The sequence below is a fragment of the Opisthorchis viverrini genome (genome assembly GCF_000715545.1).
Source record: "Opisthorchis viverrini unplaced genomic scaffold opera_v5_276, whole genome shotgun sequence".
NCBI classification, from domain to species: domain Eukaryota; kingdom Metazoa; phylum Platyhelminthes; class Trematoda; order Opisthorchiida; family Opisthorchiidae; genus Opisthorchis; species Opisthorchis viverrini.
This window is the reverse complement of record NW_008751931.1, coordinates 28,874-131,039: the sequence shown is the minus strand read 5'-3', so window position 1 is coordinate 131,039 and position 102,166 is coordinate 28,874. Positions and strand designations below refer to the sequence as shown.

The following is a 102,166-nucleotide window of genomic DNA, read 5'->3' as shown; positions in this document are numbered from 1 at the left end:
CTGGTGGACATCGAAAGCTCGGGAGATGGAGAAGGCTTTTGCTACGGAAAACAGCCGTGCCCTTTATCAACTGATACGATCGACCGGCTCTAGAAAAACAACGGTCAGCGGAACGACAAATGAAAAAGATGGCTCATTAATTCACTCGCAAAAACGTCGACTGAAGAGATGGGCCGAACACTTCGAGGAACAGTTCAGCTGGCCTCCTGCAACAGAGACGGTGGAGATAATGCATACAGCCGAATGGAATGTAAACCTTGATCGCCCCTCGGAAGAAGAAATAAGGTACAAAGTAGCTGTACTGAAAAGTGATAAGGCACCAGGATCGGACGGTCTGTATCTAGCCCTCTTCAAAGAAGGCGGAAAAACCCTGGTGACCCACCTGGAAAAGCTTATTTGTACTATGTGATACGAAGAGGAAGTGCCTGCAGAATGGGGCATGTCGACAGTTATCCCTACCTTCTAAAAGGGTACGCGGACGCTATATGAAAACCACCGTGGCATCGGCCTGTTAGCATTGGCATCGGAGGGGCTCCCTGGCCTTATCCTTCGAAGGTTGATGGAAACACAGAAAGGGGCAGACCCGTGGAAAACAAGCTGGGTTCCGTCCTGCATCCGACGGATTCTGGAACAGCGACACTGCTTCCAGCAACCAACAATGGTTAATTTTCTTGATCTGAAAGCTGCCTTCGACTCTGTGGACCGCCAGGCACTATGGCAGTGTTTGTGGAGCAAAGGTGTCCCTCATAAATTCTTGACCATCCTTGGGGCGCTGTACGCCAACTCCCGCGGCCGTGTAAAGGTCTACGGAAGCTTTCTCCTGAGTTCACCACATCAAGTGGTGTCCGACAGGGTTATCCTCTTTCACCTTTCCTCTTTAGCTTCGTCACTGATACGATCACGGAAGACTCAAAACCAGGCTCTAATGCCTGTGGGGTCGAAGTGCTCCCTGGATCTCTGCTCACAGACATCGAGTACGCAGACGACATAGCTCTTCTAGGATCTGCTCCCGTGGCAATGCAAACAATACTAAATAATCTAAATAATTCTGCCTCGCGGTTTGGTATGCGCTTCACACCTGCAAAGTGTAAAGTGCTACTGCAAGACAGGGTGGGCTCGAACCCTAGCCTCATGCTTGCGGATGGACCGATTGAGGTAGTAGACAAATTCGTTTACCTGGGCAGCTGTATCAGTCCCGATGGTCTCGCGAAAGATGACATTTCCATCCGGATTGGGAAAGCCAGTCCGGCTTTCGTGAACCTGCGTCACCTGTGGCATAGGCGCGGCATCAGCTTATCCGTCAAGAGTTGAGTTTACAATACTATGGTGCGCTCCATATTACTAAACGGATCAAAAACCTGGCCGCTGCGCGCCGAGGACGTCAAAAGACTTTCAGTGTTTGGCCATCGATGTCTTCGGAGCATTGCCCGAATCTGGTGGGAACACCGGATCAGCAATTCTGAAGTACGTCGAATGGTATTCGGGAGAAATAACTCACCCTCGATAGATGAACTGATCACACTGCACAGGTTGCGTTGGCTTGGCCACGTGCTGCGTATGCCAGTCGACCGACTTCCTCGAAGGGCTCTTTTCGCCCAACCATGTGAAGGGTGGAAGAGAGCCAGAGGCGGTCAAACAATGACTTGGCAGCGAAGTATGAAAGCCATTACCAGCAAACTCAGCTGCGCTGGTCACTGCCGTCTTCCTGGATGGGGACCCCGAGACGGGCCACATCAATGGCTAGAGACATTATCAGACATGGCCCAGTCGCGCCCTCAATGGCGCTCATGCATCAAAGCTATTGCCTTCAATGCATAGCTCCTTTTCCACCCCCCGCTTGACAACCCACTGACAGTGCTGGATTTATGCACCAATTTACCAGCTCGCGCGTGCAATGCGCAGCTAACTACCCCTCTCCCCAAATCATCGGTGAACGAAACTGGCGCAGCTACAACCAGTGTACGACGAGTACGCGGTTCTTACAGCTGACGATGATGATGATGTGATGCTTGTATGCCTTTAGTTGTATTTATCTTTCATCCGATTTCACGTTACCGCCTCATCCTAACCTTATGAAGAGACAGTCCACAAGAGTATTTCCTCGACCTCATACCTGAGTGTACGTAAGATTAATTGTAGTCCTTCGGGTTCACAATCCTTGTGATACCCCTCGGGTGCACTCACAATGGTGAGATCTATGAGGTGGGCAAGTATTGCAGTTTCACTAAAATGGACCGTCTAATCGGTGAGCCCTTTTCACCCTTGCTATCGGTTAATGGAGCATCACACCTCCCTTTCATACTTGTTTTCGACGTACACGGAACAAATTAGTCCCTTTAATTACGTTCTATGACCACCACTACTTTCTCCTGCGTGTACACTGACTGCATTCTGTTCGAACATGCACTGCGTAGTCCTAGGTGGAACAGTCATTCGAGTAAACTAAAATTGACGGAGTGAACCTAGTGCTTATTTTGGTGGCCATCAATCCTGGCGAAGTCGAAAACTCACTGTATTCATGTTGTCTGCTGAGCTGTCGTGGAATTAACTAGGAACGTGTATAAAACACATCGGGTAACGACAGTTGGGTCCTGGAAGAAATATAGTTGCTTTCCCTATGTGACACTGGTTTGGCCACAACCGCCATGTTCCTAACAATTACATGTACAGGACAATATTCTTGTAGAGCTGTGTCTCACTGAAGTGAGTCAAAAACCGTCAGAAAGTGACTTGCGTACGAAGCAGGAGAGCTTTGATCACTAGATTCTGTGGATTTGGTTTCTGGTCGACGACCACGCGGATAAACTTTTAGTGACTAGAGACTCTGAGAGAAGGTATTCCTGCGTCAGAACTATTACCTTCAATGCATGGACAAATTCTCTTCTGTTTCCGCCGAACAGTCCACCCAGAATAACATAAAGTAAATTAGTCAATCTATCATTACTTGGTGTTTGACTGTCTCCCTTTAGACTCTGCTGTTAGTCAATGAAGCTATCACTTTGGCTAACTGACATCCGATATGAGGTTAAATAACTAACTCCTATGTTGTAAGTGCAAGGAAAGAAAGCTATCTGGTTGGAAGTCAGGTCAGCATCAGTCATCTACCGCAATTGTGCAGGTTACAAATGACAGCCTTACGGGCTCCGGCGTATGGACTATGCAAAGTCGAATTACTTCATTCGACGAACTATTTTCAAGCCGGAAACTATTTTGTATGAAATAAATCATTTTCGAAGAATGATTTCCAGGAAAACAGTGGAATTTAGAACCTTGCCATGATTCGACTGGACGTGACCTAATTTAGCAGTAAGTTGAGCCTAATAATTGAAGCGAGGGCGTAGCAGAATCGATAACGCAAGTTCGATGAAGTACAAACCCTAACAGAAAATGTTATTTTCACATTACTGTGGACAATAAGACTTTAAGGTCATCGTCAGTAGAAAATTTTGTTAAAAAATTGACCGTCGAAGATCCATTTAAAAATGTATTACAGATCGAATTACGAGTGAGTCAAAACAAGATTTACGAATCATTGCTGTTTGATTGGTTTCGTTTCTAGTAGGGAACACCTAGCATTTTTCTGAATAGTGTCCACACTGCAGCGTCACTAATCACTGTCAATCGTGCATTGGATGGTTTGAGTTTGGTCAACCCTCAGATTAGTGGTGGAAGTCAGCTATACGCCGAGATATCTTAGGCTCCATACATGCCACAATTGTATGGTGAGCCACTTCGACAGGACTCAGCGTACCTCATTCTTCAGTCACGGCATCCACATGACCTGATCGCTTATTGACTAGCCCTCAAGTAACACTTCCCAGACGAAAGTTCCATTTATCGCGCGAGTTATCCTTCCACTGAGTTACCTATAGCTTTTAGACAGATAAGCAGGTAGATAGATCGGTTGATTAATAGATAGATAGATAGATAGATAGATAGATAGATAGATAGATAGATAGATAGATAGATAGATAGATAGATAGATAGATAGATAGATAGATAGATAGATAGATAGATAGATAGATAGATAGATAGATAGATAGATAGATAGATAGATAGATAGATAGATAGATAGATAGATAGATAGATAGATAGATAGATAGATAGATAGATAGATAGATAGATAGATAGATAGATAGATAGATAGATAGATAGATAGATAGATAGATAGATAGATAGATAGATAGATAGATAGATAGATAGATAGATAGATAGATAGATAGATAGATAGATAGATAGATAGATAGATAGATAGATAGATAGATAGATAGATAGATAGATAGATAGATAGATAGATAGATAGATAGATAGATAGATAGATAGATAGATAGATAGATAGATAGATAGATAGATAGATAGATAGATAGATAGATAGATAGATAGATAGATAGATAGATAGATAGATAGATAGATAGATAGATAGATAGATAGATAGATAGATAGATAGATAGACGGTCCTAAATTCCCCAGGGTTTAATTACATGTGATGATTCCAGATAATGATGAAATAATTGTACAGAGCTGCTTTTAATCTCGTACGAGCCCCGCCTACAGGATAATATGTCAGTTGAAATCCCTCCTCATACCGTCACTGGTAGAGACAATCTCCGACTGGTTTGCCAGATTACTGGAAAACTCTTGTGTGTCTGACCTTTGGTCAACAAAATCGGGACAATCACTTGGTCGTCGCTAAAAAATCCGCACCAGCTAATCGCATCGAGTAATTGTGCATACTTTTACCAGTATGGTCAAAAAGTTTTAAAAAAAAGTTTGAATCAGGTGCTTCATCAATTTACTATATTCCAACCAGGTTGCTAGTGCTAGTGGAAAAGAGAAACTGTCAGTAATACTTTTATAAATTTCGGAGTTAAAAATGACTACTGAAGAAATAAACGTAAGAAGACTTGGGCAGACATACTGTATACATTGAGAATAAAAATCTAAAATTGCTTTGTGAATCCAACCCAGTTCAAACTGTCGCATACCGATGCCAGTGGTGATTAATTTTGCACGGTTAATCTATTCATAAGATTTCTGAAAACTCTTCAACAGCCTCCCAACTTGTTTCTCCCCTCTTGGGGCTCGTAAGCTAGTCACGGTCTCTAATCTTTCATCAACTTAGCAACAAGACGGTATGACGTCACAACCTGCAGCTATTAACCTGCTACTTAGATCTGGTAAGATCAACCTTACCTGGTTTAATTTTTGCGCCTGAAATCTTTCGTCCAAAACATCGTATTTTCTATAGAGGAAAATGTTGGTAGCTCAGGTAGCGTAGATGGCCGTTGGCTTGTTCGCTGAGCTAGACAGTTTGATTGAGTGCCAATCACTAACCCACCGCTTCACACCACTACACTCCCCAATAACGCACCGAAATATTCCAATGATTCCTATGAGATGTGGGCATCAGTCGGTAGCACTTCATTAAGTCCAAGTATGATCACTGCAGGAAAAGGAAAATTCAAAAGGTAAAAATCTTGGAAGTTGAAAATTTTGTTCATGGATTTTCTCCTGACTGTTATGAAGGGTCGTCTTGAAAACGTTTATACCGTTCTTGTTTTTTGCACGAAATCTATTATTTTAAATTTATCTGTATCTAATCCGACGAACGTGAAGGATACTGCCATCTTTGGATAATCTCAGTAAGCGAAACTGCTAGAAATGTGTTCACAGGCAACTCACATGGTCAGCGTTAATATGTGTTCGCTTACTGAAATACAAAAGCAAGTCGGAAAGACTTTCTATATATAGATGAATAACAACGTAACACATAATTATTGTCCAGATGAGCTGTACAATGATTCACTGGACGCAGAGAAACCCGGTTTGCTTTCTAGCTTCTGTGACAAAAAGAACAGAGTAAAGTCGTCATCATTCTTGCAGTTACCTACACTGGCTTAGCTAACTTTAGTCTCGTAACGGAAAAATTGTACCGCCTTCAAGTAACACCGATGAAAGTCAACTGTTAGAGCCCATGTGACCCTGAGAGCAAACTATGATAACAACTACATCCTTAATTAAGGGATTCTTAAAGTCAGATCCCGCACTATCTGAATCCAGGTTTTTCTGCTGTCAAACACAGCATGCTCTAAAAAATAAAGCTTTGAACCAGCCGTATTCGATGAAAAACCACCATTTTATTCGAAAGCAAAGCTCAGAAGGCTGACACTGTTAGCCATATAAAAAGTCACGAGAGTGGGGCTTGTATGAAAGTTATAACAAAAAGAGCTCACCAGTAGTACTTAACAGTATCTTTTTCTGTCCTTCAGACAGCCACGACGAAATACTCAATATTCAGTTAGATTTGGTGATTTGGAAATGTTTCAAAGTAGATAAGGTGGTTGAATACCTCCCCATCATTTGTGAGCTCACGAATCCCCCTATATTTCAAATGTTTCGGCGAACTAAGGACAAAGCTTTCAAGCATTTTATGACTGTTATAGGTTGACGCCTATGGTACTTTCACGGGAACAGACAAAATTTCCTCCAATTTGGTGGTAAATAACTACTGAAATACCGTTTAGTACTGCTTATAGTTTACTCAAAAACAACCAGTGTGATTGATTTGTCCCAAAAGTGGCCAGGCAAAATGATGATGACCTGGAAAATAAAAAAACCCGGTAACTAATTTCCTGGCAGTCTATTTGTATTTTTAGTGATTGCGCATTCATATATCAAGCGGGAATTCGGCAGATAAGTCTCCCGAAATGAGGATAAGACAAACAATTAGCTAAATTTCAAATGAAGCGCATTTTTAGCGCTAGCGCAGGAATTAGCTGCTTCTATAAACATTTGTGTCGTAGACTTAACATACGGCAGCGTATCTGTTTCGCCCAATCAGAAAGCCAACACGCACATCGGTTGAAATAAACAATGAGATAAATTATCTCTGTGTGGAATTTATCATATCGCATTATTCAAACGTTGTGCGCATTAAATTTGTGCGTTACTTGTGTTCTGAGATAACGCACCACAAATGATCTTGAAACAGACCGATTTCCTAGGCTCATTATGTGAGGGGGCCGTGCGTCCCAGTATGACAACACTGTAATATTTTTGGTTCATACCTTAAGATGTGGAATGATGGTACAACGCACTCACTGAAGCTTTATCATCGGTGACATTCCTGCTTTTTATGGTTTCAGATAACGTTTCAGTTAACGTATTTCCAGCGCAAAAGTGAACATCTTTCCTACACAATTGGGACAGATATCAAATCGTATTTGTTCTTCTTATACTGAATAAGGAGGATGTCCAGTGAGATCCATTTGTTAGGCAAAAATGTGAATGTAAGGAGTTCACATTCAGTGAACGAAGTATGATTCGGTCACGATATGAAAACACAAGTCAGCACCGTTCCGAAGAAAAATAGGTTGAAGAGTGCAGACAATTTTCAACGTTATCTCTCTTTAATAAATACCCAAAATATTATGGGTTGTCATATTTTACACAAGATACCCACACACAAGGAGGATGTGTTGACTTCATTAGGAAGTTATGAAATTCAGCGGCCCACGTGCTAAGACCAGCCGAGTTGAGGTTTGCATCCTAGACGTTACGCGACTCTTAAACACCAAATGAACCTAGTTGTCTAACTCATCATTATCATCATCATTGTCAGCTGTAATAACAACGTACTCGTCGTACAGTGGTTGTAGCTGCCCCAGTTTCGTTCACCGATGATTTGGGGGGAGAGGTAGGTAGCTGCACATTGCAGACGGGAGCTGATAAATTGGTGCATAAATGCGGTACTCTCAGTGGGCTGTCAAGTGGGGGTAGGGTTGGAAAAGGAACCATGCATTGAAGGCAATAGCTTGGATGCACGAGCGCTACTGAGGTCGCGACTGGACCATGTCTGACAATATCTCTAGCCATTGATGTGGCCCGTCTCGGGGTCCCCATCCAGGAAGACGGCAGCGACCAGCGCAGCTGAGTTTACAGCTAATGGCTTTCATACTTCGCTGCCAAATCACTCTTTGACCGCCTCTGGCTCTCTTCAACCCTTCACGTGGTTGTGAGAAAACAGACCTGCAGGGAAATCGGTCGAATGGCATACGCAGCACGTGGCCAAGCCAACGCAACCTGTGCAGTGTGATCAGTTCATCTATCGAGGATGAGAGTCATTTCTCCCGAATACCATTAGACGTACTTCAGAATTGCTGATCCGGTGTTCCCACCAGATTCGGGCAATGCTCCGAAGACATCGATGGTCAAACACTGAAAGTCTTTTGACGTCCTCGGCGCGCAGCGGCCAGGTTTCTGATCCGTTTAGTAATATGGAGCGCACCGCAGCATTGTAAACCCGACCCTTGACAGAGAAACTGATGTCACGCCTACGCCACAGGTAGGTTCGCAAAAGCTGCTCTGGTCTTCCCAATCCGGATGGAAATATCATCTTTCACGAGACCACCGGGACTGATACAGCTGCCCAGGTAAACGTATTTGTCTACTACCTCAATCGGTTCATCCGCAAGTATGAGGCTGGAGTTCGAGCCCGGCTGTCTAACTAATCGGCTGGGTCTTAGTTTTCTAGTGCACGTGCCGTTGCGGGAACATATCAGTATCTGGGCTGGAAAAACTTGTCCCATGTTTTTATTCACCAAGGATTTCATCGTCCACAAACTAACCAACGACTATGCAAAATACGAGTTTGATAAAACTACTGAACCCTACATAGCAGGTTGGTAGAGAAAATGGCACTAATAGAGGGAAGGATTGACGCAGAAAGATGGAATGATGCATATGTGTTTCGACTGAAATACGACCACATACGAAAACCAAAGTTCACAGCCACCATTCTTGAACATAAATGGCGAATCGTGCAGAACCCATACTATGTTGTCTTGTTGCTGATATTTCTTCACGGGTAAAATTCAAATGACAATACAACGAAAGTTTTGAAATTTTTCGGAACTTTCGTTTCCGTCAGTACGGCAGAAACAAAAAAGTCAGGAATCCAGTCCATCCATTACAGTTTAGCATGCTGTACGTTCGAAGCGTCGGTAACAGCCAGACACACCGGACCATACCGAACTAGTCTGAACTGAACCGTTTTTTAAACTTAAATGATGACAAACCAAAAATAGCAAGAACAGTGCAAAAAATTTCCAGCTATCTTTCTACGGCGAAATTGTCTGTGAGACAGCAAGTGATATTTATAACTGTCTGGACATTCTTTCGGCTATGGTTGATAGGGAATACAACTTCTTGCGACAAACAAATTCTTATACAGATAGCTATCTCGTGATGCAGGAGAACAGATCTGGACGTGATTTGCATTCCATGATTATCCTCTGCTTTGAAAGAGATCTGAGTTGTCCAAGGCGCTTTCGTGCATCATCAGGTGGTTTTTGGAATTCAGGGTTTCGTCATCCACTTCCTTTTGTCAGCACCAAGTAATTCTTCTTACTGAATCCGAAAGCTCAACATTTGCCCTTCTCAATCATTCAAGGCGTGTCCTTTGACAGTATTTGATGCTCAACCTCAATGCCAAGCAGGGGTTACTAAACAGGTTCCATTCATCAGATCCACTAAAAGTGTGCACCAGAAAGTGATGTAACATCAGCAAACAAATTCAGCGCTTGAATACTTCATCTGTCAATCTCTTTCTGGCTCAGCTTTGGCGACCACCAAACATCGACAAAAATACCTAAACTTTCTCTAAGGGATCTCTAAGGGGTTGCATCGTGGTACCATTTTAACCCATACGGTTGTTCCGGCTGGTTGTTACAAATGGTGATTTCTCGCCTATTGTGACAGCGCACTTTACAACACCATCTCAGAGACGACAATCGTTACTAAGAAGGGAGCTAATCCTCACAGGCTGGTTCTTATCCTAAGTGGGGTCAGGTTTGAGCCAACAGAACAGCTAAACATCGATGATTCGTTGATCCATTATTTAGATATCAGCTGCTGTCATCACAAATCTGATGCCGGGCAAACGTGTTGTTCACTTGGGACGAGGGACAGATCTTTACCGGTGATAATCTGGTTGTTCATCTTCCGCTATATTTTCGCAGAACTTCGCAAGCCGAAACTCCGATATCTGCAAAGTCATCCTTTTAGATATTTCGTTAGTCATATGCGCAGTAGTGCCTAACAGTTATTTTTCGAGAGGAAGGAAAGTGCATATAGTTCACTCTGTGACTATTGAAGAGGCAAAAGTTCAAAGTTCGAATGAAGGTCGGGTGGCCAACTATAGAAAATTTCCTACCACAAAATCACTTACAATGTTGTCGGCTCCCAGTAGTGCCGTTGGGCAAATTATTGTCGATCCAACCGGATGGATGCACACATTTTCCGACACTTAGGATTAAACTAGTTTGTTGTTACACAATATCTTTCAGCTGCCTTTTATCAAAAGAAATCTCTTGCAAAATGTAAGACGCTTAGGTATACATACTAACCATGGTCACTGACTAGGTTTTTTTAAATGTGGCGTAGGATAGTCCGACCAAAGGGAATTCGACAAAACTCTGAATCACATGGGTAACCACTTGCAGTAATAGGATGCGCAAACACGTTTAGCGAAATACACTAATTAGCAAATAAATCTGGTTTTACGAGAGACTCCCCTGGAATTCAAATGAATCTCTCGTTTGTGATGTTTCTAGGTAACGGAATGTGCTGCAAAAGTCTGCCTCATGTTCCAGTTGCTACGATATTCGGGACATCGCGATACATGTATGTATTTGTAATGCACTACTCATAAGGTTGCTGGAAATTCTTCGGCAGCCCACGACCGAGTTCGCCCTTTTTGGAGCTCATCAGGTAGGCGCAGTCCTCGAGTTTCCGTCAACCTTAGGTTCTAGTTGGACCAAATTCCACAGAATTAGTGAAGTATACTCATTTACAAACAAATTTCATTTTTGCAAGACTCAGCTGGGACCCAGCCGAATCTCATTTACGATTTTCTTTAACTGAATGTGCTGCAATAATGCCGCCTGATATTTCACGATTTTCAAGGGATCAAAGCATACATTCTTAAGGGAAACTACTCACAAGGCTGCTGAGGACGACCCAGGATCGGCTGCGCCCTGAATCGCTTGAGGAACCATTCGAAGTCATTGGAAGCAGAAACACTTTCCTGCTTGAAAATCCGAATCATTTTTCTTTGGAGTGTGTATTCGCAATACGGATGGAAGTCTGTCACGCTAATAGTTTTTCATACGAATGGATCTAATGCGCCGGTCGACGTATCTGTTGTCGTTACGCAAAGCTAACAGTTTGAGTCCGGTTTCTAATGAATCGCATTTCATCTGTTTTTTACTTACAAAAAGAGTACATTATTTATTTCTCGTTGTACAGTAGGCCCACTATTGTTTGGTTTATAGAATCGTCCGCTTAATTTGTTTTCCCAAGGTGAGTACAGATTTATTCTACGCTGTTAGCGGCAATAACTGATGACATGCTGTCAGGTCTTGTGACAGTTCCAAGCAGATCACCTTTCGTTCTACTAATAAAAGGTGAACGTCTTGAAGCTGTCAGTAAATTTTCTGATGCTCATATGTGTGCGTCCCGTGGGAAATACTCGCGGGATTCTTTGTTCTTCCCTTGGAAACATTTTTCTCAGGGAAATCAAACGATTTCAGCTCACATCACTATTACGAACCGTCATAATGGATGATACAGAAAGTCTAACAAAAAACTAGCTGAGAGAATTTGTTGGAATCAAAGATTTGCTTCTTAAAGTCGATCACATTAGCGTGAGACAATTAGTGCCTCAGATGGACGGTCTGGGTTAAAACTTTGAAATCGCATTCGCTAAACTTTGAAAACGCATTCAGTAAACCTACGTTGCTATCAGATACACAAATGATCATTAGAACATATCCGGAAAAATGACCGTAAGAGCAAGCATTTATCACCAAGGTGGCATTCACTAAATTACGATAACTGATTTTGAAGGAATGTCTAGCCTGTCCCAAAGTTTTAATGCGGTAGCTTTAACATTTCCACAATCAGGGAAGTGAGTTCTGTTTCAAAATTACCACAGCGAAGAAGAGTTGAGATTAAAACGAACCCCATTTGTGTCATACTCGAAACGTTTGTGTTTCATTTTTGTACATCGACAGATGTTCACTTGCTCTGCTAAAAAGTAAATGTTGTCCATGCTGTGAATGATTGATGGGATTGCCAGTTTGTATGAAATACGGCCTTGACGATTCCCGACTTCTCAGGTACATCAACTTGTGCTTTCCATTTTGAATTCAGGTACGCATTGGTGTTTGGGAGCAAACACGGCGCAAACTGATCTAATTGTTGTTTTCTGTTTACCGGTTCTACTCAAACTTGAACCACTCATCCTAGGGAAGATTTACCCGTGATTTTTAGGTCGGCTACTTATACGACTCTCTTGTTTCTTCGTTGTTGTAAACACGGACAAAATTTCGCGCATTCTAAACAGCCTTTAGAACAGGTTATTGAGTGTCTATAAACTCCATTCCAAGTTTTCACTAAGATGGCAAATTACAAAGACATCTCGTAAGAGAGATATATAAGTCCACCAAATGGATGCGTAAATTGCTGCTTTATGCTTACGGCTTCATCCAACACAATATACTAGGTAAAACCAGGGTGACTAGGCTTTTTTAAAGAACGCCAGTATGCGTCAAGCTTCCTGAAATTCTTATAGGTCCCAAAAGCATCAAACGTGCTTCATGTCCTGGCTGACAGGCTGTGTGTAATGGACTCAGACAAATCAATGTAATGTAAATTGAAAGAAGAAAGAAAGCGTTCAGCTGTAGCACCCTTCCGGTGCCTAGCTGCCATGCCACCCGAAGAAAGCACGAGGGCTAGGATACTGCCAGGTTGCCCAAGCCTAGACAGGGGAAGTCGAGTGGCGGAGGTCGAATTCGAACCACGAACCTTCCGGTCAGTAAATTCGCGCTCTAACCACTTGGGCCATCTCGCCCCCAATGTAAATTGAGAATAATGCATGTGCTCCAAAACTCTCGCAACCACAACATTCCGAAAGTAATCACTTGCAAAGGAGGCGAACGGGTTTTGGTATTCTATGCAGGCTTCGCCTCTACATTCACAGGCAAGTTCACTGGTGCTGAACGCATCCCCGGTGCGCGTTATTATTAGTGGGTTACTGGTCTACCTTATCGGTATTTCCGGTGGTTCCAAGCCAAACCGCAAACAACCACATAAGTATTACACAAATCTACCAATTTCTCTGCTCAACACCGGTTTTTCTTCAATATTCCTTGTAAAAGATTACCACCAGTCATCAAAAATTTGATTTTACCAGAGTAAACAAACGGTATTTGTTACTTCTCTGCATGCTAACTCCAATTTAGGACAGCCATTGACAACCAGTTGGCAGGAGTTTATTCGGTTATTCGGACTCGAGTTGTTACGGAAGCTCGAGGCGTTATTCACTGGGCGGTTATATCACTCAACTGCTAACCCATGAATAACCCGCAAATGGCCCATAAGTCCTGTGCTTATCCCAGAATTTTCATAACCCGGAACTCTGGAAAAAGCCCATCGTGGATTTAGAGTTTAGTCGTTTTCGATTGGCTTATTGCAACCGACCGACCACTGGAACATCTCCCGCTCGACGGCCAAATTTTACCTGGTGGTACCGAACCACGCAATGTTCGTAGTTCTGTTTATACAGCATTTTGTACGTACTGATGGATGGTACCACTATTAGTCAGCAATATGAAGATATGCGTTGCTTAATAACAGCGTTGTGCGGAGTGTCCTAACTACATGTAAATCTACCACCACAGCAAGGGGAGAAGACTTGCTAATGCAAGCAATCACCAAGCAGCATTTTAAGGTTTTATGGTTACGGCTTTTTACGGAGTTCCTGACAAGCTTGTCAAAACCAATAAAGCGTTTCATTTTGGTAGGAAGCCTTCGAGGCAAAGGTGTACAAATGACCCCATTGGTTTCACAATCAATATGGGAATGCAGCAAAGTTACTTCCACACCAGCACCACAGCGGAAAGGCGTTTCGAAATAGAAGAGGCGGCACTTTATCGTATGTGAAACAAAGCTTCATTCACAATAACCGTGAAAAGACATTATTTTCGGGTTGTTTTAATGTGTTTCGAAATCCAATGGCATATGGTCCGACGTGTTCAAGAGTGGATTTCCAGTTTTTTACAAACTATTCGTGGATACCGTCAACTTACAAAACCACCTGAATGAATACGAACGGAAATGTAGTATTAATTGTCAACTGATCACAGTTCTGTGTGAATGAGATAACGGGCAGAAAAGTTTAGGAACAAATGATTGATAGCCCGGGCAGATGTGTTGTCCTGGTGGACGGAATTTTTTCTTTTACTTGTGAAATTGAACCACCAGGCTGACAAACGATGTAACGCTGCTTGATCCTTATTGGGAATCGCCTTATTGGAAACGCTTATCTAAGCTCAGCTCCCAGATACGATTGGTTCAGCAGCAATATGGCTGGAGCCAGCACCTTCAGCAAAAGAGTTGCACTGCTCGGCCCGTTACTACCTGGGTACCCGAAGTGAAAATGATCTCTTTATGAACTTGTGTAATTTAAAGTGACAAGAGCACGTTACAGTTTTGACCGTCTAGTTTCAAAGACATCTTATGTAAAACTCAGCTTCCTTACATAGCCAACCTACTCGTGATTAGAATCATCCACAATAAGTATATTATAAAAAGTAACGCTTCCCCTGTGCAGTGCCTGCGCACTTCATCCTTGATGGCTGTTAAGTAACAAGACACAACTCACTTGAAACCATGGTAGGTTATCCCATATCACCGAAAATATTCTCTAAAAACGTTATCACGTGCACACCTCTGAACATATTCAATTCAGATGACAATAAGGCTCACAAAATCCAAAGGATCGATTCAGCAGTTCATCGTAAATAAGCATAGAATTACTTGGACAGGAGTACCGCAAGTACATAATTTGAAGGAACTGGAATAAAGTGCAAGTTAGGTAAAAGGGTTAAAACGACCAGGTTAGTAGAGCAATTAAGTAAATCACCCGAGACTCAGAGCCATCCCTTGAACTCTTCTACGGCAAAACCCGACTGGCAACATTGCTAAGCGCACCAAGTATCCATCCTGTGTAGAATCAACGGAGTGCCCGGGGTTTCAAACGAATGTTGTTGTGCAAGGCGGTGGATGACCGACCAATTCATCGGGCCCTCATTTTATTGAAATTCAGTCGGCGAGTTCACACTCAGGCAAATTCCACCTAAACCAATAATTATTTTATTGAATTCCATCTCGTCGATCCAATACTTCTTGCATGAGATTTCCGCTTACTGTTTTTTAAATACTACAACCATCGAAATTTCAGCACCTAACTTGATTTCTCTTCTCTAAGAAAATCTGAATACTAAGTAACTACAATGCCTAACATCGTGAAACGACAATTCCGTGGAGCTTCAGCCTGGTACCCATTGAAAATGTTTGTACAGCCTCTGCAGTGCTTGTATGATACAAGCAGTTTTTCAGTTTCAATTTACAGAGTTAAGGAGTCTCGAAATGGAAGTCTTGTCCTTTTACCTTACCCCGGGGCACAAAAGTGGCACCCAGTATCATTTATCTGTCACTTCAAAATCAGTGGCCACTCATCACCATCATTGACGGCAGCGCCAGTGGTGAACTTCGAAGCTTCACTTTTAATGTCGTCACGATGACGTACATTCCTTCCTTACACTATTCTGACCTTTCCTGCTGACCCTGGGTCCCACTAGGTACTGTTGATAGTCCACAGCATGCATTCTTGTCCAAGCTCACCTAGAACGAAACTATCGCGTCTGCTATCAGTAAAACACTTGAAATACCCCTGGAATTGTCTTAAACATTCTGTCTAGGGAAACGTTCCATTCAAAATAACAACAGCCAACCGGCGCTATCATATTTGTCAGCGTCATGAGAAATCCCGATGGAAACACATGCGATTTTGTAGTGGTGTAAGTGCGGCTGCTCGCCACCGACTCACATGCTTCACAAAATTACTTCTGCCGGATACCCAGAATAATCATTTTGAAGGGGCATCGCCCTCACTTTCAGCGGGCTCGTTTGCACTTCACATTTATCGCTAATTGTGCCGGACATTTGTGTGTTTGGACGTGATGATAATCTGTATGCTATATAAATGGCTTCTTCATTTCTTTGGTTTCACTGCATCTTGCAACAGTCTTTGGCTTCCGATAGCCCGTTTGAAAAAATAGAACAAATTTAACCCCTTTCGAGTTGCTCACCGATTAGTGAGCTAACCTGGGGAATTTCACTTTTTCACTTAGTTGATCTGCACCATCCGCTAGATACCGTGATATGGAAGTGCGTCTCCGTGGCTGTGTTTTGAACTCAGGCGGCATGTTTACTAAAACATCCGCTTAAAGTTACAAGCAGTGGCTTGGTGGATTTCTGGTCCCCCCTATAATCGGTGACTATATAAATAAGAAGCATTTAGACTCCACCGTTTGTCACAGATTACCTGTTTAAGTTACTATTTGTTTGATACCAAATGTTCCACACTTACACAAAACATTACTTGCTCGAATCATTATAAACTCCCAACAGGTCCACAGTTTTCTCGTTGTGAACTGAATGAGTCATTTATTATGTTATTTTTGATTAACTGATACACCAAAGGTTTTGTGAATTCTTAATAATTTCGCTTCAAACCAAAGTGCGGGCTGATGTAAATTCTGTGAGCGAGACATCCCTCGACGTATTCAACTCAGTTAGTCCAGGGCTCTTGATGGAACCGAGTAATTTTGCGGCATTGAGTCTTTTCACTTCTCTTTGTCAGAATGATAACGAAACGAAAATACTTGGATGTTATTAATGCTCTTACAATGTATTGATCCTACGATGACTGTTGTTGGCTATAAAGAACATCAAGCCATACTGTCAGTTGCGTTCTGGTCAAACACAGAGTATACTATGCAGATTTAGAGCGAACTAATCGAGGACGATGAAAGCGATAATCCGCGAACCGGTTAGCATCGTGATTCCACACTCCATGGGGCCTTCATAACCAAACACAACTCAATACCATGTGAGCGTCTTGTAGCGGTTTCATCAAACAAGGATGTTGGCAACTTCGTACTTAATACGTTTACTAAACAAATACACGGAAGTCTTGACCTCTAGATGTCACCGCGCCGAACGTGATCAAGGCATTACCTAGTGAACGGGTTTGACCGAAACTTTTACTTTCATGTAGCGTTCAGAAAGATGTGCGTCACGCAAGTTTATGGTCAGTGATGAAGGCTAGTTAAAGCAAAATATCGGTTTCTAAATCAATATTTGTTGTTTCAATACGAGCCGTATGTGGCACACAAGTGCCATTTTAATGAAAATGTGATTATTACTTGGCCTGAAAGATTAGGCTTTTCTTTGATTAGGCTAAATCAGTTTAGATTTCCAAGCTATATCTTAAACTGACACCTTCCTGAAATCTATATCGGTTATCTTCGTAAGTTCATTGACCAATTCATGAATCATACGTCAATTTTGCTGTATGATGCAGCCCAGATTTGATATTATTCAGGCGATGTTCGAGTTTACTGATTTCACATTGCTCACTTTGCTTGTGTTTAAACGTCCTGAACGAAAGTGCCCCCACAAAGTACCTCGCTTTTAGCATTATACTGCTATCTGGAATATCAAGGCAGTAAGGTAGTGACTGGCCACCGATTTGAACAGTAGTCCGCTATCCTATCAACCGAGACAGTCGGGTTGTCCGAGGACAAAGTTCACAAACTAGAATTATCCAATCGTTGAACAAGAATCCAACAATTAGTTGGACTGCTGGTGGTTTGTGATCATGTCGGGAGGTGAACTTATGATTACCGCTGCCTTGTTAGATGAACTTGGCGGTTTAGCTGCTAATTGTTCAACTGAATTGAAGTCATCAGCATATTGTAATGAAACTCTTTGGATATGGTGTGTTCCCTTGTTCAAATAGGGTATAATCAAACAGACCATCTTGGTTTATCGAGTTTGGGCTGCGTTGGTAACATTGCGTCAATGCGTCGTATATGCTGCATTCAAGTGTTGCAAAATGCTAACGTATTACCCATGAATGAAGCATAAAGAGCACCAGTTGTTCAAGGAACTTAAAAACCTACATTTTGTATGGATAAAGCACACTAAAATATACAATACTGTATGTGTGACGTTTGTTGATCAGCAGTACTGCATCGACCAAATTTAAGGTCATCGTAGTATATGGTAGATGCCCTTATCTATGTACTATAGGCAAGGTTGTGGACGATTCAACTAACGAAACTGAGATACGTCGCGCGGATCAATAATAAGCTTCATGAGGAAAAACTTCTGGCCAACAAGGAGCCGAAACTGGATTGTTCAGAAATTTCTCGTGAAACAAATCCTTGGGCTTGGTGAGCTAGTTTCTGATAAAATGGAATGAAAAATTCGAAGATTTGCATCTTACAGCTGATGAGTTCACCAAAACTACAGACTCAAAACTACAGAGATTCGGGAGTTGAGTGGTGCTGTGTCATGCGTAAAGCACTAGTTACAAGGTGCCAGAGGGAGAGATAATTTTCTTGGATAGGAAGAATCCGTATAAATTGAAACCTCAAAAATTATATAAAGTTTATTGGGGAAAATTTCTGACCCTCATATGTCTAGTAACATTATCAAAAATTTGAACAGAATTCCGTGACCCAGGTTTGTCGTGCTACTTAGATTTGTGTTGAATAATTTTATATGCGGGAACATTGTTTGACAATACGTAATGTGGAGAAAGTGCCGCAAATTCACACATACAGACGCATAATACGCGGCATATATGGTTTTCACCCAGGCTAATTCAGTGTGAGACTGTGGCGTAAACGACCAGTTCTCCACGAGTATGGCTATTACTTGGAAACCTGAAGTTAAAAGGTTGATGTTCTCATGGATCATGGCTTGGTTTGACAGAAGCATTTTGCTTCTAAAAATAAAAGAAATTAGCACAGATGCTTGCTTTTCCATGAATTAAAAGTCTTTCAAAACCTGGTCGAAGATATGACTCAATAAACCTATTCTGCTTGTGCGTTGATTCCACACTGTTTGAAATATCTCCAACTTACACCACATACTTAATGAACTCTCTCTTTTCTACCCTATTTAATCGTTTACTGACCAATGTCCCATCAAGTGAACAGATTACTAGTAGTGTGACCTCATCAGTATAAATAATACCTTCCCGGGTAAACTTAATATGCTGCTTTTGGATCGTGTGGCTGTGCGCAAAAACATTCGCATTGAATGTGACGGAAATGCGTGAAGATGAGTGGGAGTCATTGCTAAGGTAATTCCGCTCTACATAATACTAGCAGATACGTTTCCAGCCAAGATTCAGATGCAAGTGTGTGGTACTGTTTTGAGCGCTAATCTGTGTAAGCCATGGGTTTATTTTTACAACTTATCAGCATTCCAATTCAGTGTTGAAATAATATTCGCCCAAAGTCGTCTGCGTGGCGGGAGGGTGAGACAAATCTGAGCTTAGTCGTCCTTCATACACGGCGTCCGAATGGGCGATTGTAAAAAAAACGTCCGACGTAATAGTGTAAGGAGTAGTTATACCTTCAGTTCAGCGATTACGTGCAACAGCATATTAGTGAGAACACTGGTTAACACTACAATCGGCATACTACCGAATAAATCAGACTTCTTGAAGGATACACTGGGATACAATTTTCACTCAGAATATTCCACCACTTTATACAGTAAATCAAGACTTCACTCAAACTGAACACAACGGCTGGAACTAAAAGCCGATCATATCTTAAGCAACATCAGGGAGAAACTTCAGTCCACATTATGTCCCGAGTATTCTAGGTAAGACCGACGGATCTCCGGATATGTGTGCCGTCAAAGGTGGACATTCATCGTAGTCACGTTTTAACAGACACAGATGTGTCGCTTGTTAGATGCAACTAGCGTGTTCAGAGAATTAGGCATTCATCCCACAGGCACGCGGCGGTAAACAATGCGCCATCGTCATCCAGTCTACAGGGGATTACCGAATCTATCAACTACCATGTGCAACCAAATCACAAGGTCTTCAAGTCTTCTAATTAATCAGCTAGAATCATTGGGAATAGTCTCTAGTTGATATTCGACAACGACGATGACATTTTGGTCTGCCACATTTTCATTGTGAAAATACAGGAAATTTTTAAGTAAAGTCGAGGATTTAGTGCGAATTTCCAGTTGATCTTTCATTTTTCAATTTTTCTGAATTTTTCTTCTGATATATACCGAAAACTCCACTCCAAAATCTCCGAACAGTCACTGAATACTGATTAAAAACTCACGATAACGGTGAATGCTGTACCCTTACGAGCACCGAGAAAACTATTTTTTGGATGCAGTGACTTAACTCCCCTATCACTGTTGAGCGAATTCATTATTGGAATAAAGATCGGTAGGAAATTCAGGATTAGAACTTCAAATGTCAGTGGATTTCAAGTGAATAATACAACTGTCAGAAATAATCGGTTAGACGGGATATTTGATAAACCTCGAGCTATACTGGGAAGTTTGCGGTACTAGATGGAGACTCAAAGAAATTGACAGTTGAAGCCAGGAACCATTGTCGGTGCATATCGTTTTACTATCGTGTTCAGGCCACTACAAGTTTATTTTCTTATCTCATTCCCCAGGGTTTGAACCAGCGTCAAATCCTTGCGCACAGCACAACTTTGAGGCCAGCAAACTGCTTGTGGCACTCCAGTATGCACAGGTATTCAGTGGTTTGACCACTATTGATCAAGGAATCCCAATAGAAGCATCGGTTTTGAGCTCTTACAGTAAGTCTAGACATATGTAGGCCCGGTTCTACATAGTATCAGCAAATCAAGCTAACAACTTATCTAAAAATATTCGACGGGCTTGAAATGGTGCAGTCTGTTCTATTTGCTAGATTCTGAAGACAGATGTGACGTAGTATTTAGGAACTGGCGTAACTTGGAGAAGTGAGCTTAGCTAAACTTACAGAGGACAACCGACTTCTCAAGAAAACGTCTGTTTTTCATAAAGAAACGTGCTGCGGAATAGCTGCACGATAAAGATCAGTATTTTTCACGAAATCCGAACTGTTGAAAGTACTTGTACCTTCGTTTAATTTTCCGAAACGACCAGGAGCAAATGTATTCCTCCTGAAGACAAATCCAAGTCCGTTTCTCTAAAAACGAAATGAATAGAGTGATCCTGCAAACGTGTGACATAATCGGAGAGTCCTCCTCTTAGATATAAAGAGGCCTAGACTCACTTGCCCGTAGCAAAACTACCAGTAGAGCCGCAAGCAGAATATATCACAGTATAATTTTTGTTTGGGTTTATATGCCGTCAACTGAAAAAACTTTCTTTCAAAGTCGGATAACGTGCATTTCGCTTATAAACTAAAATGGAGAATTTTTTGGTCAAATCCCGTCGAAAGATTTATCTTAACGCGGATAAGCTTCAAACTGTAAAAACGCCGGAGTGAAATGATTGATAAATATCCCTCCAGGCAAAAGCTTGGGTGTAGATGTATTGAAAATAAATACTGCCAGTACTTTCTGAGAGCTAGAACTTGAATTTTGGAGACTTCGGTTGCCTACATTAGCTCACAGGAGAGAAAATCGCACGAAAATTGCTTTGAAAAATTGCACCTCCACGATGCACAAAATGTACATACATAGACACCCGGTATGGGATCGACGAATATGGAAGCACTCTTGAAGGAATCCGTCCACAAATACTACTTGTGAGTAGTCGCCTTAAAGAAAATATACTGCGACTTTGTTTAGCACATTCAGTCAAAAAACATCATATGCCTATATTCAGTTAGGTCTCTCTTGAAAACCAAATTGATATGCAAATGACCGTATTTGTGGAAATGAAGATAATCTCTTGCTACATCTTAGCAAATTCTCAGATCGATGTACTGAGGCTTCGATAAAAGACCATGAACTATTCAGAACAGCCATTGTGGTCATTCCAGGCACGATGATCAAGGAGGTCCCACACATGAAGTTTAGACCAACTGCTTACTGGCATCCGTGCAGTTAAAGCTGAGCCAAAGTGTGGTACAGTAAGATTGCATGTGGTTGTAGTAAAGTGTTTTTTAGAAAAACCATGAGTACTTGAACGATGTTATGCACTATATACTCTTAATAGTTTATGTCCACGTTCGCCGAACGTGGAAGTTTCGGTGAACATATCTAGTGCATTTTAAGTCTGTTTGCAACAGCCGCGGTTATGTTAAATGTTGCGACATAGTCGTTTTAGTGCACTGAGTGAACCAGAAATGCGCTTTGCAAACCATAATGCGTTTTTGACAGATAGGGATAATGAAACATCTCTGAAGGGAAGATATAAATAAAACGGATGGGTCTACAAGATTGCTGGGCTTGTTTCAAAAAATTAAATAGACCAAAGCAGTCACAGTACTTGTGTGTCTTGTGAACGTCCATGTAAAATATCCCTAGAATTTAAAGTTTTTAAAAAGTTGGTTTGCGTGGAAAGATTTGATCAGATGCAAATTCATTTGTGCCACCTTTTTAAGCAACCATTTCTTTTTAAGAATAAACATCTGTAGATGATGATTATACCGTAAGGTTTTTTCACGAATCAATGTATCACTCAGATATTTTCCGATTCAGTTTCCCATATTGATATAGGAAGGCAGTATGGTTAATAATTACAGTAAATGATATCTGTCAGCGCCACTTCACGTTTGTGAACGTGCATGTGTGGTGTCGTAAGGCATCCTTTAAGTTCACTTATAATTTTCACTTCAAAAGCGGAACAGCTAAGATGACATAAAGGCACCTTATTCCTATACGTTTGCACTCCAAGTTATGTAGAACACTTTTCAATAGTGAAAAACTTCCAACCTTCAAGGGAACAATTTGTCGCAAATTATTTTTTATCATTTAGATGACTTCAGTAGTAAGGTTTTTCATGTGCCTAATGGGTATACCTATAAAACTCATTCACAATAGCATCCTGTTTGTTATTGAGATCACCAGGGCGACCCTAAGGAGATGGAGCAGTCCACCTCTCATTTAAGGGTTTCGGACTCATTTTCCGAACAACACATCCGCTGGTGAATTTCAGTCAGGCATGAATTTCGGTTTAAACCAGTCGCAAAGTTATTTAAACAAATAATAGAAGGATTAAAGTATTTAAAACGTCTGTACTGGATGAATATCGATCCTTGCAGAAAAGTTGAGGATAATCAGACAATAGGCCAAAGTCGTCTTTATTTGTCGGTATACAGAACGCTCCAGGCTCTAAGACTTTCCAGTTACCGATACCAGAATATACAACGAGTTTTCCTATAGACACCTGCGCATATTGGTTCTTCCATAGGCATACAGCGTGCACATTGGGAAGTCATTTGTAATCAGAATAAAGAATATGTCCGGGTTGGAGCGATCTTTCGTCAAACAGCAGGAAGCTTTTTGTGTCGTTCCCCGTTGACCATCCGCCTAGTGTGGATGTGTGGATACATTTCGCGCTGTCGTCCGTTTCTCTGATGCATCTATAATCTATGTATTACTTAGTGGTGTCTATGTGATTTAGCTGGTAAAATCAAGGATATCTAAACCCAAAACTGCTGTCAATTGCATGTGAGCTTATTGCTCTTAACGGTGTAGCATAGGATGTCTCAATCATCTCCACACAGGGACAGCACCCCAACTTCCTCGAAGAGTTACCCGGAAATTTATGAGGAATACAGTGAATTGGAGGAATTCGAAGACGATGACTGTTGTTTGAAACCGTTCCTGCTACAGACAGCGACACATCTTGATGCTATTTATCCCCAAATTCTAGAAGCAAAGTACGTTCTATTTGAAGAGCTACGAGTCTACAGACAGGACACATCTTGATGCTATTTATCCCCAAATTCTAGAAGCAAAGTACGTTCTATTTGAAGAGCTACGAGTCTGTAGCTTTTTAATTTGGCTTTGCGATTACCTTGCTTCATGCATTCATTCATTAATACTTTCTGGCAGTTATGCCACGGCATGTAGTGTGAACCAAGCGGATGCGTTTTTCCAAATAAATGCATGGTTCAGAGCTCAAAAATGAATATAAGAAATTATCTTAAAATGCGCTAGCCAACGTAAATTCAGTGTTCAGCTACTACACTACCAACAGTTTTGAATTTTTGTACTCAAAACGAAACCTAAAAGAAAAACAATTCTGGTCTCCTGGTGCTTTTGATTGGTTCATCTCCCTAATTTATCTGGAAAAGGACTATTTAAAAGGATGTGCCGACTCATTCTTTCCTCCTCAGCTTTCATTAAAATTACGCGCGAGAAATGACAAGTCGTCCGGGTCCCTTTAGGTATATAATGCACTTATAAATGACTACAACGTCAGTCATTACGTTTCTAGTTATCCCCAGAAGAAACCACTATTGCGGAATTAAGACAGCAAAAGTATGACTTAAAAGCAGTCTTTTGAATAGTCTCACCTTGTGAATCAAGAGGCGTTTTAATAACGCAACAGAAAATTACTCAAAATCTAATGCACTGAAAGACATGGTATGGGCAGCAATACCTGTCTTTTGGCGATTGATCAGCCGTGTAGCGCATCGCGAATGGCATGGTAAATATGAAAAGGGTCTAGTAGAAGGGGACGGATGGGAGTTCCGTTTTCTAGACACATGTATTCGTGAGTTGTTCAGTCGCCACACTGAAATTATTGAAAATGGTACACCATAGGACAGAAATGGTTGATTTCTAGAACGATGGATATCCAAAAAACGGTGATTCCTTGTCACGTTTCTTTTCATTGAAGAATCCTTTCCAGATTTGCACTACATTTGGCATTGAACTTCCTGCGAACAATATTCATCAAACTGTGATCTGTGGCATTTTTCGTATTGTCTTTGAACACTAGAAGCCACTTCGCAATTTGCTACAGTATTTCAAACATAAAATTTACGGCCGCTGCATCGGGTGGCTGTAAACCGAAGTTCATGTGCGTGGTACACTAGTTGGTGCTTCCTTAGTGCAAAACTGTGCAGTTTTCCGGGTGGATAAAACACGTTTAAAAAGAATATTAGACTCTCTTCGTCTGGCAGCTGCTTCACTGGCCTACAAAACGATCCGTTTTAGTCCCTATGGGAGCTGTTTTTTGTTAAATGAGCCGTGGGGTGGTCCGCTTTGGAGAAAAATTACTGCAATGCACTGCTCGTAAATAAAAAACCGTCCATTCGTTCGCTCTACCTTTTTGTATTGCACATGTGCAATTTGGTAGCTATTTCGCTGGCTTCACAAGGGAATTCACGTCTTCGCTAACCCTAATTAGGACTTTTTATGGAGGATTGCATTAGTTTCTTGTGATGTTTGAGGAAAGATATCATATGATAAGTTCCATATTGGAGATCTTGCCCAAAAATATGTCCACTAATGTGGGGGCACTAACTAACTTCAGTAATAAGCCAATTTATTCTAAATATCATGTCTCAATTCTAACTTGCAGCCTCTTTTATGAATGGTAAAGATGGTACACTTCAGTGCATCTGATCCTACACTCTACACTGACAGGTACTGAATTGTGTCTGAGGTCAATTCAGCTGGTTTGGTTTCAAATGTTGAAACTAATTTTCCATTCTTCAACAAAATAATGAGCTTTTTCACAAAATGTCGTTTATTTCGAACGCGGAATAATCCAACACCTGGATAAGAATGGGAATTCCGCATTCAAAACTAGCTGATGATTGGGCTTGCAGGTTGGCTGGTAGACTTTCGGTAATAGATACATTATTTCTTCCTTTTGATGTCTTAATGGTTCCTCCTTATTGAGTGTCATGCTAACCAGTCCAAATGATGTTTCCAGTGTGATTTTGTCGATAGTCGATGTTGTTTTTCAGAAACAGTGCCTTTTTCTACTGAACACTTCCTTGCCATTTTATCATCTGTTATGATTCGGGGATCCACAAGTGGTCAATACTGAAGTCCAGGTAGTTGGAACTTGAGCAGTCTGCACCAAATTTTACCTCATCATTCTTACCTATCCCCTTGAAACTCCAGTACATTTTCAACTCAAATGGAGCATCTCGATTAGAGGCACTTATGATACAGTTGTACACCGCAGCCTACACTTCTAACTTTCATGTAAACAGTTAGACGTCAAACGTTTTCTGTGGTAGGACTTGACCGACTGTTCTAACAAAGTAGGAAGTACCAATATTTATTGCTAAATTGGTTGATGGACCGATAGTTCATCAGATTCCTTGCAAGTGACTTCCGATAACAGTGCAGTTAATTACTTGATCAGTTGCAACCATGTTCACCGTTAGTTGAGGACATAATTGTATGCTGTCAACTTGCGGGGTTCAAACTGAGCTTCAATCACCCCATTTCTCTACCAATGATGTTTATCACACTGCCAAAAAGGTTTGTAGAACCTCTTTCGTCGTGTGAACTGTGTGGTAAATCAGAGGTTGCTTGTCACCCTTGGGTGATTAAACCAAAAGATAAAAAACCTAAGAGAGGGCTTTCATTTCTCATTAGTATACTAAGATTATAGCAAGTTACAGTTGGGAGTTTTTTATAGGTTTGATTTTAGATCGGGTGGTCCTTAATCTATTCGACAATCTTGGCACTTTGCTTGTAAACATTTCGTCGCCAATCGTAGAGAAAACACCAGCGTGCTCATGGACTATTAGTATAGGTTATTTGTTGGGTGTGCTAGTTGTTTGTAAGCATTACTGGTAAACCGATAGAGAACTAGGTCCCTTCATCTTTTCATCAATTTTGCTTAGTGCTAACCGCCAACTGTTCAGATTAAGGTACCTACCTTTTATACGGAGAACCCAAAACCATCGAGGAACCAGCGGCCTTTGTAAAATGAAGGCAAGATTGATAAAATCTACATTCACGAAAACTCCCGAATTTCACTCATCTCTTGATATCATTTTTGATCGTCAAGACGTTAAACTCATCTATTATGACGAGCAGGATCGAAGATCACTTGTTACGTCTTGAAACCGTGAGAGGGTGAGTTGGAGTTGTACCAGAGTAGCTTCACAAAAAACTCTGCTGTATTGGCTAAAGTAGATCTCAAGCCTTTCTTTATTAAATGGACCCTGTAAATTGCTCCGCAATTAATTGCCAGAAAAACAAGTACCTTCTATCGATAGAGACGAGTTCAGCACGCATGTTTAATCCTGAATGATATTCCAAGCTACAGAAACAGAAGACACTCAGGAAACACACGGAACATTCTAACATTAGAATGGTGTTAAATTTCACGCTGTTGGTCAAAGGAATCAGTCTCTCGCTGTCCTGTGGTGTGCTTTACACTCGAATACCCACGACTTCGCCCACAATGACAAACGAAAAATCCCTGATGTGGCTCCCTCCGTCGCCACATCAACGGCTGGATAAATGAATAATGGCCAAGTGAAGGAAAATTTATTAAAATTGCCAGTTACCTGGTCCGGACATAAGAAGCGTTAGTAGCAAGCATGATGTTAAAGCTTTCCGGCGCTATTAAATGGAGACTTGAGTCATTGTCCTTCAGGGTTACTGAGAATACCAAGGATAACAGTTCCACCTCCAGGTGAGAAAACAGATAAATGAGAAGCGTGAACTGGTCCATGTCAACTGAAATAAGGGATTTCTTTAAGTGACGAATGGGCTTCTGCAAATTAAAACCACTCCGATCTGCCTTAGGGTCTTGTACCGAATTCCTGCGTTTACCATACCAAAAGCTTTGTCTTATGCCATCTAAATGAGCGAATTTGGAGTTTTTATTCACGTTTCATAGTTAGGCTATCAGTCCATGTGTAGCGCACTTCAGTAGAACTCAGTTTGCTAAGCTATAAACCGATTACTGAAAAAAACTCTTCATTCTTTCGCTTCACATTCCCTCTAAAGACGGTTGGTAATGAGCTCCGACCGGGTGGTTTCTGGAAGACAACGGGCGAATTCCATCCCGAAAACAAGAGGAAAAAAGATCCAGACCTCTAGAGTCATGCAGTGGCCTGCAGGAATGGACTGCTGCAAGCTAGGTCACGTAGGGAAATTCTCTAGTCAAAGTTTTCCAGCTGTGCATGAAGAGCGATAAATTTTTTTCTTCACACAGAACACGAATGCGTCGCACTCGTTACCGAAGCTTTACATCCACCTTGTCCACCATAGAGTGCTTAAGACTGAAGGCAAAACTATGCTCACTGCTCATATGGGTCGTTTCTACTTGGTTCACAGCACCCAGAGTGCACTTTTGAGAGTCGTAACCACATGCCCAAGAACCTCTGTTGAACGCCTTCCTCTTAGCGTACTGTTTAGTGTCCAGCGTAAAATGGACTGCTGGTGCCTCCGGAGTTACAGTGGGCCTTCATCACGTAATCTCATTCGAATCAATGGAGCATACCTCAGACAGGGTGGGGTTTGTGAATCTAATGTGATGGTTTGGTGCTGAGTGCAAATTACCAGTAAAACGCGGTGGGTCTATGTCAAATCCGTTCTCTTCACTCCGCATTATTTAACTGAAAGTTTTCCAGGACATGCGGCTGATACCGTTTTCTCTTCTATTGTGATCGTGGCTGGAAGTTCTTGCGAGGAAGGCAAGCAGTGGCGAGTGACATTGGTATTATTAACTCTCCATGGCTTTTTATCCTGGAGAAACCCCATGCATCGATTACTCAGCAGTTCAAATCCCCATAAATATTGGATGCTAGTTCAAGCACGGTCTATAAAACCCCTACTTTTTCAGTATATCTACTGAAATATCGTGGACTGATTAAGCGAGATGAAGGAAATTCTGTTTCAGCGTACTCATGTGTTATCTTAGCTGAAGTTAAACATGACCAATGGACAGAATATCTCATAGAAAATGCGTCTCCACTTATGGACCGGGCAACGTTTCCAGACAGCGCTACTATTCACAGCCTTGCACTTGCCTAGGCTTGGGTAACTTCAGTGCTTCGTGCTTTGATCAGTGGCATGACTGATGGATACTAAAGAAAAGCTACAGCTGAACGATTGGTATGATTACTAATTTTATTAGGGACAGACTATGTAGGCTATATAACTCCTTCAGGCGGATTTTATATAGATCTAGGCACATCAGATTAACTTAACGTTCCTCCTGGACTATCTGGGGCATGCTTTATACTGAAGTTTTACAATGCACACCCGAGTAGCATACATGATGAAACCTGAACCCCGACAGAACCAAATAAGTGTAGCGAACTAATCCATTCAGTCAGACACTCACATTAAACCAGTTATTTGATAAGGTCGGCGTTACCTTTCAAACAGCTTCGGTCATACCGGCTACTGTCGGTCAACGACATCTTGGGTATCGATGTGATATCAGGTTGTCTGTAACGTCGCAGCGTGTTCAATAATTTTAGTCGGTTTAGAAACTGAGCGTCTGCAAGCAGAAGCACTAAAATGTTTTCAGTTAAACCAGTGAATTTAAGTTCTTGTGAATTCAACACGACTATACCGAACCAATGAAGGTGTTCATTTTCGGTGACCAGTAAATTATTATTTTCCAAAAACATTAATGCTGTTTTTCGTTATTGCGCACGCCCAAATTCAACTGCTTGAAACGTAGGAACATTAGCCATCTTCCTCCTCCTTTATATAGCCACTTTGTTGTCTCGGGCGAACGTGCAGGATGTAGAGCAGTAGTATCTGCTACAACAAAATGTTCAACTGTATGAATGAATGCACTGCAACTGTAGAAGACCACTATGAGCGTCAACCCTGAAGTGAACATGTTCCCTCACATGGTCTAACGTTGGCAAAATCAATTACCGAATAGAAATCAGCTGCCACCTGACCAACAGATAAGAACGCTAATTATCAATACCTACCCTACTGGCCTAGGGACAATTGTTTGCTTTTCTGTCTATTCTGTTTTGAGTTCATCAGGTTGTTTTGAGCCCCAAAACAGATGTTGGCTTGAGCAGTATTTTGATCGGTCAGTATCTAGCGAGTGGCCACATCCGTTTTCGGTTACTGTAAGCGTATACTGGCTATCGAGCCAAAATATTCTATTCATTACCCTGATCGACCGAACTCAGTGACACAGAACTCATGTGCTTACTTCTTATCCACTGCAACCAAATTTTCAAATGTTCACTTGCGACAGGACCTTGAAGAATCTACTGTTCTAAACTCCTGCAGTGCTGTTCAAGTTCTTGCAAGTGAGATAAAACACAGTTGAACCTCTGACTGAGTTCCTCACGGAACAATCGGCTTCCCATACCGTGACTATTTGTAGGCTTGCTGTCTACATTTCATAATAACCATACCATGAGGGACTGAACAGAACACATATACTGCGGCAAAATAAATTAGAAAGAACTATGAGCAAAAGTGCTACCACTATTATTAACTCAACGCATACCGTCGTTGCCGTGATCTGCTGCATCTTTGTCATGACCCACAACAGTGCGGGTAGACACCTAGCTGCATAAATGTATCCAAAAGGTCATCCGTAGCCGTACTGAATATAGCCTGACCGAATTTCACTTTTCTAAACCCTCTCAAATATACATATATGGACATCTTCTTTGTGCTTTCTTGAATGCAAGTCATTTAGCAGTCATCATCATTCGGAAAACAGTTCAACCATTTAAATATGCTCGCAACCGTAACTTGCAGTACCTCCAGCCCATTTGGTAATAATATAGCCTAAGTGAGGAGGTCGAAAGTAGCACATTCATGCTTACATTAGCATACATCCAGACTACTGATCAGCTTTCATATAAGCTCTTCGGTTCTGACAAGCCAGAGGAGATTTACCATAGATTCTCATGCGGTTCCAGTGATTTATATGACCCAAATAAAACAAAAAACTGCCTAGAATGAGCGCATCTCAAAGCTTGGAAGAAACAACTGTTTTCATGCGCGACTTTCCTCATGTTAGATTGCATCAATATCAGAATATTGGTTATGGGATACAGCATAAGATCTCAGCAGCTGACAGAAACTCAAGGAAGTTAAACTAAAATCTCGAGAAAAGTTGACAAGAAAAGCAACTGCAAGCCAATCAACGGTCCACGTCATTTACATTGAATATTTTTCACTTGTGTGCTTAGCGACTTTGTCTTCTGTAAAAATCAATGCTCAAATCAAGAACCGCTAAGTGTAGGCAGCCAAACCAGTGATATATGGAGGCTAGATGAGTTTTTGAGTCAAGGTCGCGCATTAATTTAATGAAATCCACAACACCACTTTCGTTCATATTCAGTAAATTCGTTGGAAAAGAGGGCATGATTGTGCAAAATAATGTTCTTTGATGAACGGTGAGATTTTTTCCGATACGATGGATGATGACTTTACGATGATTCCGCTGCATTCTTTTCGGAACACACGTATTGAAACCATTACGCTGAAGAAGCTAAACAGTCAGTTAGAAACGCTTAATTAACCCTCGCTCGCGACGAATATTATCCGAAACAGAGATGCGCTCGCACTGTAGAATTATACCGATATTAGGCGCCATGTCGTTGGATAGTATGTGTGGTACGGTGCAGCAAAAGGGCTGCTGATCTTCCGCTATTTTGTGTCACATCAGTTGGACTCTCTTAATAGTTAAAATCTCTGAACGACACAACACGCGCCACATCTAGGTTTGTCAATTGATCGCTTGATGTGTTGTACTTCCCATCCAAGTAGAATTTGTTTACATAACTGAGAAAATATGGGAGAAAACAAAGTGGGCACACAAGTACAGGTGGTGAGCGTAGTGATTATTACCCAGGTCACGCGACTCCCAAACAAATGGTGGTAAAGACTGGTGTTATCGAATAATTTTCTCAACTACACTGCCTTTCTCAAAAAAAGGCATTCCGGCCAAAGTGCACTTTATGTCCTAAGTTGATATAACTCAATATGTATTCATTTCGAAGCAAACAACGGGACTTTCCTCTCCATTTACAGTAGTAATTCCGCGTGTAACCATGACATCTTTTGGTTTTATCCTATTTTACCCAAGACATCACCCTAGTATACTTCCGTGCTTTTGAAACGTATAATGAGAATATCAGTAATTCACTAGTGTTGTGCAACAGGTAACAGCTGTAATGGATTTAAAAAGGGTTCTGAATACTGGAGAGGAGGCCTTTTTGCCTCAACAATAGGACGAAACTTTCCGGGAGGGTAAATTCAATAAGTTTAGGAGCTAACTTCGATAATATCTTCTTTTGCGAGTTTTGGTTGGGCAATCCTTCCTCCAGGAATTATTAGGGTGTATGCATGAAACGAATTTTGGAATCAACGATTAGGCAAATTTACCTGAACAAATATTAAATTCAGGACAGAAAAACAATCATAAAACAGCAGGGGTTCACCCTATTGTTCTTTTTGCACAGTGAACAATTAATGTCCAACAGTGAAGAAATTAAAGAGTGAGACTGCTCTTGATTTTGCCCAACGGCCAACAGGATTTCTGCATAGATGGAAGATGGGTGTGGACCTACTCTCAGCTCAGTCCTGTGCAGAACTCTTAATTCACCAACGACTTGCTTCCGGAATATTTTGGGCATATAAATTCAGCTTGGTAGCCTACTGAAATAGCCCATCATTTCTGCTATTCCGAACCTACAAAAGCAGAAGTTATTTAAAAAGAAGTATATTCAAGCTTACAAAAGATTGTGTTCATGCGACATACGTAGATTTTGTTGAAAACGTGTGAGATATTACAAAGTAAAATATCCCACAAGACTGTCGTCCTTTTCGAAGACTGTGAGAATTGTCAGTTGCGAATATTGCGGTCCCCATATGGGCAGGCAGTGGGAAATAGTAGTGGTAGTAGTTGAGCTGTGTAGATGTAGGTGAAAAGCTTGATCGTCAAGAGTCTATCACAATTGGAAATGCGCTGCTCACCGTGTTTTCACGAGGTGGCCAGGTAAAACCAAAGCTTCAAAAGGATAAGGACAAATTGCATCGCCTAAAAGTTGGCAAATTCAGCTGCGAATTTTTCCGGACCGCCTTCTTTTAGAGGATCTTCATTGTATAAATCGAAGTTGCTCGAATCACCCGGAGATTTGCAACTGGGGATGATGGGTGCCGTTACCTGGGATCGACAGAAAAACGGAGAGAGAATAGCGGTTATGATGAGTTATATATTCATACTCTGCTACCTAAAAGACGTGATTACGGATCATTAATTTCCGCACGAAAATGGAAAGATTTTAACGTTTCCATACAAAACGTCCACACACGCCAACCGCCGAGAGGCGTTTGTATAGTTGGATTAGTACGTGGAAATGTGATCAGAGTAGCACACCCTCCAATTCCAAGACCGCTAATTGGAGGAAACAAGAAACAAATCCTTGATCTATGGATTTCTAATCAGCTGTGGGAATGAGATGCAAGGTTTGGATTGCATCCTCTTGCATTATTTAGTGCGCGTTTTGGTTCCAGCGCTGTGAATAAATTATAATAAAGTTGTTCGACGGATTTCAGTGGTCAAATATAAGCCAGTAGTAGAACCAACTTTTACGGATAATCACATTCCAAAATAACGGAATGGATATACAGTCTTTTTCGGCTAAAAGTTATTCCAGTTATGAACGAGAAAATGTTCAGTGAAAACTCACGCATCATCAAAACTTCCCCCATTAATATTTACGTGCACTCTAGGTCTACAAACTCTTCAAAAATTATACCAACTAAGATATATTATGACAGAGTTACATAGAGCATTTTCGCAAGGCAAGCCGACAACTCTAAGAAATATCGTCTAGTTCAGGTTAGGAGGGAAGCAAATATATATCCTGACAGCACTGTTCACTTCCGTTAAACTTCCCTGAATGAAGAGAAATTGGGTTACAATGGTTACTTTCCTTGATCGAAAAATAGGTGGCCACCAGAAGAGTCCCAGCACACTGTGTGCAATCACCTAATCATTCGCCTGATGCTGAGTCTTTATTTCCTTATTAGAATACGGTGTAATACATGAGAGGTGGAAACCGGGACCCCTGCTAACTCTTAAGTGCTCCGTTAACACCGGCTTGGTCACTGGTGGATGCTGTCCCTCATCCAGATAGGTAGGTGTCTGGCTAGGATATTCATGCTGCGTAACCAGTTGCTTATATCTTTATGCCATTCCTATCCAGTGCACAGTTATACATAGAGAGCTGTTAACGTTAGGTCCTGTCATTTGATGTGTATGATCGAATCAGCAGAAGTGGGAGTATGAGTAACTCAATCATGTCGGGTGACCTTTATTTCGAAAACGATTCGCTGAACCTCTAACCATTCCAAACTCGACGTTCCAGCTGAAATCAGGTAACGGTTCACAGACATTAACGACGGGCACATATCAAAGGTCGTCACATTTTTAGACAGATCAGTATTTTATTGTTTTAGTACATAATCTGTTCCTGGCAGGTGTATGAACAGTACACAACTGATGTGCGCAGTGAAAGTCAGTAAAATCTGCCATGATATCTTCGGTCCATAAAGAGATTTCATTTTCGACCAGTCTGCAAAGATGTATACAGCCGCTCAATAGGTGGATTTAACTACCACGTCGGCCGCTGTACCTCCAAGCATAAAGTTCGGGGTTAATCCCAATCAATCTTCTAGTCACAATTTACAGTGCACGGCCATGAAGCGCATGCGGTCTCTTAAGGTTATTTGACGCAGTTTATATCCACGAATGATCTGAATTGCATTCTTCAAGTCCGTTAGTGAACTGCCTAGGACCCAACTTGGTCGGGGCCAAAACACGCATGGTGATTGCAGCCGACTAACGCCTAATGACAAGAACACGCCAGTCAGATAACATGACGCCCGACCCAACCATCGTTATCGTTCGCCCTCACCAAAAGGCAGACATTACTAAAAATATTGTCCACCACACCCGAAACGTCGAATTTATCCTACCGCACCGTATCTTGATCCCAACCTCCCGGTATAAGTTGTTTTGGTTGCTGTCGACGCTGTTATCGTTTTTGTGATAACAAGTTTTAATTTCACGACTCATTATGATGACAGATAAGCCGTTTAGGTGAAAATTCGCAAAAAGAATGGTCTACCTTGAAACCCATGAGCCATCGTGCCATGATAATTGGTCAGGATTTGATACCACTATTCGCTTTGCATAGAAATAAGAGACCACTGGATATTGTGACATCGGTTACAGTGAAAATACCTCTGAGAGAACATAATGAACGAGAAAATCATTCGTTTGAGTTAAGTGCTTCTACTAAATGTCTGTACAATCTGGGCCAGACTACCTCCTTGCCCGAGTGACTCCTTATCAGGGCGAATCAGCTTTATCTTGTTGAAATGTCCAACGCTTAGAGCTGTTTGTTTACCAGTGGATGATTTGTTCGTTAAAAGCCACTGAATTCGTGGTATTTAGTTCGTTCCGCACTATACCGGTTTCGAACCAGGATAAGTTCGGCACGAAAGTGGATTGCGATGACACCTTCTCCTGCTGTCTGATTCCACATGTATTTGTACGCTAAAGTAAACATAATGCGTGTGTACTGCAGCCACGTCCCTTTTTTGCGTCTGTTGGCACGTCTTGGGCCATCTGTGCTCTACGGTTGTTGTTGATGTTGAGCGGCCTATGTAGCAATGAATGCGCTTACATATACTTCGCACCTGATGGTCCTTAAAGTTCAACATGCATACATGAGACTGTTTTCAAAATATCCGCTTCGAAATTGGCATCACCTGATTTGGGTACCACCCTCGCTTCAGATGTTGCGAATCTTATATTTTCTTACTTCAGTGGTCAGCAAGTCAGCTCCCAGAACTGTGTCATGACGTTAGGTCACCACCATTGTTGACTGATGAACCGCTATTGCACGGTGAAAGGACGTCCATTTTTGAAGTGTGAACATCAACTCCGCGTCATATATGATGTTTTTTCCATTCACGGTAGCCATGGTCAACGTATGTTAATTCTTAAGGCATTCCCTAAATCCAATAAAGTATTATTTTTTGAGTTTTGTTGAAAATTTAGGAAGAGGTTGGCAAATCGCCCCTAGAGAACACAAGAAACAATCGGTTCAGGAGATAATTGAGGCATAGTTATCCACCTGCTCATTATTAAGATATTATAGCAACCAATGATGTAGCTTCAGCAACTTGCCAGTCACGTCGCAAATGCATAATGAATGCTTGAGCATCACACAACGTCGAGGTATATCCGAATATTATTTGGCATGTTTAATCATTCCCACATTCGAGGATAGACTGTGACACTAGAAAGCCTGTAACATAAACCAGTGTCCATCGAAGCCCAGTGCACAACTGCCTACAAGAGATTCTTTTTCGGAGGAGGTTTATTTGGCACCTGTAACGTGCTACTTCACTTTGTTGTATTGCCGCACTCACTGCCAGAATGCACGAGACGCTACTATGGAGTCCACCTTGATAGATGAGAGTAAATTATAACATGTAATCCGAGGTAGCAGACACCTGATAATGTCATTCGTGGAGGCAAACCCACCGAATCAAAGGTGTCCTTGTATGGTTCGCTACTCTATGTCACTGAGTAAAGTTGCTGGTTCACAAAACCTATACAGCAAACTATCTAAAATTGTGTTATTCGATATACCCAAGCATGCGTGAGTTCTACAGGACTCATGGTTTAAAGAATGATGCTAACTCAACGCATCTTATTAACCTCGTTTCCTTTTGAAGGAAGCTTCGGTTTTAGACCTCCTTTCACCTTCACAACAACATAATCACCACACTGTTTTCGTTTCGAGTGCGGGACCCCGCACTTACTTATTCACAACTGTCTTTCGTCTTTCCTTTGTGGCATCAATACAAGTGGCTCGTAGTAAGTTTGGCTCAAATTGTTCCCCTAGCACTGCAAGCCTACGTTTCAAGCGCGCTACTCGACAAACGAACTTTACATATTCTGTAACTTCCCTACTACAAAGAACGAAGATGATACCAATTTCTAAAGCATTCGAAGTATGGGACGAAAACAGACTCAATACTCTGGCGTTCTAGAAGCACTGTCAGCTCCCGGAAGTTTACATTTCAACGCTTGTGCCCGTCTGATTGCGACCAAACAACTCAAGACGATTAACAGGGTACTTGCTAGCTAACTAAATTCTCTTATACCGTGTTCAAAATTTCTCAACAATCCAGAAAATTACGCGTACAATATTTCCTGGTACGACTGAACCATAAATTGCTGGAGACATTGTCCTGGTCATAAATCTAGCCACAGCGATCTTGATATGCACTTTGAAGGTGAGCTATCTAACTAAGTTCAAATGTAAGACCACGATATAAAACAACCAGGATTGGCATTAGTCAGTTCCTGTCATCAATGCCCAAGCATCCGTTGACACATGGGTGCGTTGAAGCATTAAAACGTCCACAAACCAACCATAAAACGCTGTTTTCCAGGGCTGGTAGAAAGGCTGGAAGCGTTTTAATGAAGTGAGCAGACTGTAGTAGCAAGAGAAGAAGCACTCTTTTGCACTACTCAAGACGTAAAAGCAATGGGGGAACGCAACTGAGAAGATTCCATCGCCGTTGCCTGAAGCAGATAGGGCTCATCGATGCTGATAACTTCGACAGCATCGGTCCTATTCTCTGCATGATCAGCCGAAAGTGAGGTCTACCAATGCGATCACATTTAGTTACTTTTAATTCCCCACATTCTTCGATGGTAAACTGGCTTATCAGCTTGGTGGGACCTATTGAAAGGGAAATAATCTGATGGACATACACAGTCTCGTCTGGAGGGTCAAACAACTAAGACTGGATGGTCACTACATGTTCTCTCGTGGTCTGGTTTCACCATTCACCAATCAGTTACGCTTGTGAGTGAGCTGGCAGAGACGTCGAAATCATTATCTCAAACCATAAACAAATTTTACTGCACCCATAATGTGCAATCCAGTTTCAACAACTAAATATACTGAGTGAGAGATAATGTCATACTTGGACACTGCATGTTTCTCCATAATCAACCTTGGAGCCCGATCGCTAACTTCAAAAATGCAACAATGCACGCTCCATTGCCGTCAAATAGATGACATCGCGGAAGATAGTATCAACTCCATCGATGAATTGAAATCATTCAATTCTCTCAAATTTACCATTCAGTTTGCTCCAAAACGTTGCCACGACGGCCGACTGTACTTTTTCGATGCCGATTTACGTAAGGAATGGAACGGGAGTACACAGCACACAGTATACCGAAACCGATTATGGACAATTTTAGCGGCGATATCCTATCTAATACCGGGTTCAGCCGAAAGCGTCGAAGATTTGTTCCAAGGGCCGTCGATTTAAAGATCTAAAATCTTGGACTCATTGTAAATCTATGCACTTTTTGAACTTAAGAGCCAGTTTGATCTGAATCTTCCATTTAGAGGGACACATTTGCTATCTTGGTTACCAGAAGGCTAATAGTTTTGATCGATCCCAAAAATAAGGCTTTACTCTACGCTTGAGATTCACTTACACCCCGTCACTCGGGTTTCAACTGAAACACAGGCTTTCAAAGCGCACTCATTTGTGTGCCAGTGGCGAACCTCGTTTGTTGGTCCCACGATGAGGTATTTTACAGACAGAATCAAAAGAGAATATAACTAAACTCCACTGCGGCATGAAACATCACTACGTCCGGCCGAGACGGATAATTCTACAAAAAGAAAAATACCCTTCAAGACATCATCAGATCGACCAAGGTAAGTTGGCCCCATAGACTACTGAGGCTGTCTGAATCCAATTAAATATCTAAACTCTACTATTTCTGTTTCATCAGCCATTGGATAACCTTCCTTCCTCTCAAACACCAGCTAGGTGGATGTTGAGGCATGTTCTCTTCTCAATAAAAGGTGTTTATCTCGAAAAATATCTGGCATCATTCTCAGTCCGGGATGTAACTGCGACGTCGCATTGCCTCCAAGTTCGTTCCTAACTACCACCTCATTGGTTCATCTGACTTCACCTTATCTAACTCCGCCTATTAGCGATGCCTTTTCCAGCCAAACTTCATGACCAACCAGAAGAGTAAGTGTCAATCTACTGGATTATTTCTGCGGAACTGTTGCGTTCCTAATTCTTCTTCCAAAGTTGCCAATAACTGGACTGATATGCTGCTTGACCGCTAACAAGGATTCAGGCGCACCCGGCTTCTCTAGTGTCGTGCGTGTGATAGTCTGCCTCGAACTCTTTCGATGAACAGAGTCTGGTATCACTAAACAAGTTCGAGGAGTTTTGACCAGGACCGGAACTAGACAGTCTGGATTGCAAGATTTCTCTATAGTGTGGACACCGTTCCTGTCTTGATAGAGTCGCATCAGGTACCTACAAAATCAATAATAGTTTTCATCATTTAATTCAATTCGAATCTGTACCAATAGCATCCACCCATATGTACTTTTAAGATCCATACCCTTGCTGGCGATTTCATCCTTGAGTTCCAACGCTCATTCATCCCAGTTCTATGACGGCCAATCGCATCCTGAACACCGAAACTGCAAAAACCTTTGAATATAGTTGATCAGCTACAACTGCGTTCAATATAAAGCTCCCTCCTGCCGTCGTGTTTCCTCTGAGTTGCAGCGGTGTGCCATTCCCAGCAGTCTTGTTCCGTCAGTGGTAGGTACTTTCTCCCAGTCGCTCATTTGTTGAAACCGCTTTTTCAGAACTGTTACCGCCTTTCCAGGTTTGAAAATACTTCATTTTACCTCTAGTTATTCTTCTGTACCAAGTGCGATTTCGGTCCGGTGCGGAGTGCCATTGTCATGTTCGGAGAACGACTGCATGCTTTTCTTCATTTAGGATAGACGAGTTCTGGGAGAAGGTCATTCGTATTATCACTGCTCCCTCCCTAACCAACAGCCTCGCATCCTTTGCCTGCCACAGAGACCCAGAATCTCCTTATTCATTCGGTCGCTCCTACATTGGGGTGGCCTATGTTGTTTACTCCCTACAACTGACAGTCAGGCATCTCGTCTTTTTCGTTCTTTCTTTTCGTCGAACCATCCACACCAAACCTCTCGTTTTCAGTTTTAGAACGATGATTTTGCATCCTATCTTCCCCTAAATCGCTGGATTTGGGAATTCTTTAACACCTTTCACATTCCTCCATTCATCTGTTCTCGGACGTTTCATGACTCGTTAACACGCTTCTAAGAAAATCACCTTAAATAACCTAAGCTATTACATTTTCCTGCAAATATATGCAGGAAGGCTCAATTGACCGATTATTCTTCCACTGTTCCTCACGACCACGTGTAATAAAATTCTAGGAGAAAATGTAAAGGTTGCAAGGAATTGCATATTTTTATCCTCGGAGAGTCTTTTGCTTCTGGTAATGACGAGAGAGCATGAATCTGACAGGGTTACTCAAGGAATATTGCGCTAATGTTTCACTAAGTAAGGTAGAATATTTGGATACACACTAAATTTCATTTTTCGTGATGCTTTTATTCCATATTTGGTTTCTGTGTCATCACTCCATTCTGCATCAGTTTGTGCAAAAGGAGTCTTTAGGACACAGTAAAGTCCTGACTTTTGCGATTAAATATGCCGTTTTGAGAATTTTCAACCTCTGCAAAATTTTGCACGTGATCTGTGCCTTACAGCCAGCACTCTTTGGTTAACCGAAATTTGAGAATTCAATTTTAAGTCGTGCTTGCTGCATTTATTCGTATCAAGTAATCGGGTCAAAGGAAATCAATCGACTAATCAGTAAAAAAAATCCATAGGTGTTCCATCGCAGTCAAACTGGTTGTTAGTGTACTCCATCTCCTTCAGACCAGTCAGTTGCACCCATCAGAACCACGTGACCACTTTGGACACGGTGAAACTGGTACATGCAGCCAGTCGGTACGATTAACCTGTTTGATTAGTACACTTAGAACAAAATCCAAAAGAAGCCAGCGTCACAATAATAGCTTCATGATCGCTCAGTTCGCAGGTGTGATTTGGTTAACCAGTGACACTTTTACCGAATGCTCTGAGTCAGCTAAAGTTCTTCTCCGCAGTATGACGCTCAATAAGCTCAAAATTCCAAAGAGCTGTTCTCTCGATTGGTTGCTGCCACGACGTGGCAGCCAGTGCCATCAAAAATGGCAGCAAAGAAATATTTACCAAGTCTCAGCTCGACAAACTGCTATTCAAGTTTATCGTGACACTTCATTTGCAAGTGTTCTAGAAGAGCCAAGCACCAATTTTTTTATTCTCGATGAGTTGGCATAAACGCACCATCGTTTAGCGGCTTTTTACAGTTCATCTACTCTCGGTTAACCTGCACCCATGAGGTAATCTAAAACGTCATTCATTCTAGTGGTCAGCAAGAGCGAATACTTATCGGTTTACCAGACCAACTTTATATACAGTGACTAGGCCACTCATGATCACAGCTAAATTTCTTCCGACCGATTCCGAGTGACTTAAACGATCTTTGTTCCACTTTCCAATCGAAATGTCTGAATCAATGGTGATCGCTTTTCTTGAACCAGGATGTTCCAACGACTTTGCATATTTGCATGAAATTAAGTTGCATCCAGAAATGGGCCTTAGGGTGTCCCCAATCCGGGTAGTGTAAAACTGATATGGTGACACACGCGAGAGGTACGCGAAATTTCTGTTTCGTTATGACTTCGGGCAAACAAGTAGATTGGGATTTTGACATCCAGGGCCAAATACATCAAGAAGTAACTGGAAGATTAGGTAGGTGAATAATTGCGTCAGTAATACATATATTCTGATGGGTTGTGAAGCTACGAGAATAAAGAGTAGGCAGTTTTTCCCAGTATCCGGGATGTCCGGAGTTACCGACAAGTAACCATGGCCGCTTCACCCTTCTAAATGGATCAAACCTGTTAGCTTTTACTTCCGCTGTGTTGATCGAGGCGTGTTCACTTTACTTAAACGTTATTCACAGCTCCCATCGTGCGTGATGCGATCAATTGACTGACACCATTCGCCAACCGACTGAAAGTCAGTGGGTGGCTTAATGATCCCCGTATTTTGAGCATCCTTCTCTGTTGTGTGAGTTACATTTTCCTCTGAGCAATAAACCCGTGAAAACTTGAACGATGCGTTTGTTTCTATCTTCACATACAACCAACTACCTGAGTCCATACCAAGGATGAAACTTCTGAATTATCTAGTATGCATATGGTGAGCGGCTACAGCAGCCTACCACTAGCCCCCTGTCACAAAACATATAAATGATAGGCTAATGAATCATAGTTTGCGGTAAATCTTTTGTCTGAACTTACTTCGCGTTTGAAAGTGGCCACCCAGTTAACACTACTGAACCATTTGTGTTGCTTGATATCATTTGTACCGTTTTTCAGATTGCCGAATCTTCGAGTCAAGTCAGCCTGAAGGAGATTTCTCACAAGATCTTTGGCCTCAGCTGTGAAAAACGGCGTAAACTTGTACTGTAAATCGCAGATGGGGAAAGGGATAGAAGAAGAGTTGGTAATAAGTGAGAAGGCTGCATCTTCAGCCCCATCTTGCGATACAGTCACAAAGTTTCATCCGGGCATCATACTCAGATAAACCTCCGTACTCACCCTCTCAAAGGACTACAGACAGAGAATGCTAAAAGTGTCCCTAGGGGAAAAGGCATGATGACGAATGGCGAAAAATTACATTATTTGAGAATAATTTTTACTCGAGACAGACAATAAAGGGCTAAAGTGCTTATTTTACTTTCTACATACAACAGGTCACTTTCCTCTGTTGGAAAGCCCTCATAAGACATGAAGTCGCTGATACCCATATTCTGTCACTTGGTTTGCAGTGCCAATAACATGCAGTTTCATTATATCTCGTTTTAAAAGTCCAAAGCTGGCGACGGTGATCCAGTGAATTGGACAAACGACGGTTGTTACACCCAGTTATTCGTGGTAGAAGATTGGGCAAAAATCACTCCATCATATCTTACAACGTGTCTTAGCGAATACAGTATAGGTGGAAAGATTGGCTGGCGTTCGATTAATCCACTCACGAAAACGCTGCAGCTGTCTTACTGTCTATCAGGCTACTTTTGGTAACGATCAGCTCATGTGCCTATTCTGATTGAAATACTTACGTGAAGACCACTGCTGGTCGAATAAGCATAATGCAGTAAATTGAATTCTCAGTTATCTCGTCTGCTATATTATCCACTCACAATAAACAGTGAATTCTGCACAAAAGGCAAACCATTCAACCCCGAAAGCCGAGTTTTTCAGTCGTTCTTTGTTATCCATAGTTGTTTATTCTGCCCCTCATATTAACCTGCAATTCTTCCATTCTTTCAGTTCCTCGCATCCGAATAATGGAACCTCTTATCTCAGACAGAATCATTTGATCGGCACACGCCCTGAGAGCCGATTGACAGCCTGTTCAGGATAAATTGATGCAAGCTATTTGTGGAGGTGTTGTCTATTTGCAATCATAAGTGAACTTGTTAAATTGATGGAGATAAGGATGTCCGTGCCAGATGAATAAACAACAAATCCGAATAAGGACAACCAGATCCTCAATCAATCCAGTTTTACAGCAAGATCTTATCTAGACTAAAAGGTACAAATGAAACGCCACATTTATTCCACGGTGCATATATCCATTCACGCCGTGCTCGCTCCTGGATAATTAGGTCTAAATGAAAGGATTTTTGACGCAGTACTATTTGTGGAGTAAAAGTTATATTCACCCCGGTGTAGCTTTATGGTGTCTCTCATACTGATCTGGCCCTATCTAAACATTCCACCTCCTTTCGCAGATCTCTTCCTTCTACGACTCACCGACTCCGTTCCAGGTCAATGTATGTACAGTTGTAGATATTGTTAAACATTTATGCCTCTCCAACTTATCAGAATATTGGTCAAACTTGAGAAAATCAGTGGAAGGAGGTCGGATGAAGTACTAAAAATATGTCCCTTGCTACCTTGGGCCTGAGCCATTTAATGGGCCGATTTTCTTCTGCTCTATTTGGACTAGATAGATAAAATTTATAGAATGGGCTTTGAGGTATCATCTGATTCCCTGTCTCATGAAGTATGTTGAGGTAAAAATTCTACATTTGTCTCTGATCGCAAAAATATTGTGGATTAAACGTTGCTGTACCATAACGTATGGATCTTGAAAGCCAAGCGTGCTGAACAGTGCCCAGTGTGTTTTCAAAGGAAGCTTTCAATAACACACACAAGATGCTCGGAACTATGCCACAAGTGCTAAAGTGTCTTCCAATCATGGGAAGCACGATCATATACGAGCTGCAGAATGTTTGAAAGTTCGGAAAATCAGTTTCAAACACAGCAACTATAACCCTTGTGACCATTTGCTGTAAACCTATTCTTCCGCATAGCACCGTATAATGAAAAAAGAAACCAGATAAATATCACCCGTATTTCGAAACTCAGCTGCAATTTTTGAAAGCTGGCAAAATATGGTAACATGAAGAAAAGCATAACTGGTTTGTCGACCGTCTTCTTGATCGTTTTTTTCTCCTACTGAAGAGAGCATGTATTTAAATAAATCTGTTTCCTGTACAAGTGGGAACATCCAACACTTGTATGTCTTCGAGTGATCATAAACGAGCCAGCAACAACATGAAAAACTCACGCCTTTTGGTATATAGTCTACGGAATTCAGATGAGTGGCCACTACTCTACCGAATGAACAGCGAATGCTTAAATATTTCTATATTCGCTTTGATGTAGCACCACTTATAATGTTAACGAAAACTACTGAACAGCCAGCCTCCAATTTCACCCCCTCATCATTTTTGGGGAACACAATATCTATTATTCTTATTTAGTACTCTAACACCAAACGTTCACGTGCGGCGAAACACTCAAATGCAAACCACTGCTAATGGAGTGGTCAAATTAAACCATCGATTAGGGTTTTTCCGATTGGGTGTCCCATTGACGATGTTTATTTGACCATTTTTTGCTCTTTGTTTAAGTGAGCTTCTTCTTCTGGAACAACCAACACCAAGAGAACTGATCCTAAAATAAGGATCCTAATGGCTCACAAAATGGACCCGATTATTACGTGATCTGAACTGATTATACTTGATTCGTTGGAGAATATGGTATAAGGGTCCGTTATATACAGCATTGCGGAAGTGAAAATTAAATTTTTGGAAGCTCTTTTTCCACCACAAGTGTGGCCTTATTGAAGGTCAAAAAGATTTTCTAATATCAGACAGATGTGTTGTTTATCTAGGCTTACTTCGGAACGCAATACCTAACATTCTGTTTCGTATCCGTTTTAATCGACTTTGTGCAATAAGGTGCTTAAGTGTTCAGAGCGTTCCTATAACACGCTCACAGTTTCGGATCATCTATGCCGAGCAGAATTCCCCCAGCCAAGATGCGTTCCAACTAGAATGGATCAATCAATGACATTTACGGCTCACTCGAAGCATTCATTTACAAACCTTGTTAGATCTTACCACAAGGCAAGCATTCGCCAACTAGCAGCTGGCAGAGTATGGTGCAGTGTCTTCCACTGCAATCAGATGGAGAGGATATTTATTCTCCGGATCACACTGTGTGGTCTTGGCAGAAGATTAATAGAAGACGGACACCAATTCCGTTTAACTGACTTCATTTGTTTGGGTGTCAGCACGATAAACGTGTTCAACAAACCAACTGAAAGACTGTCAGAGCCTTAAATCAAACTGGCGAAAATGGGGATAGCGTTTTGTCATCGCCCTTTATGTCCTCTTAGGTTCCGGTATCCTTTAAGTCCGTTATTTTCCAGTCTATCGTGTTTCCATCCTAACCAACACTTCAACCAGATTTTTGTTGACGCTGTGGACGAAATCGATACTGACCGCCACAAATGATCTAATTTTACAAACGAAGCCTCATTCACACAGGTATTAGATTTCTTATAATACTCACAGCCTGCGCGTCTCTGCGAAGCACAAATCAGTCTACGGTCTTGAGTTCGTAACCGTGGAGTTGCCGTCTGATATTTGAGAGTATATGCCAGAAGAAAAATGAGTCACAATGTCTTGTTTAATGTTCATTAATTGCTTTCTGGTTGCAGGCGTTAAAAAATAAAGTGAAAGTAGAGGCACAAACAATCGCTTGTTTGGAGTGTCACAAAGACACTGGCCGTGATACGACAGCGCAGTGCAACTCGGTGGAACCTACTGGTATAACCGTCCCTCGTATGTTTAGGCTCCCAAAAAATGTACACACTTCGCTACAACCAATTCGTTAAAGCCACCACCTGATAGTTAGAAATGTCACCAGAGGTTGTTGGTCAACAGTTTTGCGTTCAAAACCTACAGCGCACACTCGAGTTTGTAGGAGCACTTCAAAATGTGCATGTCATAAACAGACACATGCTTCCATTGACTGTACTCTCCTTGTCTGCCAACGTAGTCCTTCCGAAATCGTTTAATGCATCTCCGGTTTTACCACCAACTTTAGCATTTCATCACTCACCCCACTAAAAGAAATCGAAGAACCACAATTCTCATTCAACGATAACATTTACTAACAGGGAGATATAGTTGCAATGAGCTCCGCACTCGATCTCTCTGACAATTCAACTTTCTTTAAAACCATAATTCAACTGCTGTGCAGCCAACTAGTTTTAAGACTACCAGTTGGCTTATGCACTTCACCAGGAAGGAGGGGTTCACTGGCAATGTCCGGCTTCATTGGACAAAAAGCGTATATATATATATTTGCCCCGTAGAACGGTTGACAGTCTAAGATTATACTGTTGCCGATGCAGCTCTCAAAAAAAGCCTTACTAAGTTGCAGGCGGTCCCTGACAAAATCATTCATTATGGATTAGTTGTTCGGTTGTAAGTCGATGCACAAAGAACTCTTCAGCACTCGCATTCGACGATCAGTATTGTAGAAATCATCAGATTATGACCACTAAATTTCCTGCTTCCCAGATATACTTAATGGTTAAGCTGAAGAAAAACATGCATTTGAATCGATAAGACTGAAAGGCTGTTCGTGCATACAGTTGCTGCTCTCTAAAGATGCCCAGGAGTCAACCTCATCACGAAGCTTCGTACACGTAATGTGAACGTCATACAAGCATTAAAATATTCATGCTAAGCCCTTCAATTTTACTGCCTTTACTTCCTTGACATGTATTCTCAGTAGCGTATTCGACGCAGAAACTGCCCAGTAGCGATATGTGGCAAAGGCGTAACAGCATTTTTGAGTCTCATAATAGCTTGACTAACAATATCTATAGCGCAGTTTTGGGGTCTGAACTTTACAGCTGCAGTAAAAAGGCTGTTGTCAGTTAAGCTCAAGATGGCGCCATCAGGTGAAAGGTATCTGAAAGCCTGGACAGCAAAGGTCAAGATAGATGATTTTTTGTATATATACATATGTATATATATATATATATGGATCGTGGAAGAAACATCAATCTCGACCTCCAGTTTAACTTTCTTCTTTAATTTTATCATGACATTCACTGCAGAAAGCCGGGAAAGAATATTGCAAGCACTCTATAAAAAGGGCCATATTTTTGTCGTAAGGAACCATAGGATTTCTGACGAGCTTGAAAAAATTACACTTTGCAAAGTACACCATCGTGTGCGATAATTAATATGCCTATCAGGCGCTTGATATCAAAGTAAATATAGACCCTCTTTACTTGCACTTCATCGTTATAACATGAAGGAACTCTAGAAAAATATGTGGGCAGCTGCAAATGGTTAGTTCTTCCGGTTTCTGGGAACCTGTGACAATAGCTATACAATTATGACATCTTCACTATGTCGAAAACACTGGACATTGAAATTGCTGTTCTGTTTGTCTCAGACCCACTCATTGTTTTGAATACCGCGGCACTGGCGTCAATGTTTAGAGGTTTCACGAGGAAGGATTACAAGGTGGTGATTGAGACTTCGGATAAATTCCAGTTGGATGGAAAAAGATTGACAGTTTTTTCCGCTGTTTTACTGGGCGTGTCCGGTTCATCCCAAGAGAAGTAGTTTGATATGTGCGCATGGAAACAGTCGTTCCACTGATTTTAAGGCAAACCATTGTTAGCGTTCAGTTTTGCTCAAACTGACACTAAGTTTTTGCATATCGACTAATCAAGGTTCCTAGTGGAGTTCGATTGGCTTGCAGAAACTCGGGGCCATTAAAGGTCAAATAGCTTTGAAAACTACTACTCGCGTTCAAATAGATTCAGGTATTTAAGTTCTGAACTTCCGTTAGAAAAAATCGGCCACAGTGTCATATTGGTTATGCAGACTATGAGCCAGAAACTACAGTTTTTATCGTGAATGTAGGTTGCATGTTCGCTGAAAGTCCACACGAGACTTGCAGAGTCAATTAACGTGTAATGTTGAAAGCACCGGCCCCGAATCGAGACACTAATCGATCTCTGCAACTCACATTCATGTCAGCGCTTCTCATTCCCCATTGAATTCACGCGCCATTTATAAATGGCTCACTCCTAGAAAAATGAGATGGGCTTTTGCTCCGGAAGGCTGAATGGATGGACCATTCTCCAAGTGGAGTCAACTGCCTATTAAGGTCATTTAACAGCTGTTGATCAGATGTCTGTTGATCTGTTGATCTCTTCGCTGAACTCGGCATCAACATATTGACATTAGTCGAGGGAAGAGACATCACTGTTGTGTTTGGGTGCAAGCATACAGCTCCTGAAGAGTGGCTGTCATCCCTTGACGTGACGGTCTGTGAGATGGATGGGCGGTCAGTCTTTCTGCCTTCCCTTGAGTTAAGTGGTTATTCTTGTGCCTTTTATTTGATGGCCTCTCAGGAAGCTAAGTACACCACAAAACGGAGGGACATGAGTCATACTCTCATACATTGAAGATGTCCCCCAAGGCTTATGAGAATACGTAATACGGCGGCCACCTAAAAGCTTGTGACCACCTTGCAGGAGAGGCTATCAAGACCAGATTGAAAGAATGCACCTCACAATGAAGAGCAGTATCACAGGTAAGATTGAGACAAACTCTTCACTGACTGAGGAGAGAAATTTTTCACACAACCAATTTTTCCTCGTCCGCGCGCACAAAGATCAGGCAGGACACTAATTCAACTGTAACGATGTTCAAGTACTGGTTCAAGCAAGAAAGAGGAAAGAACGTGAGTTTATTGAAGTATGGCGGCCCACCGAAGACAAAATCATTAAATATAACGTTTCTTCACATAATTTATCAACCACAAAGGCTATGGGAGCACCTGAACTAAAGCATTCAGAACTGTAAAATAAACCTAATGAGAAACTTGTAGAAAAGCCCGATTGAAAAGAAATAATCAATTCGATTTGAATACGCACCAAAGCAGCAAGTCAGGGAAACAAGCTGAAGGCATCCAATTAACCAGTGGGCGAAAGGATAAAGACCATTATGATGAAGAAAACGGGGCGGTACAACCAACTACTCAAACTACACAAGATGAGACCAAAGCGATGCAAACTGAGAATCAGTCAGTCGAAAGGAGAAAAAAGCTGGTAAAAATCGGATGTACCGGGTTGCCAACCGAATCAAAGGAACACATGCCACAGTTCAACACAAATAAAAAACGGATCAATGAAAACCATCCCTAAATTAGCCAGTCGCATCCAACGTTAACGGACACTCTCCAAACGCTAGGCACCGCACACAGGAAAGAATGTACTGTCCACCTCCTCGTTTGGTGATGAAACTCTTGCAAGTTAACTGTCAGGCTCGGTGAACAGGTTAGGGGCCACCTGGTCATCGGCCGGCCCCGATACTAAAAGATATTTCGACACATTCCCAAGTTCATATGAAAGTTGGCAACAGTGTAAAACGAAAACTGTTTCATCCGGTAACCGTGCAGTGTGCGATCACCGACCAGCTCTATCGAATCCCCTCGTTCCAGTCCGTCGCACTGTGCAGCCGACTTCAAATGACATTTGTTGAAGTGCGCAGCTGGACGGCACCCACAGTAATCTGAGATGCAGTGGCCGACTGCAACACTGTTCTGTGAAGCGGTTTACTGCTGTGATCAGACACCGTTTCAAACTGACATACGAACTCGCTACTAGCCTACAAATATAAATACCACTTTTCAATGGCCCATATGCGTATCTAGGGTGAATGGTGAATCGTTGGCCTTGCTTCATATTTCAACGTCCCAGAACAAATCCCATGTACTTGCGACCAATGCATGATGGTCAATTACGGGAATCGGGTAGCTTTGATGCGTGAGCGCCACTGACTGCGCGATTGGGCCATTTCTGTCCCATTTCTGGGCCGCTAACCATTTGTGATTTGCCTCCTCGCGTCCTCATCCAGACAGGCGGCAGTTGCCGACCCGACTGATTTTACTGGATAGTATTTTCGTACTTCGTTCCAGGTCATACACTGTCCATCTGTCAATCGCTCCTAATCAAGATAGGGCTGGGAAAGAAAAGCTTTCTGACGCAAACGGTCTCCTGGATCACGGAGTACGTGTCCTAACCAGCGTAGCCTATGAAGCGTGACTAGTTCATTTATCGCGAGAGAGGTCCTTCATCTCAGGACCGTCTGGCATACCTTAACATTACTAATTTGACGTTCCCACCAGACCGGACCAATGCTTTGGGGACACCAATAGTCAAACACTGACATCTTCCGTATGTCCTCTGCGCGTAATGACCACGTTTCTGTTTCATAAAGCAGTACGGAAGTGTAAACTTTGCCCTTGACAAACAAACTGACGTCACATGTCACGCGCAGTAGGTGTCTGAGGTTGGCAAAAGCTGCCCTGGCCCTTCCGATTCTAGTACTTCGTTCTCATACACTGTCCATCTGTCAATCGCTCCTAATCAAGATAGGGCTGGGAAAGAAAAGCTTTCTGACGCAAACGGTCTCCTGGATCACGGAGTACGTGTCCTAACCAGCGTAGCCTATGAAGCGTGACTAGTTCATTTATCGCGAGAGAGGTCCTTCATCTCAGGACCGTCTGGCATACCTTAACATTACTAATTTGACGTTCCCACCAGACCGGACCAATGCTTTGGGGACACCAATAGTCAAACACTGACATCTTCCGTATGTCCTCTGCGCGTAATGACCACGTTTCTGTTTCATAAAGCAGTACGGAAGTGTAAACTTTGCCCTTGACAAACAAACTGACGTCACATGTCACGCGCAGTAGGTGTCTGAGGTTGGCAAAAGCTGCCCTGGCCCTTCCGATTCTAGAAATAATCTCTTCTCCAGCCGGTCCACAGGAATCTATGCAGCTGCCAAGGTAAACAAATTTACCTACCACATCGATTGGCTCACCTGCAAGCATGAGGTGCGGGTTTGATCACACCCAATCTTGAAGCGTCACTTCACACTTTGATGCTATGAAGCACATGCCAAACCACGCGGCGGAGTTATTTAGGTTATTGAAAACCGTCTGCATTTGGGAAGAGTCTGAAGGAAGGAGAGCAATACCGTATGTGAGATAACGTCCTGGGGGCATTTCGACTCCCGGAGTTCCAAAGACAGGCAGGGATATTTCAAGAAGCATATTAATAAAAAAGTTGGAGTGGAAAGGTAGTAGTGGTCTTTCACACCACTGGAACTTGTGAAATCAAGTGAAAACTTCCGTATACTTGTACGCGCCCACAGGAGTTCGCATACACTGCCCTCATAAGGGATATGAATTTTGAACGGACATCTCTGATCGCCGGAGACTGCCAAAGTTGTTGACGGTCGACAGAATCGAAAGCAGCTCCAAATCCAGAAAAAACAACACCGGACATCTGAAGGAGCAGCGCTGTTCAAGCATTTGTCTCAAAGTAAAGATATGGTCGATGGATCCTCGACCAGGACGAAATGCAGCTTGATTCTCAGGAAACTCTCTCCCAATAATCCATCAATCTGCGCCGGACAGCACCCTAGATTCGACGGATATTATACTGGTATCACAGTGTATTTCACATGACGCTCTTGAGCCCTTTTTGAAAACTGGGTGACGGGCGGGGAGCTCCATTCGGCTGCTATTCTGTTTTCGTAGTTCTTATTCTTCTGCAGTGTGTTTGTCAGACTGCTCACCAGAACTTCACCACCTTTGAAGAGCGTGAAGCGTAGACCATCTTTGCCAGGTGCCTGGTGCGCTTCAGAATTGAAAACTCACGCCGGGTTTCGATTGCTGATGGTGAGTTGGTGTCAACGTTCCTTTCGGACCCGCTTGGTTCTTGCAGTGGACCTGCTAAAGGAGACCACCTGAAGTGTTCCTTCGAAATCCACCAGCGTTCTCTGCCATTCTAGCCGGATCAGCTCGATACTCTTCAGCTACTGAAAATTGTCGAAGTTGATGAACGGAGCTGCTCATTTTTGGCACACTTAATGCTGACGGAAAGCGAAGTGCTAGGTGGGCCCGCACGATGGCGTGGTCAGAGTCAAGTTGCGTACCCCTAAAGGAACGACAATCCTTACCGGAGACTCCATCGGTATCTGATAGCCACATGGTCCAGTTGAGTCAAAGACTGTCTTGTGGTAGGTGAACTCCAAGTAACGTGCGTTAATCTTAATTGAGTCGGGCAACCGCACAGCGCAAAGGCGACTGTTCACTCGGATCCAGTCTAGTGCGGTGATTTTAGCTTCGAGGCTGAGAGTAACGCCCACACCGTCGCTACCACGAGCGATTGCGTCACGATCACCTGATACCCGAGGAGTGAAATGTGAAACATCTGGGCTCGTCCTAAGCGGTTCGAGGAGGACGACCTAAGTGGGGTCTTGTATGCGTGGTTTGCAGACACAACAGACATCAGCGGAGAGATAGTGGATAGCCCAGGATTTTGAGTGCGTTTCCGCGCAGCCAGGGGGGTTATGTATGAACGTTATCTTCATTCTCTCAACGTTAGTGAACACGAACGATGCAAAGAAAATGAACTCGTTATACTATTGCCTTCAGAGTGTCACCATCCTTCCGGTGAACGGAACGTACAATAGCGGTTTCAGCTGGCAAAATAATCCTAACTTTTGATACCCAAAATGTAAAACTATCTAATTTTTATTTAAATATAGCTCCAGTAAAGATAATCCTTCAAAAAATCACCGAAGATCTCTTGCTTGGTAGCACAATTTGTAGGAGAATGTTTCGCGTTCTACGCATAGTCAAACTATTCTGTGAAAGGCAGTTTTGGTGTGGAAACCTTTAAATTCAAAGCATAGCGATTTGAAATAAGATGTTGTAGTTGCCATGGGCAAACTTTTTCACGAATTTCTGAAATCAATTTAAGCACAGTCTGACTTTCAGGCAAATTGTCTGTGCTGCGTTAGCTGTCAGAAACAGTCGGCTGTCTCCTCTGTTAGATTTGACGAATGAATGAAGCGAAACTGAGAATTACTTGAAGCCTTAGGTGAATTGCCATCTATCGGTAGTCAAAAGTTACCTTGTACTTTCGGTGCTATGCTACGAAAATACGTTTTTCACTCCACCAACTTGTCAATCAGAAGATTGAAAAAGCTGGCTAAAAAACAAGCAAAGGGTAGGTTCACCTCACCCGACTACATTATAGGGATATGTTGCACAAGGTTGGTGGGGTACAAATTGTTCACTGTAGATGCGTCAAAAGGATTATTTAACGTAGATATTGCGCAATCAGTACACACTCCGTGGCCAGAGCCTGCCATTTAGGTGAAAAATTTACAATCTGGTTTGTTGGAGTATTGCAGTACTGACTGGTGTACCACTTCCTAGCAGGGACTCCAACCCAAGCCTGTTTTGATCTCATGCGACTAGGCTTTTGTTTGGTTCTAGCACTCTAACTCTATCTGTTGGCTTCTTATCTGTGCTTCTGCTGTGCTGACAAAGCGTCAGCGACTAGATTTTTAAATTGCGGTGCATTCTTTATGGCACTGCATCCTTAGAGTAGTCTATAACAGTGTCAGCAATTGTCGATAGCCCACTTTCTGATTCACTAAGAACACTGTTGATCCAATGCCGCTTTCGGGGTTGCACTCTCACACTGGGAACCAAACAAGCTGCCGATTATTCTTAATTGCTTAGCCGAATGTCCCATCAGCTTCAATATCTGAGAATTTCGTTTCCGTCAACAGTCGTATTCCTGAACACATGTCATGGAACTATTTGAAGCTATAGCTTGGATCCAGTTAAGCAAAACTCTCCATCTTACCAGCTTGTTTTGTGCAATCCAAAGCCAGGCTAAGTGTTCTTGTGTACAGAGCCACTTTGTCACTTACGTAGACCGCTGTAGTACTGACTGTTTGCTCCAGTATACAGCAATAACAGTATCATGAATAGACTACTATTTTTTTAACCAGTGTTTCTGAAAAGTTGTTTTCGTAGCTGGGGATAACAAGGATAACATCGGTACCTAAATAGTCATTTATTTCTCCACCACCAAAACTACAAATTACTCCACACCACGATTATACATGCAGTTGTGCCATCATAAAATGAATATTAACAAGACAAAGGTACATGTAAGGTGCAAGCTGTGTTGATTCACATGGTGCTAGTTAGGTCTCGCTACACAGGCTTACTAAAGTCCTCGACCGCAATTCAGGCCAAAAACAACCATTGGTACACGCTAACTCATTGACTGATCGATACATGGTTACTAGGACACTAAAACTATCACACACTCAATGCTAAATGAGTAACTAGGTGTTTTTAGAGGGCATACGAATAGAACTGCTTGAGAACTCGTCGTCCCTGGTTTAGAAATCCGTACTTGCAATTCCAGATTTGCACATAAGCCAACTCACTGATAGTCATCCTAATCTGATATGTGAATAGCAGGTTTACAATTGGGTAACTTAGACCGGAAAAAATCTAGCAAGTGTCCCACCGCAACCTCAGTATTCAGTGGAACGCAGTATTCAAAATTCTCAGTATTCAAAAGAATTACGGTTAGGATGCATTGGCCACTGACCTAAAATTTATCCACCTGGGAACTCGAGTAAAAACGTGGTTCAGGATACCTGGCGCGACGTCATTACAAGGCAAGAAGTGTTCCACGGAACCTAAGCTTGGGCAGCTCACATGTTGGGTTTAGTTTCCGTAATGATGTGAGCACTCGTTTCAAACTTAATTCATGAAATTTACAAATACACTCATTTGCGAATCAATTTGGTTCTCATGGGCTACTCAACTGAGTTTTACGTTTATGATATTCTCTGACTAAAAATGTGATGAACAGAAGCCGCCTCATATTTCACTTGGTACGACATTCAAATTATCGCAGTATATTTTCAAGGAGGAAACGACTCATAAGGTTGCTGAATACTCTTCGGCGGCCCACGACTGGGTTGAAGTAGAACATAAGGTTGACTGGGGACTTCACCTACCCGATGAGGCCCAAAGGAGACGAAACCGGTCGTGGGTTGCCGAAGAGTTTTCAGCAACCTTGTGAGTAGTTTCCCTTAATTTAGGATGGTCCTGTAAACACAACTAACATCAATATATATATATATATATATATAATAAACTGTTTGTTATCAGCGTCGAATATATTGCCTTCCGAAGACATTGTGCTGGGAATTTTTCCGAACGATCACTCGTTTCAAATTCATGAAATTTACAAATACACTCATTTGCGAATCAATTTGGTTCTCATGGGCTACTCAACTGAGTTTTACGTTTATGATATTCTCTGACTAAAAATGTGATGAACAGAAGCCGCCTCATATTTCACTTGGTACGACATTCAAATTATCGCAGTATATTTTCAAGGAGGAAACGACTCATAAGGTTGCTGAATACTCTTCGGCGGCCCACGACTGGGTTGAAGTAGAACATAAGGTTGACTGGGGACTTCACCTACCCGATGAGGCCCAAAGGAGACGAAACCGGTCGTGGGTTGCCGAAGAGTTTTCAGCAACCTTGTGAGTAGTTTCCCTTAATTTAGGATGGTCCTGTAAACACAACTAACATCAATATATATATATATATATATATATAATAAACTGTTTGTTATCAGCGTCGAATATATTGCCTTCCGAAGACATTGTGCTGGGAATTTTTCCGAACGATCAAAACAATTCTTAACTCAGATTAGGTGTTAAATACCGCAACTCCAAACACACTATTCTAGTGGCCAGAGATACCGGTACTCTCTTATTATACCTGTTTTTAAGTGATACTAGAGAAAACGTTTGCCGTGCATTCTAGTCATTGACGACGTCAGAAACAAATCGTGGCAAAATATACGAGGAAGTACTGCCGCTTGTATTCACGGTCAAAATTTTCCATAAAGCTCTGCGCGGTCACAAATTAATCCTTTCAACTGCACAGATGCTTTCTCTAGGCACTTTCTACACCCAGCTATGCGAAGTTGTGTTGCTCAGTAACGATTTTGAATCACCGTACACATCAATATCTACCTTCGGTCCTGCCGAAGTAAGTTGTTTTACTGGTGTACGGATGGCACACATGTACCAGCTTAGCCTAGTTTCGGATGCTGAGACGAAAGAAGGGATAAAATCAACGGTTTCCTAGGTTGTGTTACACCTGAAGTTACAGCATGACTGACTGCAAAAACGTCGAGGAATCTTGTCCTATAGAAGGTGACTTAGTAACCAAGCAAACAGTGGCTAAAAGCTATAGGACGAGAAAGCTGACACTTTTTCCTGCGAACTAAGACTTAAACGTGCATTCAGGACCATTTTTTGGTGAGCAAACGTTATAGCCGTTGTGAACGAATTTATCGCCACATTTTGCTCCACACGCATGCGGACCATTTGGTAAAAATGAAATGTCTGTTTAGATTATGCATTTCCCAGCAAACAGGTGGAAAAGCTTCTTCGTGGTTGTGACCAGCATGCCATCACAGCAGGACGATATGATTTCCCTTCGTCACTCGCTGATTAATCATGGACATGAGTCACTTTAGATTTTTCCGGGAACAAATCTCTTGCTTCTAGTTTGGGCTTTTCCAAAACGACCGGGATTTTTGCATCTGTAAGACATTTCCACGTCACACATCATGTTCCCAGTAGATCAAGTTGAAGTGGCAGATATGGTGGCAACTGAGAGAGGGAGAACCTGCAGAATTATGTGGTTCACATGGAACTCAGCATATCAGAAGTTCCCCGAATCATTCGCAATGGAATGGAGGGAAATGAAGTTTTGTCCATACGTGCAGACTGCTACTACATCGAAATATTGGTAGCTCGAATACCTTGATTGGTTGTAGATCAGTTGCCTGGTGATCTGTTCGTCTAACTTGACAATTTGCTCGCAAGCGTGTCGTTACCAATCGTGGGTACATCACCAATTTGCGCATCGATGGTTTGGGGCAGTTTGTTAACCTGCAATTCAGTATATTTTCTTACCCTGTTGGCAACCGACCAGTTTACTGGTGAAGCGAATACTTAGGGTTATTTACTGAATATACGGGTAGTGGAAGAACATAGTGTTGTTCAAAGACAGCTTTAAAGAACTGCCACTACGCGGTTTGTCAGAATCTTCGGTTGATCCTTTCATCTTTTGCCTAACTCTACTTGCTAGTCTCCTCCATTGTATATTCATTTTTGAGCAGCTAATCTAGGCTCAAAACGCATACGCCACTGCGCTTTTGCCAAAATTTCGTCAACAAATCAGGACTTACTCCAGTTTTTAAATCATATCATTTATTTCGTGTTTGCAACCAAGCCAAAAGACTTTTGCAAGGACGGCAAAAATCCAATACTGAGGTCAAAATCCCCTCAGAAATAAATCAATTTATCGAGTACCAAAGCTGCTCTTATCACGTGATGCTCTAGTGTGTCATTGATTACTGTGAGCTGTGAGTTTCAGTCTGCTGTAACGAGAGTTCTCCACCTAACGACATAATTACAGGACCACACCGGTCCCCCCATATCTTCTTTACTCGTGGATGGACCAGTGACGAAAATCGTTAGAGATCAAACTCAGAGTTAATCAGAAAGTAATTATTCAAAAACATCAAAACGTAAATGAACGAGGTAAAATCAAGGGCTACCTTGAATTATCAACCTAGAGCGAGAGTTTTCAGTGACGTTTTAACGTTAAGTTGATTCGGAATCTCCATGGATCGGTTTGGTACACTTTTCTCTGGTATTCAGATGAAACGCTGAATAGGGTACTTTCATTCATATATCACAGCGGAAAGCACCTCAGTGTCTGAGTCACTGACCGTTGCGCGTGCGTATGCAAAGAGAGAGGGACAGTGTTCCACGTATTTTTGTTAGCTTTCGGATAAGGATGTTATTCTGACTAGCTCGAGATCTTTGGATGAAGTAACAGAAGCCAGTTCTTGACAAGATAAGGAGTTTGTACGAATACTTTGTCCTCGTAAAACATCACAGAACTCTACCTAGACTTGATAAACACAGGACGTTGCAAGTGTTTCATTGTTTGGTCGTATTCATGAATCCTCGATACCGTAGGTGGGCGTATACCCACAGAAAAGGGGTGATATAAGAAACCAGTTTCCCTTTTTTCCGTTCAGGAACAGAACTGATGTTTAAGATAGTTGGAAAAATTGTGTCCGATAAGCGGCGAACACGCACCTATTCGGGAGCAGTGGCATTCCTTCTACCTCCGAACATCACCTAGCAAACCATCTGGCTTTTGGAAGCTTTTTCGAATGCGTGATGGAATATTCTTTTTATCCTGAGTGACCATCATATATTCAAAACTTTTTCATATCCCTGAGTGAAACTTAAAAGATAAGCGTATCAAAACTGGGTTTCCAACTTCGTCTGTTTCGCCGCATGCGAGTAACTTTTGCCCGATAGAGACAAATCCAATTAACCACTTGAAGCAAGCACCGATGAAGAGAAGATGGTTAGACCTATTAGCTGAATCCCGTGTAACTTCACGACATCGGTCGACTGGCGACCGCCAAGAAACAAACAAAGTTTTGTGTTGAACAAAAACCAAGCATTATTGAATATAATCGGACAAATATGAAGATTTATTTATATTAAGTAAACGATGCTAAAATATGGAGGTGGAGGAGATTCAGGTCAAAGGATTCTGGCGGAATCGTGAAACGGAAAACACAAGGATGAGGGTGGGAACGATTTTGAGACATAAGTCAAAATTTTGAACTTGGTCACACATCTCAAACAAAAACCACAGGATAGACAAGTTTGACGTAAAATTGAATTCCACCAACAACAAGACGGACTAGTTTTATGTACTGAGTTAACCGCGGTTGGTTCAACCTGCTTTCCAGGCTTATTACTTGCAACTGTGAGTGTTTCAGCGGACGGCACTATGATTACGTGGCTTCACCTATCGACTAAGCCATATAAAGCCCAGCCAAGATGCACCGGTGTGGCAGTTCCCTTCAAATCAGCCGCTCAGCAATCCATCTTGTTAAAAGCGCTTCCGTTAAGATGTTTACTTCAGGAAGTAGAGCAACTAGTCATAGAACCAGACTTTCGTCTGTGCGGGTGCTGACCTGACGAGAGAATAACAGTTGAAAAATTGTACGCCGCTAAACTATCTCCTCAACAGAAATGCTCCCCCTTGGGTAGGTCATCAAGGAGGCATGGTACTTAACTGGCTGACAGCAAGAAGCAGAGGAAAACCGAGTTAAATCTCTTTTAAATACCCTCCATACGGGAAGCAGGCAACCTGATGCCTTCCTGTTGTGACCATCATTCATTACTGTTCCGTGTACTGAACACACCTTGGATAATGGAACCCTGAACAATGTGCAAACGAAATAAGTGCATCAACTCTACCACTACACGAAGACTTGAACAACTAGCTGTGCGATGAAAGTGTTATGTAACTTTTGCACTTTTAGCTTCATATATCAAACAAGGGTGTTTTTGGCTGAAGATGCATGAGCCAACTAGAGAAGATGAAATCCGGCCTATTTATTGGAAGCTTGACCTAGTGGAATTTATGATCCTAGAAGAAAACGGGCCAATAGAAGGTGAAATTGATTCCATTCATTATCTCAGTTAAACAGGAAATTCGTAAATACAAACTGTTTGATCGTGCATGTTGGATCTTTGGATGACTAGCTTGCTTCGCACCAGGTCAACTGCGTTTCGTTGTAAACCGCATGCATTTTCTGTGCGATCGTCGGAAGTTCTCATACGGAGCACGAAGCAGCCCCTTTACACAAGTTTCTAGTAGCTACTATACAACTGCTCTGAGAGAGCGGTTTACTTCCGGCAAAAATTCGGTTGCTACCAACACTAGGAAACCTGTTTAATTTGTAGCTGTTGCTTCCAACTCCATGTCATCTTTCACTTTTCTTTCGATCATCACAGTTTACCTGCGTTCCTAAGTAACCTTCCTAACTTGGTCCCAAGCAACCATCAATTTTCGGAAAAATAATTCACTTCTTGCTATGATTCATAGCTTTTATTCGTGCCTATCACCCCGGAGTCCATTCAACCAAACATTTGTTTGCCGCTGCATGTGTGAGCGACACGCACCTTGGCCGCTAGTTAATCCACGAATTTTCACTTGAAACCGTGCAATTTATCACGCGTCAAAAACCGCTACTCTGTGGTTTACGACGTCTCCGAGGACGGCCGATCACATTGTGCTAATATAATATTCGATTCTACGCCATCAACTTTGTCTCCACAAAAAAGCGGACAGTGGAAGTGAAAAGGTGAAAACCTGAAGTGCATTTCCAACCCGGAAAATCACAGAATGGTGGCGCACTGAGAGTGTGTCTGAACCTCAAAAGACCGCGACCCTTGATGCAGAAATTACATCTAGAGAAAGACTAGTAGGCTAAGAGTAGGCCAGCGACACCGTCTTGTTGTTTAACGCTAATCAGCCGGCACAACCTCCTCCATATTGAGACTCGGGTGCGACCCCTAGTTTTCATGCAAGTTTCGCACCTTCGCAATGCACCTTCGTCAGTCTGCGTTTGTCCTATATCTACCTGGAACCTCAGGGATGGCGATGAGAGTTTGTTGACCCATTCATCCACCTCGCCACCTTCATAAGCTGTAACTATACCATGAGACAACAGCACTTGTGAACTTGTATCATTTATCGCCTCAGAAACGAATTTCACCGAAACTAAAGGGCAGCTTGTACAAGTTAATTGTAACAGAGGTACGACTGTATGGTTACAAAACGTGGACCCAACCGAGAATCTTAAAGGGCTCGAAAGTTCGATCGTCATTATTTTCGAAGGATTACAGGATTCAACTGAGTGCAGCTTGTTTGCAATGAAACGGTTGGTAGGAGAGTGCTTGGTGATGAATCAGAATTATCAGATCAAGGCGTTTGGAGTACGTATCACGCATGCCGAACTACCACCCATCATAGAAAGCACTGCTTTCAACTCCGGACCAGTTTTTGCGAAATGGCCGTAGAGAACCGACAATGAGGCAACACAAAATGGTGATTACAGTCGAACAGAGTGCTGTCAAACCTTTTTATCATCCTAGCCGGGGTTCAAGCGATTATCATGCAGATTGTAAAAACTCAACAGGACATGGTAGTTAACCACACCTACCGGCGAACATGGTGTCATTTCTTAGTCGGACTGCATAGCTAAGGTTTTTCATGGTATGCTGAATAAGCTTCGTAACGGACGCCGCTCAATCCTTTTTGTGGCATCTAGCTTCAACACGAACCTCAGATGTATTTGTGTTGTTTTAAGTTGTACGTACCCAAGGCGCGTTGATTGTTTTATACAGATACATAGGGCTATTAGTAATAAGTCTCCACTTTCCCCTTTCTTTCCACTCACTGATGACCATTCATCTCCCTATTTGTATGACAACTAAGTACTAATAGTTATTAGTGTGTACTATTTTCGATTATGACAATATCAACTGGAATGCTTACAGCTCCAGAATTCAGCTAATCGTCCCACCTGATAATTAGACCTGATCCAGATTTCTAGTTTCAGAGATTACACTTATTCGTCAGTATCACACACAGCAGTGTCAAACTGTTTACGGAACTTCCTCAGCTGCGCCAAAGTCTCCACAGTTATCCTACTATGAGGATGTGCGTGTACTTATGATGTCTATACGAATGGTGACAAAATATATGTAGGCACACTGCTAAGCTCGGCGAACAGATTGACAGCCAGCTGATCTTCCAACTCTGTTAGAAGAGGCCCTCAACACCTGTGTCCAGCTCATTTCAACAACACCGGTGGCGTGCCTAGTTGACTGGTCTTTCAGCTGATTGGTTAAAACCGAAACTGTGGTTTATCTGAATGGCGCAGTAGCAAGTGTCTATCGATAGTGATTTAAACCACAGTAACATGTGGACCCTTGCACACATGGTTACCACGATATCCAAAATCAGAAAAAGTAGCGTGTTCGAACTAACTCAATTCTTTAAAACAGTCACTCGAGGAGAATACGCCTTCAAAAAGTCGAAACATCAGGCGACCTGTCTGCAATGCAAGCGAACGTATGGGTTACTGCAAATGACAAATACAATCGGGTAGCCAGGGTTTTGGTACGCTGCTAATCACCCACTGGATATCCAAGACAGGGGCAAAATATTCGTTAAGGACTGTCAGGGCGTCGTACGAAAACTGATTTTTCCGGCTTGGTATTAAGTTCTCTAACCGCAGAAATGGATAGGACAAATATGTAACCAGCGCTATCGTCAATCAGTCGATCGATAAAGATAGCTGCGCCGGTCTCAGTAGGATTTACCAACTTCACACAGATCATTTTTAGGTCTGCTTAAGAGCAGTTTGAAAAGCGTGTTTCTAATAAGTGCCCGTTATTTGGTTTAAACGGAGCGCATTTAAGTATCTTAAGGCAATCCCGATCTGAAAAAAATTCCAGTCATTTGAACTGCTGCGAAACGACTGCTATCAAGCATGTGCGGTATTGTTCAGCATAATGACATTTACCAGAAGACCCTTCAGAAGGGGTCGAACGTCCGGTAAGTCGCAGCGAAGTTTATGATACCCTGCAATCAGATGCTCCTGAAATAATGACAACTTAAATGAAGGGTTGAGTGCGGTACCCCTCATAAATGTAATGTAGTCGGATGATTTGGGGATGTTTCCCCCTAGGAAGTTGGCCAGTGAGAAACGCATCCCGTGCTTCTTACACTGGGACTTGAAATTTTATTTGTATTCGGGCAGCTGTAACGGCGTTATCAAGAACAGTTTATAACTTCTAATGTCTTTTGATTGATTCTTTCTCATGTTGATTGCGCTTGGATGTCAGCGATTCACATATACTAGTTCCTCCCTCCAGGACGCAGTTTACACAACCTGGAACAAATTCACTAGAATCAAAGCAGAACCGTTTTCGGGTTCTTGAAATGGCTGATCTGAATTCCGGTAAATACTTTGCATTGAGAACGGATAAGCCACTAACTGACAGTGATTGGTCGATCATACTGACAATTCGGCCGCTAGACCATGATCTCCAAGTCATACTCCATGACTCTGGCACTTCGTACCGGTCTAGTTGGGTAAGAATTCGTTTTCGCTCCCTGGTTGAGAAGAATAAACGAGTTCGTTTGTGATTATATCTGTTGTACCTGTATCTTGACCGTAGGCAGATGTGTATACTGGTAACTTGAGCAACAATGGGTAACACTTTGGCCATATGGAAATACTGGAGACTAAAGCACCAGCCACATGGTAAGATGTACTGTGGCCGTGTTCATGACTTTGGTTTGGTGCACAACCAATTATGATTTGTAACTCAATAAGGCTTTAAAATAAATCGTTTGTCGCCCAGAAACCAGTGTTAGACGCTGACTTTGTGCTGGTGACGATGGCGACGACGATAATATAACTCAAAAATATCACTTATTCGGAGCGACCAGTTCATAAAAAACTTCATTCTTCACCATTTCTGATTCCAGCGATTCAGCTGCGACAGCACAGCACTGATGATTCAGGTTCGGCTACATGCAAATGAGCATTACGTTGGTGACTGGGTAGTCTGATTTACCGAGCTTAGTGCTTACTACTTGGGGCAACGATGTGATACAGGGATATAACTGGTCACGTCATTGACTACGTTTGATAAAAGTGAAGTGACTGACTGACAGTGGTTTCGTTCCTCTGTTTTGTTTAAGAAATGCACGGCTGCTTTTGAAGGTACCATCCGCGTGATTGCTGACTAACGTTGGCTTCAAAGTCCCTCGAAGTACATCATGGGGATCAACAATGACGGACAGATTCTGCCTGGCAGAATGAGTGTCCCATAATAACCAGTTCCTTATGACCAATGCTTGTGTTCATAGAAATATTCATCCCATTGGATGGCCGAAGCTGTGACATCGGTATTTAGTTGGTGCTAGTACCAAGTGCCGATGGTCAAATGTCAAAGGCAAATGGCAGAAGGATTGAGAATCTGTAGGGATATTAGTAGAAGCTAGACTTCTACGTTTCTCCCAGAAAAGTATAAGAGAGCTATTGGAACGACTGAATTTTTCCACCGTTAGCATTCAGGCATGACTCAGAGGACAAAAACGCCCATCAAAATGGTGTGGCTGATGCAATTAACGGCAAAACGTTTGCTCGTTATACAGCAAGGAAGACCACACCCGTAAAACAGAACAAATTCCGCCCCATCCAGAACTTTTGCAGATCGAACGGGAAACTCTGCAAAACAAATCTCACCGGTAAAAGCCAACTGAAACCGCGACATTTCATTCATTAGACCTCCAAATCATCAGCAAAGTCCTAAGGCTTATCCTTGATGCTTTCATCTCTGTAGCTGATGGAACATTGAGCAGATTTGTGTGCTTTTTTGTGTGTACCCCTATGTTTACGAATGTACTGCCCATCGCAACTGCCGATTTTTTATGAGACCTCAATGAGTTTACGGACGGAGGACTTCAAATCAGATCCAAAATGTTATGATTAGACTTGTTTTACCGGTCTCTCAATAGACAGTTTATTAGCACTCCAAAGATGCTGTATTGGGCTCAAGTTGGAGGCTATCGCTAGCTCACTTTAACAGGAGTGAAGCTAAGAGCTGTTCCACTATACACTCCATCCAGTTGAAGATTTACTGTCGGCGCTATATTGCCAGTATTCTAGCCCTTTTACTGCCTAAAACTTATCCTAAAGCAACACAGCAGTATCCACGTGTGTATTGTGTCCACTGCTAATGAGAATGATGACGGTGGATCTAATTCTTTGGTGTTGGTCATACAAAGAGTCCTGGCGGTTTTTCCTTCGCCATCTAAAAAGTCCGTCTTATCGGGGCAACAAATTAACTTCTAAAGTAAATGCTGGTGTTTGTTCGCTGTTTTAATAGTAGGCACTTAAATTGCCCCGCAAGGACGCTCTGTAAGAAGAGTGTAGAACAACCGAAGACAGTCCAAGGAGTGAATGGCTTTCCCGGTGTTTTTTTCAAGCAAAACCTGAATCAGTACCTGAGACTGAGGTCGCCGCAATGCTTACTTGATAACTGGCCTCCCGCTCAAAAGTGACATTCATTCAGACTTCACAAGACCATAAATAGAAAGTTCATTGCTGCCAAGCTTCGCTGCGCTCGTACACGACCTCAAACCTATAAAGTGATGGATAGTGTCTGCAGTATACCTTGCTAGTGCATGCCTGCTAGTATATCCACTATTGTGCTGCTGATCGACTATAAGTTGGTGGAGGAAATGTCCGAAAGCTGACAACACTATCTCCATAAGTACAGCACCATAGGCCACCTGTTTCTATTTAACCCCAAATATATCAGCACCGATGATTCATTTCGCATCATTTACAGTGAATGGTCAAACAACGCAGGAAAAATACAGTCGCGCGATCTACCCGTGGTCCAATCGATCACTATCAAATTGCGTGACCTCACCCCGTAACCACAAAACTCCATGTGCACACGCTGAAAACATTGAGGTCCACTCCATCCGTAGACATACGCATAGACACATCTCCGTGCACAGTCTCACTAAAAACGTACAAACTGCTTTCCCTACAGCCCAAAGCCACTACGCTGGTGACCTTAATCCAGATGTCTGTACTCCTCATTCCATCGGTGAAATTAGTTCGTGTTTGCTTTTTAGCGCATATGCATTGACCTCCACAATGGCATGACCTGAATAAATTGAACAATGTTAGTAAAATGGCAACTGACGAACAAATTGTTTCCTGACTCTCCCACTCAAGATACATCATTAAATTAATTTTTAAAAAATAAGCGGTACTAGTACAACAGCTTTTCGGTTAATTGTGAGAGTGCGGAGTTTTCGCCGCAGATGTACGATGCAAGGATATGTGGATTCGATGATTGGTCAAGCCTGCCATCATGTCACTTCCACAGGATAGACCAGTAGAAACAAGCTTCCTTTCCACCATAATAGTAACCGAGTGGACTGTTTTTAGCCCATTTTTATGGTATCTAAACCGTACGGCCTTCACATGATGAACCATCTGTGTCGAAAAATGGATTTTCCGTCACGCGGTATTTTGACTACCGGGCTTTCTACCTTCGTCACATCCATTACATTTGATAGCAGTATATCGGTTAGGCGGATGTCAGCTATGCCTATGAAAATGATACTCTGATAGACCAAGAAGTATGGGTCAGTGATATACGCTGTTTGCTTTGCGATGTCTCTTCTTGGTTAGCAAAAAAGTTAACCTGGAATACAGAATATTGGTTCCTCTCATTTTTTTGCGGTGTTTGGTGCTTTTAAAATTGAAAAAAGGAGTGGGAATCTTCATCCCTTCAGATTTAGTTCTTCGGTGGAGACGTTTTTTCTCGAGAGCTTTCCTAGGGGGTCTAGTATCCTGTTTCTCCGTGGCCACCCCTTTTCAGTTTTTGCACTTAGTTTCACGTCACTTGCTTGACTTCCTCCTACTGAAAGTTGAGCAAGTAAATGACCACAAATTTGAAGTCCTTAGTTATGCAAGACAAGTTTTGAGATGGCGAATTTCTGTATGGGTGAATTTTGCGATCACGGCTTCCAGCTTACCTAGAAAATACATGATTTAGTTTAGCCTGCCCTGAATGAGTTACAGGGAGATACTCTGCACATACTTTTGATCTTCGCTATTGCAGGTAGTCAGATCGTAATGCAGCCGTCAATTTTTTGGCATAGAACACTCGGCAACACGTACGTTGCCTTACAAAGTTTACATAATCTGTCAGTTTTTGTTATCGAAACATGTAATCTTTACTCTGCTTGTTTCCAATACTTGGAGACTAGAAAAGCGCAGTACCCACCACTATTATCATGAGTAGCAATGAACCAAAAATCGTTACTGGCAGACATTCGGACACAGAGTAATACACTTCTTATTAGTAAAATAAAATGTAGCTACTTTCAGTATGAAGGTCTGTTTTACTACGGATAGGTTAGGAAAACTCTGCATTGGAATGAACAACAGGGAGCGCCTTACCAGTGCAAGACAGCGTTAGCTGGAAAAACTGACCACTGTTTTCACTCCCATGTTCCTTTTTTAACTTTTCCAAATGCGGTACCGAGGTTATAACGGACAGACACCTAGTCATTTATGGATGTGGACTACTCTTCTGAACTCAAGCGGGCTAAGTACATACGGCAGTTTAACAGCTTGAGAGGATCGTCAAGCAGCTCCTTATCCGAAAAGAATGTTGTCCAACAGCTCTCGCTTTCATAACTGATTCCTTCATATTCACTGGTTGAATTCATCATCCCCAAAGAATGCTTTGGTGGGATATAGGTTGATCAGAGTAGAATCGATTCGGTTAATGACACTACCAGAGGAGCCACCAACTGTAAAACCATCGAATACTGTCGTCCATTTTTACAGAAGTCCGTGCATTTGAAACAAACCAGCTCTGATAAGACTGTAAGCTAACGGTTGTTCCAACAAGACGAACCATAAAAAGCTACTTGCTCAAATACGAACAATTCCAACTCACATGACCCGCTACGATCCTCTCATAAATCTGAATGGGTTCGTCTGCAAAGAATGGTGGATGACCTGCAATCATTTCGTACACCAGGACGCCAAACGCCCACCAATCCACCGCCTTTGTATAGCCCTGTAATATAGAGAAATTCAGAGATTTTGTTGGACAAAACCAATTGTAGCGTAGGATATATTCAGGGCATAATAGTTAGCCCAAAAGAGTGAGCTGAATGAAGACTAATAACTGAAAATGGCTTGAAAGAGGCACACAGAGTTGTAGCGCTGAAGCCACCGCAATAACTTTTGAGCTTCGGCGGCCTGATGCCGCACATTAAGTTGCTTAAGAAATTCATAAACGTGAGATTCAGCTGGGTTGCAACTGAGCGCTCCGTCAAAACCAAATTGATGTAGAATTTAGTGTATTTTTCAAAACCTGCCCAACTTGGGTTCAAGGAGAACATAAGGTTGACTCAAACGCGAGAACTGCGCCTACCCGGTGAGAACCAAGAAGGGCAAAACCGGTCGCGTGCTGTTAGAGTTCTCGGCAACCTTATGAATGATGTGTTGCGTCTATACTGTTGTATCCCCAATCCTAATGTACTAATAGACTGTTTAAAGCCACATGAACATATTAACTTTAGTGTCGCTTGATTTGACATCACTCCTTTCGGCGCTTTATGGATCCAACCGAAATAGCCCTTCCGTTAAGTGTTTGTCCATCCTGAGAGCGTCATTTCATTTACGTAGACCATACAGACCGGCTGGTATCGCGCTATTTCTTCGCTGCAATGCTAGCAGGTGTGCAACGGGTTTTGCCCTAGCAGCCTCCTACTGCTCTGTCGGAGGGCCACTTGCAATGGTATTCGGTATAATTTTGTTTTTCGCTCCCCGTTTTGCAGCTGTAAGTGGCAGAATTTTAAAGGTTACTTGTTGGGAGTGTTACAAACCGCTCTGACTAGACATCTTTTGTCGTCCAGTTAAAAAGTGTTGATAATTTCTCTGTTTGTGCAAAGGTGCACAGTTCAGTTCACCGTCATCATCGTCATCATCGTCACCACCACAGGAGTAAGTCAACAGAAAGCACTGCCACTCAACTGCAAGATAATCATAAAACTGATGTCTCACTTAGAAGTTCAAGTGAATGGAGGGTGCCGTATACCGAAAAATCATGATGTCCCTGTGGGAAACAATCAAGAACAAGATACCTACATATCACAGCAGCAGTGACTTAACCTCATCTAGGCGTCCATCAAAGTGAGACGCCATCAGTGGGATCGATGAAGCACTCCTTGCTAGATCCACTGAGGGCAAGCCAACAGACAGTCCAGCTTTAAAGCAGAATCATCATGAATTACATATCAGTCGCAAGAAGGACTAAGCGGAACTAAGCTAAGACGTCGTGAAGACCTGACAACAATTTCTTCACCTTCATTTCACATTGATTTCATCCCTTGTTTTCTGCTAGTATTTCTTTGAAAAGTTTTGAGAGCAGAAAGTAATATCTCTTCTGGGGGTGACAAAGGAATGACCCGCGTAGTACAAGCCAGGACCACCTTAATTTACTGTCCAATAAATTCTGATGCAGTACAAAGGGCTTTAAGCGCCACCTCAACCCCAACATACCACAGCCAGCTAGAATGAGACGTCGTATAAAATATCTAATGTCTTAAGAGCAGTGTTTTACAGTCAAAGAAATACTACAACCATAAGGCTCATTAGCTTCAGAGATGATGTTTCAAAATGATGCAGCCAGCAAGTGCTGCTCGCATGCTGATAAATTCCAGTATCCCATTTACACTGACGGTATTCGCTTAAAAAATGATATCACCCTCATTGTTAACGTTCTATGATGTTTTATCTCTTGTTGCTTTGACTGTTAGAATACCGTTCTAATAAAGTATGAACCAAATGGCTATCTGCAAATCTGAATTGGAAGAAACAAAGCAGACGGAAGTGAAGAATCCCACTGCTTTTTGAAAAGACTTCTTGAAAACCGCACTTTTCGGGTCATAGGGCACGAAGTATATTTACCAATTTCATAGGTGCAATATTTTTCACTAATTCCGTCTCTCCCAAGTTCGCATTTCTGTTTGTCCCGGTATACATGGGAGAAAATCCATTTTGAAATCTAGAAAAGAGTAAGGATTTGTCGGCAATATATACGTACCACTACCTTATCATCCAAACTAAGGAATGGATCGAAGCGACCCCTTTATGAGCTCAGTATCCTGACTGATGCCAACAGTGTTCTGTCTCCCCTGCCAAGATCGACGTATCAGTATTAAAAAGGCTAGCATCCTTGGTGTGACTGATACGTTGCACGAAGCGAACACGTCTCTTTTGGGCGCAGGAAACGGCACCATTTTGTTCAGTTTCCAACGTATGTAGCCCCAGCAAATTAATTTATTTGAGTGTGCTCTCCAACATAAAATTCCCATCATCTGTCTTCGCATAAAAGTTGAGTTCAGTTTGGTGTGGCATTTCTCAGTGGAAGGGAACGCTCTGAGCGGAACTGACAAGAAAAACGCTCGATCGCTGCCCGGGACAACTATGATGTGGAAAATGGAAAATGTTATGATTCCTGAGTTGCGTTTCCAACAACAGAATAGTCGGTTACATCCAATCGGCTGTGCTTTGACCTAAGTCAAAAAATATGTCGCTCCACTCCCCGCTGTACCAAGTGGTTATCCGCTTTTATGACTTGGACGTAATAAACATCCACTCAATAATTGAATGATGTTCGATTTGAAGGAAATGGTTCGAAATGTTGTGGCAATAGGCCAACTTTTTATGCCCACCATTTAGTCTCCGTAGAAACTTTCAGGCAACAAAAATTTTACACTTTGAGTGCACTTAAACTTACTAGTTCTCCGGCTAACCTGTACACATTGTGTTTGAGGTCGCTACCGAATTTTACGCATTTGTCTGAAAATTCATATTTCTGGAGATTTGCGTGAGTACCTAGACCGCAAGAAATCTAGGCTTCTTAAATTGCAATCCCGAGTATCCTGGGATAATATCCATAGGAGCCCCAACGCGAAATCAGGCATTTTGCAAAAACAATAAGAGCTGTTCTTGATATCGTAAAACAGTTGGAATAAAGGTATAAATTAACCATGAGAAAACGAAATTCTGTAAGCTATCCACCAAGGAATTTTTCACTTTCCCCCTTCCCCAAGGTAATGTCACTTCTGATGGACCGATTACCTGAAGTAACTAAGAGGCAGTTAGGTTATATACAGTAACAAAGAGTCACTTACCTTACTCTTGATTATTTCTGGAGCCAGATATTCCGGAGTGCCACATAGTGTGTAAGTTCGATGTTTCACGTGCTTTGCAAAACCGAAGTCTGCTATCTGAAGAAGAAATAGGATGCAGCCAACTTTATTAGTCACCTTTCGTCTATGCTCGGGTTGTCTGAGTGGCCATAGGCTGGACCACGTTATATGGTTTTGAAATAACTTCTCTGTCTCCAAAAAGTAGCCCTTATAAATTCCGTGAAGGTTACGATCACAGCGACAGCAAACATTGTGGCTACATTAAACACCCCAACAGAGTGAAAAACTCGCAAATTACAACAAGGGTTCCATCTGTTACTTCCAACTACAGAACGTCACTTGATTACCATTTATGAGGTCAGTTAATTATCACATTTCAGCCACAGCCCCTCAAACTTAAACACAAGGGACAAGAAGAAAAATAAGTAAAATTAAGACCTTGGTGGAAGCACGCTGAACTTAGCTGTGCGTAGTGACCTGATTAACCAGATTTAAGAGACAATCCTACCACCTCCCACATCTTCGGTCGGTATAGAGTGAAAATCACATACCTACAAAGCGTGACTTGTATAAATCACAATAGAAACTCTACAGGCGGGTTTAGTTAAAAGCACTGCATTTGGATGTCTAGGGAATGTCATTTTTTCCATCTTTTTCGTTAATTTCACGGACAGGGATTTCGCCTCATGGCGTTTGTTATATACAGGTTAGGGGTGTGCTCATCTACTCCTCTAAATACCTCGGCTGAGTGTTGTTCTGTAATGGTGCCTCACTCGGACGCCTCACTTGAAGAATGCATTCTTTAAGCTTTGACTATGGCGCATATGTCCAAAAAGGACATATGCAGTTTTCAAACCAAAGTATCGGCACGTCATACCATTAAGCAGCTATCCTGAACAGCGTTTGGAAGAAAATCTGTTCACATAACTGTTTTAGTGGTCAAAAGCTGAAGTAAGGATAAAATCAGCTCTAAAACTTGCCATGCAGTCAGATGGGGTCAGGACTTTTCTTAATGAGACATTTAAAATCGTTCACCATTTTCAGGAGATACACCTTTTGCATAAAATTATTTTGCTACAATAGCGCTTTACCACAATGCGATCAAACGTTGCGGCAAAGGCAGCCGACTGTTCACACTGAGTGGTTAGTCTCAGAGCACAATTTTGATATCTTGTCTATTCTGTGGTCAGCAAGATTGAAGAACATAATGGCACTGGTCAGTTTACTCAAAAATCCTCGCGACAAACTCGGAGTGTGCTGGAAAAAATACACCTACAATTGCCCGTTCATTCCGAATTGATTCATGATGATTATATAATGGACACTACTCGATAAATCCACCGGTACAAAGCCGTCCCAACACATAGGGACGTGCATGGGTGGTAAATATGACACCTGCAGACTGGAAAATGGGTCCTTAAAGTACAAACAAAAAGACTTGCCACCCAGTTAATAATAAATGGCGATTTCCTTTGGGTAAATAGGGTAACCTGTTTGCTGCCAGGATTTCAATCCAAGCAGTGAAACTTAAGGTAAAAACCGTCGATCCCGGTAAACATGGACAATGGGAAAATAAATCTCCCCAAGTGCCCTAAAACATGTGATACCCTACAATGAAGCAACTTAATGTGTATATAGAAAGATAGTCATGTAAAAGCATGTTAGTGTTATCATATTCTTTCCCCAGTTTCCCTCATATCTCTCCTCTAGTTTGCCAGATATCTCGGAATATTCGTACCCAACGATGGCTCCATGCATTTTGTCTTCCTTCCCTGGCTTGAACTTTCCATTTCGTTTGGCGTCAAAATTCACGTGTAACCCAGCACTTATCTCTGAAATTCATCTTCCAGCGCATTCGACCGGATATTTTGATCGTCACATGGAATGAGGACAAAAACAAGCATTTTTCCGTTTCTACCTGCAATATTTGAATCAGAAATGATAGTTTTTCCCATTCGAAACCGAAGATGAGGTTCTTTGAGAATCTTCGGAAAGAGTACACGAACACGGTGAAAGCCATTGTGAAACTGGCTAGGTACCTGTGACATTGAAAAGTGGCCTCGTGAATTTTCTTTCCAAGTCTCGATGGACAGGGTGCGAGACATCCGTGAAAGCTAAGATGGTTGTGTAAGTCTCTGACAGATTTTGGAACAGGGACGCTGCTGCTAACAATCAATATTGGTTGTCATCTCGACATGAAAATTAATCATCTGGCATAATGACGGTGTCTGTGAGGCAAAGATGTCCCATAACATTCTGCCACCCCCCCCCACTTTAGGTACCGCACGGAGAAGTCTGTTGACTGTTGTAAGCTCTTGCTACATCCCGTAATGTCCGCAACCTTTTTTCACCACCTTCGTCCGATCACTCACTGCCAGTCTCTGGTACCTGTGGAGTTGAAATTTTCCAAGGACATTCTATCAAAGTTGTCAAATCTTCAAACATCACAGGTCTTCTCGGATCTGACTTCGCCGGGACGTGGAAAAATTACCAAACAAACTAAATAGTTCTGCCAAACGGTTTGGTACATTCTTTGCACATGTAAAATGTGAAGTACTGCCATAGGGCTTGATAGACCAAGACGGAACCTTATGCTTACGAACGAGCCGAGAAATTAGCCTAGCTGTGTGGTTGTATTAGTTATTTGATTTAGGTAATGACTGCGCTGCCAATCGGACAAAGACTAAAGGGCATTTCGCAAAACAGCAGTATATGCGCCGAAGATTTGGCGCTACGGTGCTCCTGGCCTATTGATGTGGGCCATAAACCTAGTAGTTGCAAGCAGAGAACGGAAAAACCACCGTTGTCTGGTGGGGACAGCAAATGAATGACTTTGAGGGACGTTGAGTGGTTTTTGGGGAGAATTTACAATCCAGTAAGGATGAGCTGTCCACACGTGTCGCATACTAGTCGAAAGCACTTTCAAACAGTCCGAGAACAAGACTAATTCCTCAGGGACATTGAGAGAGACGGTCCAGCTGCTGTCCCGATGGCGCGGGGAGGCGCCGAATCTATCACCTTTAATGAGTAGCTCGTCCCGATCCCAACAATGGAAAATTCACTCTCACTCCTGGATCCGCACATCAAGCGTATCGGCTACTGCTCCAGTGAGCATCTATCCGCCCCTAGTTTCCCAAGTCATCGGAGATCGAAACTGTGACAACTACAAACACTTTACAGCAGTTGATGATAATGAATCAATCACGCAACTAGCTACAGTGGTTTCTAGTACATGCTAAAGTACATATCTGAGCGGTTGGCGAGGAAGATGCATGGGTCTGTCCCGATTCAACGTTACCACCTTTCGAAAAAGCCTTTGGAACTCTAGAATTATACTGCATCTTTTTTATGTCATTGTTGTTACTCCGCCACGGACAGCCTGCACCGTGTTCTGACGATTTGTGAATAAATCAGCTATACAGGAAACCATCATTGGGACACGCGCACAGCCTCCCCCACTAGGTTGCTCAGTGGATGGAAGTCAGATTAACAGCCTCCTGGCCGTCAAATTTGTGGGTCGAAACATGTGTGATGACATGTCCCACAAAATTTCTACCGCGCTGCTGGTCTGATACCAACAAGTTATTAGCATCAAAGGCTTTGGTTGAGGTCCTTAATGGCGCTTCTACCTAGGCTTGCGCGAGTACACAACCATGAGAGTAATAATACCAATAATTTCATGCTGCGTCAACCGATGGATGGTGTCTTCATCAAGATGGCCTTATTTACTGCAATCAGCAGGGTGAGCTAAAACACGTAGTCACTTACGATTCACTTACTTCCTCAATATTGTCTCTCAACTCACTTCCTGTGCCCCAAAAATTACTAGTGTTGAAAGATGAGTATTATATCCAAAAAACTGACTAATAGCGCGCCACCGTTTTGTGTTTGCTTGTCAGAACTCATACTCTGTTTTCATCGGGGCCATTGGTGTGCAAACTCCGATTCAGACTGGCCAACAAGCTGCTGTGGTGCACTTTCTGGACACTGTATCGATAGACATCTGAAAACCTGAATCGTAGAACAGCAGCCAATATTACGGAAATCTTATCATCCAGGTGCTAACGCCTGTGAATTTCGGGTACTTCTGTATTTACTGTGGAGGGATTACACCAATATTGTTAAAGATCTCAGCTCCTTGGGCGAGAACTCCCGGTATCATTGGTTACACGAAAGTAGCTATGATCAAGCTGTTTGAATGCCGGCTAGCGGAAACAGTATCCGTCATTTGATTCCGGGTTATGCGTAAGGGTAAGCCAACAGAATTAGCTGGCCAGTGAGTGAAAACCATGGAACCTGAGTGACACTACAGCCATCAGCACCCAGTATCCAGGCTTTATTCTAGACTGCTGGCCTTTCTGATCCGCCCACACCCATTCGGGTCATGCAATTTACATGCCTTAGTCCTCTAAGTTCTTCCCGTGAAGACCGATGATACACACTCCTCTTTTGACCGTCGAAAATCATTCTAATCCACAAGGTAGACAGTTTTATCAAACGAGCCTATGCAAAGCGTTAAAAGCCGCATTCTCAGAAGACGCCTATCGTGCGTGAGACGAGGTAAGTGTCTTCACTAGTATGACAGAGAACTTGATAAGTGGGGTTTATGGGGTTCCACCAAGTGAACACTGGATTTCAGATTATCTGTGGTCGATGTGAGATATCGTATCCTATCAAACACTCGGCATAATTTAACCGCACGGGATCCTAGGAGTCTGATCAAGCGTAGTTTTCGCGCAAATTGAGTAATCCGGTAGAATCAAAGTGCGCTAAAAATGAACGAGCTGGAGATTTCCGGAAATCTTATCAGCTAATACACAAAACGGGACGGAAAAGGTGGCTATGAATGAGGTCATCCAGGATAGTATCTAAAATTTACTAGTTTATGAATCGCAAATATGCCATTCTCCCTTGAAGCACCATCCGGCTGCTGATCCGGATGGGCTCCAACCAGCACTGCTCAACAACGGTGTGAGTGAGTGTTGATTAGTTTGCGGATTTTGTTAGTTGGATTGTAGATATTTCATCACCAATTGAGGTAACATCGTCAGAGCGAGGTGGGGTGGGCCGTTTTTGCAATCGAACTGCCAAGCTCGGTGAAGAGACCACCAGCCAAGCAGTGCACCCGAACTACCTATATTCCGCCTCGACGCGGTAGTTCAATTCAACTTGGTAGCAAGAACGCTTTCCAGCCATTTGACTCAAAACACATTTTTACCAGTATCCGAAGTGGTTACTCGATACCCGTGTTTCGATTTTTATAGTGAGTCAAACTTCCAACTATTCCTGTCATGGTATATAATTTATCCCATAATGTTTTGACAGTACAGTTCAAATGTCAAATTCTGCTTACTAACTGTTACAGTATTGATCCTTGATTTTTCCGGCCAGTGTATCACGTGAAGCTGTAACGCTCAAACCAAAGCAGCCGACAAGTGATGATGAACGGACACGGTCAGTCGGTCAATTACTGCATTCATGTGGACAATACACGTGACTTGATCGAATGCGCCAATCGGCTCTGCCACATGACCCCCAAAACCCCTGACTACTGTGATGGTAGGATGAAAACCATGAAATGCATGGTAAAAGACTAGCGATCTGAACCTAACTGGCTTCCCTAAAGGTTAGATTATTCAAATGTGATGGAAATGGCTAACCGCATTCATATGGACATCGTCAAACACATTTGTTTGGCTAAATAGCTTCCTTTAAAGCCAAAGGTCAAAATATTGCTAAAAAATCTTAGGCAATGGAAACAACAGACGCCAGGTTTATTGCGTTAGAGGATGGTTACAAAACAACTCTGGTGAGCACACAAAATGAAATGAACAACAATAACTGCCGACAGTGACGCTATTTACCTAATAGTATCCAAAGCTGTCATAAATGTGAGACATACCAATCCGAAGAGTAGCAGGATTTTACGAACAGAGACGGCCCTGGTGCACTAAATAAACTAATTAATGAATAATTTAATGAGTTTTAAACTTGATGCATCGTAGCCATTCGAGCAGTTCTGAATCAAAGCGGACTGTGGACGGTTACTATCACCTTTGCTAATACTACGCTGATTGATTTTTAAGATAAAGAGGTGACTAGTTTAACTGGGCAAAAAGTAAGAAATGTGGCCATAGAATACAGCTATTTACATGCACTTTTGAGATCCTTGCAAAATACGTTCAATAATTCTCTTAAAATTAAATCATACTTATTCAACGGCACATCCTGAATATGCGCATCATGCGGAAGCTGACAACGGATATGTGGCAGTGACAGCGTAAAGTATATTCGCTAAGAATATCCCATCGTGAAGCTTTCAACTTTTCACAAGCATGATAACTCGTCTACCTGAAAGGTTAATTTACTGTCTACTTGTAAAACGAAAATACTGTCGCTTGTGGAGTATGGATACAGTTTTCAGTTTTTTTCTTCACATCAACACCGTGAGTGGGTCTTTGCGCCGAAAGAAATAATAGTGCTGCCAATTTAGAAGTTATTTACCATATTTAGTAATGTGAAGTGCGAGGGCAAAGTACGATTCTTGGCATCCTTGGCGACTGAGCGCATACCCCATCCCTATTTTTCTACGAACAGTGATGGAAAATCCTGGTGAATGACGAAAACCTGACGTCATCGCTACACAGTCTCTTCGAACAAAAAGCGCCAGAATTTCTTATGTCCTTGTTCAATGCAGTCATCACCATTCCGGATGATAATGATGCTGACCGACGGGTAATGATACCAATCACGACTGATTAGATTAGAAGGCACTGTTCCAGAGTGAGTCAATTATGAAATGACTTCCACTCTTTTACTGCATGTAGAAAAACTATTAAAAAACTGTGTTATGTTGTTTCCAGCTGTCACGTTCATTATCAGAAGCAGAAACATTGGTGTGGACACTGGTGCCTCAAAGCCATATATTGAAAGATCTTGGCAAATCATATCTGAAGTCTTGAAGTAAGAAAAGACGATTGGATAGAAGGGGGAAGTGCTGGCCAACAGCAGGCATTCTGAAAAACCTGCACTGTGCAGTATTAGTCAAACTTTCAGTCGCCCAAAAAGGATGCAAGTCTCTCCCACAAGAAGCAAATTCAGAATAGCTTTTCCGTTTAGTAAGAAAGAATAACTAGAACATCATAAACGAGAGATTTAGTTGAGTCTCTCTTGAAAACCAAACTGATTTGCAAATGAGTGTATTTCTCGAAGAATAAATATAATTTTAGTGAGTCGTTATACTGCTTTTTGTGTTGTATCCTACTTATGTCTTTAGCTTCTGCGGTACAATTTCTGCTTCCTGAAGTCATACGCTTATAAACAGATTGAGTCTGGTGGTAAAAAGAACCCACCAGTACAATTTTCAAAGCGTACCTCATCCACTATCTGAGTACAGTTCATCAGAAATCTGTAGTTGTATCTCGCTAACAAAATATTCCATGTCAATCTTCGGACATTTTCAAATACACTATCCAAAATGCTAACAAACCAATGTACTTTCCGAGCTGAGTAACCAGGAAGAATATTTTGCAACCTAATATAAACCAACTCTAGATCGAGGATTGCCTATAACTATTTCATTAGGTGTTCTTCATGAATATCTGACAACAAATAGCCTGTAATTTGTTCGTTTCAACACAAGTACGTAAAACTATTATCAATCATCCCGACTTGTGGCTTTTTCCGGTTATTAATGAATTCACATAATATGAATTATCCAATAAACTCGTTTGATCGTCGAAGACGATGGTGGACTACACATACACCCTCAAGTTTATAATATGTAGTGTCGTCATTACAGTGATGAGCCAGAATTTCCACACCTTAGCATGGTATGAGAGGAAGTGGTGACTGCAGCTGAGACGAGTTTTGATTTGGCATGCACGTTTTCTACCACGGGTTTTGATACTTTGCTTTTAAGAGACAAAGTAGTATAAGAGGGGCTTGGAGAAGGACCACATTATTGAAATCGCTGGTACAAAAGAGTGTATTTTATGGACTTTACTTTTCTGAAACATAGTTTCACTTTTATTTCAAAGTAGACACGAAAAGCGTCTTAAACTGCTTATACAAAGGTGGAAGTAGAAACGAAAATTGCTGTCCTGCTGTTGCTTGTTTTAAGTAACAAAGTAGTATTTGCGTGAATATTGTTACCAATGTCATATTTCATATGAGTTTAACATCACCATTATTGACTTTCCGGAAACTGGACTTCGCTCTGCTGCGACATACTGCGTATTAAAATAATCAGAAAAAGAAGCCCCACCGTAAGCCCCAAAACACTCATTTTTCAGCAATGGTGCTGACCGGTTTGTAGCTGTCTACAGAAATCCACAGCGTACTCCATTTCAAATAGCTTTACAAAACGGAAAGCCCGGGTGGCTGAAACTGTCCGATAATTCGTCAAACGCTCCTAAAAATACCTTTTTCGGACTTCATTTGATTTAATTCGCCACAGCCTTGCTTGTCAATGGGGCCCGGAGCATCAGGAGAAAATAGAATTTTGAAGGACAAAGCTGGAATTAGCAACCTGGGATTGTAAGTCTGGTACTATGACTACAAGTCAGTTTCATTTTCGTGTCTAGGCATCAAGGACAATTTTTCCATACTTTTCCATTAGGGTGTACTTCATGGGGTCAATTGTGAAAATATTCCAAGATATTAGACCCGTTCTGATAGGTTGCAGCAGCTCCTGATACCAGGTTTACCGATCATGGGTCCTGAAATTTGCTTCTATTTTGCAATTTGCTTTAACATAGTCCATTGCCACCTTGCACATTCTTGAAAGAAGGAAGCTTAGTGTGGCACATAGGCTTTTAGCAGTCAGAGCACCTGACCAACCCCGCGTATTCTCTGGGCTTTCACAACTTCTCTTCCAAAAACGAGATCACGTGCCCCAACATTACCAATCCTGTGTTCTCAATGAACGTCGGTGGCCAGAAAGTCGACATCTTTGGCCAAGATTCTTAGGAAACACGAATGGATTGGTTTGTCGACGGCTTGTGGCAAACAATCGCTGATGCAGTCCCCAGCCGGATATCGTAAACGACTATATGGATTGAATGGACAGATAATGTTGCAAAACTTAAAACCTTATTCATACAGTTATTGTTTCGTCTGTTCTCTTCTCCAGCGCCATGAACTCGAAGAATGATTCTTCAGGATGGTGCGTTTCTGCATTCGGACTGTGCCATATATCTGGTTAATACTACATAATTTTCGATATAATCCGTTCATTAACTGCTGCTGACTGACATTATCACCCTCAAAAACAGCAACATCAGAGTTGGCAGTGATGCTCCGCTGCCGTACAATGAAAACCTTCATGCAGTTATATATATATATATATAATTATATTAAAACCCCTGGAGTGAGAAGAGGAGAAAAAGGGTGGGGGAGGGGGACCTAGTTCTGGCCTATGTCAAGCATTCTGAGCTGCCTACACCTCCAATCGCTCAATCAAACAACCTGGAAAGAAACTGACAGCACGAACGCCACTGACATTGATTAGCCGCCATTTCTTGCAAGGTCTCCAGCCAATCAAGGATAGGGTCACTGAGACCACATCCTGGAAGTCGTACAACACCAACAACACCCAAACTCTTCGTGATCCCTTTCACTCTTTTCTGCCAAGTCATGTTTGCGCCATCTTGAAGGAGGCACGGAGAACGACACTCGTCTCTGTAGACAGCATGCGTAGCACATGACCAAGCCATCGTATTCGATGATGCTGGATGTTTTCTCGGATTGAAGTGCCTGCAGCACAACCAGGAAGCCGTTTTCTAAGCACCCCGTTACTAACACGCTGACGCATTCCAGCCATGCTTCTGAGGCATCGGTGGTCAAAAACCTGAAGACGCCTCACATCATTTGTCCGCAGAGGGCATGTCTACCATGTTACTGAACACTGTTTTTCCAATTACTCGTAGTCTCATGTAGATTGATAGAAATTTGAGGGCTGGACCTATTGACTCTTCTTCCCCCAGCTAAATATTCACTGGCTGCTTTCTTGCTAAAAGAACCTTTTACTAGTTGTCAAACCGCGACTCACATTGTCCACGCATGAAACACTCTCCGATTCAGAGTGGGCTAATTGAGAGCCACTCATGACTTTTGTAGCAGCACACTGATGGGACTGATACAATAAGACCCCACTTCCCAGAAGTTGGCTAGGATAGCCTGAAATGCAAGTCGTTTCATCGGTTTTTGATTCTTCAATTTTCCAGTTGTTTGTATAAGGAATGAGCTGTATAGTGATATGGTCATCTATATATAGACTTGAGTGGACGTTCGTCGCTATCGTTGGCCAGTTCATTCCAAGACACAGTAAGCTTTTTACCTATCTGCGTTGTGACCTAGGAAATTTAGAAAGAGAGTTATAAAATACGAAGACTTATATCCTATTGCTCGTTACGGTAATGAGCACACACAGACGTTTCTATGAAGAATCCATTACAAGGTGGGTTATTCGGCCAACCGGTGCCGTATTCCGTTCAGTATTTTCTGGCCTACCGATCTCTACCAATTGCACGTGAAAACGGTATAAAGACCAAAGTATGGGTGGCACAGTCACCTGAAGTGTCATTTGCGGAAGACATTAAACGAAACGGGACACGATAGGTTTTAACAGTTCGTACCAGTAGGCCTTGTTTATAAAAGTGGCACAAGAATCAAGTCCTTATATTTAGGAAAAAACGGCTTTTTAAGGAGGATATAAAGTTTGAGTGCATTTTGTGAGACGGACCGTATAAAATGTGACGTTTGTAGTTTCCCATCGACCTGCTGTGGTGTAAGTTCACTGGAATTGCACTCATGTCTTTTGATCTCATCCTCATCTCAATCATAGTGTGCGCAAATTACTCTGCTTTTAGTTGAAGCAGGAGAATTCCTGCAGGTTTCTACTTACACTTTTTGAATCTTTCGTCTCATATACGTTGTATGCAATTCTGCAGTCACCACTATTGTAAAGTTGCGGTTTTAAAAACGAAATATAGCGATACCGAAGGCTCTTGATATCTAAGAGCCCTTTTGTGACCATTGTGAAACACGTATATGATGAATCTTGCACATTTTGTCAGGTATGTTTTACGTTTTGGATTCCCGGTAAATACTCTGCAAGCACCTAGGTGAAAGACTTAAGCCCAGTCATCCGTGATTCTGAATAAGTGTGACGGGGACGTCAATATTTGTAGTTTAGTGCATGAAGGTTTATCATATCTGCTTGGTGCTAAAAATTTCTAATACAGTGTTCGAGGGAGATTTCAAGATTTGGAAAACCGATATTCGTTGGCTGTTAAGTGTTCTGGTTGAGAACCAAATTTGATGTTGGCATTTTTTGTGGTGAGGGATATAAACCTATGCACGCAGATGGAATAGATGTTGTTGAAATACATTTAGAGATTCCTTGGAGCAACATTTCTGTGTGATTTGACTCATCCCGTAAATGGACATGAATTTAGCAACTTTCAGAAACGATGTTGTGTGTCAGTGGGAAAAACCCACCCATCGTCTTATCAGCCACACTTTACTTCCTGTCCCCGATCCTGCTGGTTGCTAACAGTTTTCTCCCAATTTGCCTACTTCGTTTCCCTGTTCAACATTCCGTCTAGTCCCCACGTATTTGTGATCTCAAGCACAGCTTAGAGAATGAAATGGATATGACGAAAAGCCTTATCCATATCACAGCTAAAGAATCCCACTCCCTGGTATCTGGTACCAAGGTTGTATCAAGTCCCATAGAATTATGCTCGTCGTAGAAGTGGATGCTGGTAATGTGCTCCGGTGAGATTTTTTGGTTACTGATGAGGGGCTTCTAATTTGTTTGCCGATGCGGATGCAAGGACACCAGTCGTTACAGTGGAGAAAATAGGGTAGTGCAACCCAGTAATCAGTATCACGAAACTCAGGCCACAACGCAATGCAACTCCCGAATGAGCCAACCAAAACGAACGAATAAACTACTGAAACAGAATGCATCGCGACAATCAATCCATTCAATGAAACACGGACCACAACACAACAAGGATCACTAACGGACCGACAAATTGACAGAAAACTGTCACCGTCACTCAACTGGGCAATCACGTTAAGAGATAATAAATAGCCTTCAAATGCCAATTGAAAGCACACGGGCAAAGGGAACGTACCAACCCAACCTTGCTCTGATCATTTTGTCTCTTCGTACGGTGAAGAGACGTTTGCAAGTCAGCCATAGATAGGATCAATGGATTGTGTTCACGTATAAAAAGAAGAACTACTAATAATTTGTAGCAGGTGCCCGGATAAATGGATATCCAAAGGACTCCATCCGAAAACATGTATCACATCTCCGAATAATACGAAACTACGGAGAGACAAAACTCAGAAAGCTTGTGTGGGTATATCCTACAGCAACGAAACCTTAGGTGCAATTTAAAGACCATGATACTAGATAACATGGTCCAGAGACATCTTGTTTAACAAAACAAACCATCGACTCAAAAAAATGCATTAATTGTTTTCACCATATTAGGTGAATAGAATATGCCACCTAGTATATCGGGCAAATATTCAGGAAACCGCAGGTTAGAATCAATGAATACAGGGAACGCACACGATTTTCACTACCCGACGGAACCCGGACGATAAACTATGAAGGAGCCGCTAGTTTCTTACCTGATTCAACGGGATCCACGCGACAGACTGAATGAGCGTATACACCGGTAGTATTTTGCAAGACTATACGGCGAACACACGCTGAGTGACTCAAAATCTCTGCCCACCCACTCTGTCAACTTCATCAGCTGCACCAGTATTTTCTTCGATTGGGTATGAATGAACAAACATATAGATTGCGTCTGATGACCCAGTCGTCACCAGCCTTGGCCATATACAACGTCTGAGATGTGCCGCCTGGGTTTGTGCTTTATATGACCTAGTAAAGTCACCCAACTCACTAATACACCCTGTTTAACACGTTGGCATCACCACAACAATGTTCTCTGCTAAAAATGCATTCATATGCAAATTCAATTAGTGCTAATGGGATTCAGATGAACAGCAGGTCCGTAATATTCTCCCACTAAGTATGTTTTACAGGAACCGTCTCACGTTTTGATTGGTGCAACATTCGAGATATTAAATTATGTTTTCCTATGGCCATTCCCTACCGGGGAGTAGCTAAGGGGTTTTCAATGACCTTAATGAACACTGATGTCTGACGTTAAAAAACGACTTCCGCTATCCACGCGGGTCATTTATCCACCAGGTATCAAAGCTCAAACTGTGTATTTTGCACTCCTTCGTAATTAATTTGACGTTGCTAACCTTTGATATGACTTGATAGGGTCTTACCCCAAAAACATAGACTCCAAAATTATTACACCCTAGTTTAAATATCGTCATTTGTAATAGTAAAGGTGATAACCAATCCTTTTTGTGCACAACGGTATTCATTCATCAGGAGAAATGTAGTTACACTATGTAGTTTTTGGAAAACCGGAAAGTACTCCCATTTATAGGCTTGTGATGACTCCAAATAAGGGAATGTCTTTTAAACAGTAACAATGTGATGTTTTTAAGCATCAAAAAACAAATATAATAGTTCGCTTTTAAAACTAATTTACCGTGTTTAAGGGTCAGGTACACCAAATATGGAACGGATATAAGGAAAATCACATTTAGGCTTACAGACTTTGACAGGACACGTGTGCAACAATTCCCGAACATACTACACTCAGATATTCAGATACCGATGCTCTGAGGCAGAGACCATCAAGCGTTCTAACCAAAAAATTAAGGAGATTTCAGCGCTGGTAACAAACTGCGATCACCGAAGCTCAAATAACAAAAGAAGGCACAAACCAGGGAGTCTTGAAAAAACGTAGACCCGGATGACTAGGAAAAAAGATTGACAGTGGTATTACTAATGAAAATCACTCGTGAAAGCTGCTGGAAATGGTACTTCCTATGTCTGCTCCCAATTATAGGCTGTAAAATTTCAAATGTTATGTGACATCATGATTGCCTTTGGGATTCGCAGTTGATTTTTTATGAAACACCTTACGCTCACTTGTTTCTGAATGCACGATATCCCCTTTAATTAGAGCTTACCCACACTGGACACTAAATATGATATCACATACAGGACTGCATTTACGAGGTTCACTAACTTGGGCAGACAGCCCATGCGGTCATACATGGTCCAGACTCATGGGTATCGGCTTTCATTGCAAAGCCGGTACTCAAACCCTGATGGCACTAGCCCATTTTGTTGATACTGGACGGTTATCAATGATTATATTGTCACTGGATAAGAAATTAGTCAAGAGTCAGTCTGACACCGGGGATTCCAGGCCATGCGGCATCATGAGCATACCTGGCAAGATCGAGTGGGAAACGTGCACAATTTCGTGACTCCGATCCACATACAAGGCTATTTCACGTATACCACTATTGTTTAAGGTGGCTTACACCTCCCAAAATGTAGGCACAATTTGGTACTTGGATGGCATAAAACTGTCAAACCACAAGACTCCTTGTTTCAGTTCTCTTCAGTCATTTTACGGTAGACACGGAAGTTGGAATGAATTCTTGAATCAACATGTCAAACTGCCTGAAAAGGTGCATACAAAAAGCAGAAGAATGGTAAGTGATTATCAGGCCAAATTATTTCGGTTGCTGTTGACGTGCGGCAAACTTTATTGCCACGCCGCTTATGAATATGGGGCTTAATTGGTTGCCTAAACCAGTTATCTTAAGCGAGCGGAAGCCCATAGCACTCAACTAATGCACTGATTTCAGAGCTGGATAAAATGGTCCAACCAGATCCTTTTCGAACCCTGCTGTCGCCAGGTTTTATGCGGAAATTGGCCAAAGCGCTTGATTTTCAAATCAAAACGAAGTTTAAAAAAGAAGAACCAAAAATAGAACGTAGGCTAAATCGCTTTTAGGGGAAAAAGAGCAACTGAGATCGACTCTTTTCATAAACCACTAAACTTGAGTACGTTTGAGACTTCGCCAGATTCTATCAATCTCTCATGCAAAATTAATATCAGCAAAGAATTTATTCGTTTTAATTTTAGAAGGAGAATAGCCCTTTGTCTCAGTGTTTATAAACTTTCCACAAACTTAGCACCAAGTTCGACTGTTTTTTCTTTTAAAACGTTGGGGATGATTTACCATCAAAGATTTTGGTTGCGTTTGTTGTGTTGCTAATTGGAGGAATAGGATTTTTATTTCCGTTGCCACCTTGTTGAGGCGTACTGGGCTGCTTTTCTCGAAGGGCGGTGACTTTCATCCAGATTTTAAGACTTCTTTTAGCGCCATTCAAAGTAAGCTTTTTAAACACCCTTCTTATTTGAATGTATATTTAATAGTCTTCACGTAACCCCGAACAAGAAGATAGAAAAAAGGAGCCACTTTTATGCAAAAGTGCAACAAAATGACGGAGGTTCCAGAATTTCACTTAAGCTCGAGATGCATGTTCAGCGTGCACGATAAATCTACTGATATTTTCGTCTGGGATGAAGCTTCAAAATGAACGGCAATTAAATATTTCTAACGAAACGACAAAAAATCATAAATACTCCGCGATAAACACCCGCGATGGATAGTTTATTGTTCACGCTCTTTGTCGCTCTTTGGGAATCTGCGTTTTAATGCTGTAGTAAACAAAACCCCTTTTCTCCACTGCAGTACTGTGAACTAAGGAGATTGTATATGATTGGTGAAATTCACCAGTAGGAACTGAAGGGTGATTCAGGTGTCCGCTAAGAAACTGACGCTTTCAGTCTCGGAGTACAAGCAGACGCAGAACACAGACATTTTTCTTATATTATTTGTATGTGCTTGATATGACACCCTACAACAGCAAAACATTGGACGGCCGGTGACACACATCATGTCATTTCCTGTATTCTGTATCAGTGAAATCGGTACTGGTTTGGCGAGCAGTTAAATCTGAAGAACCGACGCTGCTGTCGAAAGCCTGTGTTCACAAACTATTCTGTTAGACATAACCTAGACGCATGTTGACTCAGCTTTACCTGGTGAACTTCTGACCTTCTCTGATCAAATCATTTGCCGCGCTGAGACAACTGGAAAAATGTGACATCGTTTAATATCATTTAGTGTACTTCTTTCAAAACCCTTCGAAAACGGTTTAATTAATGTTGCACGCCGTACATCTCTTGTAGGCTACGGAGTAAGTTATTGTTGCTTCGCCCATTGTGGTCAGAAATGCTCCTCAGGGTACATAATTCACAAAAATAGTGAAGACTAAAGAAGCCGCATTTTTGTGAAAAAAGATTTTAAAAAATATGTTTTCGGCTATCATACCCATGCCTACGATTTATCAAACAAAATAGTTGAAAAGTGAGAGTTTTCGAAGTTAGGTGATCCACATATATTGAGACCAGCGATAAAGGAATCTCCATAAAAATGGAAGTCATGAATGATAAGATGAGAGCAAATGATCATGATCATTTTGTTGTGCGCATTAATGACAGACTGTCTTTCCCACTGATTAAACTTTCTAAATTTCACTTTTATCCAAAGGTAATTAAATGATTCCTCAGAATGAGAAGTGGGTAGTCGAAGAGATTCTAGAAGCCCCATACGATTTGGGTGACAAGTATTGCGCAAACTCTAAAAGGATGTGAAACCAAGCCTGAAGGGTCCTTATGCAGCACATTCGTATGCAAAGTATAATTGGCAATTGACTTAACCGAGTCTTCTGTCTGTAGTTGAAGATGCATGCATTGCTTTACTTAGGCAGATTTTAGTCTACCTTTTAGTACTATTTTCTTTACGACGCTAACAATCTGGTTTGAGCTTAGTTGTGCCATCTCTGTGGAAACCACTATGTACGTCATGATATGAACGGTTTAAAAGATTTTCCAAGACCATTCTTGTTCGTGCGCTTGCATGATTTTCCAACGCCATTCCCATCCGTGCGTTTAGATCTGAACCATTTTTGAAATATAATTGCAATTGGTTTCAGGTTCACTTTGTGTACCGAAAGACGTAATAGTTCATGTACTCACAAAAGTCGTTTCTATGCACGCAACGGCCATCGAAAAGATTGACGAGAATGAAAAGAACTAAAGGTTAGTGCATCTTCTTTCTCTCATAACCGCCTTCCAATCTGAAAATATTCGCCCACATCCCTCTTGGAAACAGGAAGTTTGAGATCATGGATATTTTTTTGAAGGAGATGCTAAATGTAAGTGAGGAAGAGAGTATATCCCCTAAAACTTCACTAGGCATACCTCAGCCAGCCTACCTAACTGAAGGATCGAGAGCAGTGGATTCTGCATTCTTCATTACCATCCATTGTAGCGAGTCTTAATCATATTAAATCCTTTCTGCTGCAGACAGTAACGACTGCAGTTTGGGTCACCTGGACTATTGAGACAAGAGTCGCTGGACAGGTACTACTGATTTCAAAGAAAGTCGCCTTGCTCTAACAGGCACCAGCAGTCAAGCTCCTAACTGCAGGGAAGCTTTCTTTCAGGAACGTGCAGTGGTTATCGCGCAAACTTACTAAACGAAAGAACCTCGTTTCAAAAGCAACTCTAACACCTGAACTACTGCCCCCGCTCTAGTGACATAGCAGTATCTTGAACGAAGTGCCTCCGTTTGGTAACATGGCAGCTTTCACCAAAAGAATATTACATCTGAACGCCCTGTAGAATCTTTTCAAACGCTTCACAACTAGAATTCTGTCGCGGATCTGAAAAACGCAACATGTCAGAAGGTTTATTTCACCTGCCATAGCAATTCTCAAAGGCCACTATTTCGAAAAGTGTCATTATTTGGCGAGCTTCACTTGTCACATGTCAGTAGAGTCTACATTGGAAGCTAGGGGACGAAACCCACCGAGTTTTTCACCTCAAAATTTCCGATTACTGACAGAAGCAGTATGAACTCATTAGGCCGAAGGATAGTCGTGGTTAATCCGCAAGCAGATCTTTCTACCTTTTCTACACTGCAAACACTCGGGTGGTGTGAAAAACTCTCCATGGACTAAAACTTCACAATTGTCCTCCAACTTAGCAGCTTTATGAATACCCGGAACGGTTTAGTTTTTACGGTCACTGCAATCGGATTTACTGTTTGCCCTCCATAATAAGAAAACAATACTTTTGAAGGGTTATCGCCAGTTATTTGAGGGCTCACATATGCGCATTTTAAGAAGTTAGACTGTTGGTAATTGATCAGGTGGCTGTTGATCTGTTCGCCGAGCTTGGCAATTGATTTGCAAACGTTTCATCACCATTCGAGGAGACACCTTCAGTGCGCTGAAGAAGAAGTGCGCGCCGAAGACGTCTCCTCGAATGGTGCAAATCAATTGCAAATCAATTGCCAAGCTCGGCGAACAGACCAACAGCCACCTGATCAATTACCAACCAATACACCCGAGCTACCAATATTCCAAAACATTACCAAGTTAGACTGTGTGTTATAATTAAAGCATTGGACGGATATTTTTTACAAACCTTTATATATCCATGCTGATCCAGTAGAATGTTCTCAGGTTTCAAGTCCCGGTACAAAACTTCCATGAAGTGAAGGTATTCGAAAGCCAGCACAACCTGACTTGCGTAAAATTTTGCTGCCGAATCACTGACTTGAATTAGTGATTTCTTTCTTTACTAAGCCTCACCTGAATCTTCCACGCCTTCTTAAATGGGAAAACATTTCTCCACCCTGTACATACTCCAGAGCGAGAAACAGATAGTGCTCGTTCTGAATCAATTTAGGGAAGAGGCTATTTACGAACATCTACCTTGAAACTATAGAAAAGCTTGATGAAGAATGGGAAGTCGACGGCTGCCAGAATTCGCTTCTCGTTCAGGATGTGGTCAACTTGTTTGAGCTTCACTATCTGATTGCTTAATCAAATGGATGCAACGAACTTACTTTTTCTTTGTCCATGACTTTTAAGGCGAAAAATGCTTTTGTCTCTTTAAGTTGGACTAAGAGCACACGTCCGAATGAACCAGTTCCGAGAGTTCTGATGGTTTTAAAATCTGATAGGGATGCCCTTTTCTGAAAAGTATGTGTATATCCCATTGAGAAACCTCACAAACCAAACCCACCGATTCACCAGTGGCCCAACGATAGAAGTATTGAACTTTTGCGTCGTTCAAATATGTTTTTGTAAGATCATCTTAAAATACATTCTTAGGCAAGTTAGTTACCATCTTCCATCGTAGATTTTCTTAAAGACTGATTTGCTCCCATTCTGGCGCGCTATCTCCTGCGCTCTGTTTGAAAACGTTGTGTAGGACAAATTGGAGGTCAAGGGTACAATTTGTTTAATTAAAGCATTATCAACAGTCAAAGTAGTTTAATTGACAATGATTCCCACGATCAAAAGACGGTTTGGTGTCTTTTGGCTTGGTTTCTTTTTCATCCTCTCTTACCGTTTGGGGTGTTATGAGTGATGGTGCTCCACTACTAGCGAAAGGAAGAAGGCCTTCGCTGTGGAGTTATTTATTCGGAAATGCCAACTGACCGGTTACAGACCATTGAACAAGGAAGCAAAACTCTAATCTGCATCTTAGTTACAAAACCTGGACACAGATCTTCTCCCGAACGATTCTTCCTGGAGACTCATTGTCTCCAATCATTCGTCGGTCAAATATAAGCAAATGTTACAATGTGGCCCCGCGAATTGCGCAACAGAATTCCATTTTTCAATCGACGCAAAGCGAAATTCTACGAACAAGACATGCTACTCGTGTGCCTCCCGATCAGTAGTATCATCGTGATGGTGCTTCACTACTAGGACCAGCTCCAGTGGAAGAACTATATAGGACCATTTTCCAGAAATTTCATGAGGCTGACGCGCTGTTTGTCCCAAAAAACAGCGCGCGCTCGGATGAACCGGAGGCTGCCAAAAAGGATTCGGCGACCTCTGGAAAAAAGATTCCAACTTTTTTCAAAAACTTAACTACAGGGCATACAGAAGATGATCTGGCATTTCGTAAAATGCAGAACCCCTGTAAATACGAAATCCACCATTGAAACATACGAAAAACAAGCTGCCATCCTGGACCTCGCTCGAAAAAACAAAAACGTCTTGTTCGAACACATGAGAAATCGCCGCAGAAACAAGCCATCCGCGTTCTCCTTGAGGGACAGAAGCGAAGAACCGACGAGTGATCAAACAGTGGTATCTGATGCTTACGAAATACACTATGCCTGTCTATACTCAGCCCCAGCGTCCTGGTCTCATCCACTCTTGCCAAGGCGTAACTACTAACAGTCTCTAAGAGACTTGGTCTTCACGGTAAGGGACGTTCGTCAATTCTTGCAAAAGATCACCCCATTCTGCGCTTTGGGGCCCGACGGGGTCCATCCAATGATTCTGAAGGAACCGTCCTCCACACTGGCAAATCATCTACACCTAGTGTTTCGTCAGTCGCTTGACGAAGGCCGCCTTATCTCTGCTCCGAAGGGAGCGATTGTCACGCCAATCTACAAATCCGGTGACCGACTATCGCCTGGCAGCTACAGGCCTATAAGCGCGCCGTGCAAGGTGATGGAACGCATTCTGAAGCGAGCTATCCTAGATCACCTTCCAGCAATATGATATCTCCAGCTCAACGCGGATTTCTCCCAAACAGCTTTTGCGTGACAAACATGCTCGTGTTTATGGACAGCTTAGCCCAAGCCAGGGACGAGGGACTCATATCGGATGCCATATTTTTCGACTACTCAAAAGCATTCGACAGGGTCCCACACATCCCGCTGCTCCACAAACTCGAGTCTTACGGGATTCCTGGGAAAATTCTTTGCTGGACCAAGGCGTTCCTATCAGACAGATCATTCCGAGTGAGAATAGGCTCGACCTACTTTTCTCCAGCGCCGGCCTCCATTGGAGTTTCTCAAGGCTCCGTCCTGGGACCAGTGCTGTTTCTGGTCAACGTCAACGACCTCCCAGATGTTCTTGCAAGTCCATGTCTACGTTTTGAGGACGACTTGAAATCCTGGAGTTCCAGTGCCAGTGCCCTCCAAATGGATGTAGACGCTGCCAAGCAGTTGGACTGGCACCTTCCTCTGAATGATTAAAAGTGCGTCCATACGTCGTTTGGAGGGGATTCAACGAATGCCTTTGTTTTGCATGGTGAAAAGGGACCAGAAAACATCATGAGGATAGATGCCAAAAGGGATTTNTTGTTCGCATTGGCTTCCAAATATTCTATGGGGCCTACGTCAGACCGCTCCTGGAGTACGCCAACCAAGTTGTCTACTCAGGACGCACGAAAGACGTCACCCTAATTGAGCGTGTACAGCTAGCCGTCACGAGAATGGTTGCTGGCATCAAATCCGTGGACTAGGAAACGCGCCTCGCGATGCTTGATCTTTTTCTCCTGGAGTACCGTTTCCTCCGAGGGGACCTTATTCTTACTTGTGTCCTGTTTGAACAAAGCTTGGTAAACAGGTTTTTCACCGTTGACCCAGCAAACACACGGCGAGGACATAGTAAAAAATTTCAAGCTCAGAGCACACACATTCATTAGAAGAAATTTTTTTCTCACTTCGGGTAGCAGGTGCGTGGAATGACCTTCCTCCGACGGTTGTCCACGCTGCTTCTAGAACCCAGTTCAAAGGTCTATTAGACATTTATTTATACGAATCCTCGCGCTGACAAGCTTAACGCCCCACGCTGAGAACATAAAGAGCAGTGCTACACCCCTTTTTCATTTGCGCCTTTCAGGTGAACGACAGCCACTGACCGACAAGAACAAAAGCAACCCGGGAAACATGGGCAAATGCCTCGATTCTGTGTATCAATCCGTGAATCCGTGAACCATTTGGTTCAAGCACATGTTGGCCCCTTAGGAACTTCAGTTGGTCCCGTTATTACCTCTGGCATATGCTCCGGACCCCTTCCACGGCTTTATCGGCCTCCTTGTGTGTCAGAAAATGTTTGAGAGACTGTATATGCGCTGGGCCTTCTATTATGGTTGTGACATCCCGTTCGTTTGTCGTGTGTATTTGAACGGATGCATCAAATCTCGGTGTTTTTATCAGTGATACCGGGCAAGGAGAGTAAATTGATCCCGTGGAGTTTATTGTCGGGGGTACAGTGATTATAACAACATATTCATTTCCAAACTTGCTGTTGGGAAAGTGCTAACAACCCTGCCACGATTTGACCGTCCAGCGTTTGTACCTCCTCGCTTTCGTTGCGTGAAACTCAGTCGGGGTGCCGATATTCCGTTAGTGCTAAGGTGCGCACAGAGTTTGGAAGACTGAATGACTGGAAGCCCTTTGTATGAAGCGTCCTCGTAAGCTTCCATACGTCTTCCAGTTGCACCATCCTTGGATCGTTATATGAATACGTTTTCAGGGCCACCCTGCAGAAGCATTCTTGGGTCTTGTGCCGCCCACTTGACAGGCGAGTCACGCCTGTGAAATTATAGCTCTTGGTTCTTCTCAGGAAGCCCACATCTTGAGCCTGAGTTTCTCTATGTCAACAGACCATTCGAATTTCCGATATCACTTCCGGTCTCCTGATGCTTTGTACATTTTTCCTATTGCCGTTTGGTTGGGGGCTCAGGTGAGAACTTTTCGCACTTGAGGTGGCCACAACTGGTGTCTGTTCAAAAACTCTCGGTTGTGGCTATAAACCAGGTTCAGCCGGACTGGTCCTTCTTCAGGTGTTCGAATTTGAACAGCTTTCGACGTTGCCAAGGCTGGTTGTTTCTAATGACAAGTGTTTGGTGAGCTTCCATAAGCTCTCAAGCAGTTTATCTTCCGTTCAAACAAGGGAGAGAAGGCTGATGTTCAGTACTGCAGAAGTGGCCGCATGAACGTCAAGCTGAATCTCCGGACTGTGGCGTTACTGCAAAGCGTAAAGGAAGCTCCACACCCAGTAATCTTCGATTAGCACGTGTTTTAGACTTTTGGTGTGATCACGGTCAAGCATTTGCAACGTCTCCTCCTAGAGTAAAACAGTGGAAGTGTACTAATTTTCAAAGTTTCCATTCATGCAAATACTGACAGTGTTTCTGTTTGTGAAGCGAAACCGTTTTTCCACCTAGTGACTAGTGTTTCGACCCTGTTAATTTCGGACGGACGCTGCTGGAGTGATAACAGATCGGCGTGGACCGAGGTCGCTGGAGCACGCCAGGTACAGTGCACCAACTAACCACGATATTCTGCTATAATAGGGAATAGGCAGTGTATTGTATACCAAACCATGAGATCCGTTCAAAGAAACCGATGTACATCCGTTCATTATAGAGTGGGTGGAAGTGAATGTCCAGAAATTCGGGGTTAATAGATGGCAAAGCTTTCGCATTTTCTAACAAATCAGGGAGGAATCAATTTTCCAGAATTTTTTCTGGATCGGTTGCACTGTTATTAGTATCCCTCCCCAGCAAATGTCAGCAATCTGTTCAAACGTCTAAACTAACGATTTGCATGACCTCGGATGTTGTTCACTTCCCGATCTCATGGCAGTGCGAAATTGGCTAAGGTCTCAGTGTTTGTCTTCAACGTGAGAATTGTGTTCATTTTGAGGGTGCTCTTAGAGCAGCTAATCAGCATCGTCTTTACCAGGCTCTGTAAACCAACCACACTCGCATTCAGACGTTGAAATAAGGCTATGTATGGTTGACAACCCAACAGGTGCGTCTAGCAAATAGTTGTAACTGTCTCTATTTTGACGAATAAATTTCTGATCCTTTTTACCTATCAGCTCAGTGGGAATATTTCATTGATAAGTGGAATTATTCTATAAGCTAAATACTGGTCCGTGTTTCTGGCTATCTACAAAAGATGCGTAAATTTTGCTCCCGGCATGGTAAGCGAAATGGCGCACTTTTTCCCAAACATCCGGTTAATCGAAGGAAAACGCGTTCTTCTGGGCATGCAAAGGCTGAGCAATATAACGATTGTCCAATGGCGCATTCCGGAGTAGGATGGGGAATTACTTTTACGTGCTTCCGAATGTGAGAAAAGGTTGATGAATACTCTGCATTACTCCCGAGCCCCAAACTTCTTCAAGACTTTATAAATCAGGTAATGGTGGATAGTTTTCTAAGCTGGCTATTTATTTGGAATCGAGTGATTTAAAGTCCCCCACAGTAAAATTACATTGTTTTCTATTTGTTAGGATGCGACATAATACTGTGGCGTTTAGAGTGGCGTCATCCCGAAGGCTGATTTTCTACATCAGTGTAATGGAAGACTGACTGCAGATGGCAACTCATTTTCAGCCTCTCAAATGGTACCACGCCACGGCTCTCGCAGGCACACTGGTGCTACTAATTGTAAAAAATTGAAATTTCGATAACCTCGGTTCAAAGTGGTTGGTTGTGTCGGGATTCGCTTTAGCGACTCGCGGCACAATTCCAGCTGGCCTACCGGAAAAGCGTTATGTACCGGCGCTAGTGATCCATCCACTCGTAACTCATAAAGTATTGAGTTTCTCGATCGCTTTCTTTTACCTTGTGCGTTGCAAGGCCTAGAACATTTGAGGAACGTCGCAACATCCTGCCAGTTCTATACCTCAGAGGAACATGTGGACGAGTAAGCCACTGAGTAAGTTCTAGTTGAGTCCATTAAGGCAGATGTTGTTGGTTATCACCTAAGTTTTTCACAAAAATACTGTGGCTCATCAGTTTTGGAACCTTGTTTGCGGATACTTATCAGAAGAATGGAAACGTTACCGACTCAAAGTCAAGCAGCTTATGGACAACTGCTTTAAGAGAGTGTATGTCTTCTTTGCGGCGTTTACCGGGAACCAGTCTGGTGGATTGTAATTTGCGAAATAGCAGCGCAATGCTCGTAAGTTGGAAGTTGTGTTGTTTGTCCCCCCTTGAATGTCTGCCGCCTGTTTGTATTCGGTGGTTAACAACTCGAGGTAGAATCAGTCCTCTCAGAAATGGTTACCACGTTAGTGTTCGCAAATTTATCATCCGCATTTTTGTTATAATTTGATGCACTGTGAACAGCCTCCGTATCAAAAGAATCTAAAATAACTGCCACACCTTTTTACAAAGCTTTTACATTTCTGTCGTCTTTAAGATAGTTTACCTTTATTAAATAATAACAATCTTTATTCCCAACAAATGGGTAGCATACCTTAAGGCAAGATCATAACGTTACCATCAAATTAAGTGCGTAACTGTCGGTGTTTGTGGTTAGTGAGAATCCAATGGAAGAGGAACGGTGACAGAAACAGTGGTCATTATCCGAAGTTGACTTGACCACGTCTGAGATGGCTTAGATAGGGAACTAAAATTGAAAGGGCTCTTTCTTATGGGGGACATAGCAGATGAGACAGGATAGGATCGTTAATCTTTGAAAGTGGCGGGGAAAAACAATACGAGAGGGCATGATGCTGAAGGCAATTTCAGCGTTAGGTTTTCGCGTAATAGCGGACGACGGTGCGTCAAAGCCAAAAACCGGGTACGTACAGTCCGTGCTGTTTTCCTAAACGGCGGAGAATCAAAAATTAAATCAACACACTTTGACAGATTATTAAAGAAAATAACGGGGAGCTTGGGAGTTCAGCTGATAAAACGGTAGGATATCCAAACACTCGATCTCACTGAGCTCCGAATATCAAATCATCTTCACTTCCCTCCTTCGAACCTTTGTGAAGTAGATGTTGTTTCCGGAAAACGAGGGACGAAGTTGCTTTCAGTCGCAATTTTTCCAAAACACCAATCAGATAACACTGAATCGTTCGCTTTATACGGTTTTCACTATATTTATGGGTATGATTGGGCGGGGCACGTTCATTTGTGATGAGGTTCAACACTCGTCAAACACTGAGTTGGTTTTTCATTCGTAGAACTGGCCCCTAGCCAAAGACCTAAACACACAAACCCAGTACCAAGTCGAGCGATACGTTGATGAAACTAAAAGATCGACTTCAGCCAATAAATTATGCTGTTTTTCCGGTATTTCCCCATTTTTATAAATAGAATGAGGATCTTCCGGGGGACGGTTTTTAATGGAAAGTGCTTACCAATAAAATGTGTTGCCCATCAAGGAAAACTACATCATCAGACTATTCGCACATTCCTTATATTAGGGCCCTAATCACTGAGGCCCGTAGATGCAACAATACCGCGTGGCGCACCAAAGCTACTTTAAATACCAGACAACTTAAAATAAGTACTACGAACAATCGTGACGTCATGAAGTTCTATGAATCAGGTCATCTATTTTGTTGCACGGAAACAAGTGAGCTGGGTCTACCAGGATTAATCATGGTAGGTAGAGGGGCGTAGCAAATCAGACAAATCGCATTCAGTGATCCGAAGTAAAACCATAAGATTCGCATTTTCATATTTATGCTTTATTGTCTATTCTTAGACGCACACCCTAAACTAATCTGCAAGCACAGTTTTAAAATGCAACCTTTAAACAACGGTTTATCATTTAACACTATTTATTCGAAACCACAAAATTTATTCAGGCAGAAAAAGCTTTGCTGAAGGCGCCCAATTTCCAATTTGGATGCGAAATTCATATTTTTAAAAGCTCCCAGTGTTTAAACCCATAGTCTGAATGGGGAAAACTTCAAAATGAAGTCTTGGCACTTTGTGGTCTTTTTGAGCCTAAAAACTCACTAAGACAGTTACAATTTTGCTAGAAGTTGTTTTAGCATACTTTAGGTCAAGTCTGGGCAAGGAAATCATATTTTAGTGACTTCAGTAGATTGGCGTTGTCTGCGTAAAGATAATGATTTAGTTTTGGGGAATTTTTCACCGCTTGTTCTCTACATTGTGTTTGGAAATATTTTAAAAGTGTATGCGAACAATCAGAACGTTTATTTTTGCACAAACCCAAAACATGCAGACATTTTCGATCTAATTGGAAAAAATTTCCTATCTTTGCAGCAGGCTTACAGCCAGACAAAGCCAAGGATTGGTCTCACCCAGTAAGTTAAGAGGATTTCTTATGCCAGCAAACATCGTATCTGGTGGAGTGCACGGCTTTATCTCTACTGCTTGGCCCCGCAGTCAAATGAATTACTGGGTTTCTAATAGTAACAACACGCCAAATTTCGAAACTGAGGAGCATGTTAAACTTCGATTTTGGTACGATCATTGTGACGTAGTACATTGGTCCTTGAACAACCCCGTGCATGAGCATCTTGGATAAGTCAACATGAGGTTGTAAGAGAGCTAGTACTGACGAAAGAATTGTGAATAGTTGAGACGCCTATGAAACGGGCATAGTATTGATTCTACTGAGACCCAGAGTGGTTTATTTCTGATATTCGAACGGGGCAACAGAACAGGCGCTCGTAGATTTCCGATCAAACCGTGTCAAAAGTGTCACCTGAAAGTCTTTAGGGTAAAATTCATACGCAAAAATAATGAGCATCTAACAGTGGTCACAATTTTCAACTACCATAGAAGGCCACCCTGTTCAATTTCAAGAACGGCAGTAGACAATCGGGTTAAAATAGTTTGGAGTAATGGTATACAGTCAATAAAATCATGTGTGATTCTGCTAATATAAGGATCATCCACTGGATAGGTAATGCGCCAGGAAGGCCATGGCCAGTTATATAACTGTCCATGGGGCCTGATAAGGAGGGAGAAATAGATCAGGCAGCATGCACAACTGCTGAAGCCCTTGTGTGGTGGTTGAGTACGTCCTGCAGGGAGATTCGCATTGTTTCGTCGCACCATAGTAATTTCCTATGCCCGACACCTCGCCGGTTACATGGGTGTATCCCCCATCGCTGGCGGGTCCGCGCCTGGTACGTAGTTCAGGTAATCAAAAACGACACTAAAATTATCGGTTAGTGGCTGCTGGTAGCTTATCTGGTAACGCTATACGCTACAGATGGCCAGAAATAGCCATTTAATCCATTGAAAAAAGATATAAACTTGGAATATCCCGAGGTTCCTCCGCGATAACAATAGCTTGCAAGGCTGTAGCCACTTTCACTTTGGTTTGCGTTTCACCGTATCGAAGCCGCATCGTCAAATAAACAATGAACACGCACCGCTCTCTACTGCTCTAAATACGGCCACTAAAACAAATGAATAAATAATGCAATGAAATTCCTAATTCATCACCATTAGCCTACGAGACTAGCGCATGCACCGTTTGGGGACTGAACCTTATTGAGGTGTTTCGGGTAGCCACAGCAAATCCTCTTGCGTCAACTCTCCCCTACAAATCGTACTGTTCTAAGAATGTAACAGATTTCAGATATACTAGCCAGTCATCTTGGAGGCCCTATCCACATCAGTCTGTATATGTTTGCTTCCAAGTTTCATGCTACTTCACTGCAAACGTATAATGATTTGTTCTGCGCATACTTACCACGTATATTAAAAACCTGGTAGGCTTAGCCAGTCCTTTAGTGCTAGGCTACCGATAAATTCCTTAATTGCAAGGCCACTGACTCAATCCCTGAATGCTACGCCACTAAGTGGAAAACCACCCATGTTCGCTCCCATCCACTTATTCTAACCACCCTCACTCTATTACAGAAAGCTGATTTTCTGCTAATAAACTCCATCCTATTTGATACATTTTCAAACTCGCCAGGTTTTAATGATCTCAGTTTATTCCCTCCCGTGTTTCAAACGCACCATATCATAATAGTGGAATAATTTACTTCCCAACTTGCAGGAAACATGCCAATCGAGGCATGATCAGGTCGTCACAACTTGAACGCGGGGAGCAAATTACAATCGACAAGTCACGCTTACTAAGTGAAGAGCCACCGTAGTTTTGGGAATAAAAAGCAGAACATTGGGGTACGTCTGGTTCAATGATGAGGCTGGTTGACTTAAACTAAAACTGAAAAGCCATTGCTGGCCAATATTGACCTTGGGACATTGGCCAGGGTCACAAAAAGCAAAATAGAGATGAAGTGACACAGGTAAGGCCGGGCAGATTTAGAGTCACGGTAATTTCAATTCAGATGGAGAGGCATGTGAATGTAAACCGGAATCCGGCCAAATTGAATGGATGTCAGACATATTGTTTTCGGCAGCGGCTGTAGAAGCCCAAAGATCGGGAATAAAGGAAATAGGGTAAAAGCGATAACGTCTATTATTCGTTCAGCCTGGTCCGTCGTTTGCATCTTTTCGGATCTTCAACTAGACCAGAAATACCTGCCATCTTACGTCAGCTTTGTTCTGCCTCTGCTAATTCCCTTAGCAAACCCGATGTCTACTCGAATGCACACCCTGGTCCGATCGGCCCAAAAACATTGCACCCGTTGCGGGGCGGTCCAGAAACCGAAGTATGTTAGTGCAGTGATGGCATGGCACTTCTATGCACAGTATGCTGGCACATCCATATCCACTCTCTTTTTACTCTCAACTGCGCTTTCTCGCCCGCTCTTTCCCGTGTCAGCAAATAAGAAAGATTTCTCTACCTGATCCCGGCCGCCTCTTGGTCCAGCTTACTCTCATCAGCTGAGCCTTTTATTTGGATCTAACCCCACCGGTTGAGTTTTGGTTTGTGCTCCACAAAGTCAAAAATTTCATTCACTGTTGTAGCATTCCGCTGCGTTATTTACAATTGAGATAATTTCCACATAATACCCACTGCAAGTTCCACCCGATACAATAGTAGGATAATGATTTCATGAGAAAAATTTCTCAAACGCATTAAGTGTGATTAAATGTTCAACGAACTTTAACAAATTAGCTTTTGGGAATCTTGCCTTCCGTTTAGCGTTGTGATGAAACAAAATTCGCTAAAGCGCGCAGTATTGATGATAGTATGTACCTGTGTGGGTGATATCCATTTTCTGATATATGTCAGTCAAGTTTTCGATTCCGGGAATCCCATTTCTCTAGGCTGGGTTCCTCATAGGAAAACGCGTAAGCATACGTACGTTAGCGGTAATTTTTGATATCATAGAAAACACATAATCGAACAAATTTGTGGTGTCTAACATACCAAGTGCTTAATGAAACCTGTTGTTTACTATTCCTGATCGGTGTCCACGCTGAAGCTGAAGTCTTACTGTTTGGATGCAAATTTACCACGAGCTCAATTAGTCCTACTGGCGATAATGAGGAAGTAATCTGTACATCGATGATTCGATAAAAGGATCCAGCGATAACATGCAGTAATGGACGCGGCGAAGTTAAAGATAAAGATGACTGTATACTAGTCACCCTAAAGACCAAGTTTCATAGATTGAGACCTGGCATCAAATAATAATAACAGTAATAATAATGTTTGGTCCCAACCTGTGTGTGGCATACCGCCTGGCATGACCAAACGGTTTCAGTCAGAATGGAGCATGATTGGGGAAGTTGCGGGTAGTGAGGATTGCGCCAAAACCGGACAATGCCATAAAGAGTGGAAAGTATTCGGTGGAATAATGATGCTAGATTTTCCTCCTGAGTTGTAGGGAACAATGGGCATGAGATCCGAATATTTCAAAGGCTTACCCGGCTGCCATGAACTAAAACTGACAAACCATTGCTGGGCATGAGTGACCTTGGGTTGTTGGGTAAGTGACTGGGGTCGCAACGAGCAAAAGTGGAGGTAAAGGTTAAATAATTCGAATTGGGAGAACATGATAAGTTTTGTCCCATAAATATGGTGCAATCTGAAAAAATGGACTCATTGGAGGCACTGGGGTAGGGAAGTCAGGGGGTTAGGTTGCATGGAGACATGGGGACGCAGAAACACAGAATTGGTTGAATTCGAACGAGGAATCCAACAGGTTGGAATGAATATATCATGGAGGCAGTTGGGGTCAGCTGGGGAGTTTGCCGTATTTGCAGTGAAAGGGACCAGTCGGCAAGAGTGCATGGTCCGGAGGAGGAGTGGAACAGTTGCGAATGTGTCATCAAACCGACGAATGGGTGCTCAAAAGCGCACACAATAAAACAGCCAAAGCGAATATCTCCTGAGTGGACGGGCACTTTTCGTCACACCTGTTCATATAGAGCGCAGAATCCTTCCACTTTTCTGCAGTCCAACACAGATATTATGTAGACTACAAACAACGACAGCTCGCTCGTCTTCATCATAACATACAACAATCGCACTGTAACGTTCGAACGGTATCTTCGAGTGACGCGTAATACCAGAACCTCCGGGTAGGCAAAAAAAAGTCGGAGCTGGGTTTCTATACGGTACTATTAGGGTAAGAGAAATTCACAATTTGTACAAACCTCGACAGTAGATACGCGTCCAAAACAAACAGTCCGCTTGGACTTCAAAAGCGCAAAGCAAGGGAGCAAACAGGCTCCAACGTGCGACAGTCACACGTGCAAAGTCAGATACAAATGGCCGGAT

At 42.3% G+C, this 102,166-nt stretch overlaps 4 protein-coding genes across 4 annotated transcripts; 2 read left to right on the top strand and 2 right to left on the bottom strand.

Annotated features, from left to right (window-relative positions):
- Positions 1-1,865: 1,865 nt before the first annotated feature.
- Positions 1,866-12,928, top strand: T265_09398 (hypothetical protein; the record flags this gene model as incomplete). Its single annotated transcript, XM_009175445.1, has 5 exons — positions 1,866-1,968; positions 6,270-6,337; positions 7,872-8,014; positions 10,653-10,834; positions 12,723-12,928. 5 exons carry the CDS (start codon positions 1,866-1,868, stop codon positions 12,926-12,928), a joined length of 702 nt encoding a protein of 233 aa, XP_009173709.1.
- Positions 12,929-23,627: 10,699 nt separating this feature from the next.
- T265_09397 (hypothetical protein) lies at positions 23,628-23,855 on the top strand (the record flags this gene model as incomplete). The annotated part of the gene is made up of 1 exon (XM_009175444.1): positions 23,628-23,855. One exon carries the CDS (start codon positions 23,628-23,630, stop codon positions 23,853-23,855), a length of 228 nt encoding a protein of 75 aa, XP_009173708.1.
- A 4,608-nt stretch (positions 23,856-28,463) lies between these two features.
- T265_09396 (hypothetical protein) lies at positions 28,464-32,488 on the bottom strand (the record flags this gene model as incomplete). Its single annotated transcript, XM_009175443.1, has 3 exons — positions 28,464-28,601; positions 28,691-28,771; positions 32,423-32,488. The coding sequence occupies 3 exons, from the start codon at positions 32,486-32,488 to the stop codon at positions 28,464-28,466; spliced, it is 285 nt and encodes a 94-aa protein (XP_009173707.1).
- Positions 32,489-32,612: 124 nt separating this feature from the next.
- T265_14825 (hypothetical protein) lies at positions 32,613-89,971 on the bottom strand (the record flags this gene model as incomplete). The annotated part of the gene is given in 8 exon segments (XM_009175457.1): positions 32,613-33,018; positions 42,173-42,337; positions 67,648-67,770; positions 70,898-70,993; positions 89,395-89,545; positions 89,562-89,680; positions 89,685-89,783; positions 89,819-89,971. Coding segments are annotated over 8 exon segments (1,032 nt in total).
- Positions 89,972-102,166: the final 12,195 nt, after the last annotated feature.